The 144179-nt window shown below is 45.4% G+C and overlaps 1 protein-coding gene across 1 annotated transcript; it reads right to left on the reverse strand.

Annotated features, from left to right (window-relative positions):
- Positions 1-26211: 26211 nt before the first annotated feature.
- On the reverse strand, positions 26212-117323 carry LOC135367996 (RYamide receptor-like). The gene is made up of 5 exons (XM_064601083.1): positions 117019-117323; positions 72565-72661; positions 53659-54445; positions 37219-37582; positions 26212-26853 (listed from the first exon to the last, which is right to left on the reverse strand). The coding sequence occupies exons 3-4, from the start codon at positions 54439-54441 to the stop codon at positions 37268-37270; spliced, it is 1098 nt and encodes a 365-aa protein (XP_064457153.1). The 5' UTR covers positions 54442-54445; positions 72565-72661; positions 117019-117323; the 3' UTR covers positions 26212-26853; positions 37219-37267.
- Positions 117324-144179: the final 26856 nt, after the last annotated feature.

Raw genomic sequence — 144179 nt, forward strand, 5'->3', positions numbered from 1 at the left:
CCATCAATTTACGAGTATATCTTTGTTGTTTCTCGCAACAAACTCAATTCTTTAACCGAACAGCGCAGTTCGGACTCCACGATGCGATTCGCGACAGGCACTTTGGCGTTGCGTTAATCGCCGAGCGCTGGGACACAAAACGAAAACGGATTCCGGTAATCTTGTTTGTCTTCACACGACGACGTCGTTTCATGGATGAAACACCAGGCATTCCCTGAGGAGAAAATTAACGTCGTTCACTTACGCAATGACATTAAGGGCGGCTTCTGATATTCTCGGACGAGACCCAACAACAATATACAGTACAGCTCAGTACGAGGTGACAAATAAATAAATAAAATGACGATTAATGTAATTAAAGCGGCGGAAATGCGTTAGGATTGGATTCGACGTATTCTCACTATCACTAATTATAACTGGTCACTATCACTCATCATCATCGCTGCTACTAATCGCTATCGTCACTACTCATCATTCGTCATTAATCACCAATTATTGGTAATCACTAATTATCACTTATAGCTAATTATCACTATCACCACTACATTAGTACTATCTACAAACTATATACTACTGAACCTACTATCTCGATATACATCTCTTCTCATATCTATTACCCTATGTCTCAACTCGAGGCTATCCATCCATCCGTCGAATGCTAACGCTTTAATAAAATGGCTCAGATACAGATATACTAGGGGAAATACACAGGAAAGAAACACGTTTATTTTAATTTTCTTTCATAATACATCTTCCTTATAGGAAGGGAATACATAAAAATGCAATTCAGACGTACACAATACAATACTATAGGTTACAGGGACAATACAAACAAAGCGTAGATGCATAGGGATATGTATTTTTTAAACTCCTCTCCACCGTATGTGTATACTGTTCTCCAGCGGTGAATCACCCCATGTCATAGCCACGATTTATATGTTGTTGTATTTATTTATTAAACGACAACGTCTACAAAGAATGAAGCGTTTCAAAATCATTTTAATGGGAGACGAGCCCTCTTTTCAGCTACTCGATCCATCGATGTCAGCAATGTCAGGACCTATCGATGTCAGCGAGACATCTATTCAATAGAACGCGAGCAAGCTTGGGTAGGTTCACCCCGATATCACAAAGAGCGTGCGCTGATGAAAGTTGCTCTGCAACGTATTGACAAGCGGCCGTTCAACCTCGCGAAGATTCGAACGCTGCCCACCAGATGCAATGCCTTTGTCTTCTAGCGGAGTTCCTGCGCAATCCTTTCCCAATGTGCAATATAGGGCAGTGTACCGCCTCAGCGGCGGTGAATTGCCCGCCTCATCATCATCCAATGTATCTGCGTGTGTGTGTGTGTGTGTGTGTGTGGAGGGGGGAGGGAGGGTAGATTCAAATAAGGTAAACCTACGTAACACACGGGATCATATGTGTATATTGCATCTTATACATTTTCTCATCTGCACACAACAACAACAATAAACGATGACGATGAGATGGGGTGTTCTCATCTGCATCGTAAATGGTAAATGGTGTTGATAGACATTCAGTAAATTCGCTCAAACAGGTAACGTTACCTTGAGTTTGAGAGAAGACAAAAAGACAAAACATGTAGCGCGCAGGACAAAACTTATAACCAGCAATCATCCACATCCTTCTCAGGTGTCGGATTGAGTGATTGATTTTTAAAAGAAAAAAAATGGAGATGTTTGTCTCGAGTCACTCGGGACTGAGTCGGGACGGGCTCAGGTGTCGGAAATACGTTGATACTCGAAGGGTTTTAGAGGCGAGCCTGTCAGCGTGTGGACTCCCGAGCCTTCGATATCGTTAAGCTGTTAGGCCCTCAGTCGTCCGACAAGGCGCTGACGACACTTGAAGATTTTCTTCGTACGACCGGGCTTATGGACATTCTAGGACTCGCTGAGTGTGTGCTGTGTGTGCCCCCAGCGATTCCGACATTTTGCACTCACTTGTTTGAAAACTTTTGAATTACATGTTGAACTCCGTCACTTTAACTCGTTCATCTGTTTTTATTTCCTGCGTGTAAGTGTCCCGGGGTGGCCAGTTCGACTCCGTCGTAACTCACATCCCCATGTTTTTTTCTTTATCACATCACTATCACCATCACCAGCAATCGTTGTTTATCATTGGTTATGTGTTTAGCGGTATAGCATAATGATTTCGCCTTTACACATTATAAATAGGAAGTGACTTTTTCGGGCTAAACCCGATTCCGCCCTGTTATTGCCCTCCCCGAACTGACCTCCGACCAGTTCGGGTTAAACCCGATTTCTCCCCCAATTCTAGTCACTATGAAATCCTCAAGTGACGTTTCTACTGAAGACGAACCAAGGTCGCCATGTGTAGCACATGTAAGAATGGGTCACTTACGTTCCCAGCAATGCACCCATGTGTGTCAACACTGTGTGTGCCTCGGGGGTTACCGCTGGAATGTCACGATCCCGCAAAAAAAAAAAAAAAAAAGACAGAAAGAAAGAAAAAAGAGAGAGATTAGAAAAGGACTTAATAGACAAGAGGAGGAACAAAAACACCCGAAGGCACAATTACCAAAAAGAAATGGGTGACTTTTCCTTTAATCTCTCGGTGCTCTGCTTATCTTATTGGATAGACAAGTGTTAATGATCGTGCGATCCTGGAACAAAACCGTGTTATTATAGGAGAAGATAGAGGTACGAAGTACTTATTCGCTGCACGCAATCTGGGTGGTGTCTAGCATAGCTTCGTGACTGCATTGCAGAACAAACGCGTACTCTCGAGTAGGGTTACCTCATGGGGATAGGTTTTATGGGCCGTAAACGGTGAGGGATTAAATTAACCTTCTCCTCTCACACACATGGCGACAGTCGTAGAAGATCGTCTATAACATCCGGGCAAGTTATCGCTCGAATTGGCAGCTGGTTAGTTACAGAAGACACTTTTGAATAAGATTCCTTAGGCGCTTCAAGTTGCGTATCAGCTTGCCAGGTACTTTCCGACTTGAGTAATTATTTGTTAAAGGAGGGATGATTTTTTTTTCGTGTTCGCGCCGCGAAGCAACTGTGGCTATGAACGCCGTACAGACGCGGGTATATGGAGAGAGGACAGCAGGAAGGGAACGTCCTGGAACACTACACCTGGAACGTCTGCCGGAGAACATCGGGAAAACCTCAGAGAGCACAGCCGGTGAAACATCCCATCCCATCGTCATCATCTATTGTTGTTGTTGTTGATAGGGTTCGAACCCACTACCTCCCTGTCTTCAGCTTGACCTTAGAGTAACCGTAGCGAGGTCTCATTCCCCGTAGTGACACGACAAGACGCTACTTGCGCAATTCGTCTGCTAGGGACACGACAAGACGCTACTTGCGGCGTACCCTATACGTCATGGAGTGACGTCAGCATCACTCATTCACTTACGGGCTCTCTGAAGGAGTTGAGGGGTTTTCAGGGGGTGCGCAGATTCGCTAGCGCGCTACAGGTAAAATGAATCCGCAGCAGGCTTACTGTGGCGTTTCTCATCATTAGTGAGTTTTAGCTCGTCGTACGCTGTCGCCTTTGCATACGCAAGGGATAGCGGGGTGGTTCTGCGCGAAGCTCTCTTTATGTTTTGCGCCTGCGCAGAAACGCCAATGCTATCTCTTATGTACGCAAAGGCACGATGCGCACTAAAACTCACTCTTGTTGTCTCGCGGCGTAAAGCCAGGAATCATCAATATCAATATTGTACTTCAAAACTGTCTGTAGTAGATAGTCTGAAATCTATTACGAGTAGTAAAAATACGGTTGGCCTTCAGCGTGCTATGTGGTGAAGTTCTGCTTAACAATGTAGAAGTAGTACTTGTAGCACTTACCAAATAGTTTCTGGTTAGTTAAGTGCACTATCCACAGCATCCGCCAATAACGTCTCACCTTCAAAGCTCTTAGAGGGCGCTCGTTGTCCCACAGTAATAGTGACGCAAGGACATTCCCGAGGGCTCTGGAAAAGGCAAGAAGGAAAACCCCATGGCTCCTCTAGCGCGATGATCATGCTATACACATTTATAAGACGCGGTGTCCTTCCGCACGTTGAGTACCGATAACTAAATCGTCGAGGAGGGATAGGCCGGCTTGTAATCATTGGTCGTATTGATCACCCGCAATATTGAGTTAGGCCCCCGTTATGTCCCGGTCTTCTTTGTTTCTCTCTGCTTCTGGTTGCTTTGTCGATAGCAGAAGCACTTCATGGTCTTGTTATGGATCTTCTGTGCGGAGACAAAGATGGGAATAATTTGGTGACTACGTACAGTTGTAGAAGTTTGGAAGTGCACTAAGCCGTGCCGGCGAGTTTGTGGATGTTCCTACATATACTTGCGGCTGGCAAGACGAATGTAAACAGGTTAGCTAGGAGGTGTACTAGTTCATTGTCTTGGACAAGTGAACGTGATCGAAGATTTTACTTCCCAACTAAGCATTGCCGACGAAAGGTTGTCCAAGATAATGTACTTGCCGAGTTAGATCTAAAGAAGGAGAGAGAGAGAGAAAGCGATGATTTCCTCAGAGGTGTATCATCACTTAAAGGGCGATTGATATTTCAACGCACGTGCTCGTTTCATGATCAAAAAAAGAAAGAAAGAAGAATTGTTTTCAACGAGGATTGCCTCCCAATCTGCTATTTCACTTTCGCATGGAAGCCCATAATTAAAGAGTTTATAAATTTTCGGCAATTGGTCACCTAGTGTCAGGCTGGCCGTATAGCTCAACTGCATGCTACTGCCATAGCTTTAAAAAAAATCTGTTGCGGATAAAAAAAAATACCAACTTGTATATCATAGTGTCACAGACCCATTAAAGAGACATTGCCGCACTACAGACGCTCTGGAAATTCTAGCGATAAGGGATGTACAGCATGTACTCCCTCCCATTTCCCTGTCAGAAAGTCACTGCTCTTTTTACAACACAAAAACAAACACGTCGCACAAAGACACGACACGACAATCACGAGTTCACGACAATCAACGTTTGTAAAGCGAGCTTCCCCACATGATAACTCTTTACGCGGCAGAGCACGCTTTACAGGCAGCTGTCATTCGCCCACAAACTCCGTGACCGCTAACCGCGGGAGGGTAATTGGGTGGTGAGTTTGCAACCTGGAGAGATATATTAAATCAATTTTCTCATTAGAGTATCTTTCAAACGCGTAAACAGTAAACCTTACTTGAGCCCTGACAAAACACTGCCATGGCTTAGTTAGTTAGTTATTTAGTAACTTAGTAAAGTTAATTAGTAAAAGTTAGTGAGTAAAATATTAGTAATTAGTAAAGTAAGTAATTAGTAAATTATTTGCTAATGTTAGTTAGTAGTTAGTAAAAAGCCGGGGCTTACTCTGAAAAGCTAGAGTGTATTTGTGTAAAACCGTGCCACCATTCTTCAACTTCGACTTCGCGAGCACTAACAAGTGAAAGATAAAGAGGAGAAAGTAACGGTGTAATGAACTCATAAGATGTGGAGTGTTCTTCTTTACCTCTTCATCCCTTGGTCGTGACAGGTAATTATCCCCTTTCACTTTAAACGAACACACATCGTTCTCATATCTTAGTTCACTTTCCCGAACTGCCTTATACTATACTCCCGAACAAAAGCAGACGAGATGACTGATTGCCTAGCGAATAATAACGCAGTCTGTCTGCGCACTGAAAACGACTTTCTGCCCATTTGGTCACGCGATGCAGCCCTCGGCCATCGCACTTGGAGTGACTGGGCACAATCTGCGCCGCGGACGATCCTTCGCGCGTGGCAGGGTTGACAGACGAGCTGGCGTTTCCAGCTGCCGCCGTCGGGGCCCCGTATTAAAAGGGGCCTAATTGGAAATGGCCCCTTCAAAGTATGACATCGATTGGAGTACCGCGTGACGTCTTGTCGTCAGCGTCTGGCGGCACACTCGTCGTGGTTAGCGTCTTGCTTAACGTTGGGCGTGGTGTGTGATGGCAATGAGCACAAGTAGGTGTGCTTGTCCCTCTGTTTTGGACGTCATCGATTATGGGCGTGTTTGTTTGTTTTGCTTTCGTTACATGGTGGGGTAATCAAACCAGAAGCACTATTTCGTCGCAGAAGAAACCTTCATTCCTGACACGAATAGCAATAGAATAAGGTTAAAAAGCAAGAAAAAAAAACAATATTCACATCACATCACACATCACATCACGCAAGACAATGGTGGTACTGTCTGGAGATAGTTATTGATTACTACGTAATTTGAACAATACTAAAATATGTAATACAGTTACGGGTTAGTTACGTAAAAGGGTAACAAAGTTGCTGTTACAGTTAGCTCGTAAAACGGTCACTGAGTTACAGTCGAGATGTTATAGTTACTTTTTTTCGAAATTCAAATACTTACAGCTACACTTATCGCGTTAAAGAAGCTTAGTTACTTTACAGTTACTTTTTGAGGAACGAAAGATGACTCCAACTTTCAAAATTTTCCTTTTAGCATTTGTACTTACATTTGCAATCACATCGCATTCTAGTTACAATGAAGGTGCGCTTGTTTTTCGAAGTTAATCGAGAGAAGGGTTCCACCTCTTCAGTTGAGACGTATAAATCCCTTTACACAGTATAAGGTATTGAGTATTTGAACAAGCGCCTGGAAGGAGTGCCCGCATCATTCTTCACGATGAGAAAGTAATTCAGGGCATGCAAACACAAGTGGCAGACGTGGCTGACTGTCTTTGTCACTCATTGGTTTTATTGTAGTTGGCCTTTTTTGTTTTCCAAAGTGATCTGATGTAGCCGGCCCTCGTCATGAGTGCCTATTTCAATTTTTTTTCTTTTCTTATCAACTCGACTAAACCTGGTAGAAATACGGCTTTCTTCGATTAGTTTGCTATACATTTTACCGTTACTATCTGCTAAAGTGGTATGTTACTTACAGGCCGCTTCCTATTGCTGTTCCCGACGTTGTTGCTGACTTTGCACTGCGCCTGCGACATCGAGAGTACGCAGTTCCTGCCAGAGCAAAAGGGAAATGCGTTTCCCAAACGCACCCAATAAGCGAATGCCATTCTGGTGTAATGCCATTGCATGTTCCCACGTGCGAGCGAGTGACACTCAGTACGAATGTCGTCTGATGTCTCGAATTCCCGTGTGACAGATGTACAAGACATGAGCGTTATGTTGAATCGAGTTTTCTTGACACGATTTAGCCAACGCAGCGGGCACAGCAAAGTAGGTAGTTTTACGATGTCCATTGGGTAAATGTTTATGTACCTATTGCGGCTTCCAAGAAGTTGCGGCATGAAGCACTGCGCGGGATATCGGGAACATGGGTAAAAACGATGAAAAATTCAGTTCATAAGGAACGCGTGATATAGGGATAGCGTCCACACCGCGAAGCAGTCTAGCAATGATCAGGTAACGCTTATGTTTGTGAGAACGTTGTGAGAAGAGATGACGTAGTGTGCGTTTTTGGACGGCCTCGTGGGGAAGAGGTCCGTGGAAAATCCGCGGGGCAAAAAACAACAACAAAAACAAACAAAGCACACTTGCGCTATATGTGTCCGTGGGGTCCCAGTCCCATCCCAGTCCCAACCCCCTAGCCCGACATCCCAGCAGCAACCAGGAGGGAACACAGATACTGAGAGACTGAGACCATTGCCGGTCACTCGTTTCTTATTCGATCCCTCCCTGATAGCTACCAGGAGGCCGATCCCGCGAAGAGATACGCCGGTGCCGTGTTCCGTAAATTCCGTAAACCTTCGTCCCATATGCTGCATCCCAGTCAGACGGGATATTAAAAGGAGACGACCCGAAAGAAGTCCTTCCCGAATATACAGTGTTCCCAGACGGCAGCCGATAATGACTTTTCGTCGGCTTTGTCAGAACGTCCGTGCGCTGAGGAATGTTATCCCGTAGGAGATATGGAAACAAAATTAGATTTTGACGTAATACGAGCCTTTTCTGTGCGCCCCGAAATATTAACCCAGTATTCCTTTTTCTTTCTTCTTTTTTTCGTTTTTGCACGAAGTTAGTAAATGGGTTTAGCGAACTCCGTGTCTTTTTGTAAATCATTTTCCCGTCAAACGGCTTATCACCGCTGTCTGTGCATGACCTCAGTCTCTATATATTTGTTCATGGCCTTCGCCTTTTGAGGCCTTAAATATGTCCGCGTGACAAGGGCGTTAGTCTAGGTGTGAACAATTGAAACCGTATCTGGAGGATCGCGCCGATAGTTCATACAGGTTGACACCATGATGCCGAGAAACGGCATATTAAAACAAGCAAAGAGGAAAAACGGGGATAGATAAGGAAACGTGGATACGCTAATAGGATCAAACCGTGTCAAACGACAAGGGCAGGACAAACAACAGGTCAATAGCTGTACTTACAATGTTAATCAACATACGGAGGAAAGGTACGTTTGTGTTCTTAACTCTGTGTGTTCATTAAACGTTCTCAGTTGCCTAGCTCAACGATTGTCTCATTGTTAATTCTGTCCTTGTTCTTTTTTTATGCTTTGCTCTTGTCCTTTGCCTGTTCGTTGCTACTCTTCTCTACTACTCATTGCTACTCTAAGTATGTCCTTAATATAAGGATTTACCTAACGTACTAACAAGGCTCAGGAAATGACTAACCTAAGATTAAAACAAGGTGTCCTCTTCCCGTGCTTTTGCGTTTTATTGCCGGAACAAATATCCCTTAAAACATCAAGCAAGCCTCTATCATATCCTCAAACTATGTAATCAAATAAGAATCCTCAATCCTAAAACATTTGTAACTATAAGGACGTGTCAATCCCTTACTTGCGTACAGCGTGGTTTCATAACGCGAAAAGCGCCCTCCCAACGTACCGCGCACCGTATATTACTGATTTATTGGCAGGATAAGTCTTCGATCGTAAAACAATCTCATCCTAGACATCCGTGAACATCAAGTTACGCCATCGGTTACAAATCAACCGACCAGCCTTATATTTTGTTTTTCATTGCAGAATCCGATAACACCGAACGAGCTACCCTTACACAAACGAACTTGCAACCCTATGACAGCCATGCTAAATATACTGCGAGTTTTCCGGCGTGCGGTATTTTATAGCTAGGTCGCGCAGTCAAGGGGAAGATGTACGAGGAATGGTGGCAACGAGCCGCCACTAAAATCGGGTGGAGAAGGGAGAGAGAGAGAAAGAGAGAGAGAGAGTGAAACTACAAATTACGAAAGCGTGGAGCAATAAGAAACATTAAGCTTTGTGGAACTATCTATTCATTTGTTTCGAACACATCTAAGGCCTGACTTTCCATGATGGAGTGTCGTTAAACTATCGATCGATCGATCGATTGATTGATTGATTGATCGAAAAAAAAACTATCCCATTTTAAGTAGACTTAAATTGCATGCTGATCCCCAAGCTTGCTGCCTCGAATCGGACAGCGGCATGGCGGTACACTCTTAAAAATGAACTTCACCGCATAGCACGCTCCTAGCCAACCATCATTTCGAATGATATCGTTATTTGCCCTGATTTGTTGAAAACGGGAGGCGTACGCCTTTTCTGTGACACTTATGCTGTTCATAATTGTCACAGAAAAGGCGTACGCCTCCCGTTTTCAACAAATCGGGGCAGATAACGATATCATTCGAGATGTTGGTTGGCTAGGAGCGTGCTATGGGGTGAAGTTCATTTTTAAGAGTGTACACTCTGAAAACAGAGCTTCACCGCATAGCACACTGTGCCCCAAACATTGCCATGAATGATAGGCTCAACTCCCCTCTCCCCCTTCTTCTTCTTTCTTTTTTTGGCTATAGTCGTGACGATGCCCACTATAGTGCGGCCAACAACGGCAAGCTACCTCGACACCCCCCCTGTGTTTTTCGAGTGCACTCTAAAAACAGAACTTCACCGCATAGCACGATGTGCGCCAACAATTGCCAAGAATGATAGGGTTGTCGCATCTGATTCGAAGAGAGAGGTGGGCGTACACTTTTTTGTGGCAATTTGGATATATAAAAATTGCCACAAAAAGGCGTACGCCCACCTCTCTCTTCGAATTAGAAGCGATAATCCTATCATTTTTGACAATGGTTGGCGCACGGCGTGCTATGCGGTGAAGTTCTGTTTTCAGAGTGTGTAGCTGACGCAAGTGTCCATCCAGTGGGTCGATTTTACTCCGAATTGGACGAACCCTTATTTTCTCTCGCATTAAAGGGGCTGTGACAGTTCGATGTATGAGGATCATTGCATTGCACGGTACATAAATGAGGAAAATGAATGTTTCTAACGAATGGATGCATTTCGAAGTGTCGTAGTTCGTGAGATAACATACCGTCGAACAAACTTGCGCGTCAAGCTCTTACGTCAGAGCATGTAGAGCCCAGGACATTCCCATTGGTTTTCAAAGCACGTGACCTCGCCCGCGGCCGCATCATTGGCGGAGATGCGTGTCGTGATGCCAGGGCGGTAATGCGTTCGGCGTGCGATTCTGTATGTTTGACATCCTTCATCTCCATCCCGCTCATATACTGACCCACATGCACAGAGATAGAGTACTGTTAAATCCTGCGGCGAAATACCTCATCTCATCGTCATGCAGTAGTTAATAATAATGATGATGATGTCTCGTTTCCATAGCTACGTGTGCCGAAAGCACGGCCGTGATTGGCGGATTGGGAAGGCGTCGCGGGTTCGAATCCCGGCGCCCCCTGTGCTCTGTGAGGTTTCCCCTGGGTTTTCAGGCGTACTTTACAGACGAATGTCAGTGCACTTCCCCCCATGAAGTTGGCCCAGGAAGCATATTAACCCCCTCTGTCCCCAACTCCTTCCTGATGTCCTCTCTCCATCTGTCCACGTCTCTACGCCGGTCATAGCCACAGTCGCTTCGCGGCGCTAATGTCGAATTACAAAAAAAAATATATATAGCGCGAGACTTCTAAAGTATAAATACCAGCCGATTTCGCGAGGATTCGTTGAGTAAAGAATGACACAACGTCTCTCGACCCGATTTCATGAAATTTAGTTACCGCGCAAGCCTCATACCTCGCAACGTTGGAGTCCACAGTTTAACAAAAAAAGAGAACTCCCCCCCCCCCCCCCTCTTGGCAGGCCTACACCACTGTTTCCTTCATGCGACCCTATGCACTTCACAAGGAATCGACGATGTCCAACGCACATTCGTGACTTCGGATCAATACGTGGAGCAGGAGAAGCGTTGGCTGTGAATCTTTCATTCGTCTCACCAATGTTTCACGCAGGAAAAAAAGAAAAAAAAAGAAAAGAAGAAAGAGATGGCAAGAGCGCACGAGGAAAACACGTCACACACACGTCACCATAAGTTGCAGGCAAAGAAAACAGAACACGAAGAGAGGTGAAGAAATGTGCTGCTGGGGACGCCGAGCGTACTACTTAAAATTTGATGCACACGCAAACGCTTCCTCTCCGCGTAGGAGATCGTTCACCATTCATTGGTCGTCAAGCGGCACGGTATCTCTGATGGTGATCGTGATTGGTCAACATTTTGGTTTTTCTTGCAACGTGCGAAGCTCCTGAGCAGTTTAGAAGAAGAGGCGAGAAGGTGCTGTTGAAAGGGAAGCTCGCGCAGAATTTTGGCCTACTTCGTGTTTTCTTGCCACGGGGTGCTTACAGGAGCTGCTCGTTGATGGCAGCTGGAAGGAGGTGACGGGGGCGAATCCCAACTGTGCTCTTGGAGGTTTCCCCTTGATTTGATTCCCCTCGATCAAACACATGTCTCTACAGCTGGCCCTGAAGTCGGCCCTGGCCGCGTACTATTCCCTTGCTTCTCGTGCCTCTCTCCTTCTGTTCACGCCTGTGTTTATTTATTTATGTCGATGTACCTCCAAAGGTCCCTTGAGGGACATCTACATGAGGGAGTGGGTTACAGCAATAATAGATTACAGCATCGCGAGTATATGTACATAACTTTTATTACAGAAAAATGATAATGTGACATAATAATGTAACATATATCAAGCAATTTATGCATGATGAATCAGCAATGTGGTACATCATCAGCTACAACGAAAATGGATCATGTGATATACTTTAATGGTACCTAAGAGGTCCTGGACACAAGGAAAACACATAGGAAGGTAACCGGACAATTACTACGAGAACAGAACAGAGATGGCATTACGAAATACTTTGCTCGGAAGATCATTCCATTCTAGGACGGTGCGGCAAAAAAAAAAAAAAAAAGACTCTGAAAAAACATTAGAATGCCACAAAATGTATATTCCGCTCATTGTTGCCGTTGCTTTGCGGTGCTAACAGGGCATTAGAAAATATAATTACTTGTGATACATTTACCGGAACAAGAATATTCGAACAACAACAACTCCATTTTAATGATGATGACGATGATGACTGAATATTCAGTTTTCCGTTTCAGCCAATTCTTTAACGACTTAAGAGGTCTATTACGCCTTAGGGGCACGCCGTGTTAGGAACCTGCAGTATAAGCACTGGGAGGCATTAGTTCAAGTATGACCAGTCCACTCATGGTTGAGCGTGAGTTGCAACTACCCCGAAGACGTAACTGAAGCGAAGTAAATTAGTTACTTTAATTAGTGATTTACGCCAGTTGCGTAGCTTAAAGTACGATCCACACAACGACCGCCTCACCGGTTAATAGCACCTTCCTAAAATGTACTCAACGAACCGTCTAGGGAAAAAGTCATCCTGCCCTATGACGCTGTCCGAGGTAACTTTTATACTTTATGCGTAAATGAAGTGACAACTTATTTTTTCGGAGGGCAGTTGCAATAGTTCTCGACCCCACATTGTTGAGACATACTTTCCAAATAATCGTGATGCCAGTCACCGCTACAGAGCTGTCCAACAAGCACTTGCCGTCACTAACAGGAGTTCTGTGCTTTGTAAACATGCGACATTCGTGTTTTGTTCTACTTCGAAACAGACGTGTTCCACGCAATTAGGTTCCTGATCGAAACGTTGGGCTTCCCAGCAATTCTCGCAATACTTTGCGGAACTGCTGCTCTGCACTGGATGTGCGATGAGTTGTGATTCAATTTCCTTTCCCCAGAACGACCTACAAGGGCTCTCACAGGCTCACTTCATTCTCTGTACGTCTTGTGCGGGTACACGGATCTGGGGTGTGTTAATCGTGTTCTATGTTTTAACCCGGAATCCCAATTTTTTTTTCCTTGAGAATTTGCGCCTTATAGGGTTACAAGATAAAAATGTTGTCGATCAGTACGAGTGTGTTTTTTTCTTTTTTTTTGCATGCACCCGATTTGGAAAACAAGTGTTGTACAGCGATGGCATAACATAGGAACGCGTTTGGTGCACGCAGTATGCGCTATACACCAGTGCTGTTGACTTTCGGTGCAACGGAGAGGTAAAACTGAAAACAATTTGGAGGAGGGAGAAAAACAAACAAAATCAGAGCGAAGTCAACCCGGAAAGGGAAACTATCGTTGTGGAATCTGGGGGGGAAATATTGTGCACACTCTTAAAACAAAGGGCGTACTTCAACTCCCTTTTCTTGCCACATATATGACTCCCTTTTGGAGAGTACAATTACTCTCAAAAAGGAGTCTCCTCACTTCCTTTAGGGAGTGGGGCTACGCTCTAAATCCTACTGGAGAGTAATATTACCCTGCGGAAAGGAGCAAGGGAGTAATGTTACTCCCTTGCTGGAGTGAGGAGGCTCCTTTTTGAGAGTAATTGTACTCTCCAAAAGGGATTGATATACGTGTCAAGAAAGAGGAGTCTCCTCACTCCCTTTAGGGAGTGGGGCTACGCTCTAAATCCTACTGGAGAGTAATATTACCCTGCGGAAAGGAGCAAGGGAGTAATGTTACTCCCTTGCTGGAGTGAGGAGGCTCCTTTTTGAGAGTAATTGTACTCTCCAAAAGGGATTGATATACGTGTCAAGAAAGAGGAGTCTCCTCACTCCCTTTAGGGAGTGGGGCTACGCTCTAAATCCTACTGGAGAGTAATATTACCCTGCGGAAGGGAGCAAGGGAGTAATGTTACTCTCTTGCTCGAGTGAGGAGACTCCTTTTTGAGAGTAATTGTACTCTCCAAAAGGGATTGATATACGTGTCAAGAAAGAGGAGTCTCCTCACTCCCTTTAGGGAGTGGGGCTACGCTCTAAATCCTACTGGAGAGTAATATTACCCTGCGGAAAGGAGCAAGGGAGTAATGTTACTCCCTTGCTGGAGTGAGGAGGCTCCTTTTTGAGAGTAATTGTACTCTCCAAAAGGGATTGATATACGTGTCAAGAAAGAGGAGTCTCCTCACTCCCTTTAGGGAGTGGGGCTACGCTCTAAATCCTACTGGAGAGTAATATTACCCTGCGGAAAGGAGCAAGGGAGTAATGTTACTCCCTTGCTGGAGTGAGGAGGCTCCTTTTTGAGAGTAATTGTACTCTCCAAAAGGGATTGATATACGTGTCAAGAAAGAGGAGTCTCCTCACTCCCTTTAGGGAGTGGGGCTACGCTCTAAATCCTACTGGAGAGTAATATTACCCTGCGGAAGGGAGCAAGGGAGTAATGTTACTCTCTTGCTCGAGTGAGGAGACTCCTTTTTGAGAGTAATTGTACTCTCCAAAAGGGATTGATATACGTGTCAAGAAAGAGGAGTCTCCTCACTCCCTTTAGGGAGTGGGGCTACGCTCTAAATCCTACTGGAGAGTAATATTACCCTGCGGAAAGGAGCAAGGGAGTAATGTTACTCCCTTGCTGGAGTGAGGAGGCTCCTTTTTGAGAGTAATTGTACTCTCCAAAAGGGATTGATATACGTGTCAAGAAAGAGGAGTCTCCTCACTCCCTTTAGGGAGTGGGGCTACGCTCTAAATCCTACTGGAGAGTAATATTACCCTGCGGAAAGGAGCAAGGGAGTAATGTTACTCCCTTGCTGGAGTGAGGAGGCTCCTTTTTGAGAGTAATTGTACTCTCCAAAAGGGATTGATATACGTGTCAAGAAAGAGGAGTCTCCTCACTCCCTTTAGGGAGTGGGGCTACGCTCTAAATCCTACTGGAGAGTAATATTACCCTGCGGAAAGGAGCAAGGGAGTAATGTTACTCCCTTGCTGGAGTGAGGAGGCTCCTTTTTGAGAGTAATTGTACTCTCCAAAAGGGATTGATATACGTGTCAAGGAAGAGGAGTCTCCTCACTCCCTTTAGGGAGTGGGGCTACGCTCTAAATCCTACTGGAGAGTAATATTACCCTGCGGAAAGGAGCAAGGGAGTAATGTTACTCTCTTGCTCGAGTGAGGAGACTCCTTTTTGAGAGTAATTGTACTCTCCAAAAGGGATTGATATACGTGTCAAGAAAGAGGAGTCTCCTCACTCCCTTTAGGGAGTGGGGCTACGCTCTAAATCCTACTGGAGAGTAATATTACCCTGCGGAAAGGAGCAAGGGAGTAATGTTACTCCCTTGCTGGAGTGAGGAGGCTCCTTTTTGAGAGTAATTGTACTCTCCAAAAGGAATTGATATACGTGTCAAGAAAGAGGAGTCTCCTCACTCCCTTTAGGGAGTGGGGGCTACGCTCTAAATCCTACTGGAGAGTAATATTAGCCTGCGGAAGGGAGCAAGGGAGTAATGTTACTCCCTTGCTGGAGTGAGGAGACTCCTTTTTGAGAGTAATTGTACTCTCTAGAAGGGATTGATATACGTGTCAAGAAAGAGGAGTTAAAGTACACTCTTTTTTATTAAGAGTGCATGAGGGTGGAGCTGAAGCAACGTGCGTGCGGATCTCTGGTGAAATTTGTTATGGACATATTGTGGCCCCTTTAACATATTAGCAGACTTGTGAGTAACCTAAATAGATACTCTGCTCAGGTTACTCTATCTATACTTTTAAAAGGCATTAGTATCCTAACTTAACTACTTTTTGGCAGTAACTTATGCTGGTTTCCCAAGTTACTCCCAAGTTACTCCCAAGTTACTCCCAAGTTACTCCCAAGTTACTCTCAAGTTACTCCCAAGTTACTCTCAAGTTACTCCCAAGTTACTCTCAAGTTACTCCCAAGTTACTCCCAAGTTACTCCCAAGTTACTCTCAAGTTACTCCCAAGTTACTCTCAAGTTACTCCCAAGTTACTCCCAAGTTACTCCCAAGTTACTCCCAAGTTACTCCCAAGTTACTCCCAAGTTACTCCCAAGTTACTCCTAAGATACTCCATTAAATCTTTATTTTTGTTTTTAGTTTTTTCGGGAGGCAGGAAGGTCGAGAAAATGATAAAATTTGTCTATTTTGGTTGGGCGCAATGCCACTTAATGTGAATACATTAACATCTCAGATATTCCGTGGTACCCCTGTTATTCGGCGGCGTATCCTGCCTAAGCGAGCGGCACCTTATAGGTTTAGTGGGTACGCGGGACAATGTGTAGGCCCGAAGGTCATGTTGGTAAATGCTCGATGCCTGTGTGGAAGCTAGGAAAAAGGAACGGCGTTTCATGGAATGATAGCCAGCAAGGACGGCTATAAATGTTAGCAGTTTAAATGCACAGACCCTGGCGCGAGCGACATTATCAGGGCGAGATGCCCGCGGAGGAAAGGAAAGGAGAGAACGATATCCGTTTTGAGATTGATTGGTTGATTTGTTTGTGTTTGTCTGACAGTAAATTTCACAAATTGCAACTTGATAGAATGTCGAAATTAACCAGTTACTTTTGTGAGTATTTAGTATTTTACTCAAATACTTTTAAAGATTAAGTATTTTGTACTCTGCTCAGTTACGTTTTTGCCTTGTACACAGTAACTTAATTAGATGCACTTTTTGTGAGTACCTTGTACAAGCCTGCATATTAGTAGCTATATATCTTTCCACTCTTCTCACACACGTACTTATTTACTTTCACATGTAAGTGATTTGGAGTAGCCACCTCCCAATTCATAGGAGCTAACATCTCCTTACCTTGCCTTACCATGATTGAGAGCCTAAAAACCAGCAGGAGCTCAACAAAAGACATCATACCTTCTGCACCCAATTCGAACCTTAGCGTGCCGACGTGGCTGGCATGGAGCATTTTTTTTTAAGGTCGTGCCAGTGTTGTTGTAAACGGCGCATCTTTCCTCCCTAGCGCCCATCTTTCGCTGCCTGGAAGCAGGCTTTTTCCGAAAACAAGACTGGTCACGCCATCGTAAAGTTTGTGCATCCTGACGGTGCTTGCTCTTCGAAGAAGCACACGAACATAACCGATGGGAGCATTTGAACGATACAGCTCGGAGGGTGTGTCTCGGCAAGCTCCGAGTTAGATGATGTTTTATACTGAAGCACGTATGTAGGGGAAAGGACCCGGATGATTGTTGAAGAGACAGAGGATTGTAACCCCTTGCGCTTAGGCTCTGTACATGACAGTGGTCGAGTGACAGGAAACAAGCAACAACAACAACAACAATAAATGAAGAAGGAAACAAGCAATTGATTTGACATACAGTACAATATTCGCGGTTATAGTTATTAATTGCGGTGTAACTGTTCCACCCCCCTTTTTTAAGAGCGTAGATGGCCTTATAGGGCCAACCACCACGTGGCACCCTGTGACCACGTGACATGCTTACGTGGTACGTCCACGTGACGGTCCTATAAAGTTACCACGGTCCATTTAAGCGCGAATGGCACGATGTTCAAAAGATACAGCGAATTGGAATTGGAAATGATAGAAAAATATGTTAGTCCCGGCCCAGTCAGGACTGGCTAGTCCAAAACGCGTTTGTGGGTGGAAAAATAGAGCCAGAAAAAAAGACAAAAAACAAACAAACAAACAAACAAACAGGAAAGAGGTAGAGTGGGTGGTCAAGCAGAAGAAAGCATAAAGGAAAAAGGGGGAAAGGAAAGTGGGAGATGTTAGGCACAGAGAAACACTCACTGGTTCATAATGTCAGATACCGCGCGAACACAGCGAATTTTTTACATTCGCGGTCATTTTCATACTCCTCAATGCTCATATAGAGCAGTGTACGCAACACTTCTCTCTCTCTCACTCACGAAATTTATCACGGAAGATGCGCGAATAAGGACATCGTAAAATTAGGATGGACAAACCTCACTGTCAGAAACGTTAATCTTGTTAGCGTAGCTGAATTTAATCCCACTAGAAGCAGTGGCCAGAAAGTGCTGTGAGGGCCGCTGCATTTTCACGTAACGAGCATAATCCGACGGTTCTAGACGGCGCCCGACATGGATGCCTGCTTGACATTTTTTCCAAGAATAGCGACAAGGACGCAAAAGACCGGACAATGTGGGGATTTGTGAGGAGATGAATCTGTCGACGGATTAATTCTGTCATCGTTCTCGCACAGCACGAAACTAAAAAAAAAAACGCAAGAAAGGCCTACGGGGGCTACGATAAAACGGTTGCAACGAACACACCAGCGCTACATGTTCAACGTTAAACGAAGAAAACTTTTTAGTTGTCCGGACTCCCGTCTGCAAACTCTTTCCGGAAACGCTTTAAACGCAAGAGATGCTTATAGCGGTCGTCTTCAAAGAAGCCATATACAGACAGCCGAAATGGAACAACTTAACAGCTCGCAAGACGTTATTAAACGAGTTGAATGAATCTTATTTTTCTAACATTTGATGTTCTTTTGAATTTAGCGCTGTTGTCGTCGCCTGAGTTGAACCGGTTGCGCGCCTGCTGCGGCTGCTGCATCGCCGACACTTTTCATCCCGGACAAATCGAAATCCTGCGTACGCACGCTATTCCTGAAAAGCAGCGTACGCTACTCCTGCGCATGCGCAAAGTTGGCACCGCTACCCTATGGCGTACGCAAAGCGACAGCGTACGATCCACCAGAATTCTCCAGTGATTATATGATATTGACACCAAGAAGTATTAACACGACCTACTAGATTATAACGACCATGTCACAATCAGCAAACCCTATGAGGTGCCTGTCCGCACGATCCGCCAGGGGCGCAACTGACGCGCCCTGGCAGACTGGCGCACGATTGGACGATGGAAATTTGAATTCTGAACTCGCAGAAGCGTATGTACGACAACCGTAGCAGACGACAGCGATAGCTCCTATGAAAACGCGTAGAATGATGATAATAATCAACCTCAGAATTAAACATCTGTGGAAGTCCACAGCTTGTACAGAAATACTGAGGTAAGCTGAAGTACAAAGTATTGTAGAAGTTGAGGAAGCAATAACAAGGACGATCAGAAGCGCCACCGCTGCCTTCCAAAAATGCGGCGCATGGGAGGGGTGCGCCTAAGTGGTCGTTATAATCCAGTAGGTCGTGAGTATTAATAGGATATCGGGGAATTCGGAAACTGGTGTTCCGCTGCCTCCACGGTTGTACGCCGCTTCGTCGACGCATTTACATGCTGTCACGAATAGGCGTCAAGCCCATATCGGAATGTCAGTGAGATAAAGGCGCATACAGCCCTACCTTCTAGCCTTTGCAAACAGGAGAGCACAGAACAGGTGTCCCCCTACATATTATTCCCAATGTCATCTTATGAAGACGTCCTGTCTCCATTGCGTATTGCAGAGAAAGAACACGAAAGCATGGCTATCTTTTAACGCAATAGATTCGACATTGGTTATGTAAGAGAAATGATTCCGTATGCACTCCATCTAGCCTAGAGGAATGTCCTACTACAGTGTAGCGACGTTTGTTTGCTCGAGTACGGCGTTCCTTTTGCAAACACTTTCGCGAGATTGGAAGCAGTCAACATCTACTGCGTCTAGACCTGTGCGCGAGTGACAGTTTGGCCGTCGTCGTCGTCATAGTCGACCTGAGGCGGTGGCGGGTAAAATAGAAGTCCGGGCGGCACTATTTAGCCACGTGGTGGTAATGGCATTCGGAAAATAAATACGTCACCAAGTTTTATTACGTCGAGTGACAATAACAGAACAGTGTTTCTGAAATTCAGGTAGCAGGACTCATGGGTCCCTCATGTAGCCCCTTCTGCTGCCCCCTCCACTCCCCCTCCACTCCCCCTCAATCGCACAATTGCAGCGGACGTCCATGAAACTGCCTGCAGCGTTTTTCGTACTATCGGGAGTTGGGTCATGAAATCGGAACGTATAAGAAATTGAACCCATTTTCGCAGCTTTTTTTTTGCGGAATAGCAAGCCGACGTCCCGTTTGGCTGACCTTTCCTCCTTTTTTTTTTGTTCTAATAAATTTATCCCCCCGCCCCCTCCGTGTGCATACACACCGCTGATCCTGTGTTCTGTTGGTTCTTTTTCAACGAAGCGAGCTGTTGAAGCGCAGAAGGAAGAAACGCATGCATCACGGTTTCGTGCGTGCTGTCCGAAGTCCTGCGAGATGATTCTGATGCCAGATAAAAAAAATGATGAAGAAAAGATGAAAAAAAAAGATAATCTGATGCGAGATGAAAAAAAAAAAGAAAAAAGAGATGATTCTGCAAGCGCTTATGACATACGTGGCTTGTGGCTTCCTGGGAAATGGCGTTCGATCGCAAAGGGGTCTTTTGGCAACTTACCACTGCGCATGCGCAATGGTGCCACGTGGGCGATTAAAAATCTCTATGGAATCTCCCAAGTTGATGACACACACAAACTATGATATAACTTTCATAAATATTTATTTTTTTATGTACACACACATTCTTTTACTGGGGAAGGGATATTAACACCATATACACATATTCCCTTTTGAGCACATTGTTCCAATACATAGAGCGATACACAAGATTAAAACTTCAACTATATGTACACTTTAAACGAAACAATGACATCACTGTATGTGACCAATGAAGCCACAACGATACAGATACTAGGTCGGCGCCACTTGCAAGTACATTAACAGTGGCGTCCGTGATACAGCGGCGTTGAACTTCAGGCGCTTTGGTAAATCCTCTTTGTGTAAGTGTGTTATGTTATAATATGGCACTCTGTTCAAGTTTTTTTTTTTTTCTTCTATCTTTCGCGAGTTCTTGCAAAGGCGATAATGTACGTGGTCCGTTCTCTCATGTCCAAGCTGTCCGCTGTGCACAGCGACAGGAATTTGACGTTTATTAAATGTGTTACGAAGTGGCTACATTCTAAACGCTTACTCTATTCGTCTTAAATAAGGCTACGTTCCCACGTGACTCTGTCGTTCAACTCTTGAGACCAACTCCGACCAACGCCTGACTGCCAAGCCTCTTGCCGAAGACGTCATCTAGTGGCGCCATCTTGTTTGCACACGCTAAACTCGTATTCCCCTCTCGGGAACAATTACATAGGTCTTTTTTTTTTTTTTCCCGACGTGTTACATGGGCGATATTGCAAATAAACGACTCTCTTATGCAAAGTAGACTCAACGGAAAGTTGTAATAACAGTTTTGGCAAAGGTGCTATGAGAAAACCACCTGAAACAGTGTTTCAAACGCCCCCCCCCCCCCCCTAATGAAATGGTGGCCGTTAGCGATGCCAACACGGAAGAAAAACAGAAAGGATTGATTTATTGATTTATTGGTAAAAAATTTTGGAGGTGGATTTGTAAAAAAAGTGGAGATGTTAGTCCCCAAAAAAGATGATGATGATAGATGATTTGACTGATTCCTTGGTTACCTTGATTCTTTGTGATAGCTGAGCATTGAACAACTTTTGAAATAAACAGCAACAGATAATGTAATCAAAATTTAAAATAAAAAAATAAATATAAAAAATAGTTTCTAGCCACAGTTGCTTCGTGGTGATAACATGGAATAAAGAGAATTAGACATACGTAACTCAGGAAGAGCAGAAAGCGGAAAGTAAGAGAAATGTCATCCCCCCCCCCCATTATTGTCTAATAAAGTAGAGTTGACCTGGGTTGGTGACGTCAGCGGACCCCCACCAACGCGCGTGCGTCGGTTGATAGGAAAGGTTCTTACGTGGGAACGCAACATAATTACTGACAAATTATCGGTTATTTCAAGTCGTTGAGCCCTTCTGCCGTCGCTAATTACTTAAGAAGGAAAACAGAGCGAAAGGAGAGAATGAGAAGCATTGGTTTTCTCCCTCTCCTTCTCTATCCTGTATAGAATAGTATAGAATAGAAGTAGAAAAAAAAAAAACTCTCTCCCGTAATGAGCGTCTGCACAGGCTGTTACTTGGTGACAGTGGACAAATGGCGACTGCCTCACCCTGTCGCTCCTTCTCACCAATCTAAAGGGTTGGTAAATCATTTGTGTGGTTCTTATACTGACGATCCACGGGCAGTGACTATTAAGCCAGTAGGAAACGGCCATAGCTTATTTGGGAGTAAACCCTGTACGTGCGTTTTTTTTTTTTTTCATGAGCTAAGTCACTACCCTGTCATGGCAGCTCCTTCCTATTCTTAACACTAATCGCATCGCATGGGCCAGATGCATCTGGCCCATGCGATGCGATTAGTCCCATGCGATTAATCCCATGGGATAGTCGGTATAGACCATTATTGACAACGCAGCACTTCAACATGTCTAGTTTCTTGTCTCTGTTGAAGTGCTGCTTTGTCAATGCTGTCTTGTGATTGGATAGAAAAAGAAAAAAAAGGGTTTAAGTCGTTCGTAATCCTTCGTATCACGAAAGGCAACGCTTGTTTATTGCGCGTAAAATTCTGACGTTAATCAATGTACCAGGTGTTGTGCGGAACAGCCTTTTTTTGTTTTGGCGTCGGTGACAGGTTCCGCGAGACACACGCAACAACAACAACAACAGCACCAACCAAGAGAAAGAAACCAATCTCAGTAAAGGAACAGCTATTGATTCGGGCCATAGCAAGCGTATATGCCTCGCTTGGAAACAATGATTTACTTCGTATCGACAGCTTTCCTTTAAAAGTAACGTGCGCCCTTTTGTGCGAAAGGTGCCAATGCGTACCTGGAAATGTGTGCGGAGAGATACCAGTTTAGTTATCTTAACAGTCGCGTGCCTCTACTGAAAATGATGTTGATGTTAGGAAGAAAAATAATTTATGAGAGATTGAATTCGTCACACACGACAAAGTCGGCTACTCCCATTACCAGACCCCCCCCACCCCCCTAGTGGTGGAAAAATGGAAAAGAGAAACCCCCCTCCCGCTTTCTCGATAACTACACTCTTAAAAATGAGGGGGGGGGGGGTGTCGAGGTAGCTTGCCGTTGTTGGCCGCACTCAAGTGGGCATCGTCACGACTATAGCCAAAAAAAGAAAAACGTCCAGATAGCTCTTAAAAATGAACTTCACCACATAGCACGCTCCTAGCCAACCACCATCCCGAATGACAAAGTTCTCGTCCCTGATTTGTTGAAAACGGGAGGAGGAGCCTATTTTGTGCCGTGCATAATGGGCACAAAATAGGCTCCTCCTCCCGTTTTCAACAAATCAGGGGCGAGAACTTTGTCATTCGGGATGGTGGTTGGCTAGGAGCGTGCTATGTGGTGAAGTTCATTTTTAAGAGTGTATAGGCCAAAGGCCAAATAGGTAAAGTTTTTTAGTAGAGGCTGTGCGCTACGTTAGCCCTCTACTAAAAATAGTAGACAGGACAACTGCAGTTGGACTGTCTACTTCTACCCTGTCCTTGTCTTCTTGCTGCTATTCGTCATCATGAACCTTTACCAACTACACCGGATTGTTCCTATTGTGTAATAATAATAATAATAATAATAATAATAATAATAATAACAGAATAATAACATAATAATAATCCGTAATAGACGACGTAGCGCCGACTGACAGCAAAGTGCGCAATATGAATATGAAATAACGAAAAAAAACATGAAGCCTCTCTGCTATTGGCGTCTCTGTGAAGCCTCTCTGCTATTGGCGTCTCTGTGAAGCCTCTCTGCTATTGGCATCTCATCGTGTACATCGGAGAAAACACTTTATTTCCAGAAACCCATCGCAACGAGCATTTCGAGTAAACTTTTTTTGTTGTTGTTTAGTTATCAACCGGAGTGCACGAAATCCGCTAACACTTTACATCGTCAACAACAGATACTTTTCGGGCCAAGTTTCCATCTGAAATCGTCTGCAGGAATGATCCCCAGATGATTGTAACGTTTCAGACTTCTCACGTTCTCAGCAGATTTCGTCCGTCGAAAAGCATTGTGTATAAGGAACATCGTATATTTTTATCGTGTATTTGCGCAGCCTGTTTACGATTGGAGAATGACTCATCTTCGTAGGGCGATAAAAGATATACTACATAAAAAAAAGAAGAAGAAAAAAAAAAAGAAGAGGGCTACACTTGTACGAAGTCCCAGAAAAGCGAGAGAGGCATTCGAAAGACATTATCGTTTCGAGCGTGGTTCTTGTTTGGTGGCATTAGTGAAAGCAGACGCCGTATATAGGAGTGAAGAAGAAAAAGTTGATATATCCCCGTAGGTCGTTACGTGTTTTTCTTGTTGTACGCGCATGCGCGTACTTTCTGAGACGACGTCCCCCTACCCCATCACTCATCATTACCCGTTGGGTTCCTTCTCTTTAGATTCGTCCATTCTTTGTCCTTGAAAAAAGTTGTCGGTACTCACGGCAGTTATGAACTGGAACAGAAAGTTCGTCCATTTCGTGTCCATAGAGCACGAAAAAAAAAAAGAGGAAAGAAAAACTGCTTCTTGCTTTTTTTTTTTACGAGTTTTTACTCTTTATAGTACAAAGGAGTGTGTGAATGATGTGTTCCAGCGCTTTGGAGTTTTTTATACCGCCAGATTACTTGGGTTTTACATCGATTTCTTCTCCATCCGTTTTGTATCAGATATTTTTCTTTGAGCAACTGTATACAGATTATGATGTGTGTGCTTTCGAATAGATGTGTTCTGTTCTAATATTATCTAAATATTGAACATATCTTCTTATACGATGTATGGCTTTGGCTGGCGAGAATTACTAGCTCACCTTCATTATTTTACGGTACATAAATAACAATAAAATAGTAATGCCTATCTGTCCAAATACTATATCGTGACCATATACGGAGACGGAGAAAACCTTGCTTCTGGACCAAGACGCGATGCTTAATTAGGGACATATGATCGGGACGCTGTCTATAAGAGGAGTTGTTCCAGCATTCTCTTTGCCGTGACGTACTAGCACTTACTAAGCGTTCAATACATTTTGTATTATCGATATTGACATTATCATATCTGTATAGTCGTACTCCCGTTTCAAAACGACCGTTTCGTTATGGCCTAAGTGTCAACGCAAGTCGTGAGTACCCCTAGAAATAATAAAACTTTAACATTTATTTAAAAAAAAAACTCTGTCCGGGGGCAACAGCAGTGGTCACGATACCAAGCTTGACGTTTAAAGATAAAGTAAGCGTTAAAAAGATACGGAAATGACCTTCTGACGCCAACCGTGAACGTGCGTGAAATATTGCTGTTTACAACTTTATTACTTGCTGTAAGCGTACCTTATTGTTATGAGCCCACACTCTTAGAAATGAACTTCACCACATAGCACGCTCCTAGCCAACCATCATCCCGAATGACAACGTTCTCGTTCCTGATTTGTTGAAAACGGGAGGAGGAGCCTATTTTGTGCCGTGCATAATGGCACAAAATAGGCTCCTCCTCCCGTTTTCAACAAATCTAGAGCGAGAACGTTGTCATTCGGGGTGGTGGTTGGCTACGAGCGTGCTATGTGGTGAAATTCATTTTTAAGAGTGCAGGAGAGACCTCAGACGGCACAGCACAGGCAGTTTTAGAAGATGGGAAGGCGATCACGACAACGGTTCTGAAATCGTGATAAGCCTGAGGCATTATTCCTTTGGCTGACATCACATTGCTGAACTTTTGATTCGACACGTTCCTTCAGCGTACCGTTTTCGTACAGCGCTTCCGATCTACCAAAACTCACTAGTAGCCTCAACTGAATAATGCCTGTTGGAGCAAAGGCACAAGCAGTGAAATTCGAACACACGTTCTACGATTTCCGGTTCACTGCTTGCGCCTTTTCTTCAACTGCAATTATTCAATTGTACACTCTTAAAAATGAGTTCACCGCATAGCACGCTCCTAGCCAACCATAATCTCGAATGATATTGTTATCTGCCCTGATTTGTTGAAAACGGGAGGCGTACGCCTTTTTTGTGACACTTCCCAAGCAGCACAATGTACTGAAAGTCGAGTGCAATAGGGGTGGACGGGTAGGTGGAAGGCCTTGAACGGCCTTGTGAAACTAAAGAACATTGATAAGACACATACCGGCCACCCCTATTGCACCTGACTTTCAGTACATTGTGCTGCTGGGGTTATGCTGTTCATAATTGTCACAAAAAAGGCGTACGCCTCCCGTTTTCAACAAATCAGGACAGATAACGATATCGTTCGAGATAATGGTTGGCTAGGAGCGTGCTGTGCGGTGGAAGTTCATTTTTAAGAGTGTAGCATGCAACTTGGCATTACGAGGATCGTGTTGTGTTCGTCGTTCTACGTTGAATTGCCTCATCTACTACAACGTCACTATATAGTAACCTTTCGTTTTGTGCAAGTGTCGAACGCACCAAACTCGGACATAACAAAAACGCGTTACACACGGCGTTATCGCCTTTATCGCTATCACACCGGTTCGTCGTCGTACAACGTGACCAGCTTCCCGTTAAGCCTATCTTCGGACAGCCTGCCACCATTCAGCCGGATGCTGGAGCCTATTCCACCACGAACGCTTACATACGTTGTGTAAGTGTTACACCGGCGGAGAGCGGGGCCCCCTGTCGATCCCTTTCGGCGGCTTCCGGTATGGGTGACGTCAGAGTGCCAGCAACGCCGGAAGAGGTGGACGAATCCTTCCCGGAACTTGACGTTCATCCAGCAGTAGATGACGGGATTATAAGAGGCGTGGCTCATGGCCAGCCAATGGATGACGAAGTAGATGTAGCGGATGTGCTCGTAGTGATTGATGCGGGGATCCAGGTCGGCCAGGAGGATGTACGCGTTCAGCGGGAACCAGCTCAGCATGAACACGGTCACCACGGTGATCATCATCTTTATCATCTGCGTAATGGAATGGGAAAAGGGTTAGCCTGGATAAGATAAAAAAAAAAAAAAGGGACGCAGGAAGCGTTCGTGAACCGCTTCTGCAGCCACACTCTAAGAAAAAGGGAGTACATCTACTCCTTTTGGAGAGTATTGGGGGAGTAGATGCGTTGTCACCACAGTTAGCCCCTTTGTGGGAGTTAATGCTTGGAAGTTTATGCGAAGTTTATAGGGAGTATTTGCAGTGCCCGGGAGGAAACTTCGATGTGAAATGAGTAGAATGAGGAGTAATATTGCAGCCTAGGGGACTAGCGGCTGTAGTTATTCTCTTTTTCTTAGACTGCAGAAGTGAACTGTAAAAAGAAACACTGCATCATCATTACTTATTTGTTGTTGTTGTAAAAAAAAACCACTATAAGTATTTCGACATTTGCGAAAAAGTTAGTTAAAGGACATTAAAGAGGAGAAAAGAGATACAAAGGTGAAGATAACAGCGAGTTTCAGAGTAGGGTACCAGAGCGGGGCTCTAGCGGGGCTCTAGCGGGGCTCTGCGGGGCTCTGGGGCTAGAGCGGGCTCTTGGCGTACCCTATTCTAAGCCCCTCTATAATCATGACTCTGGGTTTTACGTCGCGAGACAACTATGATCCCCTGCCAAGATATCGGCACGCGGCACCCCGTACATGACTTTCACCGAGGAAGACGACGTGTCCAGGGAACCTGTACAACTCGCTGCAGAGTTAACTTGACCGCAGTTTCGCTCAGCGGAGCGCGGATAGCGCCACCCTAGCGGAGCGTAGAGGAAATAAAGGGAGGACTACCTCACTCGTGTTACAGAGGCGTTCGCTGTGATTCCAGGAGGCAGCTTATAGACCTCTACCCGAGAAACGTCATCATGACGTTGGCAGACAGATTGAAACCGAAACAAATCGGAAGGGGAGGCCTGGGTTCCAGCACGAATGGGCACTTGTTCGCTGCCTCCTACTGAAAGAAAAGTAGGACCTTAGGTCGCGTCCCTTTCAGGAACCATCGTAATCCTCTCAAGACCGTGGCTTTCGGGCGCTACTTTGCCCACTTCTAGCTTCGAGCATAGTTCAATTCTACCAAATTGGTGGCGCTGTCGAATACTATGACGTCATTTGTTTACAAACAGGGAGATGCATATTGCGGAGGATACGAGTCTGACCTTCATTTGTAGTTTACGGGCGCACAATGTTCTCGCCAGTTAGGTGCCAACGGGGCAACGACATCGAGGCTCCCGAGCTCCCAGCTTGCATACAGCTCGCATAATAGCCACAAACGCTGCGTTGACAACAGTGATTTATCCAGATTCCCCCTAACGCCCCCAACATTTTATGATTTTATGCAACATTTCTCCCCAAAAAACATTAAAATACGTGGGGTTAGCCTCCACGTTGTGACGTCCCCCCCCCCATTTCTGCGGAGAACGACATTCCCCCCAGGAACGAAATTCTGGGTAAACAACTGGTTGACAACCACAGACGAAGGAAACACTAGCAATCCCGTCATTCATACCGCCGTGCTAACGACGGACATCTCTGTTACACGAGTGCGATAGTCGCGAAACATCCTTTCCCTTTATTTCTTTTAAGTGCCACTAGGGGGTCTCTCCTCTCTGGCTCCGAAGCAGCAGGCTGTACCATGTGCAGTGTAGGTGTTGGCGTGCTCGGCGAAGGGGGGGGGGGCTTATTAAGAAACAAGAAAGGAAAGGTCAGCCTGACAGACGGAGGTGGGCTTGCTATTCCAAAAAATGGAAAAAGCATAAAAGTAAAGGAGAAGAAGAAGGGGAAAGAAAAGAAAAGCGAAAGAAGAAAAGAAAAGGGGAAGACAAAGACGAAAGGAAAAGAAAAGGAAAAGAAGAAAAGAAAAGGAGAAGACAAAGAAGAGAAGAAAATAAAAGGCTCGGCGAAGATCGAACCTGCGGCCTTGAGATAAGTGTTAACTGACACGAAAGAAACGGAATCCATTTAGGCCGGTAAAAAAAAAAAAAAAAAAAAAAAGAAGAGAGGAAGAAAAAGCAAAAGGAAACGGACGGGGATACAAACCCACGCCCTTGTGCATTTCTATAATGATCCCCCCCATCGAAGTCTAGACGGCTCAAGTGAGTCGCCGTCTATGCGTTGCCGTGCCTAAAGCTACACGCGCTGAACCCGCACCCTTCTACAATCCGGTTGTCCTAAATTCACATATTCTAAATTGCGTGCTTAGATTACCCAACCGGACACGGCGGTTTCATTTCCCCCCGCTTACAACTCTGCCTTATAGCCTCGCGATGCGTTTCCATGGCGCCACTGCGCATTCGTCAGGCTTTGGCCGGATGACACGCAAATGCTTCCCGCAAATATATAATTCATGACTGCCGCTGATGGTTCTCCCCTTGACATATACAGGGTTACCATGTAATCCGTGGACTGAAAAGAAGGGCTTAATCGTTGAGGACGTAGAGAAGACTGCCCACTGATATTCTATTATTGTACTCGACGTCGCTGCTTTCGTGCCGGCCGCTCGCTCGCTTTTGCGTTTCCTTCTTCTGCGAATTATGTTTATCTTTGAAGATTACGCACGTTATATCGAATTTAGCCTTCCCGCAGAAAGATTCTAGCGTCTCCAACGTGTGGCATTGCGGAGGATCTAGAATACATTATAATGTCATAATGTCACGCGAACTCTATATGCAGGCATCCCGTCGCCCCATTGCAGTCGGAGTTGGCAGCACTGGACAGTCGGCATTTAAAGGAGGTAAGAACTCCTATCTGCACGTATTTAGTTACGGGTTTAATAGATGTAATATTGTTCTTCTACGCTTCGTAATTCTATTTATAATTTATTGTCCAATTCTTCTCCTTCATAACTTGTGCGGCGTTAATACGAAAACGCACACTCTTTCGTATTCGGGCGAGTAGACGCACCGCCGTCCAGATACCTCTATCCGTCGTTACGTCATCTGAAGAATTGCAGCACCCAATCGGACGCCAACGCGGACGTCCACATAACGTTCTGCTTTACCCTCTTCAAGATGAACCTCACTACATGGCACGCTCCTAGTCAACCGTCATCCCGAATGACAACGTTCTCGTCTCTGATTTGTTGAAAACGGGAGGCGTGACCAATTTTGTAGCCGTGCATAATAGATACATAATAGGCTCCGCCTCTCGTTATCAACAAATCATGGGCGAGAACGTTGTCATTCGGGGAGTGTGCTACACTCTTAGAAATGAACTTCACCGCATAGCACGCTCCTGGCCAACCATAATCTCGAATGATATGGTTATCTTCCCTGATTTGCTAAAAACGGGAGGCTTGCGCCTTTTTTGTGACAGTTATGAACAGCATAAGTGTCACAAAATAGGCTCCGCCCCACGTTTTCAACAAATCAGGGACGAGAACGTTGTCATTCGGAATGATGGTTGGCTAGGAGTGTGCTATGCACTCTTAAAAATGAACTTCACCGCATAGCATGCTCCTAGCCAACCAACTACTCGAATGATATCGCTGTGTGCCCTGATTTGTTCAAAACGGTAGGCGTACGCCTTTTTTTGTGACACTTATGCTGTTCATAATTGTCACAAAAATGACGTACGCCTCCCGTTTTCAGCAAATCAGGGCAGATAACGATATCATTCAAGATGATGGTTGGCTAGGAGCGTGCTATGCGGTGAAGTTCATTTCTAAGAGTGTGTGGTGAAACTCATTCTTAAGAGTGTATGTGCTGAAGGTACGCACCTGTCAAATTCACTTCTACAAAAGGTGTCACAGACGACAAGTTGAAATCGCCATTTGGAGCCGACACAGTCGGCGGGCTCGCTTGGTACAGTTCATAGCTCCTTTCAGTGTTCGTAAGGCGGACTCATGCGATATGTAGTTGACATTCGCTTCCGGCGAGTCTTGGCGGCACCGTCGAAAAATCATTTCCTTCGTTTTGTCTTCCTCCCGCGCACCGAGGAAGTAATGTAATCGGCACAAGCGTGCAGAACATGCTAGCAGACGACAAAGCCATTATTTTCAGACGCAGGGATCTGGAAAAGTGCAGTAAGTTTGTCGAATGCTGAATGACATCATTTTGGCCTAAATATCGCGGCCGTGAGTGCCGAGAGGCAGCGATTGGATTGGATTGGAAAAGAAAGAAAAATATGGAGAGGTTAGTCCCGACCCAGTCAGAATTGGCTACTCCAAAACGCTTTTGGTGGTGAAAAAATAGAGCCAGAAAAAAGAAAAGATAGAGCAACGATTTTGTTGTATCTCCCATAGGCTGCCATGTATTAGAAAATTGACAAACTCATTTGCATTAAAAAAACGCAACTAAGTTACTATCGAAGTCAGAGGTAAGTTCCTAAGGTACTTTAGAAAAGTAACGAGATACTTTCAAAATTGTTACCTACACTCTTAAAAATGAACTTCACCGCATAGCACACTCCTAGCCAACCATTATCTCGAATGATATCGTTATCTGCCCTGATTTGTTGAAAACAGGGGGCGTACGCCTTTTCTGTGACAATTATGAACAGCATAAATGTCACAGAAATGGCGTACGCCCCCCGTTTTCAACAAATCAGGGCAGATAACGATATCATTCGTGATAATGGTTGGCTAGGAGCGTGCTATGCGGTGAAGTTCATTTTTAAGAGTGTAATATACGCTTTTTGGTTCTTGGCCTTTCTATAACTAATTCAGATCTTGATAACAAGTGGGTTGAAGCGGGGTAGTTGGTTCAAGTACATATTTGAGTGGAAACTGCAACAAGGGACGCGGACAAGCGGGTTAAAACATAATCGCGTATTAAACTTCTGCTAGTTGCGAGTCTGCAGGTCTCCCGTCGTTTATGTTTTAACCCGCTTGTCCGCGTCCCTTGCTGCAGTTTCTACTCAAATATATAAATCTTGGTCTCATATTGGGCTGTGCAAGGCATTTTATAATAATTTTGATATACGAAAACTATACCAATATTTGATATGACGAAACAAGCGTGCCTTCATGTACTTCCTTATGGAGGCATTCGATGATTAGGTAATTCGTAATTCATTCGGTAATTAATGATTCGTAATAAGGTTCTTCAACGGCATACAAAGCAGGGATCGAAGTTTAGGTTCCACGTGTTGTCCTCTACGCACATTTCGTAGAGCCGCACCAAGTTGTAGTCTTGCTACACAGTGCCCTCTGTCATTATAAATACACAGCTCGTCGCTATGATGAAGGACACCTGAGCCTTCTAGTGTACGGCCAAAACAGAATGTCTGCGTTCAGCGCGCAACAACAAGGAAGCGGAGACTGACGCGCCGTGTACGTGCTGTCGTGCACGTCTTATCTTATCGTGCACGTCGTATCTTATCTTATCGTGCACGTCGTGCGTGTCTTATTAGAGAGGGAGGATGCAGCTTGAGATTTTGTATAGCAGAATCGAACAAAAGAAACCTGGAACTTACCCCACGTTACTTTGGCAAAGTTACTGGAAAAACGAACGAGTTCCTCAAGTATTTACTGGAGTTCAAAAGCAACGCGTCAAGTTAAAAGTTACCGAAAAAAGGCAGCTTAGTTAGAGTAACCCGTTACTTGTAACGATCGAGTTACCCCCAACACTGTTAGACTGTGCTGATTTGGGATTTTGAACATGTGGACGTGGCACGTGTAAGTTGGTCAAGCATCCGTTCGTTTGCGGTGATTCCAGTGTTATATACTAAAGACTGGAACGTCCTGTCATCTTATTGCGCTCGCCAATACATCCTCTCATATTAACCTCTTTGAGGTGGGGTACACTCTTAAAAATGAACTTCACCACATAGCACGCTCCTAGCCAACCATCACCCCGAATGACAACGTTCTCGCCCTAGATTTGTTGAAAACGGGAGGAGGAGCCTATATTGTTCCATTATGCACGGCACAAAATAGGCTTCTCCTCCCGTTTTCAACAAATCAGGGGCGAGAACGTTGTCATTCGGGATGGTGGTTGGCTAGGAGCGTGCTATGTGGTGAAGTTCATTTTTAAGAGTGTAGGGCCCTGCGACCACAGAGGGGAAGCATCGTCCCCTGTCATCATCGCTTTTCCTTTATTCATTTATTGTTGTTGTTGGGATGGGTCGCGGGTTCGAATATTGTTGTCGCATGTGCTGTCCGAGATTCTTCTTTGGTTTGTCCCGCATACTATACTTTTCCAGAACAGGTGCCGGTAAGGTTACCCCCGAAGTCAACCCATGACGCACGCTCTCACCCTTTCTCTCTCTCCACTTCCTGCTCTCCTCTCCACCTCTTTCCCACGTCCGCACAGCGCTCTCAGACACACTTGCTTCGCGGAACTAACACCGAATCAAAGTGCGGACACCTAGCGCTAAATTCCGAAGTTGTCGTCCAGTAAAGCCCAACTTTCCTCTCCGTATTTATTATTTTTAGTCCGTCCAACTCCAACTCCAAAGCCCAACTTCCATTACTTTTTTTTTTTTTTTGTATGCCCATATCTCCCCCCTCCCCCAACTTCGAACACGCGGAGCAAGTATGCCTGACAGCCTGTTGCTCTGCATCTATTGTCAACAAACACGGACGCGCATCCACAAATAGGTTCCCCCATACAGAACTACGTGGTATTTGCATTGCAGAACGAGAAACGACCTCGTTTTGTCCTGAGCATAACTACACGCGCCGCGGGAATTTCGCTGATGTACGGAAATGATGCTTTTCGATTCCACCCAGTTGATAACTGGTCGTTTCTTGTAATGGAACGGTGGATTGAAATCACTTCAATATAGTAGTGCCTGCATTTGAAAGTGCATTTCGTTGCTTCACGAGAAGCAGTTTTCATTAAGTGATGTACGGCGCAACGAAGAACAATTCTGTGCCGCGCAAGCAGCTCGCTAACGAGCCCATAAAATGTCCCGTGCCAGCGCCATTGTTTCCGAATGAAATGTTGTGTGCGGTGTAGGACGACTTTTACTGCTGATTGCTCTTACCTTAGTATAGATTTGGAGGCGGGCACTAGAAAGAAAGACTGTTCGGTTTGTATACATTTGCGTTGCGCGCACTTTCCTCGGCTCTTTTTTAACGAGACTACTTAACGTGCTTCTTTTATTATCGGGTTTTAGTAGATCGAAAGGTGAAAAACCGAAAGTACGATAAGCCAATCGCCCTGTTTACTTGAAGCTGCTGACATCACATTGCTAAGCTTGGATTTGATAACTTCCTTTATCGCGTCGTTTTCGTAGAGGTGTTGCGATGTACTAAAACTCGCTATCGTGGCTCCAGCTATCTGAGTAGACGACCAGATAAAGTGCCTGTAGAACAGGGAAGTATAGTTACTGCTCTTGACTCCAACGCCACGTGGGAGAATGCCACGTAGAACGCTATACGTAGACATGCATTCGTGTTCTGCTTGTGACTCGTCCATGTGAACTCTTCCAGACTGAGGGAGGCACGTACTTTCCATCAGGAAGAGGAACTGGCCCGCGGAACCCGCTGTCGCAAAACGGCGCGGATTTCATTATGTTCCACTTCTTTCCGCGCGGATCCGCGGCAGATAAAAATTGAACGTTCTAAAATCCGCGCGGATAAAATGCGGCTACAACTGCGCACCTCCGCGTCACTATCCGCAAGCATGCACTAGTGTCTGTGCCGAACATCACCATGATGTAGCCACGATTGACAATACTGTGGCTAATTGTATCATGCATTGTGTTTGACCCTCTAGCAGCCCTGTTTATTTCTTGTGATCATTCACGGTAGTAATTTGAAGGCTTTCGCTTAGCATATAACAAACCTGTGCACTACAAGCTTCCCCTGCAGTACAAAATTGCAGTTAAAATTGCAGTACACCATGCCAATAGCAGCAGTATTGATTCGCGGTTTTACGTCGCCAGGAAACTCTGATCTTGAATGACGTCATGATGATATGACTTGACACGTCCATTGATTAATTTCCGTTGAAAAGGTTCTTTAAATGCGCTGCAGATATTGGCGCACGGTACCACGTATGTTAATGTTCTTTGCTGAGGAGGACGACGTGCCCATGCAACTTGTACAATGTTCCGATGTTGCGCTTTCCTACGGCTTCGAACCTGCAAGCTTGGGACTAGTAAGCAGACGTGTCAGCAATTGATCCACCGAGGCCAGTCATGTTGTATATATGACATGAACATGGCGCGTGACAACATGGGAAACGTGGTATCGGCTACGGGTGTCGAACCGACCACGTTCAACGCGTTACTCAAAAATTCATTGCTGATTAACTTTCACGTTAGCTCTCGCCGTCAGTCTTCCTAGCCGCGACACGCTCGAAGGAGGTGTGCAGTTGTAATTGTAACGTCAATTAATGAAACGTGAGATCTTCTGCGCCTCATCAGTTTCTCGTTTGCGGAGCTAACCTAAGACCTCATTAAGAGTAATTACGCGTTACGGACGAGAATGCAGCTGACCTTGTATCCTACAGTGAATTATTTGGAAGAGAGAAATGCCATGTGGGATAACAAGGGGGTGATGCGCAATGTGCAAGCAGTGTTCTCCTGAGCTAATGGATCACTTCAAAAGTGGTTGCTCGTTGTAACTTGGACGAGACTTCGTGAGCTCTGTTGTAGTGCTTTCGCGGTTTTAAGTACAGGGACACTCGTGTAGGTGTAACGATTTCCAAAAAGAGTTTTAGAATAACGGGTACAATTTTAGCGTACCCAGCAGACGAGCTGTGTGGCGGACGCAAAATCGGTGGTAGCGTGAGAGTTGTCATCGCCGAACTTGTGTTAAGTCTTGGACAGGTTGTTAAAAGTAAATTGCAACTGTAACTAGTTGCTTTTATATAAAGGAACTTGTTACTGTATCTTGTTACCGCTTTTGGTTAAAGTAACTGTTAAAGAATGTAACTGCAACCAAGATACTCGGGTATGGCAATATTATTCACGCGTCAGTTCCCTGGCGTTGTTTTGTCGAGACCTCAAGTACACTGCCGTTTTTCCCAACCAGGACATAAGCAAACAGAAATCCGGGATGGCCATAGACGAACTCCCACCGTGCCTTTAGAACCTGTGGGAAATCTTCTGCGCGTAACACGGTTGAACTATGCTAAAACAAAGTTTTTGAGAGTGTATTGAGAGTGTATTGACAGTGTATTGACAGTGTATTGAGAGTGTATTGACATTTGGCTTTTATTTTTCATTAGAAGGTACCGTCAAGTAACTTTAACGTACTAACTGTAGCTATATCTAGTTACATTATAAAAGGGGTAACTGTGACTAACTCAGTTGCTATATCTGCAGGCTAACTGTAACTTAGTTTCTTTTTTGAGTAACTTACCCACGACTGATTGTGTTAGAGTGTAACAATGTGTGTTCGTTTTAAATAAGTATTAGATGAGGCAATTAAATTCATTTGAAGTGTTACCTATAGTTTTTTTTTCGTGGCTCTCTCGTAACGTCTCGCGCAGCGTAAGGACGACGCGTATTCACTTCAGGCGAGTTTCGGTAGCCACACTATATTGGAAAAATAGCGCGCGCGCCCCTCAAATCCAAAACACGGATTTGGTTTTGGGCATGCGCACTAACAACCTCCAATCTCATTGGGGTCCCATTGCGCTTGGGCATGCACCCCATTTCTAAAACTCTGTTTCGTTAATACAACCCTCTTTCTCCTCCCTTCAATGTAACGTTAAACATTTTTAGCTGAGTCATCAAATGCTCCCGACGTGTGCCGCCCACATTTCAACAAATCTGGGTTCAGCCAAAGCGAACAATACTTCTTGCTCCACATAACATGTATTACTACATACATTTACACAGGGGTGTCGATTACAACATTACACTAGAATCGGAGTAGTGCAATTTGTATGGTGGATTTCACACATACACGATATGCATGCGGCGAAACGAACATTATATCGGTCGACTATTCCTGCCGGCCACTGCACAAGAGGAAGGGAAAATACGGGGGGAAAGAAAGTACTTGAAGTGCTAGAGATTATCAGTACCACTACTGATAAGCAACAGACCTTGCAGTCTTAAGAATGAACTTCACCGCATAGCACGATCTTAGCCAACCATAATCTCGAATGATATTGTTATCTGCCCTGATTGTTTGAAAATGGGAGGCGTACGCCTTTTTTTTGTGACGCTTATGCTGTTCATAATTGTCACAAAAAAGGCTTAAGCCTCCCGTTTTCAACAAATCGAGGCAGACAAAGATATCATTCGCGGTTATGGTGGGCTAAGAGCGTGCCATGCGGTGGAAGTTTATTTTTAAGAGTGTGTATGTAAGCTTGTCTTGCCTGTATGAGACAAAAAAAGGCGTGCAGAGACGTTGGGGCCCATAAGGTCGACCTTCCACGTGCACAGGACAGACAAATACAGGGCAAACAGTGTGTACATGCAACACTGCAGTCACACGTAGTGTTTGATGCATACCTGACACCACGGACACACTGGGACCATAGGACGTGCAAGGCAAACTGGATCAGATGGGACTGCGTTGGGAAGTCAACTTTCTAGCAGACACATATGACGTGGTTGTCTGCACGCTTGGCTTCACAAAGGGCAGGCAGCGGAAGGTGGACTGGAGGCCCGCCCGGAACTTGGCATTCATCCAGAAGTAGATGATTGGGTTGTAGCAAGCGTGGCTCATGGCTAGCCAGTGGCAGATGAACCAGATGTAGCCGATGGCAGCCAGTTCGTAAATCTCCGGATGCTGGTCAGACACCACGATGAAGATGTTCAGCGGGAGCCAGCAGAGGAGGAAGGCGGCGACGCAAGCGATCATCATCTTTATCATCTGTAAGACAAAGACAACTACCACCATAGGACAGATAGTCGGGCAACATGGGGCGAAACGTGCTATAAGTGGAGGGTGTCACTGGGAGTGCAGTTCATGATGCTACAAGGGTGCAAGAAGTGGAGGATACACGAACAAATGCATACACTTTCCAAGGCAAGATCATTCGCAGAACAGGACTTCACTCGAGAACGTGGTTGGTGCAATGACGTACAAGCAATCAGGTTCAATGATATCGCTGCCTCCTTTGACCTGCAATGACTCCTGTTTCTGTTGAGCTAGGAAACAACTCCGAGACTCCTTGAGGAATCGCACCACAAATGTGTCTCCTGTCATCTTACTCAAGTCTTACGTCGTTCTGACCCGGCGTTCAGGAATTCTCAAAAGAACACCACGTATCATCGTAGAAACCAACACGTGCTCTTCTTCACAGGGAGGTGCGAGGAAAGTTCGTATCCATGGTAACCGGCTGTTTCTCCCCAGGAGAATTCCGGCTTTGGTGTCACCCCCTCCCTATCGAACTCTGTGAAAGCACTGTTTCTTGTACATGTTTCCACAAAAAGAATGTGCTCCAGAGGCAACTAAGGCTTTCCAATTGAGTATGTGACCTACAATGTTACAAAAAGGGTGCGTTAAACACGTGCAAATACAAACAGTTTTCTCATCCCTTTAAGAAGTCTGAATCTGTAAAGAGAACTTCACTGCATAAAATACCCTGAGCTAATGAGACTATGTTGAACTATGCCGTCATCAATTCGCATTTTACCTGTCGTGTTTTATGTACGGGAGCTACTTGGACTATTATGAAGTGTGCCCTCGATTCCTTCATACTTCGAATCTTGCTTCATGCTTCGAATACTTCAATTTCTCCCTGGTTTTCTTTTAAATAAATCAAATCAAATGTGCCCTCGAACTGCATGATGAAATTGTCACGGAAAACTAGCTACAGGGCCTCTCTATCAAAATTGGCAGCGATATCATGTTGCTTGACGGTGGTTGGAGCTTGATATGCATGATATATATGATATGATATGCTGTCCTTATAACGATAGACACAAAAAGACAGACACTCACGAGAACGAGCACAGCATGACGGCCACACTCTCAATGGACCTACTCGAATCAGGGCTCCACTCGATCCAGATCGACACCTCAAATGCATTCTGATCCCAATCACAGCATGGACGTGATTGGCTGTATGGAGAGAGGTGGTGTTCACGTGCCTCTGACATACGCACTGTGTTCCAACACACCTAAAAAAATACCACGTTTGGATCTGTACATCTATGTACAACTACGTAACCGACGTTGATCTGGTTCAGAGTGCATATCCGGATCGAGTTAATCCTGATCGCGTATGGCTCCAACGCGCTTAGTGGTTTTCATGCACGTTTTCACAGCTTGCGTTTCAAGAGAACGACGAAGAGTGAAAATGACGAAGACAAACGACGTAGTATGTGATAGTATGCGTATGGTAACCTAGAATGGGATGGTATGCTGAGCGAAGGATGAAGTCGGGTCGGGACGACGGGTCTGTCGACAGGTGCCGCCATAGTACGTGTGCAAGCGTGTAAATTTGGCCGACAGACGCTGCACTTCACAGTTTGCGCGTAGACATTATTCATGCAGTACTACACTCTTAAAAATGAACTTCACCGCATAGCACGCTCCTAGCCAACCATCATCTCGAATGATATCGTTATCAGCCCTGATTTGTTGAAAACGGGGGGCGTCCGCCTTTTTTGTGACACTTATGCTGTTCATAATTGTCACAAAAAAAGCGTACGCCCCCCGTTTTCAACAAATCAGGGCTGATAACGATATCATTCGAGATGATGGTTGGCTAGGAGCGTGCTATGCGATGAAGTTCATTTTTAAGAGCGTACGTCTCGAAACGTTTCTTTTTACTACCGTGTACACGACCTCATGAACATAAAATGAACTGTAATGAACACGTACTTGCGACTGTGAAGAGCCACAGACAATGGACCCAATAAAATATGTGTGACGTATATGAACGCAACGTTAAGAATGTTTTTCGGGAACGCCGTATCGTCATATATGCATTATACCAACCATCACAAGACAAGGAGAACGAAGAAAGGAGATGAGATATCGGACAGGGCTTTCAGTCGAAGTGGCTTTGCCGACTGCTCCGAATGAGCAATGATGGCCAGTGGTTAACTACATGTAGTTAAATTACCTGGTTGTAGCTAACTAAAAAGTAGTTATTGCAAAAATGTAGTGGCAACTGCTAGTTAAACTACTATTTCGAGTAGTTAACTACAGTAGTTAGGTTACTGCAAGCGCCAAATGCTTCCGACTTTCACCTTGAGCTACTTGTTTGATGAGAACGGAAGTGCAGAGCAATTGTGCCGCGCATGTGTACTAAATCTTCACTTTGATCGCTGCTTGCGATTCATATTTAGGTGTGCAAGAACACTATAGAATGGGATTGGTGTTGATGAACAACGTTAAGTTGTCATAGATGTAGTTAAAATACATTGCAGTAGTTAAAGTAGTTTTAACTACCTCCCCTGAAAAGTAGTTGAAGTACACTCTTAAAAATGAACTTCACCGCATAGCACGCTCCTAGCCAACCATAATCTCGAATGATATCGTTATCTGCCCCGCTTTGTTGAAAACGGGAGGCGTACGCCTTTTTTGTGACACTAATGCTGTTCATAATTGTCACAAAAAATGCCGTACGCCTCCAGTTTTCAGCAAATCAGGGCTGATAACGATATCTTTCGAGATCATGGTTGGCTAGGAGCGTGCGATGTGGTGAAGTTCATTTCTAAGAGTGTAGTTACTGGGAAAGAGACACACAATATACAGGAAAGAGATTTATTCTAACTCATCCTCTCACGCAAAGATAACTCGCACGCCGGAAAAGAGCAGTACACATATGACGCCGACGACGAGGATAACCGCGGAGGGAATCTTCTTCCAGATGGAGATGGGCCTCCGCGGCGAATGTCGCAACGCGTCACTTGACGACGGCTCTACGTCGTTAGGCTTCATCGTACAACCAGTACGAACGCACGGTTACTGGATTTTCAAGCAGTCCCTCTTCGCTGATCAGCAATTACTCCAGCTTACTTTATGTCGTCGCTGGAGAATCCAAAAAAGCGTCCAACCATTAAGAGAGACCGCAATTCTATTTGTTGTCTGCTCCTGGTTCCTGCAGCTGTCCTTGATGAATGCTATAGGTACAGTCCAGACACGAGCAACCACCCCCGGCGTCCTGTCTTGAGATGTCGTCGCCTTACTCAGCAACAGGTTAAGAGAACATTTTGAAAACACCCTTAAAATTTGTCGGTTGCAGGGGATATAAGTCCCGGATGCAGAGCAAGGAAGCAGGTACCGGTAAGATGTGCAGACGTGGTTAGGGTGGGATCTAGGAGAAATCCTCGATGCAACAATTCAGAACGCGGCTGCAGTGCCACGCAAGAAGCACTTTGTTCACGTATAATGATGCACAGAAGAAGCAGAGTTCAGGCTGGTTTAGATGATCAAAAAGCAAACCTCAATTGCAAAGTGCAGCCTATTAGTAGAATCCAAACGCCAACGCTGAAAGTCCAGCTGAAAGTCCAGCGTGCAATTTCGCACAATTTTTGACGTTTTCTGCCGGTTTAAAAATGAATCGGAAGAATCCGGTGCAGCTCTTCCTCCACAAGTTGTAATGCCACCAAAGTAACGGCACCAAGCAGAACACCGAGGAGAGAAAAATATAAGATTCCTTGCAGGAAAGTCTTGCTGAAGAACGGCTTCTCGGACATGTTTCAGAAGGTCACTGGTGGGAGGAAAGTCAGTGCTTCAGTCGGTCTTGGATAGCGAGGTGCCAGGCTATACCGACTAGGACGACAACTGTAATGGAATGCGAGCATGCGTTGCGCGTGGAACACTGCATGTGTCGTTTGCCTTCTTCCACTTTTGCTTGCGCGGTGGTCGTCAAGGCCGGTGCCAAGCTTATTTTCGCAGGGAGGAGCCAGCTTACGAAGAAAGCTAACAGATAATTCTTAAAGAACTATAAATATGTAATAATCTTTGCAATTGCGTTACAATATCAATAGTAATACAATGTACCTTTTTGGCAAGAATCTACTACGTACTTTTCACTTCTCACTTTCTGTTCACTCTTAGAAATGAGGGTGGTGGTGGTGATGTTGAAGGTCCTCTTAGAAATAGACTTCATCGCATAGCACGCTCCTAGCCAACCATCATCTCGAATGATATCGTTATCGCTGCCCTGATTTGTTGAAAATGGGAGGCGTACGCCTTTTCTGTGACAATTATGAACAGAATAGTGTCACAAAAAAGGCGTACGCCTCCCGTTTTCAACAAATCAGGGCAGGTAACGACATCATTCGAGATGATGGTTGGCTTGGAGCGTGCTACGCGGTGAAGTACGCTCTTAAGAGTGAAGGCCTGCTTGTTACCTCCTCTCCCACCTCCGCTACACTGTTAAAACAGACCTTCACCGCATAGCACGCTCCTGACCAACCGTCATCCGAATGATATCAGAACCAATAGGATCTGCACCTTCCTGATGTATCCTTTAACTATGCGCAGGGCAACACCATCTTGCATCATATGTAACATGCATCACAACTGGCGCACCGTGTAATTATCGGGGTATTATTATTCTTATTATATAGAATTATTACGGGCACATCAAATTCAATCGTCAGCGATACCCGCGCACCCCATCATCGGGTACGACATCTGCTTTGTTCCGTTTCGGGGAATATTCGCAAACGGCTGGTTGTTAGCGCTGATTTCCATTTTCGTGGCTCAATCATTTGCATCTAATGGAGAAAGCTCTGGCCCTGTTGAATGCACTGCCTGCGTCGATAAGACAAGGTGCTGTACGATGTCATATGAAAGGACTGAACAAGAGCACAAAAGCAGACACTGCGCTGTTGCGCACAGCAGGTGGGTGTTGTATTGACCCCATTTTTCTGACAGTGCGCTGGGCTTCATCGATTTTGCAATCTTTGTCCTCTATTACGCTCGCAACACTGCCGTGAAACGCGATATCGCTGCAGGCTTCAGTTTTGCTTGCGAAAGAGAAAGCTTTCTTGTAACAGCTTTGGCGTCATATAGTTTCTCTGAATGATGAGCGGCTGCGCACTATAAAAAATGGACGGTTACCGCTTTTATGGGTTCGGGCTAACTGGTTGGTTTGGCAGCGTTTTCTTGCCGAGCAATTTTCTCCTACCGACATGGCGGCATGCTGCTCGGGGGCATCAAGCGTCCTGGGCCGACTTCAGAGAGGAACCGTGCCGGCATTTGCCATGTAGCGTCTGAGGAAAACAAGAAAGCCCAGAGTTCTCAAGCAATCATATAAGTTTTTTTTTGTCTCAACGGCGCGGCTAGCTCTGGACATTCCGATATTGGCAATACTGGCCCAATATATGTTCAATCCTGGACCAATATTGGGCCGACATTCCAATACTGGTCCAATATATGTCCAATCTTGGACCAATATTGGGCCGGCATTGCCAAAATTGGTCCAATCTTGGACCTATATTGGGCCGGCATTGCCAATATTGGTCCAGTATCGGGCAAATATTGGGCCGGCATGCCAATATTGGTCCAATATTGGGCCGGTATTGTCAATACTGGTCCAGTATTGCTCCAATCTTGGACCCATATTGGGCCAGCATTGCCAATATTGGTCCAGTATTGGGCGAATATTGGACCCATATTGTGCCGGCATTGCCAATATTGGTCCAGTATTGGGCAAATAGTGGACTCGTACTATTGGTGTATTGGTGTATCGTGGACTCGTACTATTGTGCCGACATTGCCAATATTGACCTAATATTGGGCCAAGATTTTGTGCTGCTTGGGTAGCACTGGAAGTTAAAATGTCGGGCAGTAGAATCGCCGTATTCGAGCAACATTTACGTTGTTATGCTGTTAGTGAAAAGCAAAGCGTAATTAAGGTGCATTGCTTACTTCGTTAAGCGTGTCAATACAGTATTCTGAGAGGGGGGGGGGGGGGTGACGTGAGCATTCGAGCGGTCTGCCGGCCTAGATTGGCCGTGAGTCGTGACCACATGAGTCGTGGGCATCAATAAGTGTAAGCACATAGGTTCATTGTAACGGAAGATTTGCTTTTTTTTTGTGTGTTTATCAAGAAAACGCGTCTCTTGGCCACTGGAAATTCCGATAAGCCGGTTCAGCCTGTTGATGTTACCTCCGTGGTGATTTATTTTTATACTGCCGTGTATGTGGCCCACAAACAGCAAACACCGCCTAGAAAGTTGGGCACGTGTCATCAAAACATACCCGGATGAAAACAAAGCATGTAAGCCGACTGCGCACCCTTGTCAGTAGAGAGGTAGCAAAAATAGCAACGAGGAAACAGTTAGGATAAATTAAACACGAACGAAAAGTTGTACTCCAATATTTTGACACGAATTCAATAACGTTTGACACGAAGGAAGGAAGACTTAACACTGTTTTTTCAGATGGCTATCCTCGACTCCTACGCCCGCGGCATTGACACATCGTACTTGTTTTAGCCTGTGATACTTAGCCAACCGAGCGTCGTCCAAAACGCAACGATTTCGCGAAAAAATCCAATGTTTCGTAAGTTTCGAAACGAAGAAATAGAAATATAGCGAACGTACCCGTATATAACTTCCTATGCTCGGCCCTGGTGGCTTAATCATCGAGAAGTGACATTATTTGCGAATCACTTTGTTTTCTTCCTTCGTGTAGCTCGATGTAATACAAACGAATGACATTTGGTGCGAGTCTCATTAGCTTGGAATGTCATTCAATTCGCCAATGTGACTGGGGTATTACTCAGGTTCGGCAATATTTTCCACGTGTCAGTTCTTCGGGCGTCGTTTTGCCGAGGCTTCGAGTACATCACTGCTTGTTTCCCCGACCAGGAATTCCACGAATTTTGTCATCTCATGCGCAACCAGGATGACGTAATTCCCACCGAGCTATTAAAGGAACACTGAGGTGATCCCCATCTTTTTTTCGTTTTTCGCTATGGCGTGTTTTGCCGCGAATACAATGAGCTCCTGCGAAAGAACGTACGAAATATGCAGGTGAACTACAGAGCGCGCGCGCGCGCGGGACATCTGTGCCGCACTCCTTCAAAAAATCCTCCACTCGTGAAAAGAGCGTATCGGAAAACGAGGAAACATCGTGACGTAACTTGGTCCCCGGGCACGTGACTCGTGACGTAGAGCGGCACAGCTCAAGCGGGTGTAAGCGGCGCGGGAGCTGAGAAGAAAGAACCATAAGGAAAAAAGAAAAAGAAAGAAAAAAAAGCACGGGGACCTCCCTACGTCATGCGAAGGATTGTGTCGGTCGTTCGCGGCTCGTTTCTATGCGATTGTTTTTGTAAATTTACACCCCAGAGCAAAAAAATATTTTGCATGGTGTCTCTCATGGACAGCTTGACGGATGAGCAGATTCGAGCGACGTTCAAGGTCACGTGCTATTTTACGGCCCATCGAAAACCCTCTGTTCACGACACACTGTAAAACAGAACTTCCCCACATGGCACGCTCCCAGCCAACTATTATTCCGAGTGGTATCATTGTGCGTCCTGACTAGTTCAAACAGTGGGGAGGCGCCTATCCGGGGCATGCATAATGTGCCCCTGATAGGCGGCTCCTTCCATTTTCAACAAATCAGGACACAGGATGATATCATGCGGAATGATGGTTGGCTAAGAGCGTGCTATGTGGTGAAGTTCTGTTTTAACAGTGTACTGTATAAGTATGCTACATTCGAATGCTTCCCTGCATTGATCAAAAACAAGGCAGCGTCCTTTGCTGGAGAGGAAAGCTGCGTTTTCTTGTACCGTGTAAGCAAGGCTACTGAATGGCAAGCCGCTGCTCTTCACGCAGAATGATGGCGGGAGAGTACCTATCCGGGTGAATTTCGTCTTCTACTTTTTAAACCGGTGTTCATTTCCATTCTGCGCTAATGGGGGGGGGGGGATATCGGTTTATTGCGAAAAAAAAAAAACACGAAGGAGGGGAAAGGTTAGCCTGGCTCCAGAAGCCGACTTGCTTGCTGCTTTTCCCGCTTACAAAAAAGGAAAAATAAAAAGAAGAAAAAGAACAGAGCTGATAGCGAATCTCTGTCGGATGAGAGTTACTGATTAAAGATGGGCTGGCGGAGCCCTCAGAGCGTAAGTTCAGGGCGGTAGCCCCCCCCTGGCCCCATCATCCGACGCCCTTGGACATTACACGCACAGCATTAGACAGATTAACATTAGACATCAAGTACTATTCACTTTGTAGAGAAACATGAGGTCTTGTATCGTCCTTCTTGGCTATATCGGTGAAGCATATGTGTAACCAACTTCCGTCCAACTTCCACCCAACCCCAACCCAACACCTCCATCCCCGTTATCTTAAAAGCAATCCTGATTACTTTTTGAAGTATATTCGCTTCTCTACTCTATGTATATTTGAAGTATTTGTACTATGCCCTAATTGCATTCTACCTCGAGTATTTGGTGTCGTACTTTCCATAGTGTCCGTACATGTGTGACCCTTAATTATCATCATTCCCCCTGCACGATGTTCAAACCTGGAGGCCACAGCGCTTCACTGGTGCATGACGGTTCATCAGCCCCAGAAGGGACAAAAAGGCCCAGAGCTTTTCACAACTACCTCTCCGAGTACCGGGGTCACAGGCGTGTCCGATATCCACTTTTGTTTCCCAACGTGGTAATAGAAGGACGTATTTGGGACGTTTAAAGCGTATATGCGGTCGACGAAAACCAACAGTCGTTTATCAACTGCTTTTCGTTCAGCGCCAGGGCGCAGTACCGATGGAGCATTAATTTGGACCGAGTCACTAAGCGCGCTTTCATGGTGGTTTTGCAATTCAAATCTGCCAACGTCATGTGGCCGTGTCAGTGGGTCTTTTGGGAAAGCCATCTTTCACGTACCAGCAGAAGCGATCGAGGCGTGACCCCCCTTCCTTCCCTCTCCCCAGCGATTTGTAGGGCAAGCAGAAACAAGGGTCAACCAATCGAGGAAGATTCGTGCCCGGGGGGGGGGGGGGGGCAATGGAGTGGTGTTGGGCGTGAGGTTGACGTTTCTCTATCTTCCTCCGCGGTTGCGAGCACCTTATGTAAGGAATTCGTACGACTGTGAAAAAGATGAAAAGGAAATCTTATTTATTCTCGTATTCTAAAGTATTTTTGCGGAGATATACAGATAAACTACTCTGGAATTCTGTGCCATTCAGCACTTGGGTGGTTGTCAGTCTTGGGTGGCAACTATAAGTCGCTTGTAAATGGAACTAGTTAGCTATTTCAGTAACTGATTCGTCATTTGGTAGGATAACTTGTAACTTTTGGCGAAAGTGCTACCATTTTTGATGAGGGTTTAGTTAAAATTTAACTGCAATTAAGTTGATCAGATAGGGTAATATTTTCCGCCGCGTCATCGTTTTCAAACGTCATTTTGTCGCATTCTTTCACACGTTTCGGATGTAAAGTCTTTTCCTTTGGCGCACACCTTTTTGGTGTAGGTCTCGCACCATACAGAAGGGAGTTTCTGAGACACTCTTCTGTGTGACGTATTCTACAGGAAGCATCATTTCTACACAAAACACCATTTCATAGAGGTGTATTCGCTTAAAAAAGGCTCATACCAAGGCAGATCATACCAGGACAGCTCATATATCGACTGTGGAATATATTCTCACGAAAAGTGCGAGCTCGACCCTGGTGGGTACAAGAGAGCTTTCAATCTCGCGGGTCAGAAAAGCCGCTTCCCTCGGATGCAGGCCTGTTACGTCATGTCATTCGCCCAATAGTAGGCCTTCTTTTTTTCCTCCTTTCTTTTTGCAGTTGTATTCCGTGCCGTCCGTGCCGCGTCTCGACCAACCGTCTTCGCTACCAGACTGTACTCGGCAGGCAATAGAGAATTTTAGCAGGTCGTACGCTATCACGTTTGCGTACGTAAGGGATAGCGTTGATGGGTCTGCGCACGCCCATAACAGAAAGAGAGCTTCGCGCAGTGCGCAGAACCACCAACGCTATCCCTTGCGTACGCAAAGGCGATAGCGTACGATCTACTAAAACTATCTAATAAAAAAAACACTCCGCTCACCTACGTCACCACACGCAATGAGTAGCTGTGCCAGATAGTCATAGTCAGTTTTAGTCATAGTCATCGGTAGTCATAGTCAGTTTTAATCACAGTCATAGATAGTCATAGTCATAGATAGTCATAGTCAGTTTTAGTCATAGTCAGTTTTAGTCATAGTCAGTTTTAGTCATAGTCATAGATAGTCAGTTTTAGTCATAGTCATAGATAGTCATAGTCAGTTTTAGTTATAGTCATAGATAGTCATAGTCAGTTTTAGTCATAGTCATATATAGTCATAGTCAGTTTTAGTGCATCGTACGGAAGGGATAGCGTTGATAGTTCTGCGAACGTCCACAAGAAAAATAGAGCTTCGCGCGGTGCGCAGAACCACCAACGCTATCCCTTCCGCGTACGCCAAGGATATAACGTACGGTATAGTAAAACTCTCTAGTGTCCTAGGGAAATGCTCGCTTCACAAATTGAATACTTTGCGTGACGGTTCCCGAAGGTCGTACACTGTAAACTTTTTCACACCTTTAAAGGTGTGCGCTATGAGCATTCAACCTGGTTGCGTCACATTGCATCTCCAGGATGATATTTTATAAAGTTTGGAAAGCATTACTAAAGATCAAGTGTCAGTGCAAATCTTGCTTTCATTATGTCTTGGATATCGTAGGTACGAGCTAATGCGTATATGCATCGCTATCGATAATCGAGCACGCGCAAGTGTCTACGATACTGTTGAACAATGTTGAGATGTTGCAAGACTGAATTTTTGGAGGACAGACAACACTCGAGTAAAGAAAAATTTGTGCGAAACTGTGCTCCATTATGATGTTACCAAAATTACACCTAAAAAGGCGTGCGCCACGCACGTTGTTACACCTTTAAAGGCGTGAAAAGATTTAGAGTGTACGTTCATATCACGGAAGAATAAATAAATAAATTAAAATGCTCCAAGTGCCTCTCATGCTCCCTGAAGCCCTTATCAGGCGTTCACGACGCCATATCCCTCTGGTCGTCGTTCCACGCCAACGCATATCCCATTTGTCGCGGATCTCAACTGAGCCTAACTAAACAGTAAGCGGTTAGAGCACGAGGCTGAGCAAACACGCATTAGGGGCTACATATTGAGGCCTATCGATTTTCAGCCAAAACACAGCTACAAATCTGGTCAGAGACGACGTTTCCGACACTTATAGTGTGTACCGAGATTCTATCTTGATTCGCGTAATGCCCATGGAAAATACAAAACGCTGGAGCGAGCATAGTCCTTTTTTTCTTTTTTTTTTCCTTTGCAAACACACGAGTTCCTTATTGATCATCGAGGAACAGGCCAAGCTTCTACGCGCCGATCGAATTCACGAAAAAAAAAAGAAAGAAGAAAAAGAGAAGAAAAAAAATCCTTTGGCACTTTTTAATCCTGTGCCCCTTTTTGTTCACCACATGTCGCAGAAGCCGAAAGTTTCGATTTCACATCTTAAGGCTTCCCTCATCATTTCAAAACTATTTTTCAGCCGGGGAAAAATGTCGATGCGGCGTTTGACACATCTCCGATCCATACGTGTCTTGAGATCGACCAGCATGAGCGGGTGAAATGGGCGCTCCTATGACCTTTCTATAGCGGATTTGTAATAGGATCATCCGGGCAGGAAGGCGTGAAAAGACACGGGATCCAGTTATCGATTGATTGAGTGATTGTTAAGAGACCTTTTCCGGCTTTCGCGCAGAGTTTCACGGTAATGGAGCGTGCTTTAATTTTTTTTTCCTTCTGTCCTCGTCGCGTTTCTCAGTACATATCAGGAAGCTAATCCAGCTGCGTAATAGGTCACCGATACTTTTTTAAGAATCGTGGGACAAGTGCAGACTTCCGTGTCTAAACCACGACCTACTAGATTATAACGACCATGTCGTAGGCATCCCTTCCCAGCGCCGCATTTTTGGAAGCGGTGGCGCTACTTATCATCCCAGTTATTGCTTCCTCAACTTCTACAATACTTTGTACTTCAGCTCACCTTAGTATTTCTGTACAAGCGGTGGATATTCCACAGATGTTTCATTCTGAGATTGATTTTCATCATCATTCTACGCGCTTTCATAGGAGCTATTGCTGTCGTCTGCTACGGAAGTCGCGCATACGCTTCTGCGCGTTCAGAATTCAAATTTCCATCGTCCAATCGTGGTGCAGAACTCGCGTGCCGATGAGTAACGCCCCTAGCGGATCGTGAGGATGGGCTCCTCAAAGGGGTTGCCGATTATGACATGGTCGTTATAATCTAGTAGGTCGTGGTCTAAACTAGCAGACGACGCGCGCTATGGTTGCCAGAGGTGGATGAGCGTGGGTCTAGAAACGTCTTTAGAAAGCGGTAAAGCGCGACTGTCAGAACCTGACTAATATACTGTGTGCTTTCTGTGTGTGTACATAAACTAGTTTACCGACGGTAAGCACGCACGTAATGTAACATTGCGTATAACGGCTGCGACAAGCAATACCTGGCATTGCAGTCCTGAAGGGGATGGTCAGCCCTTCACAACAGCGCAACAGTCACCCGTACTGCTTCTGAGGCGACTGGGAAACCAATTTTAAACACAGTGATCACAAAGCACCTTGCCTATCGGAACCTGTGAGGGGCATGACACGGAAGCGAGGACACTGACGTCATTTCCGCACGAAATTACCGGTGACCTATTCTACCACCCCTTCCGTGACAAACGAATGGCGGTTCCCCTGCGGTAACGCTTCCTGGACCAAGTCCGACCCCCTTGGATTCAGGCGGAACACCTGTCTCCGAGTGTGACGTGTTGATCTCAGGAGAGCCCAGCTGGCTCATCTACAAGACCGGTTTCGTGACTGGGTGCCATACACGTGGGTTTGTCCTGGCACGGGACAAGGATGGTCTGCCGAAGAGTCGCTAGGTGGCGACATGGTTAGGAAAGAGGTGCATTGCTTCGCAATACTAAGCCGGAATAAGAGGAATAGATCACGACAGATCACGACAGACATACGATTGGATGGCAACAAAAACACGAAAATGGGGTTTCTTCCCCTGCACGGCTTCTCCCACCGAATCTTGAATGATATCTGCTATGGCAACAAGAATGACACCATATAGCCTTCGTTATGTGTACATGCGCGAAAGCGACGAATAGAAGGTGAGTGTTGCCTTCTTTGAAGCCGTATACATGTATCACGTTACATGAAAAAGCAAATAGAGAGTTTTATCACATCGTACCTAAGGGATAGCGTTGGTGGTTGTGCGCACTGCGCGAAGCTCTTTTTTTTTTTCGTTATTGGCGTGCGCAGAACCACCGACGCTATCCCTTACGTACGCAAAGGATATAGCGCACGATATACAAAAACTCTCTATTGAGAAGGCTCTACACACGCCACACCGAGGGCCATTTGTGCTACTGGCATATGTGTCCAGGAATTAATTAATATTAATTATTAATAATTGGGGGTTTACGTCGCGAGACAACTGAGACAGGAATTCCGAAACTCTAAAACCGAAACTGGAGAAGTGCGTTGATGATACATGGCTGGCCCCAATTTCAGCTTCACGTGCCGGTGGGAAAGGGTTGTCTCCTTCTGCCGTCTCTGTGACGTCATCGGCGAAAAGACGGAAACAAAGAAGAAGAAGAAGAAGAAGAAGAAGAAGAAGAAAAAACCGCGGTCACTGCTACCAACGCCCTTTCAATGTGACCAGTATAGGAAGCGGGACGCAAAAGACTGGGAGGTACCCGGGTTCGAATCCCGGTGCCGGCTGTGCTGTCTGGGGTTTTTCCTGGGTTTTCTTCAGACGCTTTCAGACATATGTCGGCACAGTTCCCCTAGAAGTCGGCCCAGGACGCACATTTCCCCAGGGCGTCAGTCGTGACGTCTTTCACCCTTTCACCCTTTCACCATCACCACCACAGACCTCTCCATATTTTGCTTTTATATATCTAACCTAATCTCATAATGGAAAGCGGCGGTGGGAGGTGTGCCAATGCTACTTTTAAAAAGCGAGGTACGCCGGAAAAATCAACTGAATCCCACGTCACCTCTACGGGCCGTGTTCAGCGAAATCTGCATACTTGAAAACTCGTGTAAAGTTTTATTTGCTCGTGCAGAGGGGCATTCTTCGCGAGCGTCGTAAATTTACGCTGACTCCTTCGGTCACATCGTCCCGCCGTGTGGGCAAATAGCGACAAAACGTGTTTGAAGAGGACGCGTGCGATGGAATGCGACGGTGGCGCCAACCCACGGTGAAGCGTTCGCTTTTTTATAGTTTGTTGCTTGGGCTCTCGCGACACGGATGAATTTCCGCCGACTCTCGGCGGACATGATTAGATACGGATTTCGAAATTGTTGCCATTTCTTTCTTCAGCTTCGTTTCGGGTGGTGGCCAAAGTTTGAAACACGTCGCGAAAGTTGTTCCAGTGCGGTTTGTTGTCACGCCGTCGTGCTTGCCAAGAGCAGTCTCCATGAAAAATGAACAGACTTGTCGTGAACGCCAGCAGCTTCGCGACAGTGCGTTCTGCAAAACTTTGGAGCACTTTGCGGGCTATATAGTTGGTTAAACTCGGTGAAGTTGTGACACCCGAGATTGATAACTTAAATGGCCGGCGCAGCAGGAAATTCCGGTAGAATATGCGGTCGTGCTAAGGGAGCACCAGCATTAGATGCGGAACTATGCCGAACTTCACGATTGAAAAATAGAAGCCTAGCAAAGTTGAGCGCTGTTTGATTTCATACCTGCCAGAGTTGGTGATTAATGCGTAGGTTTGGCTTTCACTTTTTTTTTTTGCCTGCAGACAATGTATGTTCACGACAAAGCAGAAGGTGTGAGGAGGTGCGTTATGTACAAGCTCGGATCATTTTTCAGTTGTCGTCCAAAATGATAGTGCGACACCTTTTATGCTAAAACTGTTTGGTACGAATACTTCTGAAAATCGATCAAGTTCACATTTCGAGTGTTTGCTATCACTGTGAACTGAAAAACACCCGCATGGGTGTAAATGGCTTGTCCTATAACGCACACCACCTTTTACACCGTTTGGTCTGGAACACCCTTTCTAGAGGGCGTATTCCGTGTAAAACACCCTTTGAAAGGGTGCTTTTCCTTGAAAATGCCTTTGTTTGCACCCTTTAAACACCCTTTTAGGAGGGCATAAGATTGTTAAACACCCTCCTAAAAGGGTGTTCCAGACCAAACGGTATAAAAAGTGGTGTGAGTTATAGGACAAGCCATTTACACCCATAAGGGTGTTTTTCAGTTTACAGTGTACTTCTTGGAAACTCTCTCTAAACCTGCTTGGATCAAAGAGGGTTAAAAATTGGGCGGTTCGGTAGGTCATGGTTAAAAGCTGTCTGTCTCTGTGTAAAAGTAATCATGATTGTGCGTGTTTGTTATTTTAGCTCCCGGCTCCTGACGTTTTTTTAGCGCTTTTAATCATAATCTGCTTGGATCCCCCCTGTGGACAAAGAAAAACTTTATTTTAATGATGATGAATGGATAGACTATCACCAATGGCGGTAATGTGGTGAAATACAATAATGATCCGTCTCACACCGAAGTCCAACGGTGTCCAAAAAAGTTTACAAGCGCGTTTACGACAGGGCGTTGGACGTCATGAATATAATCAGAATATGCCAGCATGAGCCACGGATGAGCATGCAGTATTTCTAATCTATTCCCTCTTTTGCATAAAAATTTCGCTTTTTTCCAGTGAGTTTACTTTAAATTCGGAGCATAAGCAAGAGATTAAACGCATCTTTTTTCCTTTTTTATGTAGTACTGGAGGTGTGATCGGTGTTACATTTGATCTAATACACCTGTCCTTGTGTTATTGTTAGCATTGTTGCTTCCAATTTGTATTAATTATCGTAGTAGTAGGCGTATAGTCACCATTCCAAATTGTGGTATTTCTCTGAAATGAGCGAAGAGTAGTGAGGCAGGAGAAAGCAAGGCTTGACACTTTTATGAACTTCTGTTTGCATACCTTTCGCTTGGATGCTGCCATGCGTTGATCCCTCGCGTCTTGAGCTTCACCGGGCGTTTCTTTTCCCCAAACCACGATAGCTATTCGCGTGTACGTGAATATGAGCACAACCAGCGGGAAAAAGTACTGCAGTATCATCAGAGCCATGGAATAGTACGTCGTCTGCTCGGGGGTCCCCCACTGTTCCAGACAGTAGTACGTATGATTGGCACAAGGGTGCGGCACCAGCTGCGTCACCAGCGCTGTCGGCAGCGGCGTCACCAGCGCTACAATCCACACCACCGCGATGATGAGCTTCGAACGCAGTTTTGTCATTCTCGGCCTTAACGGATACACTATCGCCGTGTAGCGATCTATGCTAATAGCTATTAGTGTGTAAGCGGAAATAAACACAGTAACACACTGCGCGTACGTCACGAGAACGCACATGACGCCCCCAAACGGCCAATATCCGAGCAGGAGATTGGATACGAAAGTGAACGGTATGCAGAGCGATGCCATCAAGATGTCACCGATCGCCAAGTTCATGATGAAGAGGTTGGTGACTGTGCGCATGCGCTGATAGGCGAGCACGATGTAGCAGACGACGCCGTTCCCCCCAATGGCGGCAACGGAGACAGCGATGTACATTATGTACATGAGGGCTTGGATGCCTTCCGGGACAGGGGTGGAGGTGTCGCAGACGGGTTCTGTGGTACCGTTGGTGAAGGGGGGTAGAGACTGGGTGAAGTCATCGGCGTAGGGCGGGGCAGTAGTGGCTAAGAGGTTCTCGTCGGTTTCCATGGTTCTGAAAGAAGTCAAAACACAGAGGTTGACATGTTAGTGCCTCTTGGGACTTGGTTGCTTGTGGAATGTGGCTTTTGAGATAGATGCGTTTTTCTTTTTTGCAAATCCTAGTAGCTAAGATAATATTCAGACAAGATGGTAAATAAACTCCATAGTATATAAGCCTGAGCATTGGCAAATACGTCGTTTCTTTGTGTTTGCCCATACTCAGTCTTGTTTATACTATGAAGCTAATAGCTAAGACACTTTCGTTTGTGAGCACTCCGGAAAAGTCGTCATTATTAATACGTCCTTATACGTTGAACAGGTATGCAAAATATAAGCAACGAAACGCAGCACTTTTTATTTCGAGTGCAATGTTCGCGTCAGAAGCCGTTGTCGTGCTGAATATTATGAAAGAAGCCGTATCGACATGAGTAGCAGGCGTGCCACGTAGCTGCTCAGCACAGCCGTCTGCAATAAGTATTCCTGCCCAGGCACGGTGTCGGCAACCGAGGAGCGATAACGGTCCAGTTAGTTTTCTGTTTGTGTGTTTTTGTAATGCAACAGCATGCACTCGCTCATGCGCGAACACTCGTGCCGCATTACCAATTCCGTCCGTTCCTTGTGCTCGTTAATATAGTTTCGCCACCGCAAGATGAGCTTGATTTGATTAACTGCGCTACTGTGTCGAAATCGAGTTATCTTAGCATATTTCACGGCGTCTCCCGTTGAGCTGCGTATACGGACTTTCAGATGCGCGATATTATGTGTTAGTTATGCGGCAGTGGTAGGTGCTGTTTCGTTAGGCTCTTGAGGAGGAGTATTTTCCTGCGCCCTGGCTCCACTTTGGATGTAATGCATCCGGCAGTTATCTGAAGGCGTGTCCCGAGAAAGACGGTAAAGAATCACAGCCTTGTACACAGAGAGAGAGAGAGAGTGAGAGAGAGAGAGAGAGAGAGAGAGGAATAACCGGGCGACACCCAGAAGGGGTCTGCTGCTCAATTTCTTTTCGTAGAAGGTGGAAACCCCTTTTTTTTACAGCGGAAGCTGGTTAAAGGGAATGTCTCGGAAAATCCCTGTGGCTGTATCGCAAAACCCCTCGGTTTCGGTGATGCGAAGCAAGTTAAAATAATCTAAAGCTAATAAAAGCAGTTTTTGACATACTCTGAAATGGGTACGTTGTTCAAGAAAGTGTCCCGATTTTTCAACATTTCCGGTCCCGCTTTTTTCGCGAGTTTAGTAATATTTTTGCCCCGCTAATCCCAGCTCTACACATCACCACTCACTTCACAGATCACAGGGCAGTATTCGTTGAGGATAAATCATCAATAAAAGTATCAACATCCACACACGGCAGCTACCGCTGAAATTCGCGTTACACAATCGTAACCGCGTCCTCTATTTTTTTTCTCTCTTTTAGTTGAGTTATGTAAGGGAAGTAGGGGAGGAAACGAGATAGACTGCGGCTTGGCCAGGGGGGAAAGGGGAAGGAAGAGGAAGATGAGAAAAAGAGATTGGGAGAATGTTCTACAATGAGATACAATTAAATTACCAATTAAGACACCCACAGTTAATTGGAATTATCCAGTGAATCACCACACTAATTGGGGGCATCTGACTCGTGTCCAGACCACCCTGCATGTTTCCGGATACTCGTCATAAGAAATAAAAATAGAAAAAATAGAATATTCAAAATGCGCCGGAAATCGAAAAATCAAGCTGAAACTAGAGCGATACGCTGTGGATATCGGATTCAGCATGCTGAGGAGTAGAAGTCGTGGTTTGCCGATTGGTGCATACACTCAGTATTTCAGTACAACCCTGGCGTCCTCGAGGGAGTTGCACAATGCTTCGAATGCTTCTTTTCGCCGTGTCGTTGTATTCCAGTGGCCCATAATGCCCCTCGTTGCTCCTCCTTGTACAGTTTCCCTCAGTGGTTGATTAAGACCAAGATGTGTGAGGAAGAAGACGAAGAATAACCTATTGCCAAGTGTACCAACTTTGGATTATGACTGGCATACTTTGGATCACCTTCTTGGGCTCGGCACAGGAGCCCGTGAAAGACATGAGCGCAGGGTAGTGTACCTGTACCATATTTCCCTCTCATATTCTCTGAATGGATTTTATCAAAGCGCAACTCAATTTTAGTCTGCAAAGTATTACTAACCAATTAATTCAACGAACCAACCAACCAGAAACGATACCATTCACTTTTACAGTCCCGCGCTTCTCTTCCCTTCGGCAGACTGTGCGTGAAATCGTAGCTCAAGGAACGTGTGCAAAAGACTTCAATTCGGTTCACCCCCTTATATAACCAGCACTGCCTTCTTCATCGTAGCAGAATTCAACTCGCTTTCCAATTCTCCCTTCTTGCCGTACGTTTCCCATGCCTGATATCCTGTTGATAATCGTGCATATCCGCCGTATGCGTCAGAATATATTTTCTTGATGATGATGATGATGGTAATTGAAAGAAAAAAAATGGTGATATATTTTCTTCTTTGCACGCGATGGACATGTATATGTTATATGGAGCGTAGCTCGGAATACCACGATGAAGCTAACTTAAAAAGAAAGAAAGAAGTCTCCGGCGCAGGAAGGCAATATATTCCATTACTGCAGGGTAGACATAACAATGCCTGCTGCGAGTTTATTTATTTCTTTATTATTATCATTTTCATTTCCGGGGCGCATCAATATTTGCTTCTTGAGTTTCGAACCTCTCATACATAAACTTTCTATAGATGCGAAACTTTTCGCGCCCGCGGTGGTGATGAAAAAGCAGACGATAAGGACTGCATACCAACGAGGTTACGTTGCTTGTTTATCGTTTTTTCTCCCTTCTTTCTGTTCCCGTAACGCAAGACCGGCGCGGTGCCGAAGAAAATCGTTAGAGGTAACTCCAAGGTCACGACACACGGTGAAAGGTGGTAAGTTCGAACCTCACCGTCGACTCTGCTGTCTGAGAATGATGTCGGCACTTGTCACTCATTAAGTCGGCCCAGGTCGCATATTACCCTCCATTCTCCAACTCCTTCCTGCAATCCTCTCTCCGTCCGTCCTCCATGCACGCCGTACTGATACGTCCAATTTAAAAAACGTCGATACGCATCGACTGATACGTTCAAGTTGGTTTTATTGCCACTTTTCTTTTTTATTTCGTGTTAGCGCCGCGAAGCAAGTATGGCTATGAGCGGCGTACAGACGAGGACAGATGAAGGGAAGACAGCAATGTGCTGTCCCCACTGGACATTGATGATTGATGACGGTCGTACGGCCACCGCTATGAATAAAGATTCTAGAACGTCCTGTGGTCGGAGCAGGATACATAACAAGCAGGAGGGAGGGGGGGCAGGGGGTTAGTATGCTTTCTGGGCCGACTTCAAGGGGAACGGTGTCGTATATTCATCTGGAAAGTCTGCCGGAAAACCCAGGAAAACCCTCAGACACCACAGCCGGTTCCAAAACGTATTCCAAAAGAGATCTAGTGTGAATTTTTGAGATTGATATAATATAACGATTGCCTCAGGCTACAAATGAGCCACCCAACCACTTTCTCGCTGTGGGTGGTCGCCGAGTAGGTGGATCAATGAGCCTAGAGGTGTGCGCGGGTGCGGTTATATCCGTGGGTCCACGCGGATTTCCGCAGGACATCCCGGTTTGCGGATATAACTATAATGTTTCGCAAACCGCGCGGATAAAATATCCGGATATCCGCGCTTTATCCGCAAATAATCATTAGTACCTGCGCGGACGTTTCCACAGGGGGAGCCGTAATTGAGAGCACGCAGCGAATCCAGAAATGGTGTCCAAGTGTGGCATCCCGTACATTGTGGTTCCTTTAAATCTCGCCCTAGTTTTCATTCTCCCAAATGCCCTACAAAGGGTAAGATCTCGGAAAAGGGGGGGGGTTCGTCATCCGAACCCCCCCCCCCCCCACACACACACACACCAGTGACGTCACTGGTGGATGACATAATATTCCTGGGCGAGTCTGTATGCTGAAAGGTAACGCGTGTAACGTAACATGTTTGCCATACATATTTTTTTCTGACCAATGCGGATGTGCGGATATACTCAATACCCTCGCGGATGCGGATGCACATATTTCAACTAGTGCGGTTTCGGGTCTTACATGCGCGGATACCGTGCAGATGCGGGTACTATCAATCCTATCCGCGCTGACCTCTATCAATGATAGCTGCCTGTAAAGCGTGCTCTGCCACACGAACACTCATAGTGCGGGGAAGCTCGCTTTACAAATGTTGAGGGTCGTGATATGCCGTGGGTCGTGGCTGTTTCTTATGCTCTCCACGTTACCTTCAATAATGCCACACGCTAGGAGAAAGTGAACATCCTAACATCATTCTTCACTGCCTCGTTCGTAATCCATTGAACTCAAGCTGCCATTTTTCGGAAACAAACCACTGCACACGCTCTAAAAACAGAACCGCATAGCACGCTGTGCTATGCGGTGAAGTTTTGTTTTTAGAGTACAGTTCCCCATGAAGTCGGACTGTGACGCACTAACCCTTCCTCACCAAATAACCGCACTAAGACAGCCAAGAGACGGCTCGGTGTCTGAACAATTATCGCCACCACCACTTCATTTCCTTTCACGTCTCCTCGTGTTGTTACCTTTTAGCACGAGAGGTCGTCCTCTGACATGTTCGTGCTAACTTCTCCCCCCTCCCCCGATACCCCAAGCCCAATCAGAGCAGAGTGAGAAGACTTCGCAGTCTCTTAATTACTTAGCGAGCGGCCACCACTTCCTCGGATAGTTGATGTGTCTCACACCACTATTAATATCGCCCGCTATTTTATTTCTTTTCCACGACTCACTTGACCTTTAATGTCCCTTCACATTCCACTGATGAGGTTGGTACTTCACGCTAGCTACTCTCCCTTTTTCCCCAAAAGGGAGATAAAAAAAAGAGAGGCGTTTGAAGACCGTTTTTTCGCCCTAAGCCTTTTCCTTTTTATCGTTCTCGAGACGGGCAAAAGGACTCCACCCAAAACCGCGCGCCGCCGTCTTATCGGCTTCGCTTTGCGGCCCATCAGAGCTCCTCATTTCACGAAATGGATTCTTGACGTCAAGCATTTAGTCTCTCTCCGTACTCGACTCTGCCGTACGTTGCAGAAAGTTAAGAGATAAAGGAAAGATATGGTTCTACCTATATGAAGCTTGGTGGACTTTATTGTTAAGTAGGAGACACTTTATGCGCTGTGAGAGGGGGAAAAGGAGAGTGCAAATTGAGGAAGAGTTACAACTTCTAGTTCCCTAGACTGCAATTATTCCGCAGTGTGTCTGTAACTCACCGTTCGTAATTGTAGTTAGCCATTTTTTTTCTAAGTGATCTGGAGTAGCCGTCTTTCGTAATGAGCGGGTTGTTTGAGGTTGAGGTTTGAGGTTGTTTGAAGTGTATCAATTTAACGTCACAGCGTACATTAAATGTACCTTCTTGGTCTTGGGATAGGCCTGCAGTATCGCTAAATAATAATAATAATAAAAAATTAGAAACGTCCCTGCATTTAGCCCCTAAGATAACATTTCCTGAAGTTTGAGGGAACAGACTACGTGTTCTGTCTCGTGTTTATGCTTCCCCTGAAACCAAAGGAAACGTGACCTTACACGAGTCAGTGAATATTCACCTGCTACTATCCGCGTCGAGATGGAATGCAGAACCATGGCCATAAAACACGGCGTTATACACGGCACACATGCAAGTGGCGAAAATGGCCCGAAGCGTTGTTGCATTTGGGATCGCGATAAGGCTAGGCGCGCTCTCTCTGCCTGCATTAAATCTCGCGTGGCCGTTGATTTACGGCCGCGTGGCGGCGGCGGAACACGCGAAACCTTCCCGCAGAAAATGCATAAGGCCAGTGCAATCTGGTAGTGCCAATAACGAGAAGACTACCATACGGCCACTTCGCCCCAAGGCTCCGTCGTCCTTCATTTTGACTGTGGCAATCTTCACACTCCGGAAGCCGTTAACCGCGACGGGGAGCCGTGAAAACGTACAATGTGATATAGCCAGCCGTTTCAATATGCAACGCGTACACACATCTCTCTCACACACACACCGCCCCTTCCTGGGACAGAAAAAAAAACAGCGTGACAGTTGATGTATGATTTCGTTGCACATCCCTAGAGGATGCGCTGTCAGCAGAACATGCGTTTTCCGCAAAGGCCCGATAACACGGCTGAACGGGCACTCCCAGACAGCATTCATCATTCAGCGCTGTTGCTGCTGCACCGCGTTATTAAGCGGGACATATTGCTGCCGCTTGTCAGCTCAGTTGTCGTGTGTCTTCTGGAATGCAACGCATACTATGGAAACAAAGTTGCTTGTTTCCTGCATGACTGATGTCATAGTTGCCAGGCCACGCGGTGGAAGAATCGGGAGACGCAGAAAATTACGTGACTTTTGTGATAAAGCGAGACTGAAAAAAAAAAGAGACGTGTCATTGGGTTAAGCGGCACGCTAGACGGGGGGAGCCTGTTTATTCAAAAACGAGAGGAAAGGAAGGAGAGGAAAGGATAGTCTGCGTAGGCCGACTTGCTACTCCTTAAAAAAAAAGTGACACGGTGATGGGGTATTCTGAAATGTCGTCGACTGTCGATTCATGCTTTACCGCTATCCATGGATGTTCTTTAAAAGAGTGACGAAACGACACTTAACATTACTGGAAACACTGCTTCATTCATCGAGCACTCCATCAGGAGACACAATGCAATATAGTTTCGCTCACGGTGTCCTGTTATCGGGCAATCTAATTATAAAAAGTGCATTAAAAAGTAATTTTAAAAATACGTCGCGCACCTTCTGTCGTGGTATATTCGGGTCAGTGTGACGGAACATCAGCGTAGCGATCAGCCCCGGGGGCTCATTTCCGAGTGAAGGTTCTTTCGACTACAGGCAAGGCTCTGCACCACTTTAGCTGTACTACTCACTTACGGGCTCTCTGAAGGAGTTTCTATAGAGGAGTTTCTCTATCAAGGTTTCTAATGGATGTGCGGATCTAAGTAGTAGTAGTAGTAGTATTAACTGGAAAAAAATTTAAAAAATATAAGACGTATCTCTCGCGAAAGCGGTCAACAATCGTGCTTCTTGTATGAGAACTCCGATTATGTGTCGCACGAACAAAGCAAAGAGAGCAATGAATGGGAATTTTTTTCTTAAAACCAAACCATGGGACATCTTCGTTACTCCTTTAACCTATCAACTTGTATGCAGTGATGGCCGTTAACTACTTCTACAGTAGTTTAACTATAACTACTAACTACTTCGCGATGGAGTAGTTTAACTAGTAGTTCAACTACTTTTCAGGGGAGGTAGTTAAAACTACTTCTTTAACTACTGCAATGTATTTTAACTACATCTATAACTACTTAATGTTGTTCATCAACACCAATCCCATTCTATAGTGTTCTTCGACACCGAAATAGGGATCACAAGCAGCGATAAAAGTGAAGATTTAGTACACATGCACGGCACAATTGCTCTGCACCTCCGTTCTCATCAAACAAGTAGCTCAAGGTAAAAGTCGAAAGCACAATCGTGCCGTAAAACTTGCGGCAAAATCGGAAGTAGTTAGCGCTTGCAGTAACCTAACTACTGTAGTTAACTACTCAAAATAGTAGTTTAACTAGTAGTTGCCACTACATTTCTGCAAGTAGTTGATAACTACTTTTTAACTACAATCAGGTAGTTTAACTAGTAGTTTAACTACATGTAGTTAACTACTGGCCATCACTGCTTGTATGATACCTGACGTCCTCAGTCGGCTTTCATTCGGCAACCCTGGGGACAGCACTTGCCTGCAAAACTGAAGCGCTGAGATAAAAACACCGCGCCCTGCTATGACCCGATGCAGCTGTTTTTTGTTTTTCTTTTCTTTTGTTTTGTTTTGTTTTGTTTTTCCAGAAATCCTTCTGGCGGAAGGTTTGGTTCAATCATTGAAACGAATTCAAAGCCGCGTTGTGGGGCTTTCATGAATAATTCCAAATGTGAAACGCGAAAAAGAACAACATATACGCCTCGCTAATACTGCTACAGTCATCTTTCTTTGTTAAACCTAACATTCAAACGTGTGTGGGTGACGCGCAAGGTTTCGTAACCTGGTCCTCTCTCTCTCTTTGCTGGTGAATAATTTTCACGCAGAAATGGCGATGAAAAATCACCTGGAGTGCCGTGGCTTAATGACGCCCCTTTTTGTGTTCTTGTTCCTCGTTATTGCTAATTTACTTGACAATAACGAATGACGAATAATGAATGGGCGAGGAAGTCGTGTGGTGTCAGCGTTTTTCTTGATGTCACCAGGTGGCGGAGAATTCGTCTTAGAATTCATTGCTGTTTAATTAGCGTAAGAAGGGATGGCTCTATACTTGGAGACAACGTCAGCATAGTTTTTCTCCACTGACGTCATCATCAAGAATATTGTTTGCGCGCTTTTCATTTTATTTCTGCCAGGGGGGGGGGGGAATATGTTTATTAAGAAAAAGAAAAGAAAGGTCAGCCAGACGAGCGTCGGCTTGCTATTCCAAACAAAAAGGGAAGGGGAAGGAACGAAAAATAAGAAAAGAAAGGGGAAGAAAGAAGGAGAAAAGTGGAAGAAAAGAAAAATAAGAAAAGAAACGGGAAGAAAAGGAGAAGAACAAAGGAAAGGAAAAGGAAAGGAGAAGAAATGAAAAGAAAAGGAAAAGAAGAAAGGGAGAAAGAAGAGAAGAAAAGGAAAAGAAGAAAGAAAAAGAAGAGAAGGAAAGGAACTGCCAGGGAACTAAAGGCATATTGCGGTTTTCTAACATTAAAAAAAAAGTGCATTATTGGCAGACAAAACTACAAAGCACGCACTTTCAAAAATCCGATGCTTAGTGTCTGTTGTGTCACTATTTATTTTTCGCTACCAAATAGTTGCTGAAATATCCATTCGCTTAATTAGAACGATTTTAACTCCTAAATATGTGCTACAATCTTGATTGCATAATTATAATCAATTTCGGCTCCTAAACGTGCATTTCTCCTCTTTTTTTCTCACTAACAAACAAACAAACCTTACTGCAGAGAGAGTGACTGAGATGCCGCCTGCATAAGTGGCGAAACGCCTACCGTTTTGTTTTATATTGCTATGTAAGTCGGAGTAGTAAAGTATTTTACACTATATCTTCATCTCCCGGCTTTTGGAGTATATATGTGATAGAATACCCATTTTGTTAATCAGAGTCAATTTAGACCCTTAACTACGGGCTTCAATAGCCCTTCGAGGAGCATACTCAATGCACTGAATCATCGGTACGGTCAACCCATGTTACCCCAGATAAGCGCCAATGACGGTTCATTGCAGCGATTTGAACCTGCATTGAAACTTGCACAGTGAGGAAGGTAATAGAAGCGGAGAAAAAGGGCACCTCGAATACCGAAATTCATGCAGCTCTGACATCACAGCCCTCGCCGCCGCCAGTGAGGCAGCGCGCTAGAAGTCACGTGCTGGTGGCTGCCAATGGGAATAGACGCAACTCTGAGCTCTGTGACGTCTGCGCTTTGCTCAGGAGTGTGTTCGGAGGCTTGTATCTCGCTAAATACAACACGTCGAAGAAGAATTCTTTTTTTTTCCTCAGTATTCTAGCGTGCAATACAATGCGTCCATGATGCACATTCTTATAGAATGTGCACTCTACTGCCCGCAAAGGCGGATACTGTGTGATGAGTTTGCCTGTATCAGCAAGAGGCCGCTCAGTTTAGCTGCACTCATTGGCCCCTATGAAGATCCTGTGCTCCATCGTCGGGTTCTTCCCATGTTCATGGACTTCCTGTCGTCCACTGGATTACTCCAGACGCTTTAATTCGTTCTCGTATTTCCATCCTTAATTCCTTCATCATCTTCACATAATGTTCCACGTGCAATGGGGTAGGGTACCGCACCACCCCGGTGAAACACTCCATCTCATCGTCATCATTTATTGTTGTTGTTGTTGTCCATGATGCAATGAACTCCATCTATGGAGGTGTCCCAACCCCTTAGCAATCGTCCGCTTTGAGAGTCTGCGTAGACTGTGCAGCTTTCTAAACGCTACTGGGTTGTCCCAGCGAAGAACTTTATCTATTACAAAGAAGGGCAGTAAGATTGATTGCAGGCGTTCCTTTTGATCATCACACAGCAAATCTTTTTGATGGCCTAAAAATTATGAAGGTAGAAAATATTTACGATTTCCTCCTGCTAAAAACATACCTTAAGGCTGTAAAATATAACAATACGTTAATCTTGTCAATATGCAATCTACAACGTCGAATAGTTAGCAAAACACGTCAGGATCTATTTTGGAAAGTCCCAAGGACGCGAACAATATGCGGAGATCAGTCGCTACCCCATAACATCGCAAAGCTGTTGAATTCTTATTTAAAGAAGGGAATTGATCTTAACTCCATGTCGGCTGTTGCACTACGGGCCATGTTTATGCTCTAGTGTTATGTTTATTGTTCTAGTTAATGATGTCTCTTATTTTGCTTTTTTTTTCTATTATGATGTCTAATTTTCTATGACGTGTATATGTATTTATTCCGTTTCCTTGCTACACTATAGTATTTTTCACGACTAATATTGATGTTCACAATTAGTGTATTCCGCTTGCTGTTGCTGCACTAAATCAGGGGGATGCGCCCTCGTCAAACAGCATGATGCTGTTTTTTGGCCACCCCTATGTAACTCTGACTTGTATTGAAATAAAGATGAATTGAATTGAATTGAATTGAAAAAAGAACGCAACCGACTTCGTTTCACGACCCACATACGACAGAAAGGAAAACAAGGAGCAGAGAGTAGAGAGTGCGAGAAAACTCCTCGGCATCGCTACTGCAAACGACGAGCGCTTTTGAAAAGACACTTCTCGCAGTGCCGTTTGACATGGCTGTAAAACATTTTTCGAAACAGAGATAGATGATTGCTGCAAGTGAATGGGAGATTACGCGCGCAAGAGGGCGCCACATCAAACAGGATTTATCCGAGACAGCCTGGAGCTGTCGGTGGATATAAAGCGGCATTGTCGAGTATGACAGATGACGACAGGTTTTGAAGCCGATAGCTACGACTACAACTCACTGGGGATGAGATGCTCGATGAAGATGTATATGCGGACGGGCTTTTTTTTTCTCTCTCTCTTTTTTTCTGTGTGCATGTGCACCGATTGGACTTGACTTTATTTTTTGAACGCCTTTCTTGCGCGAAATAACTATATACACAAATATATATACATATATTTTAATGGATAGCTGGTTTTAAAAGAAAGGAAGGTAGGAAAAAAGGACGAGATAAAGCTGGATTCTTTTTGATGGATGCTAAAAAAAAAGTCGCTCGGAGCTCTCGGGTGAAGATGGTTCGGTTTTCGACTGATTTCCTACTAGCTCTTTCTTTTCTTTTAATCTAACCTTGACCTATCTGTGTGTGTCTCTCCCTTTGACCCTCGAAGTGCAATCTACCGCAGCACCTTCCGCCTTGTCGTTCTCTCCATCCGGTGGCGCGTTGTACCACCTTCCAGCAGGCCTTTAGTGTCCCGAGTGAGCTTAGAGAACAAAGCGGACGACTGTGGCGACATTCTCGTTGAGTTTTTGGGATACGTCAAGCGTGATGGAGGAGCGTCAAGGATGTTGTGTTACTGAAGCAATAGGAGATGATCCTTTGAGGCACACTCAGGGAACTCCAGGGAACCGTGAACGTGGTGTAACGGGACATAGTCGACGTGATCACGCCCAGAGAGAAAGGTGTAATTCTGCGGCAATCCCCCCCTCCCCTCAGAATTTCGTGTTCCAAGCACGGTACCATACACGCCAGACTACTATAGTATCTTTACGTCATACCGTTACGTCGCAAGCTATCGGCAACGAACTCCTAACTCGATCATTTATCATCTCAACGTCTCGTTAAATATCCATCTTGCGTTTCGTAACTCGATCGCTGTTTTATTCTTTCATCACCAGGTGAAACGCTCCATCAGCAACACCGCCGCAGCGGCAGCTTTCTCTTCCATGAATCCAATTAACGGTGCTCCTCTTTATATCTCGAAAATCATTAGCGTACCAACCTTTAACGAGCTCCGCAAGAACAGCCTTCGTTAAATGCGGCCTTAGATAAACTCAGGTATGCCTTACGCAAACACGCGTGTTTCACAAACCGTTTTCCCAATCCCAACTAACGAAGTCTTAAAGGTATCGTGACTTCTAAGGCGCTTGTTTTCAACAACGACTCTCAAGTCGTTAGGATATATTCGTTTTCTAAGTGCTCTCAAGACTCTTTTGCAGCGATTCATTGTTTAGGGGGGGCACTTCGGGTTCAATGGCAGCCATCAGGGGAACGCAATATCTCGGGGACGCGGCACGCGGCTCGCTGCTAGCCTTTGAAAGGCGTCGATGGAAGAGCTCTTGAAGCCATACTACTTCCAAGATGCAGTTAAAACTTAATAGGGTATTTTACGGAACGATCCCCCGCACGTGTTCGAGTGCGAGGGTAAAAATATCTGGTCATAAAGAAAGGTCGCTTACTGCACTCGGTGCTGGGGGTCCAAAGGGGTCACGTACTGGGGAAGACTTTTAGAAAGGCGTAGCTTTTTCGCTGCAGCTAATGCCTACAAGGACGAAATTGCTTTGGATGCCGGCGTTCGTCTGTTTGTGTGTAGGGTCGTAACCCGGGTACCTAATGATCCAGGACTACATGCGACATCGAGCAGTGACTGCGAATACGTTTGGTAACTGCCAATTTCGTTTCTTCTGGGGGTGAACTCGTCACATGATCGTTTCCTGATATCTGTCTTGAAAAAAAGGAATAAAAAGTGTGGACCATTTTTTTCCCTCCGTGCAGCAAGAAACCGTTCATTGTCCGTTTTTCTTTCGCGGACCCGTAGACATGAATACGAGTCCGATAAGACAGTATGCGTCCTGGGACAACTTCAGGGGCTACTGTCCTGTCACCTGCCGGAAAGTATTCGGAAAACGCAGGGAAAACCTCAGCCAGGTGGTAGACGCTGGTCAGAAAACTGGTAACAGTTCTGAAGGAATGCAAGGAGACACCCTCTTCCACGGAAGAGTGCAGCAGAAACGGCGTGCCAGCCACCCAACGCCACTGACTGGTAGTTTTCTAGTTGCGGTCTTACAGTTGTTCGCATATCCTTTTAAAGTGTAGTTTCAGAGTTCATGGATAGATGTGTCAGTAATGTGTCAAAATGTCATTCTACGGTAACGGGAAACCACGGTCCTTCGATACTCCTGGTCACGGTGCTCCTGGTCGTAAAACTGCGCCGTAACGCTATGGGAGAGAAGCGAACACCAGGACTGAGCTCACTACGTCATTCGTGCGGCTGGAGCGCCAGTACAGTGTAGTGGCCCGACACCACGTCGAAATATTGTTTCATCCCATTTTGCAACACGGGGTATCGGACTTGTAAAGATCGTGTGTCACTGATTGCTCACTGTCTGACTATAGAAGGACCGTGGCGAAACTTACAGTAGTCCAAATAAGCGAAATCTTGTTCCCTATCCACACGTCACGCCTTTCTCTTTTCCTTCTCGCTTTCATTCTCTCTCGGGGATGCCTACACTCTTAAAAATGAACTTCACCGCACAGCACGCTCCTAGCCAACCATCATCTCGAATGATATCGTTATCTGCACTGATTTGTTGAAAACGGGAGGCGTACGCCTTTTTTGTGACACTTATGCTGTTCATAATTGTCACAAAAAAGGCGTACGCCTCCCGTTTTCAACAAATCAGTGCAGATAACGATATCATTCGAGATGATCGTTGGCTAGGAGCGTGCTATGCGGTGAAGTTCATTTTTAAGAGTGTAGATCCTAGTGCGCCTGTCTTTCCTTCGCTAAGCGCACTCTACCGCAGCGCCATCTCTTGCCGTTCCCTTCACTCAAGGGCGCGCTGGACCACCTTCCGGCAGACGTTGAGTGTCATGAGTGAGCACCAAACAGAAGCGGCCGAGTGTAGCCACATTGCTATTGAGTTTGTGAGATACATCGTTAGGTTAAGAGAAGACAATGAAGGAGAGAAGGCAGGGTGGGATCCACTGAAGCGCTCTTGGCTCGAGGTATCCCTAAGGGCGGAACGAGAACACAGCAGCACACCATATCTAGAGTAGTGAGTAGGCATTGCTTTAATGTAAACCGCATTCGTTCGCCTTATAATGCAACGACCTTCCTTTTTATTCCTTTCTAAAAAAAAAGTGCGTCCGTAAGGAACCAATGCAATTTCCTGGATCTAGACGCCGCAGTAGTTTTACAGCAGCGTCTCGGTAATCTATTACTCCAGCGGCATTTAATTCCGCCCTCGATAAAGAGACCAGTGCTCGCAAACAGCCAAGATGTCGAACGAAATTGCCCGTAATAAACTTTCGAACAAACACAGTAAGGAATCAGGCGAGTTGGTACGAATCTAGCATCACGAAGAAGCGCTCAAAAAACAAGGACGAGGAAGAGACCAGCACTGTGGTATATGTTATGTATATGTGTTGTGTTCCTTCCTTTAGACATCGCCTATTTTTGAGCGCTTCTTCGTGATGCCAGTTTCGAGCAAGGCAATCGTTGTCACGTGACTCGTATCCCCTTTGTCGCAAACGTTGCCCAGTGCTCTCAGTGAAGCATTCTTCTCTGACAATCCATCTCTTCTGTATAAACAGTAGCAGAACCTCCGTTGTGAGAAACAACAAACGGTTTTAAAAAATGCGGTTCAGAAGCGCAACCATCGTTCCTGTTCTTCTGCTTTATTTTTGTTTTCGTTCCTTATTTATTTTTGTACCATCACCGAGTGTTTTTTTATGATTCTGGTCTTCTAAGAGCTGGAGCTTCAAAGTCAAGGTCGATGGCCTTGCAGAGCTGAACTTAACCGAGCGAATCTGGTGTTTCGTTTTTGTTTCGGCCTACATGGAACCCTTTGGCCGCGTTATTTGCCCTACTAAGTTTCCTCCAGATGTAGAGGCATTTATTTTTGTTTTCTCCTGGGCCCTTTTCCGTCTTGATGTGAAAAAATATAGAAATGAACGCTATGTGGATTGTGAAGCGGCTTGGTTTTCCAAACAACAACAACAACAAATAAGTAATGATGATGTAATGAGGTGGTGGTTTTCCCAAGCAGAGCAACGTACAATACTGAATCTCGTTGCGCGCATGGGCGCTGTAAACTTTCAGTTGACAGCTCAGTCCTTAAACCAACATTTCAAAAATTGACTTATTATCTTACCTTAAGAGGCTTATCTTAAATATGCACAACGGAAGAGACACCGGCGACCGTACGGTACACTCGACGGCTAGGTTTCATTTGTGCTTATTCTGTATCTCCGTCCTTCTTAAATATGAGTGCATGTTTCTTTGGACACCTTGTATGCATATGAGTGAAAATAAGCGGCAGAGAGAATAGAAAAGATAACGAAGAAAAAGGCTGCGTATTATTAAAAAATGAAAAAAAATAATAGTAATCAAAACGGAAAGAATAAATACGAGTGATACACGAATGGACTGGCATGTCGTGTGTTGCCGACGTAAAAACAAACAAACCATAATCCCGGATCAGAAACAGCAGCTCCATCATCGCCAAGAAAATTGAGCCTTGTGAAGCTACAGCGTTTTTAATTAGCGAGAGGAGTGTGGCTAGGATCTTGTTTGCCGTGCCTTCGGGCTGTTTCTATTCCATTCCGTCTCGTGTTTTCAATGTCGTCCGTATTTGTTCATTATTCATTTGATATCCCTGGTGTATCACGTTGCCTTCCCAGTCGGACGTGTATCGATTAAATGGAACAGTGAAAGGAGACTCAGTATTGCTAGAAAAGCTATCATTCATCCAGCAGTCTATATCGGGATCTATAGTATGCGAAATAGATTTATTAAACGAAGTCTTTGTTAGTTCTATTTACAAAAACGCCCCGAAATATAATCCATAGGTGAAGCGGCCTACGTATTTCACCCAAGCGGTCGCGGAGCAAGCAATTGGTACTCTTATGAGACGTCTGTGCAGTGAACACTGGCGCAGAAGTGTCCCTTCTACGTCGTTCCTGCGCAAGGTGGACCCAGATCTCCGTTTTTATATGCCGTCAGCGCTTCCTCGACCCATCACGTCGCTCATCTACAGGTTTCGCCTCAACGTGCCATACAGTGGGCGACTTTTATTTAAGCTCGGCATGGTCCCGTCTCCCAACTGCGGTCTGTGTGATGTAGTTGAGGACGTGGATCATATACTCCAGGAGTGCTCGAGGTACAGTGCACACCGATGTACCCTTGTGTCGTCCCTGTCCCGCCTGGATAATCGGCCATACTCCACCGAAAAGGTTCTTGGGTGCTGGCCAGCAAATCAGCTCATACCTGCCACACGCGCCCTTGTGCAATTTCTCGTCTCCGCGGACCCATTGTGACGCTCTTTGTTTTTAGTGCCTTGAGATTTCGCTTTTGGTGCCAAGCTAGGTGGTGATGTTCTCATTTATTCTGTTGCCATTCCGTTTCAAAGCGTCGAGTTTTGTGTAGTTTCCCTTTCTTTTCTTAATAACGCGTCCTGGAGTAGCCAGACCCGAGTGGCTCGAGACTAACATCTCCATTTTTTCTTTTAAAATCAATCAATCAATCAACCCCCATCCCCCTTCCACATTCTCCTTTCTTTATTAAGACGTCAGGAAGAGACAGGTACGAAACAGACATAAATGACATTCGGATGTAGCTGTGCACCGGAAACGGGAAATTGCATCACCATCTTCGATCCAAGCGAAGCGAACAGTGCGATTCTAAATTCGGATCTTGTCGACTACTGCGGAATCTTCCTCTAGATATTGAGACGAAATTTACAAGTCAAGAAGGTTGCAGCATCTGCGAAGCAACAGTATGAAGAAGTTTAACGCTCGTTTTTGGACTTTTTAGTGATACAATTCCTTACAATCGCAGAGAGAGCCTGATTGTTTGATTGATTGATTGATGGCGTGCTAAGCCGAGAGATCTGCTTGTCAGCCGGTGCCGGCTGTGCTGTCTGGGGTTTTTCCTGGGTTTTCCTCAGACGCTTCTAGGCATATGTCGGCACAGTTCCCTTAGAAGTCGGCCCAGTACGCACAATCGTGACGTCACCCACCTCTGTGAGGTCGACAAGGCGAGCACTTTCACCACCTGCTTGTCGGGGTGGTGTATCCTGGGCAGTCTTCATTGGGAATCAACAAACTGGTTCGCCGTTCAAGCGCACAGTGGACGTACTTACTTGTATACTAGACGGTATGAGATATCGCTACAAGTGGTTTCAACGAATAGACAGTTAGTTTGCTTGTTTGTTGGCGACGCGTAAGCCTACTACGGACTATTATTGTTAGCGGCAGCGTTATCACCATCATTTCCGCAGACCCGTTGTCACCACCATCGTTGGGTTCGAGGGGGCTCCCCGTTGTCGGCCTCACAGAGATGGGCAACGTCATGACTCACGGGAAATGTGCGCCCTATGCCGACTTCTAAGGGAATTGTGCCGACATATTTCTGAAAGCAACCTTTGGAGAACACTACGAACTCGCCAACTGACCAACGGTGACCAGGAAAAGGGCGCGACTATCTGTGCATTGTTGTGTGCATTCTGTGTTGTGCATACCTCATCGTCATTCATGTAGTAGTTCTTGTTGTAGTAGGTAGCGTGAAAAATACAAATGACACTATTGGCGCCGAGAAGTTTGGGTGACGCCCCCTGGTGTTCACTGAACGAACCGTGTCGTGGGGATGTCCCCGGGCAGTATTCGCATATTGCATGGCGTATCAAGGCATTCCACGTGTAAGAGGCTGTCCAGCGTTGATATTTCCTGGCGATTCATGACGAAAACGACATATGTGTTCCAAGTGAGTCGCAATATTTCGTTCCAATATGACAGTTTTTACTGTAAGTAACAGAAACGAAACCGAAACGGGGGTCCCCACCAAGAGGCGGCACAGTGGCGCCCCAAGTGAGGGTCTCGCCGCCAATACTATAGCTGCGAGAGATCATAATGACGTCACTTATGACGTAAACTCACAGTTTGTGTGGCCGACAGCCAGCGCTCCAAGCGAGCACTGCAGGCACTGCTATACCATCTCGCTTCTTACGCTTTCCATAGAAATAAGTTGAAACGATGATGGAAACGACGTGAGAATATGCTTACCTGTTACTATGTGACCACGTGATTGTGTCAAGTAATCTCTTCTTCAGCTGGCATCACCTTTGAGTGTAGAAGGCCTCCACGAGCGGAAGTCAGGCATCTGCAACATCGATAAGTAAGTGTTTCTTGTTACGTGGTTGTTATTATATTAAGGGACGGTACTAAGCAAACTGACAATACTGAGAGACTATATTCCTTTAAATGTAAGCAGATAGGGGAGCGAACCGAGGCGAGGTCCATCTATAGTTGACTTGTCCCTTTGTTGTCTTGTTGACTTTGCCCCTTAGGCTCTTGGAGGCTCCATGTGTTGTGGTGTCTGTCCCTTTAAATATCTTGCTTCGCTCGCAAACATCTTTGTGAGTATATACAGTGAACCCTCGTTAATATGACCCCCGGTAATCTGACATACGCGCTTTACGACCATACTCCTGGGGAACAATGCAGTGAAACCTCTGCAAATCTCCCCCGTTAATATGACAATTCCGCATTATGACCAAAATTTTAGGGGACGACCATGGTCATAATAACGAGGGTTCACTGTACATCCATCTGAGGAACCTCATCGGTTTGAATTGTTTAGGATTAGCCACACCCGCCAGAGGAGTGAGGCCACAAAAACCTGCTTTATCTAGAGAGCGCTGCTGAAGAGCTCTTTGCTGAGCATTAAACGTGATGTTGCTAGCTAGGGTTACAGTATATAGCGTCGATAAATAATAGTGCTACACTTCATTCTTAACATGCCAAGAAGGCCCTGAATGGTTGCGAAGCACCGCTAAATTCATTAACTTCTCTCCCTTTGAAATGACCTAGTCCTCCTGTGCATTCTTTTCTACCTCATCTCCCTCTCATCGGAACTTTTAACGGCTTCAGCATCCTCAAAGGGGCTGAATTCAAGGCGCTCTCTTCAGTAATGGCTGTTTGGCGGCATCCCGCGCCCCATTAACACCTGATAGCGTGGAAACCCAAAACCATTACATTCATCCTGAAGGGCTTCCCTTGGGCGTGTTCGGATTCATTGAAGCGCTTTTCGATACCGAAACTCTGTTTCCCATTTTCGTGCTTTACGAGCTCTAAGTGGACATGGTCATCCAGTTACAAAGGAGGCGAGCTTCGGCGCTCAGACGACTTGTTGCGACGTACCGGACATTTCCCAAGAGATATTTCAAAGCAGTGTTGTACACTCTTAGAAGTGAACTTCACTACATTGAACGGTCCTAGCCAGCCATCATCTCGAATGATATCGTAATCTGCCCTGATTTGTTGAAAACGGGAGGCATACACCTTTTTTGTGACAATTATAAACAGCATAAGTGTCACAAAAAAGGCGTACGCCTCCCGTTTTCAAGAAATCTGGGTAGATAACGATATCATTTGAGATGATGGTTGGCTAGGAGCGTTCAATGTGGTGAAGTTCATTTGTTAGAGCGTATACTCGTTGCCCACATATGGTATAGCGGTACTGATACTCGAAACTTGAGTAAAAGGTAGCGATGTACCGATACCGATGCTTCCTTTTTAAGGTAACGAAGTACAGCTAAGGTTACTGAAACAAGTAACGCCATACTTTATCCGATACTTTTGTTGAAGATACAAAAAAGAAGTACGAAATCTGCAACATCGAAATATCAATGAAAAAATGGCTAGGAAGCAAGCGAGCTGGTGAAGTCTCGGGGTTTTACATTATGCATCGAAATATCGCTTACACGAACATTCCGTTTTGATAATAGCGAATTGTGAGAAGACATCTTTGAAATAAAAGAGGAGAACATCTATCGTGACCTTTAGCAATAGATGGCGCTCAAAATTTTCGTCTGTCATCCTAGTGCGCTTTTTTAAGAGTCTAGAGTCTATACACTTAACTTGCTGTCGAATACACCTCAAGATCAGCCAGCAGCTCCAGGTTGACCATTTAAAAGGGTGTGCCGCAATATCCCAGCTTTCAAAATCCCAGATCTCAAAACCCGAAATAATAAAATCAGAAATTGTAAAATCAAAGCTTATATCTCCGAGGTCCGAGAGTGACCATGTTTCTCAGTAGGATACCACTAAGCAACTTCCCAGCTTTGCGTGTTCTGAATGTTCATCGAAGTCGTTTTAGTCGGCTTAGCAGGGCGGACTTGCTGGAGCAATACAAAACGAAGCGTCGTTAGTTAGGTTATGGACAAGATTGAATGGATATCTGGATACCTCCACGCATTTAAAAATGGAACATTGTTCCGTTTTCAGCATGTCACGGAAACGGTTCGACACGTTTTATCCTTTGAGTGTTCACGTTAAACAGGCTAGGATAGGAAAACGTGCGCCACCCGTTCGTCGTCGTCGCCTTTCCTATGACGGGATATGTTTAATGCAAAGTACAAAAAGAGAAGGGAGAAATCTTGGTCGAGCTAAATTTACGTTCGGAAGCGGTAAACGCAGTTATGTAACCTGCAACCGTTTTTGCCCCGGTTTAGCCTACCTCTGTGAGGCCGACAAGGGCGAACCCTTTCATCAGCACCGGCTCCACCACCAGCACCACCACTAGCACCACAACCAGCACCACCACTGGCCAAGGTGATGCACTTAACGGGCGTTATGAGATAACGACAAGTTCAAGGTCGGGGCCCCTGGAATGCGGGACATTTCATCATCGCCGATCAGGGACCAGCTCCGGTGGCGCAGCGGTAACGCGTGCGCTTGGAGACTGGGAGGTCCGCGGTTCGAATCCGCGGGCCGGCTGTGCCGTCTGGGGTTTTTCCTGGGTTTCCCTCAGATGTGTAATAGGCGTATGCCGGCACAGTTCCCCTGAAGTCGGCCCATGGACGCAGCTATCCTCCCCTCGAGCGGATTCCGCTCGGTCTTCCACTTCACCCTTTCCTCTCCTCCTCTCCACCACCTTTCCCTTCCCGAGTAACATGCCGCCTAATCAGGCAGGCAGTCCTCTCGGGTTCCTCCCAACGACACTCCTCCTCCCCTCCTCCTCCTCCTCGCCGATCAGGGCTCATATGTAAGGGAATAGCTTTGCTATACCCAAAGTGCTTGGGTGTGCAATTCTAAAGCTCCCCAAGCAGCACAGTGCACTGAAAGTCGAGTGCAATAGGGGTCGACGGTATGTGTCTTATCAATGTTCTTTAGTTTGACGAACTGTTCAAGGCCTTCCACCTACCCGTCCACCCCTACCGCACTCGACTTTCAGTACATTGTGCTGCTTGGGTCCCCTCTGTTGCGATAGCGTGGTGTTGACAGCCCAGGCAGCACAATGTACTGAAAGTCGAGTGCAATAGGGGTGGACGGGTAGGTGGAAGGCCTTGAACAAGCTTGCGAAACTGAAGAACTTTCAGTACATTGTGCTGCTCGGGAGCAATGCTTCGAGCTTTTTCTTTCTTTTTTTTTTTTGGCTGTAAAGTGAAAAATCGGCAGCACATTCGTGTGTGACCGGATTAATTATCGAATTAGCTATTAACTATCTATCTATTAACTATCTATTAATTAACTATCTATTATTAACTATCTATCTATTAACTATTAACTATCTAACTAACTATCGGATTAACTATTCGGAAGTGCAAGTAACCGATAGAATCTGGCTTTAGCTCGAAAAGAAAAAAAGAGAAAGAGAAGGTACTCTAGGCCGTAGTTCCACGTGTGCAGCTCAAAACGATATTCGGGACACGCTTTCCCGTCCATGCATTTCGACCACGCGTAGCACTCGTATTTCTCATTCAAGTCGCGTAGACGAGTTCTGTTCACGATACGACTTCCACGAAATGTATACGCGGCGGTCGTCTCCTACAACCCACGACCCATAGCAAAAAAAAAAAAAAAAAAAAAATAAGGATCACGCGTTAGTAGCAAACAATGAATGGCGTATGAAGGTCACGATGCAAACTGTGGAGAGAGGCGGTATTCGTTGAATTTCAATCGCGGACGTCCAGAGAGGAATTTTGAAAGCTATGCTGTTACCGCGCTTCGAGGCGCTTGACGAGTTTATGGGCTTCCAGTCATGCTACACTCTGAAAAATGAACTTCACCGCATAGCACGCTCCAAGCCAACCGTCATCTCGAATGATATCGTTATCTGCCCTGATTTGTTAAAAACGGGAGGTGTACGCCTTTTTTGTGACACTTATGCGGTTCATAATTGTCACAAAAAAGGCGTACGCCTCCCGTTTTCAACAAATCAGGGCGGATAACGATATCATTCGAGATGACGATTGGCTAGGAGCGTGCTATGCGGTGAAGTTCATTTTTAAGAGTGTGCACTCTAAAAACAGAACTTCACCGCATAGCACGCTGTGCGCCAACCACTGCGAAGAATGATAGTATTATCGCTTCTGATTCGAAGAGAGAGGTGGGCGTACGCCCTTTTTTGTGTCAATTTGGATATATGAAAATTGCCACAAAAAGGCGTACGCCCTCCTCTCTCTTCGAATCAGAAGCGATAATACTATCATTCTTCGCAGTGGTTGGCGCACAGAGTGCTATGCGGCGAAGTTCTGTTTTTAGAGCGTAGGGTTGAATAATCGTATAAAAAGTGTTTGTAGGGGTACGAATGGTACCTCAATAACGACGAATTATTTTCTTTTTACTCGCCGATACGATATTTATGAATATTAAATCGGATATTGACTGTCAATGAGATGAAAGGCATGTGCAAGTTGCCCACAAGCGAGACAAAATTGGTGGAATGTCATTGACGGACGATCTGGATGGGCCGACATTTGCCTCGTACCGCCTGAAGAAAACCCCGTGGAAACACGGACAGCGCAGCCGTGGACGTGGTTCGAACCACTATAAGCCGCCAGGGCTGGTGTAGGGCAAAAGTCGAAGCAGTTTCCTATGAAGTCGATCCAGCATGTACGTTTCTTTCGAGCATCGCATCCCGCTAGGTCAGCAAGAAAACGCCACCGTTCGAGTCTCTCTTCATCTTCGTTTTATCTTTCTTTCATTTGATTGCACCACGTACCGAAGCGAGCTCACAGAGAAGAGAGAGAGAAAAAAAAGAACTTAAAAAGAAGCGCGGTCACGTGATCCTTTAAGTTCAGGTCTCGTTGTTTGAGCCAAGTCAGTCCACATTCAAAACGTGTTCTTCGCTAATATTACTACTGGAAACTTTTCAAAGTCAACGCATACAAGAGCAGGTCTGTACGTGTCTGCCTGTGTTTTGTGCCCTTCGATTTTCCATTCTTTTTGCAGCACAGAAGCGGCCCAACCGAGACGTGCCACACAGTTTCCTTTCTTTCAAACAACAACCGCTGCTTTTAATGACACCTCGCGGCAAAGGCTGTCGGCTCTCGAGCCTGAAAAATGGCACATCCCGCGGACGTGCGTTGGGCTCCTTCGGAGAGCAAGCGTGCTTAAGGAGAAGCGACCTCGACAGGCGCAGCTGCTTTATCTCTTCAAAAGCGATTTGCTGTGTGCCCCACGAACGCAGAATATCCGAAGCAGTGTTACGCCGCCGGCCAAACGGTACGCCTCCCACGGCTCTTTGCCTTTGTCCGCAACAAGCTCCTGGAAAGCCTGATTTGTATGTTTTTTCTTGTGTACGGTTTCGAGGCGAGAAGTCAAGAAGCGATTACTGATCCTCTCGAGCAGAGTTTGTGGAGATCTCTAGGTCTATTCTTGTCGAATCACCGCTCTTGCGTCCCCTTTAAGGAGAACGAGGTACAAAAGAAGCGAATCTTGGTCTAACGACTTCTTCACATGCTATTTCATGCTTGCCGGTATAGGAAACATCTATTTGCGTTACTGGGAAGGTTTAAAGACGACGAAATAAAAAAAAAAAAAAGACAGGAGGAAAGAAGACGGAAGCACTTAGTACTTATATATAAAGAATCGAAAGAACATGCCTTTATTACAGGTCATTGAAACTGGACACTGATTAACAAAGTCTTAATATATCTGCATTTTGGATTAGAGTAGTTTATGCCCGTGATCTACACTAGGAATTATGTGTAACATAGACTACACTTAGTACTTATATAGAAAGAATCGAAAGAACATGCCTTTATTACAGGTCATTGAAACTGGACACTGATTAACAAAGTCTTAATATATCTGCATTTTGGATTAGAGTAGTTTATGCCCGTGATCTACACTAGGAATTATGTGTAACATAGACTACACTTAGTACTTATATATAAAGAATCGAAAGAACATGCCTTTATTACAGGTCATTGAAACTGGACACTGATTAACAAAGTCTTAATATATCTGCATTTTGGATTAGAGTAGTTTATGCCCGTGATCTACACTAGGAATTATGTGTAACATAAACTACATCGCGAATAAAAATAGTGGTTAACGAGTTAAGTAAGTGTTAAGATGATGATGATGATGGTGGGAAAAAAAATAATGGAGACGTGAGCCCGCTCATCGCGGGACAAGCTACTCCAGATCTAGTAGAGGAAAAAAAAGTCTTAAGAGTTAAGTTAAGCGAGAAAAGTTTTAATGGAAACTGTAAACACGTTAATGTGAATTCCGTATAACAAGACTGTCGCGCGGAAACACTGCTTGCTGAAGCACACGACATGCTGTGTTGCCGCTTCAAGAAATGTTGATTGTAACATACACAGGGTGTTCAAAATTAAGCTTTCACTAGCACTTTATAAATAGGCGAACAAAAGAAAACTGGTGCTATTTCTCTGTTCCTTGAGTAAGAAACAGGTGCTACATAATTAGCAGCACCTGTTTCTTACACAAGTAGCGTAAAGTTATCATCCGGTTTCCTGTCATCGCTGTGTTTGCGTAGCGCTCGTGAAAGCTTAATTTTGAATTCCCTGTATTTTGAACTGCTTTTATAACGGCGGAGATAGCGAAAGCTCTTTTCGCATCAGCTTTTATAGAAAGGAAAAAAAAACAAAAAAAATCGACATTGAACAACTTTGCCAGGATCAGCTTTCATAGAAGAGAGAAACTCGATAGCGAAATAACTTTAGCAAGGAAGAGTTTTAATAGAAGATACCTGCCGACCGCATTTTCTTCTTCGTGGTTGCACCAGTGCTCACTTCCCTTTCTCTTCTTTCGTTCCTCAGCTTCTTCATCAGTCGAACTCAACCTCGGCATACTGGGTAATTCTTTTTTTTTTTTGCCATGACAGCAAAAGAGTCATTACGTTAGTTGATACCAACAAAGTGAGGGCATTTAGGGCTGTAGAAACTTGATTAGCTAGTGGTTTGGGTGTAATTCGAAGATGTCGCTGCGTAAGTACTGTGAGAGCACGATGTATTACACGTAGTGAGTGATCAATTCGTTTCAGTGAAGTTTATTATAAAGCCAGTACAGTCAACCCTCGATTTATGAACAATTAACGTTCCTAAAAAAAAGAAGAAAAGAATAATAAATCATTCATAAATGGATGTTTAAAAGGGGAAGCCTTCGTCTTGTCCCACCGTTCGTAAAGCGATGGAATTCGTAAAACGAGGGCGAGTCGAGGGCGACTCTCTTTATTCGCATTACATCGATGGTCAGTTTTAGTGCATCGTACGTAACGTGTTCAACTTTCAACAACAACGAAAATCAACAATAAACAACAATACAACAACAAAAACAATAAAAACAACACAACAACAACAAAAAGAACAACAAAAAATAAATAAAAACAACAATAAAAAAATCACTCAATCAATGAACGGAGACACTTTACTGTGAGGTCGCTTCGTTGGATAGTCCTAGGTGCGTTGTGCAACCATTATAGTGGAAAGGAAGCTGTTATGTTGAATGGCTGAGAGATCAGGGAACGATCTTCAATTTGTGGTGGTGGTGGTGGTGCGATGTTCTGAGGAAGAGGAGTGAGGTCCGCCTGCTCAGACAAGGCGGCAAGCTTCACTGCTTTGTGAAAGGGGAAGGGGAGAAGGGTGAGTAAAAGAGAAAGGGTCAGAGGGTCAGAACTTAAAAGAAATGAGAAATTAGTAAGAAGGGAGGAAGAGAGAAGGAAAGCGTTCACGACAGTCCCACAGAGGAAGCGAAAGCTAGGAGCGCGTCTCGCGCTTGTCTACGGATGTGGGTGGGACCCGGCGGGTACAAAATCTCGTCTTGAGAGCCACAGGGAAGTGATAAGGCTCTGAAACTCGAGGTCAAGGTGCCTTTGGCTGCTTGAGACTCTGCACAGTCCATGATGATGTGCGGCAGGTCACGAAAACAACTCTCACAGCGTGGCGATGACGCGAAGCCCAGTTTACAGCGAAAGGCGGGTGTCATAACGGACTTGCATAGGAGTTTGGGGAGAAGGGTAGATCGTGTCCGGTTGAGATCCTTCACGGGACATGGTTGGGAGAAGTACCGCTCTTCCGGATAAGCAGTGAGACGGATTTCTTGGATGTACGCAGAGAACTGCTTTTTATTGTGTCGTTGGTCCAGAGGTGCAGGGACCTCAGGAGGAAGCTTGTGGTAGCTGTTGGCGATCCGGTCAGCTGCTTCGTTGCCGGATATTCCTGCATGGGAAGGAAACCCATTGAAAACGCACGGCAATACCGTTGTTGTTGAGTTGTTTCCATATCTCCAGTATGGGATGTGCTATGGGGTCGTCGATGCGGGGGTTACTAATCTGCTGAAGAGAGCACTTGGTGTCTGTAAGCACAATAGCACTCTTCTTTGCGACGTTGAGTAAGAATTCCAAGACCTGCTTGATGGCTACGGGCTCTGCTAGGGTGGAAGACACTTGAGTGGTGATGCAACCGCCCCACGAGTGCTCAAGTGCAGGGCACCAGAACCGGTAACAGGATTGGTGGACCCGTCTGTGTAGATTTCCAGTGCACCCTCGTTCTTTTCCAGGATGACTTCTTGTACAAGCGCCTTGGCCACGATGCTTGGGACTACTTGTCGTTATCCCGTAACGCGCGCTAAATGCATCACCTCGCGCCGTGATTCGGCACGTGGTTTTGCGCGATCCTCCCAAAGCGGCTTTGGAGCGCGCGAACTTCAACGATAACGATAACGATAACGATCGTAATGTAAAAGTTGAAGATCGGGGCCCTCAGCAGCAGCGTCCGCTCGTTTGTCCTAGCTCCAAGGTGATGCTAAAGACTTGGATGTGGTTTGTTCGAATCCTACCACAAGCTGCGTTGTCTGAGGACTTTCTTGGGTCTTCCGGCAGACCTTTCATGGGGGGGGGGGGTTGTATAGGCACAGTTCCCCCCGAAGTTTGCACAGGGTGCATACTAACCCTCTCGGCTCCCACTTCTTCCTGCTGTCCTTCTGTCAACGACCCGACTCCATACCGCTGATTCCAGGCCTATTCTAGGCTGATTGGCGTAGGATTATGGCCTCCCACACCGTGACTGGGATGTGAAGCGGTCTCGAATCCTTGATCCTTGCACGGGCTGTGCTGTCAGAGATTTTCCCTGGGTTTTGCGGCGGACTTTCCAGACGAATATCTGCACAGTTCCTCTTTAAGTCGGCCCAGGACGCATACTAACCCCTTGTCCCCCACTCCTTGCTTCTGTCCTCTCTCCATCTGTCCACGTCTGTACGTCGCTTATAGCCACAGTTGCGTCGCGGCGCTACGGAATTCAGAAAAAAAAACGCTGATGGCCACATGAGCAAGACGTTGGACGTGCTATACTTCTGTACACACATGAGGTTAGAAAATAACGGAGAAAGACCTTCGGTAACATCAGCACTTTATTTTTTGGCGACAGAACTTGCAGCACAGAGATACGGTGCTGATGATGATGAGTATGTGAGACTGTTGTCCGTCATCAAGCGGACCTCAGCACCATTGTTCTCTGAAGGAGTGCAGGAGGTGGATATAGTTGGATTATACCAGTCCATCACAGTTCGCTCGAGTGGTCGGTTGCAGTCAGAAAGTTATCGACAAAAAGTTGCAGAACAGATGTAGTTCTTGCAAGCCGATGCGCGAAGGTGGCCCATGGCTCCAGAAGTTTACAGAAAGGTAAACTGTCGGTGATCAATTTGCTCCATACCACTCTTCAGAACCTCGCGCTCTTGCTGGTTGGAACACACACGCGTTTCAAGCCTCACTGCTCGCCACATGTTGCGCAGTGGTCCGGCTTTGCAAGGCCAGGACACTGTGTAGCGTCACACGGTGAAAGATGCGAGGAAGCTGTTAGGCACAGTGACAGGTCTATAGCGTGCATTCAAGAGTGTTATGCGACCTCGTGCTGCCACTTTGCAACAGTAGTTACACGTGGCCTATGGAAACCTCCTAGGATGTTTAATTGGCGAATAAACGGTGCTGCGACTAATTACAGTTAATGAAGGGATGCGTAACTAACGAACGTTCCTAATTGCCCGGCAGACCTGCGGCAATGGGATGCATTGGTAGCCTTTGGTGAGCTGACGAGCCACGTGAAAACTTTTAACAGCATTCACAGCTACAGAGGATAATTCGCTTTCCTCCAAATACATATATCCCGCCCCGAGAGCCTGCTATATTAGGTTCGATTTAGAACTACGACAGGTCCCCTTAATTGCGAAAATTTATTGGTCCATTGAAAGAACTTTGAAATGGCGATCACTTCGATTGACGTGGATTGATTTCGCTTTGTCCACGAGTTGGTGCTAGATGCCTTGTGTTGTTAGGGAAGCTACAGGGGTCAGTGAGTGGGGTCACTACAGGGGTCACTGAGACACAGTTTATGAATGTAGTTTTCAACTTACATTAAAAAAAAAAGGGGGAAGAGAGAGGGTGAGAAAAAAGGCTGCGAGGTGGAGGGATCAAATCCCTCCTACTGCTGTGCAATATGATGTCTTCACTCGGTTTCCCGCGAGACTACGCAGACCATATGTCGGCATAGTTCCCGAAAAGAAAAAAGAAAAAAAACGAAGAAGAAAAATAGGGGGGGGGGGGGTATTCGTTCCGCAAATATAGGGCCGGCTACTTCAGAACACAACGCATCCACCACTTCGGGTTCGAGAAATAAACTGAAATGGTTGCGGGTAAGCCATCACTCATCAGCCTTCGCTCTTTGTTTTTAGTGCCTTGAGACTTCGCTTTTGGTGCCAAGCTAGGTGATGATGTTCTCATTTATTCTTTCAAAGCGTTTCAAAGCGTCGAGGTTAGTGTAGTTTCCCTTTCTTTTAATAATAACGCGTCCTGGAGTAGCCAGTCCCGAGTGGCTCGAGACTACCATCTCCATTTTTTTTCTTTTAAAATCAATCAATCGATCAAGCCATCATTCTTCACCTTCAGTCGTCTTCATTCTTTACCTTCACTTCTGTCGTCCATGACAACGTACACTTCATCAAGCAGGCAACGGTTCCAGATAATAGGATATCAGTTGGCCAGAATGGGCAAGGGAACGTTACATAAGGTAATTTCCTTCTCGTGTCCGTATTGATTTCCCGTCGTTGCAAATTCCGGAGGGGCTTTCGGTTAGATTACGATGCAGGGTCCTTTGATTTTGACGCATTGATTGGAACAACAGTAGACGCAGGTGCGCATCTGTAGACGAATCAATGCCAATAATAGGTAGCGTAGCAACTACAACAGCCCATGTAGCGGCTGTTTTGAGTTGCTTGGCAAGAGTAGGGTATCTCGAGGCAAAAAATTGGCTACGTCTCTTGGCATTCGAATGATAGCCTTTGTGTCTCATCGCTCGCGATTGCTCTTGGTTTGGTTTCGTTTGGTTTTAAGAAAAAAATAAAATGGAGATTTTGACTTCACTAGTGTGAGGCCCGCAGCTCCATATCACTTGCACCAGTTACCTTGGTGGAAAACTGCTGTAGCAGAACTAGTCAGGAGACAAGTTCAATTTCTCCCTGGTTTTCTTTTAAATAATCAATTAATCAATCAATCCTGTAATGACGATGCCAATGAAGAGGAGGAGGAGGAGGATGGTGATTATAATGATGATTAGTGGTGGTGGTGGTGATTCTGACAAAAAAAAAACAATTTCACACATACTGAGATGTCACAGAACGTGCAGACACGCAACACGCAAAAAGCCGGACAGCAAAACCCTCAAAACACACATATAGGCTCAAAACTTGTTTGTCTGCATCAATGTCCCGGGAAAATTTGACTACGGCGATTGCTGTAACGTGGTCCTATCAGGCTGTTACGGATGGTCCTACGCGGCTGTCGACATTCGTGGACCCTATAAAGTTAGTGCTTTAAAGGGACTGTCGCATCTGTCTCGGTCGATTCCGAAACTATATCGCGTCTACTCACTCCTTGGTCATCAGCGACAATGACGCGGACAACCCGACGCGAATCGGTGGAGTTGTTTCTGTGCAATTTGATGTCATGCATGGCACGAGCAGACGTCGGATGTTGAGAGTATTCCGGAATTCCCTCTCTGGACAAGCCCAGTCATGGAACATCCTGTGGCAACCGGCGGGCGTCTGCAGGTCACGGGAGAGTCGGCGATCGTCATCGAATGTCTAGGCTGTGTTTTCAATACTCGGCGTAGGAGAAGCTGTCTGAGTGGACAGCCAGATAGACGCCTTATCGGCGGAGATTTGGAACAGACTTGGGGATTTGGCGCGCGCTGTCGCCAATCTGTCATTGGCCCGTAGGAACATCAATTCCGCCACTTTGTTTAAACGCCGCGTAATTCATTAATAAACGCTGAATAATTCAGCTCACGCGTCGATGCATTCTCCCTGCGTATCGTTATATTGCAGAACACCTAATGACCTCAGTATCATTAGTTAGCAGTGATCGGCAAAAATGCCGGCACGGCTCATTTCTATTACGGCGTAGCCTTTCAAGAAATACGTCGTTTCTTGTATTTTCTTGATGTGTTCATACTCATTCGTATGTGTCTCCATTTCCTCAGTGTTCCTTGCATTTCGTTGTTATTCACGTTTTGCAAAACTTCACTCCGCCATGTATTAACCCTGGTCCTTAAGGTACTACAATAAATAAATTCAATAAAATATACTGTTGAACGCCGTAAACACATCAGACCTAATCGCATCTATATGTCGCAGACAAGTGTATTAATTCTCAAGGCTGCTGTCAATGACGACAACTCAGACGCATAGCTAGTCTGCATCGATGCAGACTAGGCGAAAGACGCCTGAATAGCAGTCTAGGCGGGAATTGGAAGGAAACTTAACATGGCGGCACTTCCGGTTAGACCGCCAAGTAGTCGACTTACCGGAGTATTGAGACGCAGCCATGGTTCTGGGTTAGCGCCGCGCGGCGCTCTCATTCGTGCGCCTGGCTGACGTCATGATGATATCACTATCGCTGGGCTTCCTCAGCTGCAGAAGCGGGGGCGAATTTCTAAAACTCGTTTATTTAATATGTAAGCTCTTTCCAGAAGAGAAACTTAGCCTAGTAGACTGTGAATCGGTACAGAACGCTACCATATTGATCTCACGCACATGTTCCCGGACGCGATCGTGTCTTTAAATACACGTCTACCCGAGAAACGTCATCATGACGTTGGTAGACAGTCTGAAACCGAACAAAAAAAAATCTGAAGGGAGGGCTGAGTTCCACGAATGGGCACTTCTTCGCTGCCTCCTATGAAAGAAAAGTAGGACCGAAGGTCGCGTCCCTTTCATGGACCATCGTAATCCCCTCAAGACCGTGGCTTTCGTGCGCGACCTTGTTCACCTCTATAGCTTCGAGCTTAGTTCAACTCTACCAAATTGGTGTCGCTGTGGAACACTATGACGTCATTTGTTTACAAACAGGGAGAGGTATATTGGTACTGAGATCTCTGCGCACGACAAGCAACTCCCATTGACAAGATTAAATTCACAGAGTCGCCACTGTGGACATGTCATCCATGACCGTGGACGGGCCGCGATGTGAGACTCCGAGACATCGTGCCTGCCTTTCTATTTGAGCTGAATGGGATGAACTCTCGCAGTCTCGGAGACAGCGAATCGATGTGGAATGTTTGTAGTTTGTACGTCGTGTCCTTTCCGGAAGGAATTCTGGGGATTCTTCCCAGTTCTCTCGTAACACCTTGATCTTGTCGAGTAATCGTGTTCGAAGAGTGCGGTTTTGAATGCAGTTTCCCCTGCAAGAATGGGATATCGATTTTCGTCAGCTGTGGTTACGTGTTTCCCGTACGCTGCGCCCAATACGCCACGCCCTCTATAGGTCGTGCTCTCCAATATTATAATATGCAATTTCACAGACGCTTTCAGGAACGACCTTCCTTTTTATTTTTCACCAGTTGGTAACTAACACAGCCACGTAGTTCACAGACGGCACGATCGTAAAAGGGAAGGGAACAAAAGAGAATGAGAGAAAGAACGGAAAAGTGGTGAACGGTCTAGCGTGCTATGGTTTATATGTGTATCGGTAGCGTTCTCTTTTTTAAAGGGGACAGACTTTACTGAAATTAAGCTGGTTGTTGCTGTACGTGTAGGCGCTGGGTCCAGAATTGCGTTAAGACACATCATGTCCGGTGGTGGAAAGGAGGAGGAAGGAGGAAGTCCAGTTTCAATTGAGAGATGAGCTGGTATTGGGGGCTAGCCGTCTGATGTCAACCCCTAGTTTTCCTGTTTTGTTTGATGTGTTCCGTAAAATCACATAATTGTAAGTGAAACGCTAGTCCTGTGTATTTACTTGTCCTTCGTCCATTTGTGCACTATTTTAGTCTCAAACATGTGGTTCCGGTGCTTCGCAGACCGCAAACTGGAGGCTACTTGCGCTGGCGTCATGGAAAAAAAGACACCGTTGGCAGTGAAACTGAACAAGAAATAATTGGCTCTTACTCAAGTATTTTGCGTGGTTATTTTAAAACACACTCAGACAATAAACTGCAGCACAAAAACGCGAACAGGCGGGTTAAAGACAGTAATCGACAGACACAACTGCAGACTAGCAACTATCATGACTTTGAATGTGACAAAGACAATATATGTATACAGTTTACAAGGCCACCGAATTTCACGACTAGCGGCAATACAGTAGCTTACACGTGGAGCGATAAGAGAAAAGCAAGCCCAGAACTTCAATGGCCAAATACCACGTGTAATCTTCACACACTGTTAAAACAGAACTTTCATCACTAGCACCGCTCTAGCCAACCATCATTCCGAATAATATCATTCTGTGTCCTGATTTGTTCAAAACAGGGGGGAGGCGCCTATCTGGGACAAGATAATGTGTCCCAGTTAGGCGCGTCCTCCCTTTTTCAACAAATCAATACATAGAATGATATTATTCGGAATGATGGTTGGTGTGAGCGTGCTATGTGGTGAAGGTTCTGTTTAATAGAGCAGGCAAGAAATTCCGTCTCCCAGCTTAGTGAAAAGATATAGGGATGGTACACTTATGCACGTGTTGCCGTGCAAACTTATGTAGACCGTGTCAAAAATTTCGCGAATTATGGATGGGCCAACCCGAATTCCGATCCTCGATCCTATAGGCACGGATTCGAGATTCGCCAATCCGAATCCCGCGCCACCCAAAACGGCCAATCAAATCTTTCGAATCCACCAACCACATTAAATCAATTTTTTTAATTGGCGCCTCCGGATTCCGCCGGAAGCCTGATTGCCTAAAAAAGTTCTCATCACCTCGCCATCGACAGCAGTGTCGAAGGACTCTTCAGCACATCGTATGTCATATAGCTGATAAAAAAACGCAGTGGGCTGGACACTCACTGATCGAGTGACGATGCTGGTGTTTTTGAACAAAATTCTGGATTATTTAAAACTTTCTGTGATTTCTTGTTTGTTTGCTTTACTTTATTGTTTGTTACTTTTTGTTTGTTTACATTGTAACTTCTTTTAAACTTTTAGTTCGCGTGCAAACTGTCACTCTGAGTGAAAGACAGGTTATTGCTCGGCACGGCCCTTGGTTTATGCCACTAAGCAGCACTTGGTAATTTATGCGGACCAATGTTTGCCCATCCCCCACTTTTTTTAAATCCGCTTACGTAATCCATTATTCTAAGCAGTCCGCCACTGAAAAATGTATTTCCTCATCCCCCCTCCCTTCTTTCTGTCACAATATAAAGAACTTAACGAGCTTTGTGAAAACATTTGTCCAACGTCTGCGCGTTGACCGTCATCCTTTGAAAAAGTTTGCCTTTCGTTGCGTGAGTGAATATTTTTTTGTCTCGTCGTTAAACTCTTCCGCTGTTCCTCGGGAAAAGGACAGGGTCATGAAACAGAATTTCTCTCTCATTTTCAGGGAAGCCTATAGAACGCATAAATAGGGCTTTCGTCCTCTTTCTGTTAGCCAATGCATAAACGTTGATTGGTCACGAGCTCTGCGTTTTCGAATGTAAAAAAGAAAAACAAGGAAATCCTCGATTTAGCATATAGCTTATTTACTCTTCGTTTTCTCAGCTCTAGAATGGTTAAATGATTCAGACGAAAGTCCCAAAATGGAGCCAAGTCAGTCGTTTATGAAAGATGAAAGGTGTTTGGCCAAACGACTCGCTGTCAACGGTAGCATGTTTTGCAGCTCAGAATTACAATTTTTTTTACCCAATTTGAGCTGAAGTCAGGAAAATTTTGGTTTGATGGTTAACCATAGTTTTTTCCTCTCTAGGAATCTTCCGCGCGTTAACTGAACACACATTTAAAAAGCATTCGCTTTCGTCCTAAAAAGCACCTGTCATTTCGACGCTGCAGAAGCTAACATAAACGGTCACGGAGTCCAACGAAGGATACATGATCGAAAACGATACGAGGGCGAATAAGGTGGACAGGAGAAAAGTGGCAGGATATGAGATACGTGGGTAGATGTAGATGATTCTCATGCCCGATTGCAATGCAGGTGGATGAGACTCACGTAATCATATTAGAACAACAGAACGCGTGATGGATTGTGCAGTAGGTCAGGCCACAAACCACGAAGCTAACTTCTGAGCGCTGCTGTCAGAAGCGCGGAAACCGTCGGCCATTCCTATTGGTTCTCGCAAGCACGTGACCGCCTCCCACGGCCGCCTGACTGGCGAGAACGCTTCCCGTGATGCGATCCCGCATGGAGTTTCCATATTTGCGGTGCTAGTGTTTTATTTTTTTTTTTTTTTGCGTTCCCCTTCGCTGTAAGCTTGGAATGCAAGTTCAATCGACGAAAGTTCACACCTTTTATCATTTGACAGGACTAACTTACGGCCATGTATCACAACCTCCTTCACTTCTATTAACCCAAACTGGAAATAATACTGCAAAAACATTTGCCGAGATGCTAAGGAAGTACCGCATTATCCTACATTAATTTCTCGCGTGTCTCCCATATTTAGTCCACAGTCTTCTAATGGTAATGGCAGGAGGAAAAAACTATTTGTCCTAAGTGCGGCACGAGAGAACATTAAGGGTGAGTTGAGGTATAGGGACAAGCATAATGAGAGCTTTAATGAACGCTCAGCCTGAAGAGTTTGACTGGATTAGCTGACGGGTAATCTTCCAGCACGTTGCGATGCCTCCCTCCAAGCATACGAGCTTGGAAGATAATTATGATTGGAAGCTGTCACTGTTCACGCGGTCCAGAGATGAAAATGTATCTCAGATGGAGGCCATCATCTTCTCGCAGGTGAGCTAAAGAGGGTACGGAGAAGCCGTTAACGAAAAACCCGCGCGATTAAACGACTTCTTAAGGAGGCAAGGCACGCGTGCAGGGGTTGTTTATGCTTACATCCTGCAAAACGAGTTTATGGATGGAGCATTGTAGGGCTATTGATGAATTCCAATGGTCGTTTTTCGTGCCAGAGTGTGTTGCACTGAAGCGGTTCGGGCATCTTCTTGCGTCTTGTCTTTTCTCTCTTTCGGTCTCATTGGGACCCCATCGGAAATGACGTCAGATTCTCACGTGAACCAGCCACCATGTGACCTTAGCATTATCGCGCCTGCAAATGCTTACGCACATAAACTCGACGCGCCTGTGCGTACCGTACTTGTGTACTTGTGCGTACCGTACTTGTACCGTACTTGTGGCGTACTTTGTGTACCGTCCCCTGCACAAAACCTCACAGTCCTGATGGCACGGCTCCTATTGAGAAGAACGACCGCCTAAGCAATTAACTTTTGCTGAAACGCCCTTGGGGTATACCAACCGCTCAAAACGTGAACGCACACACGACTAGAGCGCACGTACTACCGAGTTCACTGCGTCTACCCGCTGATGGCAATAAAACTCGGTTCCCATGGATACAAGATAAACAGGAGTGCCCTGGAACTGTTTGACGACCCCCTGCCACTGTGCTGACCCAATCTTACTAAGGTTTCAACTACGTGCTTGGTGACGTGACTTCCAGCACACTGGCGGTGACTATAAAGATTTATGACTTCTCAAAGGTGAATACTGTGAAGTGGTGGATTCGAATACTGCCACCTGCTGCGGTGTCCGAGGTTTTCCTACGGTTTCAGGAAGATATCCTGGCGGATGTCTGCGCAATTCCCTCTGAAGTCAGCCGTGGACGCATAAAAGCCCATCATATCTCCTAATCCTTCCTGGTACTATCCTCCTTTCATATGTTCATGTGTGTACGTCGCTCATATGAAGTTTAAAACGTGTCTCATCGTATACGGTACTCTTGGCGCGGCTGAGACTTTGTCCTAGCGATGCAATGTCACTCAATGGCAGATCGGACACAAATCAAACAGACTGCTGGTTGTTTTGGTTGGTAAAAAAAAAAAGAAAGAAAAATATGGAGATGTTGGTCAACTCTACGTGGGGCCAGCTATACTCCAGCACGCTTATAGAAGCGACGTTGGCTACCAGCAGTCTACAAGGAGTTTGTTCCACAAATGTCCGAAGGAAGGCGAACACAGAGCGGTGAAACATGTCGATGTGCTGCTGGCCAATCACCGAGTGCCTTCTCGAGATCAAGAGGGCAGTTGTTCGTGTCTGACCAGGGCATCACCGGAGAGCTTCTCGACTTGCCGTGAATCGCTCGCAGCGGAGCTGTATGTGTTTCAGTGTCTCTCTGGCACTCCGCACGGACTGCTGCTATACTGTAGTAGAATAACGGCATAGTTCTGTAATATGGGCGACTCATGCAGATATGCTGCGGTGTGATATGCAGCCCTGCTGTTCACTGTTCGATAGATGGCCTACGTTGTCTTTGCGCCAGTAAATCCTAATCATCATCATCATCATCACTGTTCCGAAGTCGAGGGAATTCATCAGCTCGCGTGGATGATTGCCTTCCACGACGAGCCTGGGAGGCGACAGACTTGGAATCCCGGCACCACCTGTGCTGTCTGATGTTTTTCCCTTGGTTTTCCGAAGGCGTCTCAGACGAATGTCGGCACAGTTCCCCGTGAAGTCGGCCCAGGACGCATACTAACCCCCCTTGTCTCCCACTCCTTCCTGCTGTCCTCTCTCCATGTGTCCACATCTGTACGCCGCTCGTAGCTACAGTTGCTTCGCGGCGCTAACACGGAATAAAAAAATATAAAAAATCTAGGGTTAATAAGAAGATGTTTTCGCTGTACTTTTTCTCACGGTATGATGTCCAACGATTTCGCTACAGCAGCTAATTCCCACACTTTCTTGCTGACCACTAATTCCTACCCTAACTGGTCTGTCTTATCCAGATCCACGCGGGAGAAATTACCCCGCCTAGATTAAAAAAAAAAGAAAAAGAGAAAAAAAAGAAAACAGCACTCACGTGCACTCAGACCGGCGTTCACGTGGATTCTCATTATTCGAATGCCTTCACTCTGAAATAATTACCCAGTGAGACGACTTCTAATCTGCTGATTAGAAAGCCGCGCAATCGGGATTACGAAGACCTAGTCGGCTGCCTGAGCGACGGATTAGGACTCGTATATGCGCGCCACACGTGCAGGAGTTTGGAAGACGCAATTCATCCGAGCGTATTTAAATAGGGCACATACGTTGATAAACGTATGGAAAGGAGACAGCATTGTGATACTTTAATCTGCTTTCAGAAAGCCGGATTAGATTATTTGTCATGCAAAAACTGGGGCATCAACGCAATTATCCGGCTCGTGGAATTGCAGTTAACATAATCGTATAGTGATGGACGGACGGTTATTTAAAGAAATATGTAGTGATGGTAGTTCTGTATGTGCGATGGCCGATCAGCGACCGCTTGGGATAAATGACGGAGATAAGTTAAGTAGAATGTGAAGGAGAAAGTCGAATGAAGAATAGACAACATCCCGTGACAACGATGATGGTATCCCACGCCGAGACTGGGACGCCCTTTCCTGGTTTTCCTGAGACGCTTTAAGACAAATGTCGGCACAGTTCCCAGTGAAGTCGGCCCAGGGCGCACGATCCCCTCTGCGATATCCGTGACGTTGCCCGCCTGAGCGTTGCCTGAAGGCAAGCTAGGGCGCCTGAATGCTAGCTCCCTCTGTGTACACAGAGAGTGAGCTACTATTTAGGCACCCTACGGCAAGGAGCTCCACCACCACCGTGATGAAGAAGACAAAAAGGACAGTAAAGAAAGACGACGAAGAAAGGCGATGAGACTACGGTTGTGTTCGTTTATTGGACTCGAGCAACTCGAGAACCGAGAGAGTCGACGTCCCTTGCTGGGCGAAAATGCCCTGGTGCGGCTCTCGTGACGTCATCGCTCTGGGAGTGACTCCCGTTTTTAGAATTCGAGGAATCAACACTAGATGTGCTCGAGATGTGTCCTCCTAACGACTCTCTCCTCTATGCGAGTCGCTGGAGTCGATGACGTACGATGACTCTCATACGTCACGACTCCGACTCGCGGCTCGCGCGAGTTCAATAACGAACACAACCGTACATGTTCCATTTTTTCTTTGTGTGTGTGTGTGGGGGGGGTATGTTTATTAAGGAGAAAGAAAGAAAGGTTAACTAGGCAAAGAGCCGGCTTGCTATTCCATAAGAAAAGGAGAAGAATAAAAGAAAACAACACTACCAACACTTTGCCCCTCTGTGATACGTATATGTTACAGAACTTGTGTCCGTCTCGATTTCCTCGAAATGCCGACACGCACTCTCTCCTCGCTATAAACGACTAAAACGGTTTCCAAACAGTCTGCTAGCAAGGTTGCTTCGTCGTACTCGGTATATGGGTGGAGAGAGACCTCAGGGAAACTACGCCCGACCTAAGGCGTAAAGGGTGACTAAAAAAAAATATGTGGTATTTATTTCATTTGGAAAGCTTTCACCCGCGCGGGAGGACCTGTTGTCAAAATAATGTCCCACATGGTTTGGTACAGCTTCTTCATAAGTTTCTCTGCAACTTTCGGAATATTGCTTAGAGAGTTACTCTTGGCTTAGTTATTCTACTTACTTGACTTGAACCGAAGGTTACGGATAACGATGGTTTGCCGCAGTTACACGGGGAACGCAACCGCGGTTAACCTAAACTTCGTTTGACAAGCTCTGTTTTTTGCTGGGTAACCGACAATATGGCGGTATCCGTGCCGACCGCGTGTGAATCCGGTGAGTCCTCTTCCCAAAAGCATATGAATTGACCTGTCGCAACGACAGAAGCATTGAATACTCATTTGGGAACGTAACTTATCGGCGTTGCGCTCCAACACCCTAACGCGTATTTGCACTCGAATGGCAGAACGGTTGAATGCTGGGCTGCCTCCCGGCGAAGGGCCGTGTACGCTTCACGGTTTCGTTTCGTCATCCTGATCTGCGCTGTCATGCAAAGGCTTGCTCTGCACCATCGTTTTTCATGAAGGACATAACATTGGGTTTGTTGGCACAAGTTCATATTAAAAGTGATAAAAGCGCACACAACATGACATGTGCCGTCCGCAAGCGCAATGGGGCAGTGTACCGACATAACCGCGGTCAATGACTCACCACATCATCCCCAAGCAGCACAATGTACTGAAAGTCGAGTGCAGTGGGGGTGGACGGGTAGGTGGAAGGCCCTGAACAGACCCGTGAGACTAAAGAACATTGATAAGACACGTACTGTCCACCCCCATTGCACTCGACTTTCAGTACATTGTGCTGCTTGGGTCATCCCATTTATATGTGTGTGTGTCGTCCTTGTCATTTTGTGTGCGCTTTTATCACCATTAATGTCGTTTTTCACGCTGCTACGATCTCTTGCAACGCCCGCAAGTCTGCTTTCAGTGTACCACATTAACTCACAAAATTAACTAGCGTGCACAAACAAATATATGACGCAGAGAATAATTATAATAGTTATAGCACAATATTATATTAATAATAATTTAATTAATTAATTATTATTATTACAATAATACCACTGAGTATCCCATAAGAAGGTGCAGAAACATCGTCAGTCAATTGAGATAACAACAAAGTGCTTGTCAATTGAGGAAGAAGGCAATGCGTATGAAGGCTATTTACATATAGTAGTCGGGGAAAAACAGCCTCCCCAAACTGCTCCATGTGCGGTACTGTGGAGAACGTCGAGCCCATTTTGATATCCTGCGTGCGGTCCACCGAAGTACGTCGCCTTCTATACAGTCTGAGCTGGCAGCAGTGGACGGCCGTACGCTCAGTGTTTCAAAATCACTTGGGGCCTGGCATCGCAGTGTCAGACACCGGGCGTTCTCCGCCGTAGTGAAATTTTTCCGGGGCATTGACGCAGACACCAAGTTTTTAGCCTGTGAGTGTTTTGTGAGTGCGGCTTTTGCTGTTCGACTGTTTGCGTGTTCTGCGACAACTCAGTGTGCGTTTGCAATTGTTTTCTGTCGGAATCACCACCACCACTAATCATCTCATCGCCATCATCATCATCTTCATTAGCATCATCATTCCAGGGGCTTAATCGCTTCATCGTCATTACAGTCGTTATGAGCTAACGAGCAGCGGGAAATTCAAAAAGGCGGGCGGGAAATTCGAAAAGATGGGCACGTGACACATTGCGCGTGACGTATCCCACACCCTTCACGTATCGCGCGAAGAGCGCCGTGCACGTGTTTTATCACGTGCCCTTCTCGACGAGTGCCCTGCCTCTCGTTAGCTCCTAACGCGTGCAAGTGATTAAGCCCCCAGGAGTTGTTCACCACAGTAACCGGTACAAGTGATGTGGAGTTGCAGGCCTCACACTAGTGATCTCCAAAAATCCCCATATCTCCAAATTCTTCAAAATTTCCAAAATTCCAAGCCAAAATCTCCTTTTTAGTTTTCTTAAAAACAAATCAAATCAAATGAAATCAAGTCAATAAATGCTCGAAGTAGAAAACCACCAGAAAATCACGTGAGGGATTTGTGTGTAACAGCAGCGAACGGCGCTTCACAGTAACTGCGGTTTGGTCGGCTAACTGCCGTTAAGCGCTCACCTTATAGCTGCACTCATTCGCCCCCTATGAAGATCCTGTGCTTGCATCGTCCGGTTCTCCACCTGCTCATAGACTTCCTGTCGTCCACTGGATTGCTCCAGACTCTTTAGCTCTTTCTTGTGTTTTTATCCTGCCTTCATCATCTTCACACAATGTTCCGCGTGCTATGGTGCCCCTGGTACCCACGTGGGGTAGGGTACCGCACCACCGCGGTGAAACACCCCATCTTGCATCGTCATCATTTATTGTTGTTGTTGTGCCGTTAAGCGTAACCACGGTGTGACAAGGGTACTCTATGAAAAGATGTCATTCTATTTCTTACAAAGCAACGTGCCTCGATACGCGAAATATAAATGTCTGCGATCTCATGTCGCACGTAAATATCAGCGATCTGCCTCAGCCAGTTTGGCAGCATTTCTTGGGAGAGTGGGATATTGCGTCCTGGGCCGACTTCATCGAGAACTATATATGCCGACATTTTCCTTACAGCGTCCGCGGAATACACGGGGAAGACTTTGGCGTTTCGTTTCATAGGTAGATAGAACTGCTCCGCAATTATGGAACCTATTCATTTGCCAATCCGAGCGATCTTGCTCCAACACGCGACGCAAAACTCACCTCCGCAAAGTACGCGCATCTGAATAACAAAGTAGGATCTCCAATGTTTCCTTTCCGTAGGGACGATACAGCTTTGCCGAGCTTTCATACGACGTCAAGCGCGTTTAATATAGCGGTTGGATGGCGCCCTCTTTTGACAATCATCGGAGCAGACAAGCAACGACTATGCCGTGAATATAGCGTGAATCAATATGATGTTATGAACGTCATCCCGAACGCCGATAAAGTGTTCCACCGCCATTGGAATGATAATGCGAAAGGCTGTGATGAATGGATCACGTAATTCCACGAATTGTCGACTGACAGAGCAGATATGTGAGCTCGGAATATCTCATCTTTCATTGGGCTTCGATGGTGACGATGATGATGGTGCCAATGTTTGTATCATTCCTGTGTATAGGCGGTAACTTTTTCCCAACTGTCATTCGCAGCAATGCGGTGTCGCTTTCCTCATTCATCCGGACGACATATGTTTGTTGTTTTTGTTTGTGCAGTGTGTGATACAGTCAAACTCCTTTACAACGAAGCTCAGGGGACAGCAAAAAAAATTCGCAGTAAAGGTATTTTCGTTCAAAAAGATGTCCATTATTGGACCTATAGGCTCCAGCGGGACCGCAAAAAAAAAATTTGCTGTAGTGGTATTTTCGTTAAAATGGTGTTCGCTATAAAGGAGTTGACTGTATATTGTAGATTAATGTATATACCCTTAGATAGAGCTTGGGTGTCCTTCTGTGCAACTGTTGGATTGCCTGATATAGTGCAAAAAAATCCGAGTCGGTTGTGCGAAAGCCGTAACAAAGGATGGCTTACCGTCATTGTTACTGTGTTTTTTTTTTTTTTAGCTCCTTTGGGTTGCGAATTACAAATTTTTGCCCAGTTTGAGCTACAAACTGAACTGAAGGTACGTTAAACAATCATTCCGGTTGTCGAAATTTTTTACGCTGAAAAGACCGGTGGTCACCGAAGCAACTAAAATAAGAAAGATGATATAGAGGAATGATGATGATTGGAGATTGATGGCGCGAAAGCAATAGCGCGTCTGTCTAAGAAATTAAGATGATCATGCTAAGAGAACACTGTCTTCAAAATCGACATAAAAGTATAAAGACGCGAAATAGTAAAATCACAAGTTGTTAGGATAGCCCATTAGGTGAATTGAACGACCTTCCAGATGCCTTTTCAACCACTTTGCAATTTCCCCGAATAATTACGGGAGGCCAATGCACAATGTTTCCAACGCGATATTTCGATGATTATGTTTAGGATATTTATATTTAGGATATATTATATATAACCAAGTAAAATTGTGTTTCGATGATTACAGTTGCTATGCAATCAGAAACCCACAGTTAGAAAATCGTAATTATTCTCTCATATTCTCTCATCTCGCATTCATTTCGAACCAATTCGCAATTCCATATATTTTCTACATTCATATGCTCTGCGAACACAAAGGCCAGTACAAATCAGGATCCTAATTTATTCCCAGCGGAAATTGCGGTCAAGGAACATGATACTCTAGAAACAGTTTCCTTGTTGCGGAATCGAGAGTTCCGCCAATCACTCCCATTTTTCGACGAACCTTTTCAGTAACACAACCCCCCATACTTTCACTTATCTTGATTTCAATCACTTTCATTATTCCCGCGCACTGTGTTCGTTATTACAAGAACCCATCAGGGAAACGTACGTTTGCATTAACGAGGGCGTAGCTATACGTTAATAATACGCGAGTAAGGATTATACTCGGCGAAACAAGTATCATAATCACGTTCGTTCTGGTCCTGGGGGAGCGGGAGTGCATTGGATTGGATTGGAAAAAGAAAGAAAAATATGGAGAGGTTAGTCCCGACCCAGTGAGAACTGGCTACTCCAAAACGTGTTTGTGGGTGAAAAAAAAGAAAAGAAAAAGGTTATAGCTACGAAAAATAGAACAAACAAACAAACAAAAACAGGAAACAAGAAAGGGGTAGAGTGGGTGTAGCAGGATAAAGCATAAAGGAAAACGGGGGTAGTTCCTGGGTAGTAACTAACTTACACGTAACTTGTAACTGTAACTAGTTACATTAACTAGTGGAATACAGCTCTAAATGCGACACCCCGGTGTTCCGTAAACGTTTTTTTTTTCCCCAGCTGCACAACGCAGTTGCACCAGGGTTGAGTCTCTCCCGCGTCGGGACTAACCTCTCCATATTTTTTTCTTATCCAATCCAATCCAATCAAATCCAGTCCAATCTCCTAACCACAGGGTTACGCGCTATTTTTGTAACAACCCCCGAGCGGTGGCGGCTTTGTGGCAAAATCATCTTGTCCTATAGTCACACGTCGTAGGTAACGTCGTTTTGAGGTCATGTGACTTTAGTTGCATGACGTTACGAAAGACGTTACAAGGGGTTTTAACCCCCGAAAGCCCCTCTGGCTATGCCACTGCTCGACAACGTCTACAGAAACTGAGATAGGACCGCATAAATAAATTAACGGGGGCCAACCAAAGTGAATTTTGCCACCTGGTAGTCTCTAGATTTCGACGGAAGTGATTACCGTCCTCCACTGCTACATGCGTTACCTCTTACACTCGTTAATTCAAACGAACAATTACTAAAGCAAGCTGCCGACCTACAAGAATACCCGCGCCGTATAAAGTGTTTCTGTGCCGAATAATTGTCTTCTGCGGTTGTTTGCGGGTAATTACTTCGAATGGCCAGGTGCGACATCACGATAACAACGGCATTACGGCGAGTTTATGCACAGTGCCGGTAATTACGTGCAAATAACGGGCCGTTACCCGAGCGCCGTTACCCGCTAGGACAGAGAATATCGAGTAGGAAAGAAAGATAAACATTGACGGAAAACTTCTTTGTGTACTACAAGAACAGCTGGTTGGCAAGTTTTGTTGGCTCCGAGTACAAAGTAATAAAGTAAAGGCAAAGCAAAAAAAAAAAAAAAAGAACTGCACAAAACTCCCCATACTGAGCGCTACAGCCACGGGAGAGATCCGGTACTTCCGAGTACAATAAGAATTATCGAGGCTCTCATTTGCGTCAGAGCTCGACACCAAAATTTGTTCAGGAGCATGTATCTCGTTAAATGCGACAGGTAGAAAGACAATCAATTTTCCCAGTGTACTCTGTCGTGCAGTGCAATCTGTGCATGATGCCATCGACTGCATTTATGGAAGTATCAGAATCGCTTTAACCACTTTCAGAATTTGGTCAACCTAACTCTCTTACTTTTACGAAGTGTGACATATTCCTGCGTGTCGTCGACCGCATATATATGAAAGCACCAGAATCTCTAACTACTTTCAGAATTTGGTCAGCAAAACTCTCTCTTACTTCTGCGAAGTGTGTGACATTCCCGCAACCTGCATTGGCCACGGTCAGTCTTCGAGCTAGATTAACTTCGAGCATTCATTCAGCGGGCAGAAATGGTTAACGAGAGTGAGCGCGTGCGGTCGCACGGCCTGTCATTAATTAAAGCAACGCCGCAGCAGGAAACACCGTCCCGTTCCACGATGAACGGCCTGGATCTGAAGGGATGCCCAGGCACGATTCTTTCTTCCGCCTCAGGACAATTAGGGTTTCGCGTGTTTCATCTGCGAACAGCGCATGACATCCCGCTGAGAGAAATGCACAGCATGCAGACTTGAGGGATGTATCTGAGAAGTCTCGTAAAACTAAATAGAACTTTCGGGCGAAAGTTCTCGCACACTCCCTTATCTCCAAAATGTGTTCTTCAGTCTGTCGACGGTACAGCAGCGTCCGTCTGGCGGTAACCCAGCTGGATGGCATGTGCCCTGCTGGGGGGGGGGGGGGATATGTTTATTAAGAAAAAAAGAAAGGTAAGGTTTGCCAGGCAAAGAGCCAGCTTGCTATTCCGAAAAAAAAGGAAAAAAAAGGGGGGAAGGGGCAAACGGAAAAGAAAAGGAAGGAAAAAGAAAAAAAGGGGGATCGAAACAGAGCAAAGAAAAATAAAAAGCAACAAAAAGAAAGGAAAGGAAAAGAGAAACAAAAAGAAAGGAAAGAGAAAGAAAACAAAAAACAAAAGAAAGGAAAGGAAAAGAAAAGAGAAACAAAAAGAAAGAAAGGCGAAACACAAAGAAAGAAAAGAGGAACAACAAGAAAGAAAAGAGAAACAGAAAGAAAAGAGCAACAGAAAGTAGAGAATAAACACTAGCACAACGTTACATGCAGTTACATGGGTACATTGTACACTCTAAGAAGAAGAAAAAAAGCAGTAAAATGGGGAGTAATTGCAGCTTCTACTCCCCTAGTCTGCAATTACTCCCCATTTTAGTCCCCTAACTCGACATTTGGTCCCGACATTTACTCCCAAGGACTGCAAATCGTCACTAAACTTCGCGCATGGTCTCCTGAATGCAACAGTCTACGTAAATATGTGCCCTTGGTCAATTTCAGCGGCATAAGGCTGTATAACTCAGGCAACGTAGCAATATTCCAACCACACAGAGTAAGAAACAGTTAGCGCATCTTTCCTTGCATATTGTGTCCCTATGTATGGCGCAATATTTTATATCACGCGATATATCACGGTTGACGGTTTGCTTCAAAGTATTTTCATGCATGCACCCCAATTATGTACTTGGGATTCTTACAACTGCGCGGGAAATGCAGTTTACACTCTATGACATTCATTTACTCCCGAAAGGGACTATTTTTTGTGGCAAGGCATTTAGTCCCCAAAAGGTGTAAAAGTACTTCTTTTTTCCTTAGAGTGTAGAAGTTTGCAGATACATGCCAGGTATATACACAACAGCCGCCGTTACGTCATTTCCGGTTTACTTTGTATATTGTGCAGTACGAGTAAAATCTCAACGACTTGAGAACGTCACGCGCCTTCTGCGCCAAGGCTGGGGGTTGACCTGAGTACGATTTCTGGCACCTTTCCTTTTTTTTTTTCCTGGGATTTCCTCAGACGCTGTAAGGAAAATATCGGCACAGATCCCCGTGAAGTAGGCCCAGGAGGCACGACTTCCTCGAGCAACATGCGGTCACACCGGCGGCAATACCGCTATATAGAACACGCCACCAGCCAGCCGAGCAATTGAGAATTCACCACTGAACTATAATTGCCGTATATACTCTGCACACTTCCCTGATGCCGGGAAAAAATATTCCATAACTCAGAGGGACGTTCTAGCAATAAAATATAGACTTTGTACTCTGCGAGCGGAAAATCACAGTGTTTTTTGGGAGAGCTCATTAAGTCTGCATATGCTGCTTTCACTCACTGAGCAAAAGGAAACTAGCTGATTAGGGTTGGCTAGACGGCGCGAGATGCAGCAGCCGTCTGTCGCGGCTGAGAAACTCCGCAGAGATGACGACCATATAATTACCAGCCAGTTATCGGCAAATATATTGTTAGCTTGTCATTCGTACACTTCGCGATACGCATGGCAGAATGTGTGCATGTTAATTGTATAGGTTCTGGTAGATGTGCGTGAGGAATGTCTGTATAGGTAGTGATTTGTTCCAGTGATGTGCAGTCTCTCTTGTGCAATTAGTAAGTACCAGAGTAACCTGTTTCACTGATAAAAATCAGTAGACAGGAATTGAGCAAAGACTTACACCTTAAATATAGCTACTGTTATATTACCCTATGAAACGATGTTGTCTTCTGGGGCCCATTTGTCTGCGCGCCATGTCCACTTGGCGCCATAACGCGTGTCACGTCATGATCTAAGGTCGGAACTTACCGTTACTCTGTCAGGTTTTTCTCTCGTAGGTCAGGCTATGTTTCTTTATCACTGTATGGTTGCCACATTGTTATCAACTATTTTGACGGATGAACGGGATATGTTTGTCACTGGCATTCGAAGTTTGCCCTGTGACCAGTGAGATGCCATGGATCCTTCGTGAAGGAGTTCCTTATGGCCTTTAAAGGGGATTGTGACACTTCGTATACAGCATGTTGTTCCTGCACCATGCACGCACTATTTTTCGCACAGTTTTCGGAAGAAAAGAGTTTTCCGAGATAGATACCCTGGAACTAACTTCCGCGTAAGGTTCTGACATAACTGGAGAAAGAGCCTCAACCGCTCTTATTGGTTCTCGAAAGCACGTGATCTCTTCGGCAGCCGCCTCACTGGCGCGCGGGTATGCCTGCGGGTATGATGTAAGAGCTGGATGAATTTCGGTATCCGCGGTGTGAATTTTCTGCGCATCTATTACCTCAATTGCTGCAAAAGTTGCTATGTTCACATCGATGCATGTAACCGTCTTTTACAGTAATGCCGTTACCATAATCGATACTTTTTTAAGCATTTTCGTTACAAATTTATGGTAACGCGATCTCCGTATCGTTACTGATACAGATACTTTGCTCGATATAGTGCCTCCATCCTTTCTTCACCGGTCATATTTCTTACTTTCATTAATTGTCAGTTAGTCACTGGTCCACCAAGCGCGGGCCAATGACACGGACAGCTTTCCGAAGGTTCACCGTGTCTTCAAAAAAGTGAACACAGCAGTTTGCTCTAGTGCTTCGAAATGTCTGTGCAGGCACGCTTACAGGAAACCGCACTAGGATGACAGACGCGAACTTTGAGCGCAAAAAGTCCTGAGCTAAAGTGTCTGAGCTACATAATAAATATTCTCTACGTTGTTTTGTTGCAAAACTGTCTTCTCCCAATTCGCCATTATAATGGAGCGTTCACGTAAGTGAGGTTTCGATGTTGCAGATTTCATGCAACTTCTCCGTATTTTCAGCAATAGTATCGGGTAAAGTATTGCGTTACTTTTTTAATAACGGTAGCGGTAGGTGGTTACCTCAAAAAGGAAGTATCGATATCGGCACCTCGCTATTTTTTACGCAAATAACGAGTATCGGCATCGCGATACCATATATCGGTAACGGGTACAACATTTATCCTACATGGAGCAAAGTGAATCAATCTCTGTTGAGCACTCAAGAGGAATCTGTGGCCCTTCAATGGCCAGCCAAGAAGTATTTGTCATACTCTGTTAAGCCAGTGAATAAGCACTTAAGAAAGTAATCCTCTACAGAGAACCCAACGAGCGATCACTAATAACTCTGGTAGCGAAACCTCGCCACCCTTAACATGTGTAGAGTCGGGTGAACCTCTCAGTATTCTGATTTTTCTCTTTTTTTAACCAACAATCTAGCTCTATAATCAGTCTTGGTGACCTGAGTCCCATGCTCTCTGTCCCAGTCCCCTGGCCACTGTGTGACCATAGCAACCAGTACACTATCATGTCAACCAGGCCATGTCCTATAGTTGCTTCGTGGCTCGAACGTGCTATACCAAAACATACACCTTTTACACGCAGTTGCTGATGAAACGTTGCCAGTTCTTCAACAAGACGAATTTCGCGTCTTCGTGTAGACAGTATGAGGTACGGCGCGATCGCAGTTTTTCATCCTGTTACACCATACATGCCATAACGCGAACAAATCCCACTTGGATTGGTAAACTGTGGGAAGGAAGACGTCTGGTGTTTTGCAGTACGGACATACGCAAGATAAGATAAACCCTCGTCTCATTCAAGCGACGTGAGATGTGGACAGATGTCCGGAGTTGTAGGAGAGCTCTGACAAGACCCTCGACTCGCGCTTTTCTTCTGTGAAAGATTTACTGCTCAAACCGTGAGGTGCTAGGGAGCCGTATAGGTGCTGAAGATAAGGACGTTTTACTACTTCTCATAATTCACGCTTCACATAGCCATAAGCTGATGGCGGCGCCGATATTGGTTATGTTATTGCCGAGCGATCTAGCGGCAGGGGGGGGGGGGATATGTTTATTAAGAAAAAGAAAGGAAAGGTCAGCCAGACGAAGGTCGGCTTGCTATTCCAAACAAAAAAAGGCAAGGGGAAGGAAAGCAAAGGGGACGAAAAGAAAAATAAGAAAAGAAAAGGGGAAGAAAAGAAAAATAAGAGAAGAAAAGGGAAGAAAAGGGGAAGAAGAAAGCAAAGGAAAAGGAAAGGAGAAGAAGAAAGCAAAGGAAAAGGAAAGGAGAAGGAATGAAAAGAAAAGGAAAAGAAGAAAGAAAAAGAAAAGAAAAGGAAAAGAAGAAAGAAAAAGAAGAGAAGAAAAGGAAAAGAAGAAAGAATAAGAAGAGAAGAAAAGCAAAAGAAGAAAGAAAAAGAAGAAAAGAAAAGGAAAAGAGAAACTAAACTAAAACACAAAACTAAAACTGAAAAGTCACACACACAGTCACACAATCACCAGGCGTTGACAAGGTTCGAAGGAGGAGCGCTGTGGTGACTGCCCACCGGCAGGGGTTATATTTGTAGAATAGCATTTATCATTCAACATCATTGCTCTTTGTATACGGGAAGGATTTTATTTTGAGCATAGAATGCTCTTAGATCATCACTTCGTGACTTCGTTCGTTTCGTTCAAGAAAACCTCTTTCGTTTTTAAGTGCGGCGAGGAGTGCTTGATACAGTGTCCTTCGGTATAAATAAAAAAAAAATGTAATTTCACTGTAGAGTTACACGCCCAGAGTCCTTCGGTTTTCAGATTCCTTAGCACAGAACTGGCGTATGGTCACAGTACCACTGCATTGAAGTGCATGCACAATCGCATGTTCTTTAAAAAAAAAAAAAAAGGATACCGCATAAGAGCTCGCTTCGTGATATGGCTTCCAGGCCACATGTGTTTCGGCCTTTCGGATGTGGGTATGGCTTTTTTTTTTGCTTTGGTTGTATTCACTTAGGCTTTTGCTATGGCCACGCCACGACCAGAGCCCTAGACATACAACAGTGGCCTTCGGGAGAGACAGGGTTAGTTACTCTCAGTTACACTATAGAAGCACCACTTAGCGTAGTTTGTCTAGTTCGTCTGCTACATCTGCTGGTTCGTTATTTCGTTCTTCTTCGTAAACGTTGCCTATGATAACAGTCGGTAATCGGAGTAGATTTGCACGTAAATGGTCCACCGTAGAGTCACTAAATAAGCTACTTAGTGACTCTAGTCCACCGTATATAGCCGAGCGGTTTCGGGAAATCATGAATAGTGCCAACCAGCGCGAGGTCTATTTGCGAAACAACGACCGCCAGAACTATTACCCCGGTGCTGGGAGGCCTTGTGCGTGCCTATAGGTCTCGTGCCCTGCATTGGAACCGCGTCTTCGCTGCAGGACAAAAGCGTAGGGTTTCCGAAAAGCACGGGCCGGAGCTAAAACGCTTCATGAGCGGCACTCAAGCCCAAGTGCTGCGCCTACACGAGAAAAAAAAAGTCACGCTCAGACTTCCATGTCATGCCATATGTCATGCCATGTCGCGCCTGTGCGCTGCACTAACTGTTTTTCTTTCTTTCTTTCTTTTTCTTTTTGTGTTTATTTTGAGTTTCTTTCTTTTTTGGAATATAGCAAGCCGGCATTAGCCTGGCTGACATTTCCATTTTCCCGGCCCTCACTCTGAACACGCTTTATTGCCAAATACGATTTCCAAACCAAAGTGTACAACTTGACGATTTTTACAGCGTTAATTGCCAGAAGAGATCATGCGGATTTCATATTTTGATCCCCTTTAATCGATATGATGAGGCAAAGGCTACTATATCCGCGATATATTTAATACATTGATTGATTGATTTTTAAAAGAAAAAATAAATACATAATTCGTGCATCACGTTCACTTTTCCACTATTCTTACACACACACACACACATCGCCGACAGTTTGTGTGGCACTTTGAATTTGCCTCCGAATTTGACTTTGAATGTGGCATTTTTTTTTCCTCACTACACAGTGACATTCAATGCTTTCTTATGTCCATATATATTACCTAATTAACTAGTCCTCCTTGACATATATTTGGTACATTTGTGCGTTTACAAGACGAGGCTCGTCAGACACTTTGAGTAAGCCATAAAGGAAGGAAACGATACAATCTCACGCACTAATTACATCTCGACAAATATGCTCTTTCACAAGCCGCGGTGTAGAGACCCTGAAATTGCTATTGAAGTGGACACGGTGGTTTCATTGAAGAGGCCTTAACGGCTATCCCGACTGCGCAAACACGGGTTTTCTCTTTTAATTAGAATCCTCCCCTTTTTGGAGGCTTTTGGAGGTGAGAGGAATTTGTGATCGCTCGTGTCTCAAGACGGCTCCTGCTTTGATCCAGTTTCCGTTTAATTAACTTTTAGCAGTTCGCGCCACGTTTAATTAATCTTTTGTCACTGCAGCCGGCGAGATATATGTTTCTGTAGGTTCTTTTCTTTTTTTGTAAAAAAAGAGTACTGACAGTCAAAATTAAAAGTGAGACTAGGAGTGAAAATGTAGGAAATTCATATTAAAAGCGATAAAAGTGCACACAGAACGAGAAGAACTACACGGACACACACAAAAAACTGTAGGAAAAGCTACCTTAAAGGGCAAAGGTGCTCTGGCCGGTTGTTATTCCTATGTAGCTTGTAAAAAGACAGGTAAAATATATTGCGATCCCCGCTAGAGTAATGACGACCAGTGGAAATGCTAAGATATTATTATAAAAACCAAGAGCGCTATCCAATTGCTAAGCACATTATAATAATGAATGATTGGGAAGGAAATACACAAATGATGAAAAGAACCTCTCCTCGACACAAATTTCAAAACCACAGAACAGAAACGTGCTAACACTTAACACTGAGCAGCATCGTGAACTCTTTCTCGACAAAAGGGTTATATATATTGTGTACTTGTAAAGTTTGATATTACAAGGTTTTCCTTCCTGCTCCGTTCCAGTTCAATGCACGCTATGCAGCTTTAGGGAATAGCAAGCCCACATCGTGGCTAACCTTTCCCTTCTCTTTTTTTTTTGTTGTTTGCATTAAACATATCCCCCCCCCCCCCACCCCACGCTATGTGCGTATTTTAATTTCGCAACGAATCAACTCGCACTGTGCGTTATGCGCATGCGCCGGGGACCCAACTTTTCGGGCCCATGGATTGAACGCTGTAGTGTACCAACCACGCGCATTGATTGGAATAAAAGCATTGTCCCTTACACCACACAAAAGTAGATCAATAGCGATTGAACGGAGTTCCAGAGGAGAAACATACACAAGCTGCTTCTGTTGTCCTACAGGAGGCATTGTGAAAGTTGTAACAAAATGTTTGTAAGCCCATGTAACGACGCGAGTGCCTGAACGCGGTTATTGTACATGCGTTTGAAATGGAGGTACCTGCGACATATACGGGACATCCGAGTCCCGCACACAATCTCGCTATATAAAAGGAAAATGTGATTGCTCAGCGCCGTTTTCAAAAGGTATATGTTTGTGTCTTTCTGGGTTCACTGTCTGTGGCATTCGATGAAGTGCAGCTATCCTGTTGTTTGTTTGTTTATTTATCTAGATACCCTGCAGCGCCGCTAGGTGTTAGCAGGCGAATAGGAAAACCACGAAGGTTCACAAAATTTTTCCTGTGAAATATACACAAAGAAATACACATCGAAATGGCATATGCTGAGAGGAGCCTCCTCCCTTTTCCTTCTCCCCCGAAACAACGGGCCGCATTTACAATACTAGATGGTAGGAACAGTATCGTGGCGGGTCGCCGAATGGGGTTAATAATAATAATAACAATAATAATAATAATAATAATAATAATAATAATAATAATAATAATAATAATAATAATAATAATAATAATAATAATAATAATAATAATAATAATAATAATAATAATAATAATAATAATAATAATAATAATAATAATAATTTATTTTCACATAGTGGCGGTACCACGGGCAAAAAGCTCCGTTGGAGTTTGACAGGGTTACCGATTCCATTTCAATTCCATTGCGAGGAATGGAGATTTGTGATAATTCCATTCCTTTCAAATCATCGGAATGAGAAGGTATGGACAATTCCCACTCCTGGAATGGCCCATTCGATTCCTTTAATTTCATCAATTAATAAGGTGGAAAAAAAAAGGAAAGAAAGAATAAGGACTGCTAGCTGTACTGACTTAGCCCAACAGCGTTTGAGGAGGTTGGCATTACCTTGCACGCAAAATGCACAAAGACAAGGTGCAGAGAGGTTCGTAACATCACAACAACATCGATGTGATGTTGGCATTCCAACTAAAATTGTGATGATAAAATTTTTTTTTTAAATTCGGACATGTGAGCAATTTTGCTGATCAGTGATATAGTGTGTTCAGATTCACGAACATGAGGTGCTCGAAAGATGTGTCTGATACCCAACTTCACTGTGCTGTCATAATATGCGCAGCTGTGAAAAATTCTCGTTCTACGTCTGTTGAAGTTGCGCGGAGTTCTGGGTGACCGCGAAGAGCTACCCTGTATTATTTGCGAAATGAAGGAGAAAGGAAACCCCGTTTATACATGCCGAATATTGAACAATATTCTTTCGCTCTTCATTTTCATATTTCACATCTCACGCTTCTCGTGTAATGGGGTAGTGTACTGCTCTCAAGCGGTGAATCACCCCAGGCCATAGTCATGATTTAGTAGTAGTAGTAGTATTATTTCGCTCTTTACCCTCGCTCGTCATCCCCATATCATCGTCATCATGTATTTCTCTCTCTCTCTCGCTCTTTACCATGTGCAGGCGCGGTGCGTGCGTGCAAAGGGCGCGAGAGCAGAAACCAGTGGGGGGGATATGTTTATTATATTTAAAAAAATAGGAGGGAGGAAAGGTTAGCCTGCCCTACAGCGGCATGCTATTCCCAGGAAAGAAAGGGAGAAAAGAACAAGAAAGACAAAAAAAAAGTGGGTTGAAATCAACACTACCGTCGGAGCACCCAGACCATTCCATTGAATTCCTGCGAAAGGGAAGGCCTAATTCCATTCTTATTCCATTCCTAGGACAGTTTCTGTCATTCCATTCCAGTTCCATTCCAGGTTCCGATAAGTCTGGAATGATTCCGGAATCAGTCCAACTCCGGAGTGGTAACGTGCCAACGTTATGGTATCGTGCCTTCTGTACAGAGAAACGACTGCCTGGGAACCTCACTGTTCTTGTAGAATGGTCTATTCCAAGTGACACGTACATATTGTTATTCGAGAAATACGTCTCCATCTAGGCCAGTGTCACAGCTGCGTATCTCAAAGCAGTTTGAGCTCACTGCAGTTTGTGCGTGCTTCTAAAGTTCTTCCCAGAGCGCTTTCTTGTAATAGCTTTGTTTGTCGAAGCGTTTAAGAAGGTGACCTCTCTGACTGAAGTGAACTACTTCAATGACTTCCCGCAGCGAAGCCTGCGATTTTCTTTTTTATAAAGAAACCGAGCTTTCAAAACGAACAAAAGGCAGGTCGGCCACACCTCACCGAATGCCAGAACGAACAAAGCCAGCAGAAATATGAACTTTAGCAACATGTGACTGCAGGCTCATGGTTTCTGCTTTCAATAGGGTGTTTTCTTTTTTTTTTTTTGCCTTTAATGTCCACAAACAGACCAGTTTCGATTTCAAAATCGTTTACACAATGCTGTCGTTCGGGCAGCCCAGAAAGGATTTTTGTTTGATCTGATATTTGATCGCACTTGTCCCTTGTGGGGCAACAGAAACACTTTTGCGCGTCTTTTTCTGGAAACTCGTTCAACCCTTATCGATTCGCTGTTACTGGACAACGCACCGAACAGGATTCTTTCGACTGAGCGCCCGTTGGTGGTAGTATTGTCTTCCCTTTAGTGAAAGGTAGTATGCCGATAGGTGGCAGCAGGTTGCTCTTTGGAGTTAGTGTGTAGTGGGCCAGCTTCCCAGTCTTATTATCTATACGTCTATATATATATATATATATATAGCTGGAATGAAAATTGAAACACAGACTACGAAGGTACGGGAAGTAAGAAAAAAGGGATAATTTATTTACATTTAAGATACTTGGAATGCTAAAAGGGTTGTCTACGTTACGGCGGAAGCTCCGCCTTCGTCAGGACAAAAATATGTCATTTGTCCTGACGAAGGCGGAGCTTCCGCCGTAACGTAGACAACCCTTTTAGCATTCCAAGTATCTTAAATGTAAATAAATTATCCCTTTTTTTCTTACTTCCCGTACCTTCGTAGTCTGTGTTTCAATTTTCATTTCAGCTACATATATTCGCGGTCGTCCGAACCCCATTCACCAAGTATATATATATATATGTCCTTGTTGTTTCTCTTTCGTCATCTCTTCAGTTACTTTTCTATACGTCTGTACGCTGCTGCCAGCCACGCTATGTTCACCCGAAAAGAGCCGGCGCTTATTAGACCTCGCAACATGCCATCTCATCAGCCATTTGTCTTCGTTTCATCGTTATTGACCACGTAGCGCAGGAATAATCGTTTGTTTCGCCACACCATGCTGAATACACCGGTGCGTTGTGTTTCGCTGCTACAGAAACACCGCCCGTGCCATTTGGTGAATGCCTTTCGTAATAACGGTTGTCACTTGCACCGACAGGGAGTCTCATTTATCAGCGGTTTAAAAGCTAATATTGCACGAAAGAAAGGAATCTGAAAGTCGTATCGAATCGTATACATCAGACCGACGCAGAAGAGCAATCGCAAAAGATAAGCTAGCAGTTTGTCGCTCTGATGTCCGGTTCCCAAATTCGTGGAGTCTGGAAAAGGAATGGAGAACGAAGGGCGAATACTGCGTAGAATGAAACGTCCCGGTCAGAACCATCGCCACCATCATCAAACTAAAGTTCTTGTTGTCGTTGCGTAATATCTTCAGCAGCGAGAGTCCGAATAGAGTATTTATTTCACTTATTCACGAAATGTGCATAGCATGACTAAACATGACCGAACATGAACTACCTCTATGCGCTCGTGACAGCATCCAATAGACCTCTCCCTGTTTGTAAACAAATGACGTCATAGTGTTCGACAGCGCCACCAATTTGGTAGAGTTGAACTACGCTGGAAGATATGGGCGAACAAGGTCACGCCCGAAAGCCATGGTCTTGAGGGGATTACGATGGCCCCTGAAAGGGACGTGACCTTATCGGTCCTACGGCCCTGCAAAAATAGCAACTGAGCTAATTCCCACGTTAAAATAACTTAGTTGCTTTACGGTTACTTTTTAAAAAGGTCGAATAAGTGTAACTACAAAAATCGGCTCAACTGTCCAAGCGAAATTATACAGTGTTATAAACACAAAGATATCCTATAGGAGTATAAGGCCAAGGGCGTTATTTAGTCTAAGGCCATCCTGGCTGTGTATGAGATGACAAAAATTCGAGGTACTACCTGCTTGGGAAAATTGGAGCATTTGAAGCCCCGAAAAAAATTTCGCTATAGAACCGACGCGTGAAAAATATTGGAATACACCTGAGTAAGTTACAGCTAAATTTTACAGTTAATTCTACAGTTACTTTTACAGTTACTTTACAGTTAATTTTACAGTTACTTTACAGTCAATTTTACAGTTACTTTACAGTTAATTTTACAATTGCTTTACAGTTACTTTACAGTTACTTTTACAGATACTTTACAGTTAATTTTACAGTTATAAGTTACTTTTGAAGACAGGTAACTAGTTACTGCAAAAACCAGTGGCATGGCCGAGCGGTTTAATGCGTCTCGCTCGCTGGTGGTAGCCAAGGTCGTGCTGAAGACTGCGAGGTGGTGTGTTCGAATCCTACCACCGGCTGTGCTGTCTGAGGTTTTCCATGGGTTTTCCGGTAGACTTTGCAGACGAATGTCGGCACAGTTCCCCGCGAAGTCGGCTCAGGACGCATACTAACCCCCCACCCCTGTACCCCACTCCTTCCTGCTGTCCTCTCTCCATCTGTCCACATCTGTACGCCGCTGTTAGCTACAGTTGCTTCGCGGCGCTAACACCGAAGTAAAAAAAAAAACTTAAAAGGAAGAATATATGGTATAATACATCATAGTTTCGATTCATGTCATTAATAATTCTTGCACCAATTGTAACGGCTATGAGTTGGCAATTATTATTACTTAGCGCGATATATTCGGGGGGGGGGGGGATGGATACATGATGACGATGATATGGGGATGACGGTTTTCGGGGATGGGGCGTTTCGGTAAAAGGTACGCACCCAGAAAAAATCGCATACATCGACCTGCGCGTGCATAGATTTCGGGGGGGGGGGGATATGTTTATTAAAGATAAAGAAAGTGAGAAAGGTCAGACAGGCCAAGGCCGACTTGCTATTCCCAAAACAGAAAAAAAGAAAACGAAAAGAAAGAAAGGGAGAGAAAAAGAGAAAAAAGAAGCAAAAAAAAGGAAAAGAAGGGTAAGATTTCGGGGTAATGAACCTTGCCGTCGGAGAAATCGATGTGCTTAATGCAAGGCGATAAAAATTCGCATAGTACTCATTTCAGAGCATAAATTTGATTTCCTTCGTGGTTTTAATTACTTCCTTCAGTTCTCTATCTTCCGCCGCCTCGAATGTATAACGGCGGTGGAGAAAGGACTACAGCACCCGTATGTACAATGAAAATGAGGGGCTTCCCCTTTAGCCCCTCCTATGCTACGGGAGTTTCAACACATACATAACCGATTGAGGATGCAAGTATACTAATATTGGCGAAGATGCGGTCAATGTCGGCACAGGAAATGAAGGAAAGGATAAATGCGGATGAGGCGCTGCAGCGTTAGGCGCATGACATTTATTCAGAGAACGTAAAGCACAGAATTGAGCCTAGGTGGCGCTTCAAATCGGCACAATTTCCGTGAGAGGAAATGTAACAGTTTTCCCTCATTTCATGTATACTTCTTTCTGTCACATTTAGTTTTCCCTAATTAGGTTCGCAGACTGACAGGCTTTATTGTCCATTGCGAGGGTGACTGCAGAAAGAATGAAATTCGAGGGCTGGACACACATTTTTAAACATTAGTTTTAGTTTTCTGTTTTGTTCAGCCATGGTTACACGCAAAATGTGTCTGCGAGGCATACGGAATCTTTTGCACACGAATGAATGATGCCTCGTCAGTGACCTAAGTGGTCAGCGTGCTGGCCCATGTCTCGTCGAGACTGGGAGGTACCCGGGTTCGAATCCCAGCCATTATTAGAAGTGATCTGATTGCCTCCCGAAAAGAGAATTGCATCGCGTCTCCTTGACAACCATCGCCCTGAATGGCATCCATTATCTGCACTGAGTTGTTCAAAACGAGAGGCTTAGGCGTTGTTACGAACTTTATGCGGTTGCATTGGTTGTCACAAAAAGGCGTATGCACCACTCTCTCGGTACCGTACCGCGATATCGGTACCGTTGTGAGGAATGGTTGTGTATATGGTTGGTCCTCAGCGTCGTAACATTCCAATGAAATCGGCCTGAGGCAAACAGGCACACTGCATCTATTCCCTTCCTGACATGCCGTTTGGCTAACCCTTCCCCCTTCTTTTTTTTTTCTTTGTTCTAATAAATATATCCCCCCTTCCTGAACGAGCCTCCTTCTACCCATCCCTTCCTTTTCACCCTCTATAAGCGATGCTGACACACTTTACACGTAAATCTACTCCGATTACCTATTACCGACTCTGCTTAAAGTGCGTACAACGGATTCGAGAACGGTACCGTCAAGACGGTATGTTGGAGTCGCGCGGGGAAATGCGCATGTCAGACTGAAGCGCGCATGCGTCGTTGCGGATGGTTATTTCGCGGGAAAAGATCACAATAATCAAGAAATAAAAGTATCTGAGAAGAAACGCAGTTAAGTAAGTCGCTAATGTAGACCGGAAATAGCAAAGGCCCAAGCACAGGTACCTCGGGGGAACGCGGGAAAGCGCAGTGTGGAGCAGAGAGTTAACGTCGTTAGCAGTGACAAATTGCTGACAGTGTGTGAGAAGCACTCAAGCCATCTTAGTAGGTTGCGATAAAGAGCTATCATGCGTAGTTTTAGTAATAAAAGCAAGGGAAGAACTTTATCGAATGCTTTGGCGAAGTCCCGCAAAATACAATCTGCAACGAGACGGCAATAATTAATAATAAGAATATCGCCTAACTTGCGAGTCAATAAAAGAAGGTGTGTTTCGCGTTAATATGAAATTAGGAAAACGATGGAAAAACTCATTAGATTCGGCGAAATTTCTGATTTTCGAAAGGGTAATATGTCCTAAGATCTTGCACGGGGATGCTGGTGAGGTTTAAAGTTATGGGGCGAATGTTTATAGTTCCAAATATATAGACGGGGAATATACCCTCTCGGTCTTCCAATGAGCCGATATATAATGCGCATTACTCTAATAACTAATGGAAGATTTTAGCCAGCATAATTTAAAAAAAAAACATGTTTTAGCGTATTTTAAGAGTACAATACAATCAAATCAAGTTAACACAATCAAAGCCAGCGGCCGAAAGGTTTTCGCTTGTCAGTACAAGTGCTTCTCTCAGTTTGATAAGATACCTTTATGTTATGCGACATTACCCGAATGGGTATAAAGCGGCGTTATTCTTGAGTAACTTCCAGTTACATTCAATTGAAAGTTCTTCAAATCCATTTCAGAACGTCGTTAGAAATGAACCCACAGGAACGGTTATAGAAAAATGTTGTATTTATTTATTTTATTTATTTATATACCTTAAGTGCCATTGCTATGGCATTACATAAGGGGGGAAACAATAGGAAAAGGATACATATAAAAAACACGACAATCACAAGAAAGCACAACCATAAAGCTATTACCTACTCTAAGTACAATCTCTCACAGGCCCTAGTAAAAGTATCAATGTTATTATTCATGACAACCTCTTCAGGTAAAGAATTCCAATCACGGATGCCTGTCTGAAGAGGGGAATTATAGAAATAATCTGTCATGCCAAATGTCGTCTTAAGCTTGTGATGGTGGTCAAGACGGGCCGATAAGTGGTGGGCTGGTTCAATATACGAAGAGCCATTGAGGAAAAGCCGAAAAATGTTCACGAGCCTTTTAACCTTCCTTCTGTTAGCAAGAAGTGGGATGCAATTTTATTGCTTGAATTGAGTAATGCTGGTCCAGTCATATTTTTTAAAGATAAAACGGACTGCCTTATTTTGGACGGCCTCGATTTGTTCAATTAAATACTTCTGGGAGGGATTCCAAATAATGGACGCATATTCCAATTTACTTTGGACCAAACTACAAGGTGATTACGTATTTGTGCAGATATTTTTTGGTCATATACATAGACAGTGACAAATTTGTTTGTTACTCTTTCTGTGGCTCTAGTATAGTCTCATAATTGATTCGCGTAAAGTTAGAGAATGAGCGTGAGTTAGTGAATCCTTGGCAAACAGATGCCGATGGAATCGAAGAATGTATGCGCGACGATCAATCAATTCCTGGTGGACTGAAGTCTCCCAATAAGAAAGAAGGAAAGGATGAGGGGTGTCGTGTTAATACGGTTATCGCTGTTCCATTCGGTTTATTGCGCGTATCGCGAATCACATGTGGCTGTGAGCAGTGTGCAGACGTGCAGAGATAAGGAGCGGACAGTATGATCAAGTGCGAGATGACGGGAGTTAGTTGGTATCTAGTATGCGTTAATGTATATGCGGTGCGGGGGAAGGGTGAGGGGTGAGGAGGGGCCAACATTTGCCTCGAAAAATCCGCCACTGGAAAGCTCAGGGAAAACTTTTAGGTAGCACAGCTGGAATTCGAACCCACGACCTCCCAGTCTCTAGCACGGCAACGGTGCAACAGTGAAGATTTCTGTCACGTGAAATTGAACAAGAATAACCACGAACGAACGCTCATAACCACAGTCGCGGCGTTAACACGGAACTAAAAAAAAAAAAAGAGAAAGATCTCGCCCACGGAGTCAAAGTCCAAGTCGGACACAGTATAAACGCTTTCGAGCCTGACCGCAAAATGTGAAATACATACTAAAACACTTTCTTCGCTTGCATCTTTTGTTTCCTCAAAGCGCCTTTAAGAGTTACTCAGTTCAATTTACTTTGGGGAATGAGGAAATAAGGAGCCGCCTTTGCGAAAGAGATAGAGGCCCTCCGTGAGTCTGTGGGAGAAATTGGGGACACCGCAAAGCTTTATGGGAAGGTAGGGACCCTCCATGAGCCTATTAGGAAGACGAATATTCTTCATTGTTTTTTTTAGGGAAAACAGGAACGTGGCCTACTTTTATGCAAGGGAACCTGTAGATATTAATGCATGGACACTTCGTTACCTTATACGAGAAAGCTAGGGACTCATTATGAATTTATGGGAAGATACGGGCCTTCCAGGGGCTTACTAATGAGGTCTCTTCGTGGGTCCGGGAGGAACATGGGATGTTTTTATTAGGAGGAATATCCAGGGCTTAATGCAGGGTCACTCTATGAGTTTAAGTGAAAGCTAGGAACTGTCCATAAGCTTAGATGAAGGTAAGGGACTTCCCATGAGTGTATTAGGCAAATGGGGATTCTCCTTGGTTTCTTGTAGGATCATATAGGAACGTAGCATGCAATTTGTGAAAGATAACCAACAGGGATTAATGCACGGAGAGTACACGAACACGAGTTTATGATAAAGCTAAGCACTCCCTATTAATTTATAGGAAGATAAAGACTTTACGTGCATTTCTGAAAAATGGGTACTTGGTGAGAAAATAGAAAATCATAATTAGGGGTAGGGGGAGATTCCATAGGGAAATCCCTAACGAGACGATAATAACCTTTGAACAAAAGAAATAATAAAAAAGTAAAAACTTTATAAAACTTCCGTCTTCTTCCACGTCCACGACACCACGATATCACAGTAAGAAAAAAGAAACAGCGAAAATACGGACAAAAGATGACCGGAGTTTCTAAAGAAACTTTCAAAGCGTGACCCCACTCGATAACTAATACTTTTTCTTGCGGCACAGAGAGTCAAAAACTCACCTTCTCACCAAGTCGACGTAAAACTGTCCCACAGAATATCCGAACCAGAGTTCTTCGAAAGAAACTCCTTCAGAAGTGCACACAAGTTAGCACAGCCCCGGGAGCTCATGTCCTCGTCACTTGGAAGTATTCTTCCGAAAAGTAAGTTTGCGAAAGTCAGTTGGAAAGTCAAATACAGATCGAAGCGAAGACTTCTGAGTGACAGACGTGCGTAAAACGTGAGAGAGAACAAAGTTGAAACGAAGTGCGAACAAGACGAGAGACGCAAAGACGCACAAGCAGGCCGCGCGCGCTGCCGCGTTGGGTCCGAAAGCGCGCGGCGCGATCAGAGGTCTGGCGAAGCTGATGTGAGAGAGAGAGAGAGAGGGGTGGGGGTGGGGGGTGGGGGAAATCCTCGCGAAGCGCGACTTTGCCAGCCGCTAGGTGGAGTCGTAGCTAGAGGCTTCGGTGAGCGTAGGCGCTGAGGTTCCCACGCTCGACGCTTCCTCGGGGCACCTGGATAGACAATTTAGTAATTGCGATGAGGGATTTTGCGACAGACTGCTCCGTGGAAACGGTATGCCATAAACAGGAAGCGCAAAGGGTACCGTAAAAAGGTTAGAGCAAGTAACGGAAACAAAAAAGTGCGAGAACAAATTAAAAGGCTGCGTTCCTCAGACTGCAAAATATTTTCGTCGTCTTATATACGAACTGGCACAGATGTTTGGATCTCGAACTTTTCGAAAACGTCGTTGGTTTTGGTGTAATAAAGGTAATGTGGCGCTCGTGAAGAGAGCAGGCTCCTTGCAGTTCAATTAAATACCCAGTGAATTAAGTAATTAAAATTATAGTTGAGAAGGGGGGGCAGGTATCGTTTATCGGAAGCAAGAAAAAATAAGAAAGAGAGGGCGGCAAGTTGTCACAGAGAGAGAAAAACGGGGGGGGGGGGGGGGGCAAACGAGCAACGACACAGAAAAACGAGGAAACAGGACACAAGAAGAAACAAGACACACGACACACAGCAATGATCCGTTCAGTGCAAAGTTCGGTGGTTGTGCCATCTGGTGGTCACCTCCGGTTCACCATACAGTTCACCATAATAGCTCTCAGTTGGTCCTATTTGTTACAGCAGGTCATACATTTGTTGTTCACATTAATTGGTCACTGGTTTGTTGTTCACAGTTGTTCACAGTTGAGAGGGGAAGATAAAAATGGAGCAGCAGTCGCGTGTCACATGTTTTTGTCACAGAGGGAGCACAGTCACAGCACAACCACCAGCTCAATGTCTGTAAAAAAACTGCACGAACGCTCGCAAGGACTTGGAATTGATTGCTCGGGGACCAACGGGGGTAGGGTGGATATACTAACGTCGTCTTCTGGATTGTGCTGAGGGCTGTTCTACTTTGCAGAAGAAATAAGTTGCCTCCTGGTTTTCTCTGGTGGTTTTTCTGACCCTTTGTTGCATGGCTCCTGTTCGGGTACCGTAATGTTCATTTTATAACACGCGTGTTATACACGAACAATGTTGGAAATGTTGTGTTATCTATGAGTGCGTGCTATACATCGATACATATCTGCATAGGAGCGCCAGTGACCTTGTAGATCACGCAGGGTGATGACGGGTCAAAATCCCGTTGAAACCAACGGGTGCGTGTTATACACCGAAAAAATAACTTTCGTAAAAATAAGAGCCCGTGCTACGGATGCCTAATTGTACACATCTCCTTCTCGTCTGCAAAAAACGAATGTTTAACTGCACGTGTAATGAAACTACGATTTTAGACCCCAAATCGTTGAGGTGCCCTATTCTAAAATCATCTACATGCCAAGTCGAATTGAAGGTAATGGAGGATACTTGATAATGAACGACATTATAGTCCTGATGCCACTCTTCCTATAGCCTTATTCATCATCTACTTCGCAACGAGAGCATATTTCAGGACGTGTGAGGTGTTGCTGCATTTCAACTGCGTTTGTGACAACCTGCGTAATTGGGAATTTCTGAAAGCTTAAAAGTACCGTAAAGCAGTATACAGGCGGAAACCCAGAAGATTAATCTATTCAATAGGCTAAGCCTTCAGTACTCTTACGTCCCAATTTTCGTCCCAATGGCAGTCATAGTTTTTGAGAAACTAAAGGTATTGAAAATTTCGGGCAACACTGTGTCGAAGTAGCCACCAACTGCGCAGGCTCGTCAAGTACGGCGGCAAACTACATTGCATGCGCATAACACTGTGTCTAAAACAAAAGAAGTCGGCTACGTAGCCGTGCGGGACAGCAAGCCGGTCGGGAACATAGATCACTGTTGCTTGACAAACTGGGGATTACTTCCCACCAGACGTCTCCCCGAGCCGTTTTACCGCAATTTTAGTAGCCAATGAGAAACATTTAGCGTTCCCCGTCACATGTAGAACTTGTTGTGCTGGGTGTAAGAGGAACAAGCTAGTAAACCATGTCGCCAACATATCCTGTCTGTCGGCTGCTTTACGGCACCTTTAAAACTATGGGCGGCACTTTACCATTCACGTCGTTGTTCTACTTTCACGAGGGCAATGTACCAGCTATGTACTGCTTTCGCGTATACTCTCAAGAATTCGCAACTGATGCAGAATTGCTTCACAGAGGGGCAATCCTTCTTAAACGCCTCATTACCATCGCCAGTGTCCCGAGCTGCCGCACCGTCTGGCGTAGGAGCCTCTACGCCACACCACCTAGCGGTTCGCTTTGCAAGGAGCTCTCGTCGGCAGTCCTGCGAGTGCGGTCAGCGCGTTCGGTCGGTCCGTCTCCCGGCCAGGGGTCCGGCACTGCATTTCGACGTCGCTCCCTGACATTTTGTGCCCATGTATCACTCAAGGTCGTTCACCCCCATCTTCATTTGACTTCTAGTTGACTTTTCTGAAGTTGCTTCGGAACGAATACTAGACGAGATGCGTGCACGGAGGCTGCAGCTATGACATATGCTTCCTAGTGCAGGCGTTGGTTTGGCCAAAGACAGGTTCTGATATCTTTCTTCCCGCAAACTATCCTGGAATGGAATGAGCTACCACAGGCGATAATGAATAGTCCTCCGGTTGAGAACTTTTGTAAACGGATAGCGACAGTTCTGAATTAATTTCTTCTGCTACTTTTTGTTTACCTTGTACTACCATAAGTGTTATGTATCCCACTCTACTTAGGCTTACTTGTAAGCCAGTAGTATGAATAAATGATGATGATGATGATCTGTTGAACAATTTAAAGTCAAATTTGTGAAAAGTGAGTGCCTGGGTTTCGGTGCCCCCTTTCTAAATAAAAGATAGATAAAACGAAGAGCTGTCCTGTAGCTGTGTCATTACCTTGAACCGGAATACGGGACAGAAAGCAAATTTAAAAAAGCTGGTACCTGCCACTAAGTTCGCTAAGTAATGCTGGACACACGCAAAAGACAGCTGGTCCCTGTCTTTTGCGTGTGTCTCGCATTACTTAGCGAACTTTCTGAGAAGTGTCAGAACCCGTACGAGCCGCTTAAAGCCCATTTTCCAACAACTTTTGCAGGACAGAAGCAAAGACGGTAGGAGGTCTCAAAGGCATCGACAATATTAGCGTCGTGCAAACAGCATCGTCGATTTCGTAGAACAACGGCCGACGCATCGACCGGCCTTTGTAAATCTCCCCGAAGGCATTGTGCCTCTTTATTGGGACGTTGGGAAGCGGAGCGTGATGGAAAAGTCTTGTCGTTTAAAGAACTCCTTCCGTTTACTCTCTCCTTCTCTCTCTTTCTTCCTTTGATGCGTTTATGTGGTGATGTCCACTAAGGCGTGTAAAGACGGTATATGAAGCAGCCAATTTCTAGACTTTTTTTTTTTTCGCTGCATTACTCACGCTGTGAACACCAATCAATGCCTCCTTTGAGTCCGGTCTCGGTTGTCCAGGTGATCCGCCTTTCAACAGCGAGAAGGTTTTTGGAACCCTGACAGATAGAGGACAGAAGCACTGCATTCAACTGTGTGGAGTTTACCGTTACAGCTCGGTTTTGGCACTTGGGTATGAGGCTTGAGAATCAGAACCAACTCGAAACGAGAAAGTTGAAAAAAAAAAAAAGAGAGAAGAAGAAGAACCATAACTTAAAAACCCGAGACTAGGGGACAAAAAACGACAAACACAGACTGTCTGTGTTTGTCGTTTTTTTGTCCCCTAGTCTCGGGTTTTTAAGTTATGGATCTATACCACCAGCTCGCTTGCTACCTCTCTATCCTCTCGTAAGAAGAAGTAGTTCGTTATTTTGAACAGCACTCGAACTATACTCGAACAAAAGCACCATCAGAATCATCAATGTCATCCTCTTGGTCATCGCCATCGACGTCTTCGTCGTCACCTTTTTGTCTTCGTCTTCATTACCTTCGTCTTCTTGTTTATTATCGTCACCATCGCCGTCGTCATCGTCATCGTTTGGCAGCTCACCATAGCCGAGGCTCACGTGCCTGGGTTCTGCTAGCTTGATCTCTCTTGCTCGACTAAAAATCTGTCGTTTTCTGATTCTGCTTCCTATTGATGTCCTTTTCTTCACAGTTTTATAATTTTCATTCCTTGAGACAGTATTGTTCTTCAACGTGTCTTTCAAGCAAATCAGTGTCTTCTTGGCAGATCTTCGTCTGACGACTTGGGCATCGTAATCCAAGGCATTGACTCACTTCCTGACTAGGAAGTGTTTCAAGAAAGACTGGGAAAGTCCATTTAAAAAGTGTCATTCCCATTTTTAACAAATGTTGGCCTGTACCGTTCGCACTTAAAGAAAGAGTGTATGCGGCGACTGAAAAAATTGTTCAAGACGGAGTGTTCGGACCGGTTTCATACCCAAAATGGGCATTACCGATTGCACCCCTGCGCAAGATGGGATGTTACTATTCGGATCTGCGATAGTGAAAGATGCAACACTGCAAGTTCGCCGGATATGTATCACTCGCAACTATACGAGGGGCGTTCAAGACAAACCGGGACTTTCTGTCTCCTGAGTGTACAAATGGCTCGCGCTACTTCTTTTTCGTCGTTTTCACAGGCGACAGGCCTCCGCGTTCACTACGTGGTGGTCCAAAGTTTGTGCAAAACAGAAGACACGTGTTGAACAAGATGGCCGACAACGAGGTGAGCACGCACATCGAACAGCGAATTGTCATGAAGTTTCTCGTGAATGAAGGCGTAAAGTCATCTGAAATTCACAGAAGAATCCAGGCTCAGTATAGCCACGATACACTTAGCCGCAGCAAAGCGTTTGAGTGGTGCAAACGGTTCTGAGACAGCCGTACATCAGTGCAGGACGATCCCGGCCGGGACGGCTCAGAGCCCAGTGTCAGAGTTCCTGAGAACATCCAACTTGTGGAGCGCCTGGTCCTCAAGAACCGACGGATAATATGTCTCGAACTGGCTCGAAAGACGGACCTTTCTGTGGGAACGTTGAACACTATCATTCATGAACACCTCCAGTTTCGGAAAGCCGGGCCTCATCACCAAAGGAGTCCTCCTCCTACAGGACAATGCACGCCCGCATACCGCACACCTCACGACAGGCACCTTAGAGGAACTTGGCTGGGAGTTGCTGCCACATCCCCCTTACAGTCCAGACCTCGCCCTCAGCCATTTCCACCTCTTCGGTCCACTGAAGGCGTTCCTTGGGGACTGCCACTTCAGCTGCGACGACGAGGTCAAGAATGCGGTCCGATCAAGGCTGCTACGCGTCGGTAAGGATTTTTGCGCTGCTGGCATCCAGGCCCTCGTGAAACGCTGGGACAAATGCATTAGTGCAGCTGGTGATTAGGTTGAAAAATAAAACTGATTTCTCGCCTCTGAGTTCATTTTATTTTTGCGAAAAATGAAGAGTCCCGGTTTGACTTGAATGCCCCTCGTATATTCATATGGCAGCTGAATGGCAAGCCTATTCATATGACTGCTCGGTCTCCCCTTCTGTACCTGGTTGTCTCATAGAGGATCCTTACCTTACCGAAGCCATTCACTATATGCTGTTCTCCAGGCTCCGCTTAAACGTGTCCTACAACAGACGACTACTAGTGTATGACTCTAAGACTTCCTAAGCCTATATGCGTATAGACCTAGGAAGGCAGACTCCCTAATCTTGCCGAATGCGTGGGTCTGTTGAGTGCATATAGAACACATCTTGCTGTCTCACCGACGATATCATCAGCATCGACAACATCCAGGCAGCCCGGCTGGACAGCAGACCTTTTGATGTTCTGGGTCCCTGGATGATGAAACATCTGCAAGCCCTCCAGGCTTTTAGCATGTTATTTTTTAGATGAATGTGATTTTTTGGGTCCCCGTGCATACCTCTCGCTTTATTTTTATTTATTTATTTTTTTTTTGTCAGCGCTACACTCTTCAGTTTTTTTTTTTACTTCCACCAAACCATCCAACAGAACTATCTTGGAACGCCGAAATATGTACAATCAGCAATTACTATGCAGACCCACGCGACAAGGCCCTGAATGGCTTGCATCATGTTCTGACGCATACAAAAGTGACAAGAGATCAGCAAGGAACGAGGTTTTACGTCTGGCAACCCATCTAACAACTTTACTAATTGAGCACGGACCCTGGAGGATGCAAAGTTGGGAAGCAAAGGCCCTTCGACGCAAGCCTTTTTGCTCTTTCTCATTTAGCTAGAAGAACAGGGGAAAGTATCTATGGCACACGAAAACAACTCCTCAACGTTTATTTTCTTTTCCCATGTGACCTTAACAAAAAAAAAAAAAAAACGTTTTTCCGAGATACAAAGAAATATGGCGTAGAGATAAAAACGACAAGCGCACGTTGTTTGTTAGCGGTGTCGCACGTTCTTGAAACAGAAAATGTTTTTTTAATCTGCGTTTCGAAGCTCGTAACAGGACAAAGAGCGGACAAAGAGCATACCGTTTGACTCCTATACTTTGCAGGAGCAGATGCTATACACTGTGGGCATTAACGAGGTATCTTACCCGTACCTTAAATGATATTTAATAATTCGCGAGTCAGGTTATCTGCCAATAGTGACCTTTGATCTTAAGTAGGGAATTAATTGCAATTGGTATTCCGATGTAGAATATCGTTATCGTTTAGCTAAATGGATATATTTGAGCGTTTTGACCGGAATTAATTCGAACGCACGTTACGGCATTTTCGTTGTATATCGTTGAAAAGACCTCAGTTCCAGCTCTTGGATTATCCATTGTTCACCGCGTTTCTCTCTCGAGAACTGAGATGAAGCCTGCTTCGTAAAACTGTCGGGATGCAGAAGATTCGGATGTTGTCTGCTTCGTGAACCTTTCGGGAAGCAGAAGACCGGGGCGTTGGCTGCTTTGGAGAACAGTCGTAAAGCAGAAGACTGGACTGTTGCCTGCGTTGGGAAGCTATCGGAAAGAGGACAACAGAGATGTCGCCTGCTTCGGGAAACTGTTGGGAAGAAGACAACAGAGATGTTGCCTGTTCCAGGAAGCGGGAAGGCACAGATGTTGCCTGCTTGGGTATCTGTCGGGAAGCAGAAGACTCAGATGTCTCCTGCTTTGGGAAACTATTCGTACAACGTACGTTGTCGCCTTTGTGTTCGTAAGAGAAGCGTTGGTGGTTCGCGCACGCGCAAGACACAAGAAGAGCTTTGCGCATTGCGTAAAACAACCACGCTGTCCCTTACGTATACGCAAAGGCGACCGCGTACGTTATACTAAAACTTATTATGTTTCTTCCGGACAGTGTCCCAGAGCGCACCAGAACGACGACTGATGGAAGACACGCCCACCACAAGCACTGACTGTGCGTATTGTCATCAAGCATGCAGGACGAGCTACCTATGCAGGTAGTCCCCTTTTTTTGTATTGTTGGCTCTATGAGATGAGCCCCTTCGGATAGACACTAACTTCACGTTACAAGGTTGAAGGAAATGCCGTAGACAAACTATACATTTAGCTGTAGTTGACTGTCAACGCTTGCGGTGTGTGTGTGTGTGTGTGTGTCTTTCGTCTGTGGTCGTTCAGGTGCGCCGTTTCTGTTGTATTGTTGTACCAACTAGCGCAGGTCAACAACCCGTGTGTTGGGGAGAAGACGATTGACAGGTTGCGTGCTTTGCGTTGCTGCCGGAAAGCAGAATACTGGGATATTGCCTGCTTCGGGAAACTTTCGGCAAGAAGACTATAATTGAGATGTTGCGTGCTTTGGCCCTTTGGGTAGCTGACGACTGAGATGCCGCCCATCTTAAACTTCTGCGCCCCTCTGATAAAATAGGGAAAGATACGAAGGCGTACAACCCATAGGAAGTAAAACCCAAGCGTGACAGGGTAACCTGCCGCTTGGTCACCAAAATATGGTGATCTGACGCCTCTAGCGACTTGTTTCTGTCTCACTCTTTCTTCGCTGGTTTTCATTGAACGCCCGAAGGCACAAAGCAATCGCCGCCGAGCATGCACCAATTGTGATGACTGCGAATATCTATGGAAATGACATCTTTTGAAGGATGAACGTGAGAAGGGCTCGAAAACCGAGACGCGGAGTGGGTTTCGATGTTGCGCCGTAGAATATCCGATTGACTATGTATTCTGGCAAGCAATGCTTTTATGACACTGGCAGGCTCATTTTGGAACCGTGATTCGGATAGATATCGACTTCTCGAGCCAGGACGAATACGAAACGCGCGTGTCACTGCAGCATTTTTTTTCTTCTCCTATCTATTTCGGTATAATATCCAAACTTGTCTGAGCACAGGCAGACCTCACTCCTCTTCCTTAGATAATATCACAACAACAACAACAACAACAACAGCATACACGACTTAGACATGCCACGCCGTGTTTAAATTAGAACCTAATGGATTGAACTGATGATGCTTAACGTTGATTCCTGTGAACTGAAGCTTGCTGGGTCCAGCAGGAGCACACGGACACACTTTGACGTTTTCTCTTCGTATATGGAGTCCAACTTTCTTCGGAATAACATGATTCCGTCCTGTGTTTATCTTTTTCCTTGAATCGAGTTTTGGTCTAAATCGGTCTAAATCCCTCACACACAAACGAATAGAAACGGGAAGAGCACAAAAACACGTGTAGGGCCGCAGCAGCGTTTCATTACCCAGATTTTCATCTCAATTTATAAAACGTTGTGGACCTGGAATTGGTCGACGTCCTACATAGTGATATGCCAAAAAAAAAATCGGAAAATTAACTCTCTTATCTTTCGATTTTGCGAACACGTTCCCCACTTCCGCATGATTGACAATTGGGTCCTGACAGGAAAAAGTATTCTAGCAGGAATCGCTGATTGAACGAAACATAGTAAGCGTCAGTGTTCTACGACCTTTACACTCCTGTTTCTTCAGCAGGGTAATTGCATTGCAACCCAGGCAGTTTGCGACGCCTCACAAGGATACCCATCTTTAACTAATTACATGGTGCGGAACAAGACGCCGTGCAAGCTCGTTTAATTTTTAACTTCCCCTGTAGAAAGCACTATGAGAGAGAGAGAGAAAAAAAAGGACTACAAGTTTAATATTTCCACCCGCGGTCTTTCGTATACTTTCTGCATGGTGTCAGGACACGTCGTGAAAATCATTGCTCGTGGAAGGTCGTAAAAAGTACTTCAGAATGAGGGACGCGTGTTGTGTGCGGGCTTACACGGTGAGAGATGTTGCTCTCTGCGCAGTTGCTTTTGTTAGAAACCGTGGCTTCTTCATGTGGCAGTTTAATAACGGCAGTGCGCGGAAAAAAATAGGGCTACTCGAGATTACCCAAAAGCATGTTTATGGCTTTAGCAGAAAGGAGCAGGTCGTTGCTATGAGATGGGATGACGTGAATCTCTTATGAAGATGTCTGGGTAAACAGCTCTACTTTTTTATCTTTGCGCAGTCTGTGCCCAACGGTCAACAATCCGTTAGGCCTTCATAGCGACATGAGAAGGACCAGAAAACTCTGCAATACTCGTCGGTGATCCGAGTAACATGCACCAGTATTTGAAGAAAGACAGAGCTCTGGGCAGACCAAACGAACTCAATGTTGCTAGTATTTTTTTTTTTATTTGATAGGACTGATTGGATTGGCTAGTTTTGAACACATGTGTTTCAGGGCCGTGGTATGAGGGCCGAGGCCCTTAAACGGACGATCGCAACCGGACACTCATCTATGAAGCGATACCACTATTTCGCCATCTGCCGACAATCTACTTGGCCAGTTTTTTTTTTTCGTCCGAAAAATGCTTAGACATTAAATAAACGGATTTTAAAAATCAGCGCCACCACCGGCATGGCCGGGCGGGAGCCAAGGTCGTGCTGAAGACTTGGAGGTGGTGGGTTCGAATCCAATACCGCCGGCTGAGGTTTTCCCTGGGTTTTCCGAAGACTTTTCAAACGAATGTCGGCGCAGTTCCCCCTGAAGTCGGCCCGGGACGCACACTAAACCCCCCCCGTCTCCCACTCCTTCCTGCTGTCCTGTCTCCACCTGTCCACATCTGTACGCCGCTCATACAGCCACAGTTGCTTCGCGGCGCTAACACGGAATAAAAAATAAAAATAAATAAAGATAAGCGCTGCTTCCGCAGCTGCAGAGAGACTGCGCAGCCGTGACGTCATTCCCTAACCGGAGGAGTGAGAGGGCGGCGCTTACAGAAGAAAGGCGCCGTACAGACGCCCGTACGGCCGAGGCATTTCTCAAGGCCGTGCTGTGATTGGTGGTGCTGGGAACGACGCTTTCGCCCTTTTCCAGAGAGAGGGAAGTCCGTCATACTCTCAACATCCTCCGTCTGCTCTTCTTGTGTATTCCATCGAATAGCACTCAATCTACGCTACTATTTCGCGTGGGATTTTTGACACAGTGGTCAGCGGTACACGAGAAAGAAAATAACACCATAGTTTCGAAATCGATTGGACGTTATGCGACCGTCCCTTCTGTACTGCCACCAATAATGAAGCAACCAGAAGCACGTAACCGCATAGAGTTCAGTATCTCTCAGATTAGATAACATGGGCGCTCTTCACCTTTCTCATCAGACACGCGCGCTCTTGACATCGACCCAGCGTATCAAAAGCGATTTTAAATTAGCGCTGATGGACAACACGCATTAAGCTCAGCAGCACCGTAAGCGTCCGGATAGAGTTGCGACGAAATTTACGAGGGTGTACTTCCGGGCCGATTTTTCGGACAAGCATCATGATTACCCCGGTCCCAGGGGTGGCTATTAAACTTAACAACGCGTGCAATACGAAACTGCTGGACAAAGTGTAGGCATCGAAACAACGGGGCACTGTGTTTAGCTAATGTATGTGCAGCGTTGTTGGCAGCTATAAGGAAAGGGGAGAACAACCATGTAATCCGCTCACAACAGGCAAAGACAGGCAAGGCAAGCTTCGGCAAGCTGCTGGCTACGAGTGAAGTGCAGGAAATATATATACAGGGTGTGTGCAGAAAAACATGACCCGCATTTAGGGACATAGCTTGTTGTCTACCTAACTAACGAACTTCCGGTGGCGCACGATGGCGCATTTATGCGTGCGAAATCTGTAGAAAAATTGTGGAAGCCATACCCAGCTTAAAAAATAAACGGAACAACGAAAACGTTGGCTTCCGTGCAGCATCAGAATAGGGCAACATGGTGGACAACAGGGTGTATGTGAAAGGGCAACGTGGTGCACGTATGAGCGTTGTGTTCAAGTACCGCTAGGGGAGCTATCGGTGCATAAATCGAAACGATGTCCCACATGGATGCTCATCGGCAGTACCCCTAGCGGTGCCTGCACATAACTCTCATGAGACAGAAATGCACTACAATGCACTGTCATGACCGCCCTATTCTAATGCATTGAAGCCCATGTTTTCGCGCTCTGTTTATTTTTTTACACTGAGTATGGCTTCCAGGATTTTTTTGTAGCTTTCGCACGCATAAATACGCCGTCGTGCGCCACCGGAAGTTCCTCGGCTAAGTAGACAACGAGTTACATGTAAAAATGCGGGTCATGTTTTTCTGCACACACCCTGTATATATATATATATATTAATATTAAAAATTACAGCTCTTGCACTAAATTATTAGCAGTATGTATCCTCTCTCATGTTCCGCTATGCGTTCTGCTATTTATTTATTTGTTTATTTGTCAATCTTCTGGCGTACACTCGACGTGGAAGGGGGGAGATACAAGAAAGAACTGATGTTCTGAGGCTGGAACAACATAGGAGGGACAAATACATACAAAGCCTCAATTTGCCTAAGAAATTAACGATGAAAGATGAAAGTCACTGAAAAGGTTAGCCAGCTGTAGGACTCGAACCCACATCTTCTGGATTGCCGGTTCAGGTCTCTACCAATTCAGCTAAGCTCACACGCCTTCTCAGCGACTTCCAGGGTGCGAGAATGAATAAGAACGAGTGCGAGTAGGCAAAGACCTGCCGGTCGAAGAGGCAACAGTGGAGCGAGCGGGCTGAAACGAATCATATAGTTCAACACTGAGAGCTTGAGGATGGTAGGAAAGGCACAACACGTGTCCTCAAGCTCACGGTTTTCTTGCACTATGGATCTTCACCAGGTAGCCGCCATCCTCTCGATTCTCGCGGCTGAAATACAGTGAACCCTCGTTATTATGACCATGGTCGTTCCCGAAAGTTTTGGTCATAATGCGGAATTGTCATATTAACGGGGGGGGGGATTTGCAGAGGTTTCACTGCATTGTTCCCCAGGAGTATGGTCGTAAAGCGCGTATGTCAAATTATCGGGGGTCATATTAACGAGGGTTCACTGTATACCAGACAGGATTAGGGATATCTACCAGCTCGCGTGGCGTAGTGGTTAGGATAACCGCCTTCCACGCCGAGACTGAAGTCGGACCAGGACGCATACTAAGCCCCCCCTCCCCTCCCCCACTCCTTCCCGCTGTCGTCTCTCCATCTGTCCACGTTCATAGCCTCCGTTGCTTCGCGGCGCGAACACAGAATTTAAAACAATGCATATCAATGAGCCGGACGAAGTAGGTCGGAACTTGAGGCGTGCTGGGTCAAGTCCGAACAACAAAACAACAGAGAGCACGATGAATAAATAAGCAACTCGCGTCGGGCTCCAGCAGGGGATCTATCAATTCCACGTTCGCGGTGGTATCAGACACCGAGGCCCATCATGAAGGGTAATCTACCGCCAAACGTGCATCTCTTTTTACACTTTTATACGAGCGTGTTTTATAGCCTCAGTTGAGCTACCACGTATTCTTCGTGCATGAAAAAGATAAATGACGAAGAGGACCTTGAGACGAGACACGTATGTGATGCGAGGGCGAGCTCTACTCGATATAGGGTAAAATAATGACACGGATATCTTTTTTTTTTGTTCACTCTATTTATATGACATGTAAAGTCTCTACGGAGCATACGGTCTCTGACGTAATACGTGTTATACCTATGGAAAAAAGAGCAAAGTGCAACTCTGTACAGAGTTTCACTTTGCTCTTTTTTTCCTCATTACAATTCCTGTTCCATCGTTACATTATGTGTTCCATTACATCCATGTTGCGATCTGTTCCCATCGTCAGAATGTCAAACGAATTAGCGGCAAAAAAGAAAAAGACAAAGAAAAAGTGAAACTATTGTGCGACAACCAAGCAAACGCAACGAGATTGAATCGAAACCTCACCTTCCTCCCCGGGTGTACCTCGAAATAAAGTGTACTACAAACCCCTGTACTACATACAACTACATCTGTGTTCGATTCAACGAGATTGAATCGAAACCTCACCTTCCTCCCCGGGTGTACCTCGAAATAAAGTGATCGAAATCCCCGCTGCAAAATAGACTACTGGAAATATACGTTATTTCATTATAAAATGCACAGTCGCGCGTGGGAAACTGCCAACAATGAACTTAGACTAACCTGGACATCAAAATGCAAACACCGAACTTGAACTAACCTTAATAATACACTAACCAACGTGGTGTTCCCTCGTATCTGCCCTGCTATCTTTCAAAGCGTTTCAAAGCGTCGAGGTTAGTGTAGTTTCCCTTTCTTTTATTAATAACGCGTCCTGGAGTAGCCAGTCCCGAGTGGCTCGAGACCACCATTTCCATTTTTTCTTTTAAAATCAGTCAATCAATCAATTTGCCCTGCTAAAATGGCGGCTAAAATTTGGCTTTCGTTCGCTAAAACGACTTGGACAAACATGGAAAACCCGTGAATATAGGGGTTAAATAGTGATACCGTGTTTTTAAACACAGCATACCACGTTACGAAGCAATCGAGCATGCTCCTCGATTTTCCTTGTTTCGAGAACGGGAATTTCCATATCGGGGATTTCGCAACCGGGAATATCGAGGTCCACCCCGACGCCCTCCGTTTCACCACGGTGGTGGTGGTGACGGAATTGCTTGCCGTATTCGAACACGCTTCGGCGGGAAACATCACGGATCGTATTTCCTGGGCCGACTTCATAGGGAACTGTGCCGACATTTGTCTCAAAGCGTATGAGGAAAAACCCAGGGGAAACACCCAAACAGCACAGCCGGTCGGCGCCTGGATTCGAACCCTGGTCACCACCCAGTCTCGGACATATCTTCCTGGCCACCTGGTCGCCACACTGGTGACGTCAGCAATAAATGGACGAATGCAAAGTCTAGCGCGCGATTACTTGTCGGGCGTGCGTGAGAACGCGGCATGTGCGCGCTATGTTCGTGACGTCACCAGCTCCGGTGGCGCAGCGGTAACGCGTGCGCTTGGAGACTGGGAGGTCCGCGGTTCGAATCCGCGGGCCGGCTGTGCCGTCTGGGGTTTTTCCTGAGTTTCCCTCAGATGTGTAATAGGCGTATGCCGGCACAGTTCCCCTGAAGTCGGCCCATGGACGCAGCTATCCTCCCCCCCGAGCGGATTCCGCTCGGTCTTCCACTTCACCCTTTCCTCTCCTCCTCACCACCACCTTTCCCTTCCCGAGAAACATGCCGCCTAATCAGACAGGCAGACCTCTCGGGTTCCTCCCAACGACACTCCTCCTCCTCCTCCTCCTCCTCCTTCGTGACGTCGCTGGCGGCGATGTTAAGAGGAACAACTTCAAATACCCGAAATTTGAATAATCAAACATGTAGAAGTTGCATATGATCGTTACGTGTCTTGGTAGATGTTGTTTTGACTGCAGATTGCGGTTGCTTCGTGGTACGCGCAAAGAATGCCGAAACAAAGCATGGCGCGTCGGTTGGTTAGTTGGTATATATTTCCATAGAAGATTGCTTGAACTCTACATTAAGCTGGCTACTCCGGTACACTTACGGTAGCGAGGTCTGTCTACCAAGGAGTCTAAGAGGAAGTTTGTTCCACAAAAGTCTTAACTCGGCGCGCGCAGGAACATTACCTTCTGCGTGAAGTTTAGTTAGACACAATAACACGCTATATACACTCATCCCACAGGCCTTCGCGCACATTACCATCTGCTACGCATCCAAGACGTTACCATGGCGACGGTACTGTAGGAATTAATTATTTCGATGTCCTTAATAAGGGAATCTACCCAGAAGGTGCTCGCTCTAGAATAATATTCATTCAACCCTGCTTGCATTCGTTAAAGTGTGCGAAGTTTGGTCAACATGCGAAATGTAGTTTAGTGTACATGTATTACATGCGCGTATTTGACGATTATTTGCGGTCATGAACGATAAGTCAGTTTGGAGTGCGGGTTACGTATTATCATAAATTAGTTAGTATACACTTCGAATTGATATGCGAGCTTAACGTTTATGCGCGCGGTTTAATGTGAAGTTTTTGCGTAACTTCTCTTGTGTTACGTCGTTTGCGAAAATTTCTTTTCGTTTGTTTTTGCGATATGGTCATCTCTTTGCAGGTAGCCTGTGTTTCTCTTGTTTCTTGTCACGTTAGACACACTGTTATCTGTTCTCTAATTGTTTTCGTTACATAAATTTTAAAAGCTTTATTTTTTTTTCACGCTTTTAATAGCTTAACGGCTTGAAATGTTAATTTTGGCCATGCTCTGTACATTATACCGCCACTTCAGGCATGCCTATGTAAAACTCATCTCTTCATGGGATAATTCGGGATCTTCGTAATTGGGTGAAGTTACTTGCTAAAAACCGTTATGTATTGGGTTGTGATGTAAGGACAATTTACTTCTGACCACAGCGCAAGAAGAAAGAAGAATCTAACCTCAGTTGGAAACATGAAGGAATGCAGTAAAAAAAAAGTCTCCACCAGGAAATTTGTGAAGAGACTGTGGATACGGGACACGAGCTTATCCTTGGAGCGTTACAGAGGTAGCGCCAATGAGAGTGCCTTGTACACGCTGTTTTTGGGGCCCCGAGATGATGTGGTACGGGCACTTGAGGAATTCCGAAACTACCCTTTTAAACTGTTATACCGACAACTATAAAATCGAAACTGGAAAAGTTGTGCTGACGTCACATGGTGGACTCCAATTTGGACGTCTGCTTGCATTCCAGCACAACGATATATCTCTCTGCCCTTCTTTTTTTTTCCCTCTTATCTGCTCGCAAACTTTAGCCTCTGGCGGAAGGAAACCATTGATTCCACCGAGCCATAGTGGATGGTTCGACCTTCCTGCTGTCTACTAACATTAGTAGAGGCACATTGCCTACAAACTTTGACCATATGAGCAGAACGCGTAGTGCTGTGAGCCTAAGTGCTTGATTCTCGGGAGGTGCGGCAATTTGATTTTGCCCGCAGCTATCGGAATGGGAAGCACGAAGAAAGTGCTTCGTTTAATGCACTATATGCACTCATGTTGGAGGACTGAAGCATCTTCCGGCACAAAGCGCAAGAAAAGGTCATGACATGGTTATGAGCCAAAGAAGGGGAAGGGAGGCTGAAAACACTCCTCGAGATTCTAGGAAATGGGGGTGTTTTTGGACGTCCAACGGAGTTATATCCCTCTCTTCTTCTTTTTAAGTGTTGAGAGAGGTCAGCCAACATTTGGCTTGCTACTCGCATAAACACACGCACAAAAAAAAACACCTTTACCCGGACAAAAAAAAATCACGCGCGCGCGCACACACACGTACACACAAAAACCCTTCACCCCGGACAAAACAACAACAACAACAAAAAAAATTCACACACGAAAAAGAAAAAAGAAAAGTAGGTGCATCACCGACACTTGTGCGCGGGAAACTTTGTCAACATTCGCTCTTGTCGGCTATATGTCGTCTGGCTTATCTCGAAGATTCTTTGGAGAGGACAGCATGTAGGTAGGTAGGTAGGTTTCTCTGTGCCTAACATCCCCCCCTTTCCTTTATGCTCTCTCCTGCTCGACCCACCCTACCTCTTTCCTGTTTGTTTGTTTTTTCTCTTTTTTTTCTGGCTCTATTTTTCCACCCGCAAACACGTTTTGGAGTAGCCAGTCCCGACCCAGTCGGGACTAACATCTCCACTTTTTTTTTCTTTCATATTTCCAATCCCAATCCCACAGCAGATATAGGGATGGGAGACGAGGGAGTTCGTACGCGTCCTGAACCGAGATCAGGATGAACTGTGCCGACATTTTCGTGTGGCAAGTGTGCCATAGGAAAGCCAGCCAGTTACAGGGGTGGGGGTGGGGGTGATGGCGGTGAGGTGCACGAGTTCATCGGGGAGGGTAGCGCATTAGCCAGTTACAGGATTGGAACCGTGACCATGCGTCGACCACTAAACGAGTGTCGATGCTGTATTCACTTGGCAACGGCGTTGATCTAAGCTCAGCATTGTTTCGCACAAGCTCGGTTCTTGCTCATTATGGAGTATATCCGGAAGCTTGCCTTTCGCCAGTGCTATTCTGTCTTTGCTGAATGAACTTTTACGAGCTACGCAGTCGGACTATAACTTTAATCTCATAACAAGCGCACCGCTTCTTGAAAGAAGGCCCCGGGGGCTTCACCTACTATAGCCCCCCACTAGGGCACTCCTTCACACTGACGGCTATTCTTTCTCCCTGTATTACTACTTTACCACCTCACGTCCGTAGGCGCGCATGGCGGCCGGGGGCATTTCTTGTCAAACTCTAACGCCAACTCAGTGTCTCCTCCGCTGCTCAAATCGAATTTCACGCTCGGAAAGGCTTCCCATTTCACTTGGGTGTTTTATGCGTCCTGCCATGCAGAACGTCCGAGTCGGGGCTTCAAAATCCCGTGCTTCGCGAAGCCTGTGTCGCTACTAGGAGAAAAAGCTCGTGTGCCTTTGTGACATGCGAACCTGGAGATCGACATTTCACTCGGACGCTCCATATAGGCTCCAAGTATAGCAGAACATCATCTTCAAAAGCGAGATCCTCAAATCCGGTCTGGCAGAAGAAGAAATAATACATTTGGATGCGAGCTAAATGGGGAGAAGAATGCTTGGAGAAGAACGAGCGAAGCACTAACATGAATCCATGGTTAGTGTAGGCACGGGAGAGCATAGAGCTATCGTCGAATATATCTCCACTTTCTACTGACAAGGAAGTTTCCTGCATGTTTTATCCTAGAACAAAGAAGTGTGAAATTTTCTGCTCTGAATGCTCTCTGTTGATTATTTTTTATTGAATATAATGCCGGCCAACTCAGGTCGGCCAAGGCATGAATGTACATGCAACATCATTCAACATACAACAACATTTTACTAAGTCGTATATATATAGCATCTAATCTATCACAAAAAGACTTGCGACGACTGGGCACATACGACACTGTTTGGAAGAGCGTTCCATTCAATAGCGGTGCGGTGAACGAAAGAATACTGATAACAATTCTGACAAACTGAAAGAAATAGAATAGAAATTCTGAAAGAAAAAGAAAACAGGAATTTCTCTGGGAGGAGGGCTACGAACTTAAATATTTGAAAGCGACGAAGCCAGCGTGTTTCTTCGTTCATTATTATTATCAAAAACGATTATTTAGTCATCAGTAATGCGTACTAAATTAACTGGATGCTTTGCATAGGTACCGATTGTTAATTACTAAGTAAGATTGTAACTTACGGGACATACAGCAGTCATATATCCACTTTCTTCAAATTTTAGAAGAACATCGAAAGTTTGTCGTTTTAAACAGCGAACCGAATATGCAGGGAGGCCACGGAAAAAGATTTGCAGCTCGTTGTTCCTGCAGTAATGTTGACTCCTGCGTGTCTGAAGATTCAAACATGACACAGGGTCTTATGGCTCCATTTTATTGGAGGGCAAATGAAACGAAAAAAAAAAAATTGTGCCATCTAATCTAAAAACGGGCATCACAGCACGATTTCTAAAAGTCGCCGGACATGATAAGTTTCAGATAATGAAGATAATGAAGTCAGATATTGAAGTCACCATTCGTTGCTAGACTTAACACAACACCCATGTGTGACATGCACAGCTTTCCTGTTGGTGCCGATGATCCTGTTTCATGACAGTACATCGTATGCGAAGATCACATCCCATTCATTTCCCAGCAACCTTGCACAAGATGTTTCCCGTCGACTATGGTTTTCTCTGACAACGGGCCTCACCTGACTCTGCAGCAGCAGCAGGATCCCGACTAGCGATTCTGCATCAGCAACCGTATCTCCCATTCGTCCAAGACGCTAATTATTCATCCGTCAATGTGAATCACATATTGCCTAGAGTACAGCCGGTTTACGTTGCAAAGAGAATTGCCGATGAATTGTGGTTCGCGTATAGTACAGACCACTCCGCTTCTCTCGTTCATGTCTTAGGTCCCTGGGATAATATTGATACACCGAACTTTTCGTTTGTTTGTTGTTCTTGGGGGGAATTCATGAAAGCTAATTCCGAGTTCAGCGCAATATGTACGCACTGAGGACGTCCCGTTGCGACGATTGGTTGCTTGCTCTCTGACGATACACACATATACACGATTTAATTTTTCCACGTCAGCCATCTTTCTGCATTTCATGTTTTAAGGCAACTTGTTGTCTCCGCCCCTCCGTGTTCAAGCCTCAGAACGCTTTCCATCACGCGCAATGCGGACAACCACCCTTGGAACGCACTGTAACGCCAGCGAGGGCTAGGTTCGTTCTTCTCATGTCAAGGAAATGCTGTCAAAATGAAAAAAAAAAAAAAAAAGCAGTGGAAGGGCCCACACGGGAAATCGTGCTTCCCCGTACAGCAGTTTTATTAGAACGTGGTACACAGCGCCATCTGTTATGCATAGAGTGAAGTGTCGCGATAGCGCCCCGACGCGAATGCTTGATTGATAAGGGATTTATGAGAGAAGATTACACGTGGGTGGGTAGCTCAGTGGGTTGAAGCGCTTGGCTTCTGCACAGAAAGACCCTGGTTCGAAACGGGATCTCTCTGTTTAAGGTTCGGGGGTAGCTACTGGGTAAAAGTGTGAGGGCTAGTTGGAAGGGGGTTAAAGGGGTTGACAGGAAGTAGACTAGGAAGTGGGTGGGTAAGATAGGAGGAGGTCTGGCGGGAGTGCGCCCGAGGATGCCCCGTGGGGTGTTAAGTAAGACCCCACGGGGCCGCCGATGACGGAGTCCCCCCCCCGGTTAGTTGCCTCATCCGGGAACTGGCCGCGGCGTCATTTCAATAATCTTCACCACGGTTATGCAACATGTACGGTCTGCGTCTCATTTTCGTCGACGAAACTTCCACTTCGTTGCGCCACGCCGAATTTTTGCCTTGGGCGGCGTCATTTCAATAATCTTCACCACGGTCTGCGTCTTCGTCGACGGAACTTCCACTTCGTTGCGACGCTGAATTTTTCGCTTATGAGTGCCATGGCGTCGTGCCGCGCATGCATGCGGGGCGCCTGTGGGAAAGCGTTGCAGGGCTGGGATCGAATTCCACGCAGAAAATAATTCCACCGCAGACAGCCGAATTCCACTTTCCATAGGTTTCCTGAAAAGGACGCATGGATGGATTGCATTGGAAAAGAAAGAAAAATATGGAGAGGTTAATCCCGACCCACTCAAAACTGGCTACTCCAAAAACGCGTTTGTGGGTGAAAAAAAAAAAAAAAAAGATGAGCTGGGGGCTGATGGCGGGGCTCGCCGTTGTTGGCGTCACGACTATAGCAAAAAATAAAAAATAAAAAACGCAAAGCAAAACAAAACACAAAGGAAGGACGGACGGATGGAGGATAAAGGAGGTTGAAGGATGCGGTGAGGTGCACGAGATGAGCTAGGAAAAAGAAAAGAACAAACAAAAAACAGGAGACAGGGTAGAGTAGGTGTAGCAGGACAGAGTATATAGGAAAAAGGGGAAAAGGAAAGGGGCAGAAATATTAAGAAATCTTTAATAATAAGTTGAGATTAGGCACTCAAAAAGATTACGCGATCACCTGTACCTGCAGCGACTGTAGTAGAAGGTATGTATGATGTAGCCCGATAAAACAAAATATAAGATACCACCTTCGTTCAACCAAGTACAGCACGTTATCAGCAGCTGAGACTTGGGGGAGAGAAGACAGGAAATTTTCCACCTTCTTCGCGCATGCGCAGTATGTCGAATATTGCTCTTTCTGAAGGTGCCTTCAGCGTTAATGCACGTGTGCCCGCTCCCAATTAATTCCGAGTGTAATTAAACCTTTTACTGCCATCGGGATTTCGACAGTTTTGTGACACACTCAGGTAAGCGCAGTTGGTAGTATATTGACGGACCTACCATTGACGGACTATTGACGGATTACCATTACGCTAAAAATGTGACGCCGCCTTCTTGCTCATATATCTGACGTGTATATACTATATAAATATATATCTGACGTGAAATCTTTCCGCGAAATTTTCTAAATTAAGTTTTCTTCTGAACGGGCTCAGCAGCAGAGCACAACTAAAGAGAGAACGCCCAGAAGTGTAGCACCGAGTAACATTGCACATTGTATGTAATGTGACGATCCTAACGTCTGGCAGCGAGAAAATGCCAAAAGGCAAGACATCATGCTACACTCGATATCTCGGCCCCTCCCGTTTCTGCTGGCCTTCTTGATCTGCCTTTAGTTGCTCTTTGTTGCTGAAACATACTCTTCAGCTGCTTTCAAAGCCTGCCTCCAAAGTAAACTAATTTGCATGATAGGGGCCTGCCTCTCAGTGACAGAAGACACCAGCAGATGCAGGGTCCTCAACTAACGCTACGCTTGGCCGTGGCCGATCGGGGGGGGGGGGATATGTTTAATGATAACAAAGGAGAGGAAACGAGGGAAAGGTCAGCCAGACAGGGTGTCGGCTTGCTATTCCCCCCCAAAAAAAAAACACGGGCACAGTCCGGTTCACAGGGCGACCAGTAGGTCGGTTTCAGCGAGGTAACGGAGGAGCAGTCTGGTGACTACGCACTGTCGGGTGCGCTGCACGGGGCCGAGTAAGGTCCGCAGCGTGATCGGATCCTTACGCCATGTCCTTGTCCCATCCTACAGTTGGCGATACATCTCATTTGCGTGTGTGCCAGTGTGTATGCCTCATCCTTTTCATAGTCATCCCACTTGCATTAACCCACATGCACCGAGGTATGGTACTGCAACTGTTGCGGTGAATCACCTCATGCCATCACCATTCAGCGGTTCAGCGGTTCAACCGCGCTTCAGCGGTTGACGCGCTATAGGCTGGGCTCCCTGAGATGTACTGATGATGCTTGTTTGGAAACCATATTCCTTCACAATTACTGTCCCGGCTATAGTTTACTCTTCTTCCTTCAGGTTACTGGCCTTTCGAACTTCTATATCTCATACGCTTCCGAAAGTTGACGTATGTGGTTTTCAGCCCATCAGAAGAGTGCACCTTGGGACAGTTCCTGCTGTCTTTCAGTGGCTGAAGGCAGGTGAAGCTTTAGGTTCCTATCCTTCTATCCTTACAAATATCTGCAGGTCCTGCGTTATGACGGCCGATGTGTGTGGTTCACAGCCCATCAGATGAGTGCCCCTTGAGCTGTTGATAATGCTCCTTGGGAAGGAGTATTCCTTCTTTGACAGTCTGCTGCCTCTTAGTGACTGGAGCAGCAACAGGCGATGCCACATGTTACTATTTGTTCTGGTTACTGACCTTGTCAAAAATTTCTGCAGGTCCTGCATGGATGGAATTGGCCTCTGTGGTGCCTAAGTTGAAAGATTGGCTCTGGTGTCTGTCAGCGACCAAAGCAGCAACAGGTGATGCCACATGTTGCTATTTCTTCTGGTTACTGGCCTTGTCACAGATTTCTGCAGGTTCAGCATGGATGCAATATATCTCTGTGGTGCCCAAGTCGAGACATTGCTACTTGTTTCAAAGGGCATCCCATTTTGCATGGAGGCTCACATGTCTGTCAGCGACCAAAGCAGCAACAGGTGATGCCACATGTTGCTATTTCTTCTGGTTACTGGCCTTGTCACAGATTTCTGCAGGTTCAGCATGGATGCAATATATCTCTGGTGCCCAAGTCGAGGCATTGCTACCTGTTTCAAAGGGCATCCCATTTTGCATGGAGGCTCACATGTCTGTCAGCGACCAAAGCAGCAGCAGGTGATGCCACATGTTGCTACTTCTTCTGGTTACTGGCCTTGTCACAAATTTCTGCAGGTCCAGCATGGATGCAATATATCTCTGTGGTGCCCAAGTCGAGACATTGCTGCTTGTCTCAAAGGGCATCCCATTTTGCATGGAGGCTCAGATGTCTGTCAGCGACCAAAGCAGCAACAGGTGATGCCACATGCTTGCTATTTCTTCTGGTTACTGGCCTTGTCACAAATTTCTGCAGGTCCAGCATGGATGCAATATATCTCTGTGGTGCCCAAGTCGAGACATTGCTGCTTGTCTCAAAGGGCATCCCATTTTGCATGGAGGCTCACATGTCTGTCAGCGACCAAAGCAGCAACAGGTGATGCCACATGTTGCAATTTCTTCTGGTTACTGGCCTTGTCACAAATTTCTGCAGGTCCAGCATGGATGCAATATATCTCTGTGGTGCCCAAGTCGAGACATTGCTGCTTGTCTCAAAGGGCATCCCATTTTGCATGGAGGCTCAGATGTCTGTCAGCGACCAAAGCAGCAACAGGTGATGCCACATGCTTGCTATTTCTTCTGGTTACTGGCCTTGTCACAAATTTCTGCAGGTCCAGCATGGATGCAATATATCTCTGTGGTGCCCAAGTCGAGACATTGCTGCTTGTCTCAAAGGGCATCCCATTTTGCATGGAGGCTCAGATGTCTGTCAGCGACCAAAGCAGCAACAGGTGATGCCACATGCTTGCTATTTCTTCTGGTTACTGGCCTTGTCACAAATTTCTGCAGGTCCAGCATGGATGCAATATATCTCTGTGGTGCCCAAGTCGAGACATTGCTGCTTGTCTCAAAGGGCATCCCATTTTGCATGGAGGCTCAGATGTCTGTCAGCGACCAAAGCAGCAGGTGATGCCACATGTTGCTACTTCTTCTGGTTACTGGCCTTGTCACAAATTTCTGCAGGTCCAGCATGGATGCAATATATCTCTGTGGTGCCCAAGTCGAGACATTGCTGCTTGTCTCAAAGGGCATCCCATTTTGCATGGAGGCTCAGATGTCTGTCAGCGACCAAAGCAGCAACAGGTGATGCCACATGCTTGCTATTTCTTCTGGTTACTGGCCTTGTCACAAATTTCTGCAGGTCCAGCATGGATGCAATATATCTCTGTGGTGCCCAAGTCGAGACATTGCTGCTTGTCTCAAAGGGCATCCCATTTTGCATGGAGGCTCAGATGTCTGTCAGCGACCAAAGCAGCAACAGGTGATGCCACATGCTTGCTATTTCTTCTGGTTACTGGCCTTGTCACAAATTTCTGCAGGTCCAGCATGGATGCAATATATCTCTGTGGTGCCCAAGTCGAGACATTGCTGCTTGTCTCAAAGGGCATCCCATTTTGCATGGAGGCTCAGATGTCTGTCAGCGACCAAAGCAGCAACAGGTGATGCCACATGCTTGCTATTTCTTCTGGTTACTGGCCTTGTCACAAATTTCTGCAGGTCCAGCATGGATGCAATATATCTCTGTGGTGCCCAAGTCGAGACATTGCTGCTTGTCTCAAAGGGCATCCCATTTTGCATGGAGGCTCAGATGTCTGTCAGCGACCAAAGCAGCAACAGGTGATGCCACATGCTTGCTATTTCTTCTGGTTACTGGCCTTGTCACAAATTTCTGCAGGTCCAGCATGGATGCAATATATCTCTGTGGTGCCCAAGTCGAGACATTGCTGCTTGTCTCAAAGGGCATCCCATTTTGCATGGAGGCTCAGATGTCTGTCAGCGACCAAAGCAGCAACAGGTGATGCCACATGCTTGCTATTTCTTCTGGTTACTGGCCTTGTCACAAATTTCTGCAGGTCCAGCATGGATGCAATATATCTCTGTGGTGCCCAAGTCGAGACATTGCTGCTTGTCTCAAAGGGCATCCCATTTTGCATGGAGGCTCAGATGTCTGTCAGCGACCAAAGCAGCAACAGGTGATGCCACATGCTTGCTATTTCTTCTGGTTACTGGCCTTGTCACAAATTTCTGCAGGTCCAGCATGGATGCAATATATCTCTGTGGTGCCCAAGTCGAGACATTGCTGCTTGTCTCAAAGGGCATCCCATTTTGCATGGAGGCTCAGATGTCTGTCAGCGACCAAAGCAGCAACAGGTGATGCCACATGCTTGCTATTTCTTCTGGTTACTGGCCTTGTCACAAATTTCTGCAGGTCCAGCATGGATGCAATATATCTCTGTGGTGCCCAAGTCGAGACATTGCTGCTTGTCTCAAAGGGCATCCCATTTTGCATGGAGGCTCAGATGTCTGTCAGCGACCAAAGCAGCAACAGGTGATGCCACATGCTTGCTATTTCTTCTGGTTACTGGCCTTGTCACAAATTTCTGCAGGTCCAGCATGGATGCAATATATCTCTGTGGTGCCCAAGTCGAGACATTGCTGCTTGTCTCAAAGGGCATCCCATTTTGCATGGAGGCTCAGATGTCTGTCAGCGACCAAAGCAGCAACAGGTGATGCCACATGTTGCTACTTCTTCTGGTTACTGGCCTTGTCACAAATTTCTGCAGGTCCAGCATGGATGCAATATATCTCTGTGGTGCCCAAGTCGAGACATTGCTGCTTGTCTCAAAGAGCATCCCATTTTGCATGGATGCTCTGATGACTGTCAGCGACCAAAGCAGCAACAGGTGATGCCACATGTTGCTATTTCTTCTGGTTACTGGCCTTGTCACAAATTTCTGCAGGTCCAGCATGGATGCAATATATCTCTGTGGTGCCCAAGTCGAGACATTGCTACTTGTTTCAAAGGGCATCCCATTTTGCATGGAGGCTCAGATGTCTGTCAGCGACCAAAGCAGCAACAGGTGATGCCACATGCTTGCTATTTCTTCTGGTTACTGGCCTTGTCACAAATTTCTGCAGGTCCAGCATGGATGCAATATATCTCTGTGGTGCCCAAGTCGAGACATTGCTACTTGTTTCAAAGGGCATCCCATTTTGCATGGAGGCTCAGATGTCTGTCAGCGACCAAAGCAGCAACAGGTGATGCCACATGTTGCTATTTCTTCTGGTTACTGGCCTTGTCACAAATTTCTGCAGGTCCAGCATGGATGCAATATATCTCTGTGGTGCCCAAGTCGAGACATTGCTGCTTGTCTCAAAGGGCATCCCATTTTGCATGGAGGCTCAGATGTCTGTCAGCGACCAAAGCAGCAACAGGTGATGCCACATGCTTGCTATTTCTTCTGGTTACTGGCCTTGTCACAAATTTCTGCAGGTCCAGCATGGATGCAATATATCTCTGTGGTGCCCAAGTCGAGACATTGCTGCTTGTCTCAAAGGGCATCCCATTTTGCATGGAGGCTCAGATGTCTGTCAGCGACCAAAGCAGCAACAGGTGATGCCACATGCTTGCTATTTCTTCTGGTTACTGGCCTTGTCACAAATTTCTGCAGGTCCAGCATGGATGCAATATATCTCTGTGGTGCCCAAGTCGAGACATTGCTGCTTGTCTCAAAGGGCATCCCATTTTGCATGGAGGCTCAGATGTCTGTCAGCGACCAAAGCAGCAACAGGTGATGCCACATGCTTGCTATTTCTTCTGGTTACTGGCCTTGTCACAAATTTCTGCAGGTCCAGCATGGATGCAATATATCTCTGTGGTGCCCAAGTCGAGACATTGCTGCTTGTCTCAAAGGGCATCCCATTTTGCATGGAGGCTCAGATGTCTGTCAGCGACCAAAGCAGCAACAGGTGATGCCACATGTTGCTATTTCTTCTGGTTACTGGCCTTGTCACAAATTTCTGCAGGTCCAGCATGGATG

This window comes from Ornithodoros turicata, chromosome 9 (genome assembly GCF_037126465.1).
Source record: "Ornithodoros turicata isolate Travis chromosome 9, ASM3712646v1, whole genome shotgun sequence".
Classification (NCBI taxonomy): domain Eukaryota; kingdom Metazoa; phylum Arthropoda; class Arachnida; order Ixodida; family Argasidae; genus Ornithodoros; species Ornithodoros turicata.

Bases quoted from the DNA above. Each gene is read 5' to 3' on its own strand.
- LOC135367996 (XM_064601083.1), bottom strand. From the start codon at position 54,441: ATGGAAACCGACGAGAACCTCTTAGCCACTACTGCCCCGCCCTACGCC. The intron at 37,583-53,658 runs GTATGCAAACAG...TTTGTCTTACAG, and splicing joins TGGCAGCATCCAAGCGAAAG to ATGATAAAGATGATGATCGC.